General features: G+C 37.1%; 4 protein-coding genes, 1 long non-coding RNA gene and 2 pseudogenes across 7 annotated transcripts; 3 read left to right on the top strand and 4 right to left on the bottom strand.

Moving 5' to 3' along the window:
- Positions 1-10,831: 10,831 nt before the first annotated feature.
- Positions 10,832-16,097, bottom strand: LOC126616505 (uncharacterized). The gene is made up of 2 exons (XR_007621175.1): positions 15,999-16,097; positions 10,832-11,054 (listed from the first exon to the last, which is right to left on the bottom strand). It is a non-coding gene; the product is annotated as an uncharacterized LOC126616505 (long non-coding RNA).
- Positions 16,098-16,347: 250 nt separating this feature from the next.
- LOC126616499 (probable LRR receptor-like serine/threonine-protein kinase At1g53420) lies at positions 16,348-103,721 on the bottom strand. Of its 2 annotated transcripts, XM_050284576.1 has the most exons (10): positions 103,475-103,721; positions 103,152-103,362; positions 102,807-103,044; positions 102,551-102,698; positions 100,158-102,407; positions 24,700-24,790; positions 17,641-19,250; positions 17,411-17,497; positions 16,973-17,021; positions 16,348-16,804 (listed from the first exon to the last, which is right to left on the bottom strand). In XM_050284576.1, the coding sequence occupies exons 1-5, from the start codon at positions 103,613-103,615 to the stop codon at positions 102,015-102,017; spliced, it is 1,131 nt and encodes a 376-aa protein (XP_050140533.1). In that variant the 5' UTR covers positions 103,616-103,721; the 3' UTR covers positions 16,348-16,804; positions 16,973-17,021; positions 17,411-17,497; positions 17,641-19,250; positions 24,700-24,790; positions 100,158-102,014. The 2 variants fall into 2 exon arrangements, with proteins under 2 accessions (XP_050140533.1, XP_050140534.1); XM_050284577.1 differs by lacking the exons at positions 16,348-16,804; positions 16,973-17,021; positions 17,411-17,497; positions 17,641-19,250; positions 24,700-24,790 and having other exon boundaries at positions 100,707-102,407; positions 102,807-103,038.
- Positions 41,060-41,670, top strand: LOC126616502 (cell wall / vacuolar inhibitor of fructosidase 1-like). Its single transcript, XM_050284581.1, has one exon. The coding sequence runs from the start codon at positions 41,067-41,069 to the stop codon at positions 41,622-41,624; it is 558 nt and encodes a 185-aa protein (XP_050140538.1). The 5' UTR covers positions 41,060-41,066; the 3' UTR covers positions 41,625-41,670.
- On the top strand, positions 61,953-62,995 carry LOC126617183 (uncharacterized). The gene is made up of 2 exons (XM_050285220.1): positions 61,953-62,254; positions 62,629-62,995. The coding sequence occupies exons 1-2, from the start codon at positions 61,953-61,955 to the stop codon at positions 62,993-62,995; spliced, it is 669 nt and encodes a 222-aa protein (XP_050141177.1).
- On the top strand, positions 63,170-63,748 carry LOC126617182 (cell wall / vacuolar inhibitor of fructosidase 1-like; annotated as a pseudogene).
- On the bottom strand, positions 78,939-88,033 carry LOC126617181 (alpha,alpha-trehalose-phosphate synthase [UDP-forming] 1-like; annotated as a pseudogene).
- On the bottom strand, positions 95,420-98,917 carry LOC126616504 (alpha,alpha-trehalose-phosphate synthase [UDP-forming] 2-like). 2 transcript variants are annotated; one of them, XM_050284582.1, is made up of 5 exons: positions 98,828-98,917; positions 98,124-98,438; positions 97,940-98,028; positions 97,502-97,550; positions 95,420-96,252 (listed from the first exon to the last, which is right to left on the bottom strand). In XM_050284582.1, exons 2-5 carry the CDS (start codon positions 98,200-98,202, stop codon positions 96,110-96,112), a joined length of 360 nt encoding a protein of 119 aa, XP_050140539.1. In that variant the 5' UTR covers positions 98,203-98,438; positions 98,828-98,917; the 3' UTR covers positions 95,420-96,109. The 2 variants fall into 2 exon arrangements, with proteins under 2 accessions (XP_050140539.1, XP_050140540.1); XM_050284583.1 differs by lacking the exon at positions 95,420-96,252 and adding an exon at positions 96,401-96,768.
- Positions 103,722-129,544: the final 25,823 nt, after the last annotated feature.

The raw sequence follows: 129,544 nt of genomic DNA, 5'->3' as shown, positions 1-129,544 counted from the left end.
AACTGCCCAGAAAACGGCCGCCGGAAAAACCAGTCCGGCGACCCAGGGAAGAAGAAGGTGCTACAGTAAAAATAAAAAATAAAAATAAAATTATTTTAAAAATATGTCGACGTCCGTGACGTCGAGTAGATCACTGTGGTATATTCATATACCTAAATTGAACACCGTATGAGAAAGTTATTGAAGATTGTTGGTTAGGTGTTCAAATAACGTTTTATAGTTTTCACATTTAGGTGAAAATGTGAATTGATGATCCGACCGTTGGATCGTCACCAAACTTTGATACGTTGTAATACGTAATATTTGAGGATTATTGGAACTTACGGATTGGGAATCCGAGTTACGGATCTTCCGGAATTGGAATTGTAAGTCCATAATATAAAATGTTAACCGTCACTTAGTTTTGGAAATTGACGGAGATCCGACCGTTGGATGGTAATGAAATTTTAGGATGTTGTCCTAGAGGTATAATGTGGACCTCTGGAAGTTATGGATTTAAAATCTGAGGGGTGGATCTTCCGGATCAATCTACGTAGTGACGTATTTTATATAAGTTATATATTCTATCGATATGAATTCTGAGGTTGGAATTGATTATTGTTTTAGGCGCCGATCGTCATGACGCCTTGGCGTATTGTGCTAAGGAGTTGTAGGGCGAACTCCAGGTGAGTGGGCAGTTTTGTTTTCCGTATATATATATATACTTAACGTTTTCCCAGAAATTGAAAATGCATGAAATTATGTTTAAAATGAAATGCATATGAGTTATGTGGAAAAACGGGAAGTGAAATACCATGCATAGAATTGATATGAAAAGTATATAGAAATGTGAGTTGAAATGCCATGCATGAATTAATATATGATGCATATGTATGAATTGGTGCGGTGGACGCACAGGTAAGAATTGATTTATGATGCATATGTATGAAATGGTGCGGTGGACGCACAGATGAGTATTTAATTACTGTTATGATGATGATGATATATATTGAGCTCAAATCCTGCACCATGGTTTAGTGCTTATAGTATTCACCGCATCGCACGCTCGCCTTGGATCCAAGTAGATGCTAGTCGTACAGTCCACGCGGAGTGGGTACGACAGACCAGTCGCGAGAGTGTTAGTGAGATTCCGACTGGTGGGTGACCTTAGATTATGTGCACAGATGATTTATGAGAAGCACTAGAGCGTAACTTGTGTGCAGAAGGCCGGACGGGTCACAGAGGTGACTCCGGTAGAGTGATAATGATAGATTTTGAGCTCTAGGTTCAACCGTATAGGGCTATTAGAGGGCCTACGGTTGATTACTTTCTTGCACCTGATATGATTATGTTGATGCATTCATACCTTATTACTGTTGAGATGATGTGGCATGGCATAATTAATATGAGAAATGTTGAGATGACATGGCATGGCATGATTGATAAAGAGATAATGTTGAGATAGTAAAAATGAAGTTTTGAGAATATATATGTATATTTATATTTTACATTTCTGGGAAAGTATACAGGTTTTACGGAGAGGGGTTACAACGTTTTGAGAAATGTTTGGATTTGGAAAAGAATTGTTTTACTGACCCACTCAATTTTGGTTTTGCGCCCCTCCAGGTTCAGGAATCACAAAGGTGTGGTGACTACGAGGAATTCGACGGTGTTCTGACAGATTGGACAAAATTAGGACTCACCTTCGGGTGTATCAATTTAAATTGTATCTTAAAGCTTCCGTACTGTGCAAATGGTTACGTCACTCTCACGTGACGGCCAGCATGCCCTCCTTCGGGACGGGGTGTGTCAGTTGGTATCAGAGCATGGTTGCAATCTTGGACATTTTGAGAAGTTCTAGTGAATTCTGTCAGAACTACACCGCCTCATAGCAAGCCACTTAGTTAGAGGAATTTAGTCTCCCTAATATAACGGTTTAGGGGAAACTATTATGATGGTGATTCAGTCTATTATAAAAAGGGACATTTTAAGATGGGTTATGAGTTGAATTTGAATCACTTAAGAGAAATGATGAACCTGAGGGAGCGAAGTAACGGTTTAACCATTTGGAAAAGATGTTTCGGATTATGCAAGTCAAAGGAATCTTCCTTCTGACAAGGGGTCGAGATGACTACCTGGTTTGAGTTATGAACGTGTATCCTGATGGAAGCAGGAGTATTAATTGTTGTCACCGGAGGAACAGCCGATTTAAAATTGTTTAAGGACTTGTTTAAGGAAAAGTTTATCCCTCCGGCATTTATCGATGGTAGTAAACAAGAGTTTACAAATATGAGACAAGGAAGGTGATGATCGAGGGATATTATAGAAAGTTTTCAGACTTGCCTTGTTCCATCCAGATATTGTTGTTATTGGTGGAGGTGTTATGTTATTTTAAGCTGGGTGGCAAAAAGGGAAGTGGTATTTTGGGTGACCACTATCCATTATACTTCTTACCAGGAATATACGAGATGCTGTTGAGTCTTGAGGACTCTGAGAACATGATCAACGAGAATAAAGAAGAATAAGAAATGAATGGGAATTAAAAGAAGACGATAAAGTTAATGATTCGTCATATCAAGGAGATAGAAAGATTCAGAGCTTCGAAAGAAGTGAAGCTAGAGTTAATTCTTCCAGCTGAGGTTTTAATGTCGCTGGTCAGAGTAAAAGTGATGGATATACTGGTAATCCCAGATATTTGAGACAAGGTGTCTCGAGTAAAGGAAATGTACTTTGTGCAGCAGGTACAAAATTAACACTTTGGGAAGTGTGAAATTAATGAATGTGTTTATGTGAACAGAGGGGACACAGAATTATGAATCGTCCCTAGAATCAGTTGTACCCAACAGTTTTCTATGACATCATAGTGTTGATTCAGCAGAGTTATGGATTTAGTAGTTTGGTCGGATTGACCGTGAGTACAGAGAGATTTGATGAGTTATATGTTCAGCCGTACAGACCATGAGAAGTGGATTCGATTGACACATGAGAAATTGGTGAGTTATAGGCTCGGCCGTACCGACCACGCGGAGTGGATCCGGCCGACGTATTATTGAGATAAGAGTTGAATCAGCCGTATTGGTCATTCTAGTTGACTTCGGCTGATATATTTCTTATTATGTATGTTATTACCTAGAGAGTAGTAAATAAATGTAGTTGAGACGAGTGTATGTATTTTGCATTGAGTAACAAAATAGTAATGTTATATCTTTGAGAGTGGTTGCCTACTTATCGAGACAACGATGATTTATCAGTATTGCGGGCTGCAGACCGTAATATTAATAACTCATTCGTGGATTCGTTAAGCAAGCAAACCGGTAGATTATTTTATGTTAGTATTGTACTTATTCAGAATGCTTAGTAGTAATAGAGTATGTATTGTATCAATTAATTTTATTCCATTAGAGTGATTGTTTATAGTTGTGACTAGATGGAATGTTACGGGAAACCAGTTACTTTCCATCGAGTTGATTAATTAGAGGTTACTTTGGTGGGTATACAAAGTGAAGTGAGTTCAGCCATTATTTATGCTGTGAAAGCAAAGAGATTGTTTTGAAAGGCTGCCCAAAAATACTTAGCTCATGTGGTGCTAAATGATGTTGTTTGGAGAAGTGTGAAAAATGAAAAAGGGGTTAGACTTTCTTGATGTCTTCCCTGAAAGTATACCTGGATTGCCTTCAGGCAGAGATATGAGGTTCACTATTGATTTGTTGCCAGGTATAAATCTATGTTAAAGATTGGTTCAGGATGAGTTAAGGGAATTGGAAATTCAGTTGAAAGAATTGGTTGATAAAAGTTTCATTCAACCTAGTACAACGCTTTAGGGGAGCCCCAGTTCGTTGGTGAGGAAGAAAATGGATTTTAAGGCTATCCATTGATTATAGATAATGGAATCGGGTAACGAATGAGAACCGTTATCCATGGTGATGTACTAATGTTTATTTAACCAGCTCAGAAGTAATTGCGAAGATTCAAAGATTGAATTGAGATCTGGTTACTACCAATTGAATATTATAAGTGACGTTGATCATAAGATGGTTTTCTGGACTTGTTATAGTCTTTATGAAGTTTGGTGATGCTATATGGATACTCATGCTGTTTTATGAGTTGATGGAGGAAGTATTCCAATAATGCCTTGATAAATTGATATCATTTTCATTGAAGATATTCTGGCATATTCTGAGCCAGAGCAGAGCATGTAAACGTATTAAGTCGGTGGAACAAAGATTGGAAGAATGTCGATTGTATGCTAAGTTTAGCAAATGCTAAAGTTAGACGAATCAGGTGGCATTATGAGATTTGTTATATATTCTTAAGGTATTCAAGTGAATCCTTAAAAGATAGCAGAAATTGAGAAATTGGAACAACCACGAGCTGTAATTGAGATTCAGAATTTCTTAACTTACCAGGCTATCTTGGATGGTTGTGAAAGATTTTTCAGTCATTGCTTTGTCATTGACGAGACTGTTGAGAAAAGAGGTTATGTATGAGTGGGAAGGAAATTGTGAGCAAAGGATTCAACAACTGAAGTATTTCCTCACTCATGCACGTATTTTGGTATTCCCAGAGAATAGTGGTAATCATAAATTTTTAGTGATGTTTCTTGAATGGTATTGGATGCATGTTGATGCAAATGTTAGGGTGATTGCATACGTTTCACGATAAATGGAATCTCATAAGATGAATTACCCTACGGGTGACTTAGAAATCATGATTACCATTCTTGCTGTGAAGTTATGAAGGCATTATATTTGGTAAGAATGCAAGATTTTTACGAATCCAAAAAGTCTTCAATATCCATTACTTGGAAGGATTTTGATATGAGGCAGCGAAAGTGAATTGTATTGCTTAATGAACATGATTGTACGATCAGGGTGATCGTAAAGTTTGTTCTAACTGAAGCACTTGGTGAGAAGACTACAGTAAGATTAATGTCTGGCACGTTTGCCAAGAGTATCATCTTGTGGATTGAAAACCAACGGAAGAAAAATTAAGAATGGAAGATCGAGAAGAAGTTATACTTGTTAAATTTCAAGTTAGGCCTGTTTGGTAAGGTCGTACTTGAAACTTAAATGCTTGACGAAGAAATTTAAGAATTAACCAAGGTAGAGAAAGAAGGTAAGTTAAATCCTAAGTTAATCGGACTTAAGTGATTATCGAAAAGTTGGTGAAGTTGCTTACAAGCTTGTGATGCCCTCAGAATTGGTTAAGGTGCAAAACATATTTTATGATTCGATGCGTTGTCACTAGGTGGCAGATTCGTCACATGAGATTCTGGTGTAACTATTGAGAATTAAATTGGATTCAACTTGATAAGGAATCAAGGACGACTTTGGATTGGAAAAAGAAGGTCCTGAGAATTAAGACAGAGTAAGTAGTAAAAGCTTTGTGAAGGAAATCATTCAGTAGAAAAGTATGTGGGAGAAAGAGAATCGGATGAGAAAGATTTACCCGAAGCTATTGTTGGAGTATGGTTGATTTAGTTGGTTGCTGGAATTTCGGGGACGAAATTCTATAAGGAGGGAAGATTGTCACAGCCCGTCCCGGAATTTTAATTCCGAGGACATGAAAAGACGAAAATGCCCTTAAACGGGACTAAGGGGCGAAAATTTAACAATTTGGATTGAGTTGGACACGTGGGATCCCCACACCCCTCAATCCTCTCCCTATTTTCTGCATACTGTCTCTCTCTCTCCTCCCTCACGAATCTCTCTCTCTGTCACTCTTCTTCTCCGTTCGAACAAACCAACCACAAAACAACCTTAAACTTCCACCAACGACGGAGTTAAGACCACCATCGAACTCCTGGAGACTCCACGATCACGTAGACACCAATTTCAGGTAAGTTTTACTTCGGAAAACCTAGATTCTAAACTCCCCGTGAAAGTGCACTGTTCATGATCTTCGAATTGACTTTGTTTTAGGACAATCCAAGCTCACAGTGAGCTTAGTGAGGTTCCAAGGAAGCTCGGAGTGCTTCGTTGGAAGTTTTTGGACGTAAGAACACGGAGATCGATAAGTTCAAAGTTTGGCCGGAGCTTTCGAGGCATTTTCCGGCGAATCCCCGGCGAGTTAGGCGTCGAGGTAGGTATCAATCTCTTCGTCTCGTCAAGTACTACAACTTTCCTTTTTGTTTCACTCAATTTCGTTGAGTATTGAAGAAGTTATACTCATTTGAAAAATACCCAGTTTCCGGCGACCTTCGAGGCTTTCGAGGCAGTTTCCGGCCAAACTACGGCGAACTAGGTGTTGGGAAAGGTATCATTCTCTTTGTCTCTTCAAGGGCTACAACTTTCGTTTTTGAATCACTTGATTTCGTTGAGAAATGACAAAGTTATGGCAATTTGAAAAACTGCCCAGAAAACGGCCGCCGGAAAAACCAGTCCGGCGACCCAGGGAAGAAGAAGGTGCTACAGTAAAAATAAAAAATAAAAATAAAATTATTTTAAAAATATGTCGACGTCCGTGACGTCGAGTAGATCACTGTGGTATATTCATATACCTAAATTGAACACCGTATGAGAAAGTTATTGAAGATTGTTGGTTAGGTGTTCAAATAACGTTTTATAGTTTTCACATTTAGGTGAAAATGTGAATTGATGATCCGACCGTTGGATCGTCACCAAACTTTGATACGTTGTAATACGTAATATTTGAGGATTATTGGAACTTACGGATTGGGAATCCGAGTTACGGATCTTCCGGAATTGGAATTGTAAGTCCATAATATAAAATGTTAACCGTCACTTAGTTTTGGAAATTGACGGAGATCCGACCGTTGGATGGTAATGAAATTTTAGGATGTTGTCCTAGAGGTATAATGTGGACCTCTGGAAGTTATGGATTTAAAATCTGAGGGGTGGATCTTCCGGATCAATCTACGTAGTGACGTATTTTATATAAGTTATATATTCTATCGATATGAATTCTGAGGTTGGAATTGATTATTGTTTTAGGCGCCGATCGTCATGACGCCTTGGCGTATTGTGCTAGGGAGTTGTAGGGCGAACTCCAGGTGAGTGGGCAGTTTTGTTTTCCGTATATATATATATACTTAACGTTTTCCCAGAAATTGAAAATGCATGAAATTATGTTTAAAATGAAATGCATATGAGTTATGTGGAAAAACGGGAAGTGAAATACCATGCATAGAATTGATATGAAAAGTATATAGAAATGTGAGTTGAAATGCCATGCATGAATTAATATATGATGCATATGTATGAATTGGTGCGGTGGACGCACAGGTAAGAATTGATTTATGATGCATATGTATGAAATGGTGCGGTGGACGCACAGATGAGTATTTAATTACTGTTATGATGATGATGATATATATTGAGCTCAAATCCTGCACCATGGTTTAGTGCTTATAGTATTCACCGCATCGCACGCTCGCCTTGGATCCAAGTAGATGCTAGTCGTACAGTCCACGCGGAGTGGGTACGACAGACCAGTCGCGAGAGTGTTAGTGAGATTCCGACTGGTGGGTGACCTTAGATTATGTGCACAGATGATTTATGAGAAGCACTAGAGCGTAACTTGTGTGCAGAAGGCCGGACGGGTCACAGAGGTGACTCCGGTAGAGTGATAATGATAGATTTTGAGCTCTAGGTTCAACCGTATAGGGCTATTAGAGGGCCTACGGTTGATTACTTTCTTGCACCTGATATGATTATGTTGATGCATTCATACCTTATTACTGTTGAGATGATGTGGCATGGCATAATTAATATGAGAAATGTTGAGATGACATGGCATGGCATGATTGATAAAGAGATAATGTTGAGATAGTAAAAATGAAGTTTTGAGAATATATATGTATATTTATATTTTACATTTCTGGGAAAGTATACAGGTTTTACGGAGAGGGGTTACAACGTTTTGAGAAATGTTTGGATTTGGAAAAGAATTGTTTTACTGACCCACTCAATTTTGGTTTTGCGCCCCTCCAGGTTCAGGAATCACAAAGGTGTGGTGACTACGAGGAATTCGACGGTGTTCTGACAGATTGGACAAAATTAGGACTCACCTTCGGGTGTATCAATTTAAATTGTATCTTAAAGCTTCCGTACTGTGCAAATGGTTACGTCACTCTCACGTGACGGCCAGCATGCCCTCCTTCGGGACGGGGTGTGTCATACATGTTACTAATATTTATGATACAAGAAAGGTAAATTTCCATATGGGGTTAATTGCTAATCATAATTAGGGTGACTAATAATATTTATTGACATAATTAGGGTTTTGTGGTATAAGTTGTAAATATGTTGTAATAATTGGTTACATATTTGTCTACATGGTAGTCTATTTGAATTTTGGGTTTTATTTGAATATTTACTATTAGGTGGGTTTTTGTTTGGAAAATAGGAATTTCAAGGGTCTTTCTCTAAAGAACCCTAAAAATAAAAGAAAATTGGACTTAGTCAAAATGACATTTTGGGCCAAGTCATCAAAAAAAAAAAAATTAAAGAACCAAAACAACGTCATTTTTGGCCAAGTCTTAAAAAATAAAAATAAAACAAAACAAAACAAAACAAAAAAATTGCTCTTCTTCTTCGTGGTCGTCTTCCTTGTGAAGACGCCGCACACCCTGCAACCCTAAACCCAGATGACAAAGCCTTTGACTTCGAGTTACCCAGAGGACATAGCCATGCAGGAGAAGTATATCTTCTGCTGCCTAATCTATCCCCCAAGTAGATGCGGTAGCTTCTCTAGCTGGAGTTCCCCCAAGATGATGTGGCATCTTCTCTTGACACTTGTAGTATTTGTCCCCTACACAGAAGAATCCTTTTCCCAACTTGATTTTCCAGAAAGAGTTTCTGATTTGTCCTCAAATTCAATAATATCTTCAAAGACAGGCCTATCTAAACCAGAGTCAGAGTTCTGGCGACAAGCATGATTATGCTAATTCATCTACCACCATAAGATCATCAACTTCTGCCACCAGTGCTCCCGTAGTTGATTCTTTTCCATTTGTTGTGGTCACCATATGCAGAAAGTTGAAAACATCTAGTCCACCCTCTTGATTCAATCCTCCCCGAAAAAAAAATATTTAAATTAAATGGCACGGAATTCCAGCAGCAGATTAAACTACTCCATACAACTGAGAAAAGCCACAAGTATGTTAAAAATCATATTTACCTCTCTAGTGTCCCACAGGATATCAAACCTCGATCCACTACCAACAGCAACATGTTTACCTCATGAACAGGATGCAACTATGCTTGACAAAGAATCCATGTCCATGTGGCACTTTTCAGCTGCTCTCTCAAAGCACCTTTCATGGTGTAATGAAACTGCAATTAGTTGTGATTGTAGTTAATCTAACCACGAACTAAAGGTACATGCTATTCACAGAATTAGGCAAAAGAATTCAATTACTCACAAAAAGTGTTGCTTCTGTAAATGCTACTTAAATATTCAATGCTCGAGATAGTGCTTTATATCCACTACAATTGAGGCCGACAAAATTTCCACCACGTCATGCTATTTGCCAGGAGGATAAGCTGCTCCTTCAGAACACCTTTTGCCGCTGCGTAATCAATCCAAAAATGTATTCTTAGCAGGAAAGTAGGATAAGTATCTCATATCACCCAGAGTTGGTATAATATGATCCAATTTTTCTTGAAAATTAAAAAAGTTAAATTACATAAGATGCACAATACAGGCCTAAAAAAACGTGGCATGCTGGAGGAACCACAAACACAGCAATTACAGAAAAATTGAAAATTCAAAAGGAGGTTCATACTTAATGAAGATCATTCACATGAAAGGCTGATCCATAATTAGGGTTTAAATAATATAGTATAGAAAATAAATCATTGTATAATAAAGTACACATACAAATATACACTCACAGAAGCTACTGGACAGTAAAGGTGATAATTTCCTAGCAATGCAGCTGCAAAATATGATCCACCAAACACAATATTATCACGATTACTTAACGTGTGTCTGAATTCTACTTTACAAACTTGTTAACGAACGATAAAAAGGGCAAGCTAGTATCAAACAGCAGATTTTGACACAAGTAACTATTTAGTTGGTACCGTATGAGCTAAATTTCCGATTTTTTTTTTCCTGTGTACTTCTTGATTGGTATTGGTCCTATTGGATGAATCTTTCATTCTTTCTAGAATCAGGAGTTTTTTCCTATATTTTCTCTTGACAGAAGATGTATTGACTATTGAGTAATGAACGTGGCTTGGAGACAACTAAGTCAATGTCTAAAATTATGAGTTTCAAGCTGTACCAAAACATAAAATGACTAACAAAGTTTTGAGTTGGTGTCAATACATACAGCTTGGAATAAATTATTTAGGTTATCTTGCCTAATGCTAAGTGACACCGATAAAACAAAATACACAGCACGACTACAACCCATAATATAAACAATTAACCACAAAACATGGCTTCTGAATCCTGATACAGATGATTCGCACTACAAAGAAGGAAAACTGTGAACCTCCGATTTACCTGAACTGCTTGACCAAAAGCACAAGACACTCCCAATAGTTCTTGAATCTGTTTGTTGGCATACGGGGTGGAACGCCTAGTGCCAATTAGGTGAAGCACAGGGAGGAAAGAATCGAGAATAATTCTCCATGCATCACCGCTTTGCTTGACAACAGATTTCTCCAGAACAACATCCAAAACCCACTCACCCTTTTGAGCTTTATTTGGGCTTCTAATCCTAGTTGTTGTATCTGGATAAATCCAAAATTATATTTGCTAAGCAAATCCGATGGTCACCTGTCCATTTTAGAGACATTAAGACTTTACTAGTAGAAGAGTTAGAAGAGTTATAAAAAAAAGTTTCCAGCAGTTAACAACATGTCCACCATCTAGTAAGTCAAAGAAAAAAACTGCTCCAATCTGATCAATGTATCATGAAAGGACTCTCTCTCAATTCAGGCGCAGCATTACTAATGCTTACAGCTAAAACGTCCAAAGCTTCAGTGTATCCGTCAAGGCCACTGCACTAATCCAAACTGTTCCTCCAATTTTCTAGCAATAGTGTCTGTTGAGAATTAAGCTGCATTCTTGCTTTAGAAGTTACCCTGCAGAAGCTAAACCTGCAGATGAAATCAAAAAGGAGCTGAGAAATGTGAAGAAATTAAGACTTTACTAAATCAGGAGTAGCCATTGAAATTCAACGGCTAGTTTCTTTTACTAGTTTAAGAAAGTTACAGCTGGTGTTTTTCTTTCTTTTGTCTTGTTAATTGGACTGAGCCTTCCCATCTTCTTCCAAGTGGATGGATGATATCCTCTAATAACCATTTATGGTCGGAGAGGAGTTCTAGGTTCCTAGATAAAGGATCTGATTTTAGACCGGCTGTAAAAAGATATAGTCTTTTGTAATTTGTCTTTTGAGATATATGAAAAAATACATCGACTCTTGCTCTTCCCTCTCTCTCTTGAAAGAAACAAATTTCTTCAAACCCTTGCTCAAAGTTTCAATCTTTTTTATCAACCTAATCGATATGCCTGGTACCATTTCAAACATGGTATCAGAGCTATTGGTCTGATTCCGAAGAAAGGGCGTTATACTGTGAGAGAAATCCAACTCCGGAAAAAAAAAAACAGAAAACCTTAAAGGTGGTTCTTTTATTGTGACTCTTCGTATTCTAGCTCAAGAAATGGCTGGATCGAGCACATCTGGTGGTGATTTACGAACACCACAATTTAATGGATCAAACTACGATTTTTGGGCCATTAAAATGGAAACCATTCTCATAGCCTACGATCTATGGGATGTGGTTGAAGCTGGGTTACCTGAACAACAAACTCCCAGAGAAGAAGGCTCTGAGGAAGAAGGAGAAAGCGAGACGGAAAACATTCCGGTTGAAGCTCCTGTTGTTACAAAGGAGGAGAGGATCAAGAATGCCAAGGCGTTGAGTCTCATCCAAAGTGCAATCACTGATGAGCTTTTTCCCAGAATCCGAAATGAGAAGACTGCAAAGGGTGCCTGGGAAATCTTGAGAAGAGAGTTCAGAGGAGATAAAAAGGTACGAGCAGTGAAATTACAAGCCATTAGAGCAGATTTTGAATATTTAAGGATGAATGATGTTGAATCTCTGGATGACTATTTGGCTCGGTTCTTTGAGATAGTAAACAACCTGAAATCTCTAGGAGAAGATGTAACCGAAAAAAGGATTGTTCAAAAGCTGTTGATGAGTCTAAATAGGAGATATAAGTCCATAGTGTCAATCATTGAGGAAACCAGAGATCTGGACAGTATTAGAGTTGAAGAAGTCCTAGCCTCAGTGAAAGTCTATGATAAAAGAGAAGACTTGCATGATGAAAGAGATAAATACACTGGTACAGAGAGGGCCTTCAGCAGTCTCAAGGTTGGAGGAAACGGAAGCAGTAATGGAAATTTCAAAGGCTCTCAGTATAAGACAAACTCAAAATGGACTCAATATAAAAAGGGGAAGAACTGGTCTCAGAATGGGAACTGGAGCAATACCAGTGGATCAAACTGGAACAACAACTCTGGAGGAAGTTGGAACAATAAGTTCAATCCACAGAACAAGCAAGGGAGTAATAGTCAAAGTGGTGTGAAACCACAGTGTCAAGTCTGCGAGAAATACCATTTTGGTGTGTGTAGATATAAAGGAAAAGCTAAGTGTGGAAAGTGCAATAGGTTTGGTCATATGGCAAAAGACTGTGATAACAACAGACAAGTGGCTAATTGTGCCAAGGAAGAAGATGTAACCACTGGTACAATGTTCTATGCTTGTCACTCAGCATCAATAGAACAAGATAAATCTGTGTGGTTTGTGGATAGCGCTTGCAGCAATCACATGACTTCTCAAGAGTCTCTTCTATTGAATCTTGACAGATCAGTGACTTGTAGAGTTAAAATGGGGACTGGAGATTTGGTTCAAGCAACAGGCAAGGGAACACTGGTAGTAAATACAAAGCATGGGAAGAGATACATCAATGAAGTCCTGTTGGTTCCAGGATTAGATGAAAACCTGCTGAGTGTTGGTCAAATGATGGAACACGGCTACTATGTTCTGTTTGGAGGCAACATGGCTGTGATCTTCGATGACAGCAACCTTGAGAATGTGGTAGCCAAGGTAGTAATGACAGGGAACAGATGCTTTCCATTGTCTCTTGAATCTATAAATCCAGTGGCCAGAAAAGCATCAATTGAAGAACAGTCTTGGATTTGGCATAAAAGGCTAGGTCACTTGAACTTTGCAAGTCTGAAAAGGATGCAGAAAGAAGGGTTGGTGCTTGGTTTGCCTGAACTATCTGAAATGAAAGAAATCTGTGAGAGTTGTGTGTCTGGGAAGATGCATAGGGAACCATTTGATAAAGAGAAAGCTTGGAGAGCTAGTAATCCATTAGAACTGGTACACACAGATGTTTGTGGACCAATGCAGAATGAATCCATTGGTGGCAACAGATATTTCATAACATTCATAGATGATTTCTCAAGAATGTGTTGGGTGTACTTTCTTAGAAACAAATCTGATGTGTTCAATGTGTTTAAAAAATTCAAAGTCCTTGTGGAACTACGAAGTGGTTTTAAGCTCAAGAAGCTGAGAAGTGACAGAGGAGGTGAATATACATCCCATGAATTCTCAGACTTCTGTTCCAGCACTGGAATGGAGAGGCAATTGACAGTAGCATATTCTCCTCAGCAAAATGGAGTTGCTGAGAGAAGAAATAGAACCATTTGTGAAATGGCAAAATCTATGATGGCTGAGAAGAACATTCCTGTGATTTTCTGGGCTGAAGCAGTTGGAACTTCAGTATATCTGCAAAATAGATGTCCTACAATCTCAGTAAAGGGCAAGACTCCATTTGAAGCCTTCACAGGAAGAAAGCCAGGTGTAAAACACATGAGAATGTTCGGATGTATCTGTTATAGTCACATTCCATCCAAGCTTAGACAGAAGTTTGATGACAAAGCAAGCAAAGGAATTTTTATGGGGTATGGCAGTTGTGAAAAAGGTTACCGAATCTATAATCTTCAAACAGAGAAGATTATTCTCTCAAGGAGTGTAATGTTTGATGAGAATAAGACCTGGAACTGGCAAAGCAAGCAAGATGAATCTGTCTACATACCTCTCACTATTGGAAATGAAAACACTGAGATGACAGAAACTGAAGAACATTTTCATGAACCTCATAGTATTGACTCTTCAAATCCTACTCAATTAATCTCAGATGATGAACATGTTCCTGGAAGCAACATTGCCAGTACAAGTCAAAGCTCAACACCAAGCAATACACCAGTAAAGCTGAGAAGCTTGGAGGACATTTATGCAAGATGTAACATGACCATTATTGAACCTGAAACTTATCATGAAGCCATTGAAGACAATGCATGGAAGGAAGCAATGAATTCTGAGATTGAAACCATTGAGAAGAATGGAACTTGGAAGCTGGTGGAAAGACCTGCAGACAAGCCTGTCATAGGAGTCAAATGGGTGTTCAAAACCAAACTGAATCTCGATGGATCAGTTCAAAAACACAAGGCTAGACTTGTGGCAAAAGGATATGCTCAGAAACCTGGTATTGACTACAATGAAACCTTTGCCCCAGTGGCAAGGTTGGATACAATTCGAACTTTGATTGCACTTGCAGCACAAAAGGGTTGGAAATTGTTCCAACTAGATGTTAAGTCAGCCTTCTTAAATGGAGTGCTTGAGGAGGAGGTTTACACTGAGCAACCCGAGGGTTTTGAAGTAAAAAATGCAAGTCACAAGGTCTATAAGTTGAAGAAGGCTCTCTATGGTTTGAAGCAGGCTCCTAGAGCCTGGTACAGTGAGATTGACACTTATCTCACAAACTGCAATTTCAAAAGAAGCATAAGTGAGGCTACCTTATACACTAGAACTGATGATGAAGGAAATATGATCATAGTCTCTATATATGTTGATGATATAGTATACACTGGAGGTAGCAATACACTGCTCAGTGAGTTTAAAAGAGACATGATGCAGAAATATGAGATGATTGACTTAGGACTCTTACATCATTTCTTGGGAATGGGAGTTCTACAAACTGAAAGAGGGGTTTTTATTCATCAAAGCAAATATGCAAAGTCCTTACTTGTAAAGTTTGGTCTGGAGGATTGTAAGTCAGTGACAATACCTCTACCAACAGGAGAGAAACTGAAGAAAGTTGATGGAAGTGAGTTGACTGATGAAGGGTTGTTCAGGAAAATAGTTGGCAGTTTGCTATATTTAACTGCAACTAGGCCTGATATAATGTATGCAACCAGTTTGCTATCAAGGTTCATGCATGGTCCCACGAAGAAGCACATGGGTATAGCTAAAAGAGTTCTTAGATACATTCAAGGTACTCTCAGCTATGGCATTGAATTTACAAGGGACAAGGATGCTGTTTTGATTGGATTTTGTGACTCAGATTGGGCTGGCAGTGAAGATGACAGTAGGAGCACATCCGGGTATGCATTCAGTTTTGGTAGTGGTACATTTTCATGGGCCTCAGTCAAGCAAAACACAGTTGCATTGTCAACTGCAGAAGCTGAGTATGTCTCAGCAGCAGGAGCAACAGCTCAAGCCATCTGGCTAAGATTTGTTTTGGATGATTTTGGTGAATTGCAAGCTGATGCAACACCATTGTTTTGTGATAACATGTCTGCAATATCGATGGTAAAAAATCCTGTTTTTCATCAGAGAACCAGACACATAAACAGGAAATATCATTTTATTCGAGAAGCATTGCAGCAAGGATCCATTGATGTGAAGTACTGCAGAAGTGAAGAGCAGTTGGCAGATATATTTACAAAAGCTTTGCCTAAAGATCGATTCAATTACTTGAGGATGAAGTTAGGAGTAAAGCCAGTAAGCAGCTTAGGAGAGGCTGTTGAGAATTAAGCTGCATTCTTGCTTTAGAAGTTACCCTGCAGAAGCTAAACCTGCAGATGAAATAAAAAAGGAGCTGAGAAATGTGAAGAAATTAAGACTTTACTAAATCAGGAGTAGCCATTGAAATTCAACGGCTAGTTTCTTTTACTAGTTTAAGAAAGTTACAGCTGGTGTTTTTCTTTCTTTTGTCTTGTTAATTGGACTGAGCCTTCCCATCTTCTTCCAAGTGGATGGATGATATCCTCTAATAACCATTTATGGTCGGAGAGGAGTTCTAGGTTCCTAGATAAAGGATCTGATTTTAGACCGGCTGTAAAAAGATATAGTCTTTTGTAATTTGTCTTTTGAGATATATGAAAAATACATCGACTCTTGCTCTTCCCTCTCTCTCTCTTGAAAGAAACAAATTTCTTCAAACCCTTGCTCAAAGTTTCAATCTTTTTTATCAACCTAATCGATATGCCTGGTACCATTTCAAACAGTGTCCAACCAAATCACCAAAAAAAAAAAAGCATACCATACCCATGCAGTTCCACAAAGCTTTACTTGCCTCCTCAAAATACAATGTTTTCAACTAATAAATTAATTACTATAAAAGGGACGAAAGTGCACAACTCAACCTAGAATCAAATGATGAATATTTCAACTGAATTCTTGCACATTTCAGTAGCTTGAAGGAAGAACATCAAGCACGGGGAGTCAGATGTTTCTCTTATCAAGATGATCTGCCCATATTACTATGGTGGACTTTGTGCTGGTGGTGTTTCTCTTATCAAGCTATTGTGTTTTCAACTCCCTTTCCTTTCAGAACTTTTTCCTTCCTTTATCTTAGTGAAGCATAAGGATGCAAGTTTCTAGTTATTACCTCACTCAGAATAAGGACCCCTCTCCTTGCATCCTGGCATGGCATGCCACATACTCATAACTGACAAGATACATTCCGTCCCTCAGGGATATGACAAGTGCTACATCTGGACCAAAAAAAAAAAAAAAGACAGAAGGAGATATTACTAGCTGAAAATTTATTCATACATTTTCTTAGATCCTAGGTGAAAGGTTATGTTGAAAACTTATTTGCTCGAAAAAAATTATGGGTCAAAAGAAACAGGGAACCAGAACCAGAGTATGTAGAATAGTACCAGTTACAGCATATAGTGCACACAATGCATGAAGGTGGAGTGAACGATCCTGTAGACAATGAAAGGTTGTTTAGGAAGTATTACATCCAAATCAAATGTAATAGGTTTTGAAACTTGAAATAGATGAAAAACAACTACTGCTACTGATCATAATGCCTATTAAACTACTACACTCTATATAATAGTGCTAAGCAGGAGAGATATAATTCCATGACAGAGGAACTATAACCAATTATTGAACCTTGTGCCATGAGTCTAGCATTTCAAATTCAAATTATGCCTGTGAATGTGCTATCATCATACAGAAAGTTAATAAAGACGGACCAATGGCGTCATACATAAGCAGCACATCAACATCCTTCGTATTAAACTCCACCAAGTACCAAATATGGCCTTTCAATATCATGGAATAGTTACTTAGAAAAATCAAGGGCATACCAGGTGACGCATTGGGACAGCGGTCAAAGTTCCAAATCTGCCATTAATTCTCCCAACAATTTCATGAACCTGGCTTGTAAGTTTGATCTGCGGAATGCAATATATGTAATTTATACCTCATAATCAAGATAAAACAAAGAAATGAAACGAATTAATAGATCCTAGCCTATCCTACACGCAACTAAGGGTACAAAAACCACTTGACAAAGCATCTTAAGGAGGGGGCATACACTCTGGAACATCTGTTCTTGTTGGCACCATTATTTTTTCAAATGATTCCTCACCATATCAAATCACATGGTGCAGCTACCCTCGTTGTCACTGGATTGAAGCCAACACGGAGCACCATTGAAGAAAGCTTATTTATATCTTACCAGTAATACCACCTGCAGGTCTAAAGTCCGTGGGAATAACAACAGCGCTGATACTCCTCCAATAGCCGCCGGCTAATGATCAAACCTCAATACTTCTCCCCTGAGTTATAATATAGAATATCACTTTGTAAAAAAAAAAATATGCTAAGTTCAGCATACATGGTTTATAACAGCAAGACAATTGAAGTTATTAGCCATCAATAGATAAACATTGAGGAGTTCATATTGAAAGAATAATCTAAAATATATTGATTGAGAATTCAAGATGAAGGTTTTGTGCATAACTATAAATATATAGATTAGTGATTGAGCAATCCACATTTTGTTACTTTAACGAAATCTTACAAAGAAAGAGTTGCGTGCGCGAAAATCAAAGATACACCTTTCCATGACGAAAGAGGTCCCTCTAATTTATGTACAGATGTGGGAATCTAGTTGACATCCTAAACTTTACAATTAAGGTTGACAAGGAACTAAAGGCGTTAACAAGTCTCATGTGATGTATTGACATGAAGATATAGCAAAGGTTCACAGCCCAGACCAGATTTAGGTGTGTCGGCATCATTTTAACAGCACCGGATGGGCCACGAGTTGATCCATCAACCTTACATAACAAGTTGCACCATAAGTCTGTACTTTGCCACGTTGGGTTTGCGGAATAGATATGGAATAAAGCAGGAAATGTAGCAGAAACATACCTTTGAAAAATTAACTCTAATCAACAAGAATTGGTCTGGCTGAAGGGATTGGTCTAGCAGAATGGCTTGACAATGAGTTGCATCTGATAGAAAAGAGAAATAAGTAATTATTGCAATAAGATCACTGCTAAGTATATGTCATAACGAAAGACAAACATTAAATTCAAAATGTAATTCACATGCCTTTTAATTCCACCCGCAACCAATCTTGTGTGCATACCAAAGCCTCTCAAATGTCAGGATTCAGTGAGCTTCGACATTCATCAAGCACTCTACCACCAGCGTTGAATGCCGATTCTGGCGCAATATTTGACATAGGAGTTCCCAGAACGTCACGTGCCATCATGGACAAAATAGGGTATCTTGGCGTGTGGACCTTCCGCCAATTTAATTTCTTAAAATCACAACTGCACGGAAAGATTGGTTCCTCTAGATACTTGTCCGAGTCTGATATCATGTTTTGGCTCTGAGGGTCTCGTAGAGAAATTTATCAAATCCTTTCAATCAATCCCTACTATCAGTGCTAGTACTGGGTAAGCTGCTACCAGGCAAAGCTGGACCTTGATCTACCATTGTTGAGCATCGAAAAGTTCCTTGAGGCCATCGGAAACTTCCTTAATCCTATCCAGAGCAGTACTACCGTATATTTGAGAGTAGTAATACTCCACCAACTTCAATTTGAATTGGGGATCCAAGATTGCTGCTACTGCCAAAGCCAAACTGCACTTGCTGGAGTACTTAACAAACTTAGCTTTCATCTTTAGTGCCCTAGAACTAAGAAATTTGTCCGGGCTCTTGCACCATCAGTTAATTGTGTTAGGAATGTCGGTACTACAAGATAGAGAATGCACAAAGTAAAGTAGAAAATGGACACCAAAAATTTATGTGGTTCGGCAATTTATGCCTACGTCCACCAAACAAGGATCAATCTTCACTATATGAAAAGATGAGTACAACAAGAGTAGTCTTACCAAGCCAAAGACAAGGCTTGATGGATACAAGAAAGTAGGACACACACTTTCTATCACACTAAACTTCACTCACACAATGTGTAGTGGAACACTCCCACTCTCACTCTTGGAGTGGAACTCTAGCTTTGGACTTGATCCTTTGCTACTCACTACTCTCTTGATTTGTTGGTTCACTACAACATCACACCTATATTTATAGGTGAGGGTTTAGCATTCTACTAGTTTCTAGTGTATTCTTCAAACCTCTAGCATAGAAAGATCTAGACTAGCCACAAAAGTGTGGCTTCTAGATCTTTCCATTTGCAACCAAGGAAGCTAGTACTCTCTAGCTTCTTCCATCAACTTAATAACATGCTAGAATTGTCTAGCATGCACCAGCCATCTCTCTTGCTTACTAGAATAATCTAGAACATTGATCATGGGCTGGACCATATACCAACAATCTCCCCCTCCAGTCCATGAGGGAGGAATTCCGATCATGACTCCAAGTTACCTGGAGTCCATCCCAGCAGCCTTAATGCAGAATTCCAACTTTGATTTTGTGACCTCCTTTGTCAACATGTCTGAAGAATTATTATCGGTATGAATCTTCTTCAGCTGTAGCATCTTGTTCTCGATAGCATCTCTAATCCAGTGATAACGAATATCAATGTGCTTGGTGCGTGAATGGTATGCAGTGTTCTTGCTCAAATCCAGAGCACTCTGACTATCACAATAAACGCCATAATCACTTTGCTTCAAACCCAACTCTTGGAGAAACCGCTTCAGCCACAACAACTCCTTGCATGCTTCTGTAGCGGCTATGTATTCAGCCTCGGTTGTAGACAAAGCAACACACTTTTGCAACTTGGATTGCCAAGACACGGCTCCCCCTGCAAAAGTAAACAAGTACCCAGACGTAGATTTTCTACCATCCAGGTCACCTCCCATGTCAGCATCTGTAAATCCTTCCAAGATTGGTTTGGAACCGCCAAAGCACAAGCACATCTTAGAAGTCCCCTTCAAATATCTGAGAATCCACTTAACAGCTTCCCAATGGTCTTTCCCTGGATTAGAGAGAAACCTGCTCACCACACCTACTGCATGAGCAATATCTGGCCGTGTGCACACCATTGCATACATGATACTTCCTACTGCTGAAGAGTAGGGAACAACTGCCATTTTCTCCTTTTCTTCATATGTTTTTGGACACGACTCTTTGCTCAACTTGATATGATTGGCTAAAGGTGAGCTTACCGATTTGGCTGTTTTCATGTTGAACCTTTCAAGCACCCGTTCAACATACTTTTCTTGTGACAGCCACAACTTCTTGGATTTTCTGTCACGAATTATCTCCATGCCCAAAATCTGCTTGGCTGGCCTTAAGTCCTTCATGTCAAAGGACTTAGATAACTCTTCTTTGAGCTTTTTAATCATAAAAGCATCTTGACCGACAATCAACATGTCATCAACATAAAGCAACAAAATGATGAATTTACCTCCAGAAAATTGTTTGATATAGACACAAGAGTCAGCATGAGTTCTCTTGTACCCATTACTCACCATGAATGAGTTGAACTTCTTATTCCACTGTCTCGGAGCCTGCTTAAGACCATATAAACTTTTCTTGAGCTTGCACACCAAATTTTCTTTACCTTTGACTTCAAAGCCTTTGGGTTGCTCCATGTATATCTCCTCTTCTAAATTGCCGTGGAGAAATGCAGTTTTAACATCTAACTGCTCGAGCTCAAGATCCATGCTTGCTGCCATACCAAGGATAACTCGAATGGAAGTCATCTTCACCACCGGTGAGAAAATCTCATCAAAGTCAACTCCTTTCTTTTGACCAAAACCTTTGACAACCAAACGAGCCTTGTACCTTGTCATGTTGTCGTCTCTTTTCAATTTGAACACCCACTTGTTTTTCAATGCTTTCCTGCCCTTTGGAAGCTCCACCAGCTCATAGGTATCATTCTTTGATAAGGAATCCATCTCCGACTCCATTGCCTTCATCCATTTGTCACTGTCGTTATGAGCTCTGGCATCCTCATATGTTTCGGGCTCTCCATAATTAGTCAACATGATATACTCTGATGAAGAATACTTGGTAGACGGTCTTCGACTTCTGATGGATCTTCTGACCTGATCTTCATTCTCTTGCGGGGCTAGAGGCTCCCCCTGATTGGATTCTCCTTGAATCTGCTCTTCTTGACTAGGCTCCCCCTGATCAGCAATCTCATGGTCTGGCACATCTTGATCAGGCTCCTCTTGATCAGCATTATCTGATTCTGCAGGCACTTCATTGGCAGTTGCTTCAGGGATGTCATCGTGACTTTCTTCATCTGAAGCTAATGGATCAACTCCTCTGACTGCGCCATCTGGTTGTGCCTCTTTATCCGAATCCCCAATTGTTTGATCTTCATAAAAGACCACGTCTCTACTTCGGATAAACTTCTTCTGGTATGGGTCCCATAATCTGTAACCAAAATCTTCACCGCCATAACCAAGAAAGATGCACGGTGTAGCTTTGTAGTCTAACTTCGATCTCTGCTCTTTGGGCACATGCACAAAAGCTTTGCAACCAAACACCTTCAGATGAGAGTAAGACACATCATTACCAGTCCATACTCTCTCTGGAACATCAAGACCTAATGGTACTGATGGAGATCGGTTGATCAAATAGCAGGCTGTCCTTACAGCTTCACCCCAGAACTGCTTAGATAACTTTGCAGTCCTCAACATACACCTGACTTTCTCCATGATGGTTCGGTTCATTCTTTCAGCAACACCGTTATGTTGTGGAGTTCCAGGAACTGTCTTCTCATGACGTATGCCATGTTTTACACAATACTCTCTAAACTGGTGAGATGTGTACTCGCCGCCGTTGTCGCTACGAAGGCACTTGAGAGGTTTCCCAATTTCCCTCTCCAACATGGCATGGAACTCCTGGAATGTCTGAAACACCTGATCTTTGGATTTCAACAAATACACCCACACCCTTCGTGAAGCATCATCAATATAAGTAACAAAATATTTATTTCTTCCAAGTGACTCGACTTCCATGGGACCACCCACATCTGAATAAACAAGATCTAACAAGTTTCCTTTCTTTGTAGATGGAACAGAAAAACTAACTCTTCTTTGTTTTCCGAATAAACAATGCTCACAAGAGTTTAACGACGTACCTTTGGCAAAGGGAATATGAGACTTCTTTGCCAAAACTTGTAGGCCTTTCTCGCTCATGTGGCCTAGCCTCTTATGCCACAAGTCTAGAGATGAGTCTTCCACAGCATTCAACTCACCTTTCAAAACCTTGGCATTTGACCGGTACAACGTACAACAAAGTCGTGCTCTTGCTACCACCATTAAGCCTTTAGTAAGCTTCAATTTTCCTTCGCCAATATGGTGATAATATCCTTGTCGATCAAGGGTACCGATGGATATCAGATTGAGACGTATATCAGGAATATGTCTCACATCTTTCAACATCAATTGGCAGCCGAGATTAGTTCTTAAGCAGATATCACCAATTCCAAGAATTTTGGAATAGCTTTCATTCCCCATCTTCACTATGCCAAAGTCACCTTCTTTGTATGTACTGAAGAACTCCCGTTTGGACGTAGCATGGAAGGAAGCTCCATTATCAAAGATCCATTCAATGTCTCTGTCAGAGTTGCCCATATGCAGACATTCACCAACAGACAATATTTCTGGTACATCACCACATATGACAGCGGTGGTATTGCCAGTATCATCTTTCTTCTGATTGTTTCCTTCCCTTTGCTCTCTCTTCCAAACTCGACAATTTTTCTTCATATGGCCTTCTTTGCCACAATGGTGGCATGCACCCCTGAACCTTGACTTGGATCGGCTAAGACTCCTGCCATGACCTCTAGGCCCTCTACTCGTGCTTCTTCCGCGGTTCTCTGTGACAAATACTTGGCTGCTATCTGTGCCAGAAATCTTTCTCCTTGTATCTTCATTGAGCATGCTATTTTTAACATTATCAAGAGTAAGAACATCATTAGAAGCAGAGTTACTTATACTCACCACAAAGGTCTCCCAACTGTCTGGCAAGGATCCAAGTAACAAGAGCGCTTGTAGCTCGTCCTCGATCGTCATTTTCATAGTAGCCAACTGGTTGATGATATTCTGGAAATTGTTCAAGTGTTCTGCTACACTTAAACCATCCTTGTACTTCACATTGATGAGCTCTTTGATCAAGAAGGCTTTCTTGGCTGGGGTCTTCTTCTCGAACAAGGACTCAAGCTTCGTCCAAAACTCGCGAGCATTGGTTTCATTAGACACATGGTGAAAAACACTATCATCCACCCATTGTCTAATTGTGCCAATAGCCTTGCGATTCATCTTCTTCCACTCGGCATCGGACATGCTCTCGGGCTTAGCGGCATCTCCTTCAATTGGCTCATGCAAATCCTTGCAATAGAGAATGTCCTCCATCCTTGGCTTCCATGTTACCCAATTGGAGTTGGTGAGTTTGATCATAGTGCCACTTCCTTCCATCTCGTAGTACGAGCCAACCGGGCTCTGATACCACTTGTTAGGAATGTCGGTACTACAAGATAGAGAATGCACAAAGTAAAGTAGAAAATGGACACCAAAAATTTATGTGGTTCGGCAATTTATGCCTACGTCCACCAAACAAGGATCAATCTTCACTATATGAAAAGATGAGTACAACAAGAGTAGTCTTACCAAGCCAAAGACAAGGCTTGATGGATACAAGAAAGTAGGACACACACTTTCTATCACACTAAACTTCACTCACACAATGTGTAGTGGAACACTCTCACTCTCACTCTTGGAGTGGAACTCTAGCTTTGGACTTGATCCTTTGCTACTCACTACTCTCTTGATTTGTTGGTTCACTACAACATCACACCCATATTTATAGGTGAGGGTTTGGCATTCTACTAGTTTCTAGTGTATTCTTCAAACCTCTAGCATAGAAAGATCTAGACTAGCCACAAAAGTGTGGCTTCTAGATCTTTCCATTTGCAACCAAGGAAGCTAGTACTCTCTAGCTTCTTCCATCAACTTAATAACATGCTAGAATTGTCTAGCATGCACCAGCCATCTCTCTTGCTTACTAGAATAATCTAGAACATTGATCATGGGCTGGACCATATACCAACAAATTGGATGTGAACATGACAAATCTAACGAAAATATATGCTCGCAGTTGGACATTTATTGCCAGAAAAAACATTAGTGATTCCAAAAGTTTCAGATAAACTGTAGCAAACCTCGTACATTCCCATTCTGTGTCAGTTAAAGCTGATGTGTATGAAGGGTCATGCTCTTGCAGGAGAGAAAATGCACCCCTGTACTCTAAGGCTGTTTCAAGCATTAGACATGTTGAATTCCATCGAACTGGGAAATCAAGAATTAATCTCCTCTGACTCTTTCGTAAGTCAATCATTCATTCAATACAATATACAGAGCAAATGAAGAAGTCAAAATATACAGAGAAAATATTACATCACTTTCTCTCTCTAAAACTCCTTTTCCCTTTTCCTTTTTTTGGGTCGCTATGCATTGAGTTGCAAAGATGAAGGAAAAAAAAAATTGATTGGCATGGTGCACCCGAATCAAACGCGCATGACGAAATTAGAGACTAAGGCAACATGGAGCGATTGTTAGTTTTATCATGCAAAATGACGATTTTTGCGTTTTAAGGGCCAAAATGGGATCAAAATTGAGTTCTATGAATAAAGTGGAGGGAATTTTGAGATTTAGGAATAAGGAGACGATTTTTATTTTATAAAGAACAAAATGAGATTAAAATCGAATTGCAGAAGCGTAGCTATAAATAAACTTTAATAAAAAGGAAAGTTTACTACAATATTTTAAAGGAATACAAATCTTATCAGGGCCCTTCTAGTCGTATTCTATTATTCCATTGATGCATGGTACAAAAACATTATGTCAAATTTATATATCCATGTATGTCTGCCACATTTCATCATATATCTGCTTGCACTAGTGGATGGATGAGGGCATGCTTCAACACAAAATGTATCTCTTCCTCAAGCCTAAAGCCTCTCTAGCTAATCTATGAGCAACAAGGTTGCTATCTATAGGCATGTAAAACAAGGACTAAGTAAAGGAAGGAGCTAATCATTTCATTACTAGAGAAACAATAAGCACATTATTAGCTAGCTAGGATGGGAGACAGCCACTCAGGCACCCTTCCATCCTAACAAGATTCGAAAATTGGCATGATTTCATGAACGAGGTTAAGATTGGCCGACACATTCATATTTAAATGTCAAGTAGTGAAGGAAGTTGAGATTTTATTGCAATATTATTGACAATGGAGAAAACAATAATTTATGGTACTTCGGAGAGTGGGATACTCCGGATTTTTTGAACCATTAAATCTTGCAGTTTGTTTGAAAAAAGATATAATGGTTAAAAAATTCGAAATCCGAGCACCATAAAAAATTTCCAAAGTGGCTCTTGGAGGGTTTCTCAACTTTCCGATTTGATGGATTTCTTAAAAGGGTTTTTATCATAAATGGTCTCTGAAATTGATCTTCACCATCAAGATGATCCCTGAAATTAAAAAACAATAAATGTAATCCCTAAAAATAGGCGTCGCAAATCAATATGATCCTTCCACTACAATTCTGTAAAAAAAAATTGTTATCTGCTGATGTGGGTTTAATAATTAATTAAAAAAGTTGTCTAAATACCTTTTTGCACAATGATTTTTTTTTTCTTATAGTAGGGTATACTCCGAAGAGAGATCCCTTCCATAAATTCTCATAGGCACAAGGCTTAACCAAGGCCTAAGAGGCGATATGAAAATAGTTTCCAACCAACAATAAACTCACCTCGGTTATAACCTCATTATCCCAAGGCAGACCTTGCCGTTCTTTGCATTACCAGACCACCAGGGAATTGTCGAACAAGCTATCCAATATTAAGGTTGTGAGGATGTTGATCGTCTAAATGTTAATGGTGATGTCCCAGAAGTTGTTGCCAATAGGCCAAGCTGTCACCAAATGTGACATCGATCCAGGTTCAATTCGGTGAAGGGTGTTGAGTGTGTAAAGATGGGTGTATTGAGATTTTTTATTTTATTTTAGAAAATAGAAAGCGCAGGAGGTAGAGAAATGTGGACTGGGTTTGGATGTGATTGCAAGACTGGGTTTTTGGGTTGACAATTTTTTTTTATTAACTATTAAATTATTAAGCCTATTTGTAATTTTTAAAATTTAATTAGACTTGTGTGATCCATTTATGCGTCACATCAACACATAACAGAGTTTTTGATAGAATTGTGGCAGAAGGACTACATTGATTTAAGACTTTAGTTGCGGAACTACATTGATCAATCTTCAATTTCAGATACCATTTTGATGTTGCAAGTCAACTTCAGGGACCATTTTGATGTCGTGGGTCAATTTCATGAATTATTTGTGAGAAAAATGACTTATGGGGCCTATTTATGTGCCAAATAAGCACTTAACAGAATTTTTAACAGAATTGTGATAGAATGACCATATTGATTTGCGAATTGCGACACCTATTTTCAGGGACTACATTAAGTGATTTTCAATTTCAAGGACCATCTTGATGGTGATGATCAATTTCAAGGACAATTTGTGATAAAACCCCATCTTAAAATCCTCACAAATCAGTTGTGTCTGACAGCTTGCAAAATATATGAACCACAATGATATGTTGGCCATGATACCATAGGATGAATTAGATATCTTATGTCAATTATGTAAATATTTTGCAGTAATGCTTTGTTTTAAAGAAAACTAACGAAAAATCTAAAAAAACTTCTATTTTAATGAAAAGCCATTTTTAAAAGTATAGTGAATAGTATAAGGGAAATGTATAAATGTGGTTTTTCGTTAAAAGTGAACAGTACCAGAAATAGTTTGTTAAAACTCCCTTTGTTTTATCGTAGAAAAAGTTGCAACTATATAAAGATGTGTTCAAATTCCCTAATACTAATTTTAACCACAACATAAATGAATCATACAGAAGATGTTGCCAAAATCAGAAATTAGGGTGACAAATGTGTTTAGGCACGGGGAGGTGCCTAATATTTCATCTTGGACACCTAATTCCGTTCATAATTTCAACACCCTTTTCAAAATGAATTTTGTAATCGAGAATTTTTGCTTATGCGTGGGACTGTACGCAGAATTTTGTTTTGGGTTTCCAGACCGCCACTTTCCCTCGAAATTGTTCCATTGGAACTACTAGTTTTAGGGGCGTCAAAGTTCCGTTCTGGAAGCCCTTCGTGCCACGGCTATTGGATTAGACTTATGGTGTTCATCATGAAGGATTGGGTTTTGAGAGAAATCTTTGGGAGTATGTTATCTCATGTTTTTGTGTTAATGGTCTGAAGATCCTGTGGATTTGCAATTCTGGTGACGTTTCGGCGATCCTGGTGGTGGTTGGCCCGTTTTGATGGTGGCTACGGCGGCAACAGACGTTTATCAAGCATAGCTGCTTTTAATATTTTGTGTGTACGATTTTGTATGGACTTTGGGGTGTCTTTGTGAACCTCTTTTTGAGTTGGGCTGTATGTTATCTCCTTTACATCTAATCTGATGAAAATTATTTGAAAAAAGAAAAAGAAAAAAAAAGAACAAGATGACAAATCGTGTTGGATGTCTAGTGGCGATTGGGCGAAATGCACCAAGGAATCAGTTCATTGTGGTAACAACTTAATTAATACTACTTAGGCTTGGGCCGGCGGCAGCCCCTGCTCCCTTCTTTGCAAAAGCCTCCACAAACCCTAGCAAACCTTTAGCTGCCAGTCCCTGCTTAGGCTTGGGCCGGCGGCAGCCCCTCCCTCCTCCTTCTAGCATTCCCCTCCTCCTAGTCTCTCCACCCCTTGCTTCTTACTCCTTGTCCCCTTGTTGCGACCCATACATCTTTCCTTTCGTTCCGCACCCCCGACCTCCTCCCCTCGCTGCCCTCTTTTCTTTCTTTCTCTGTTCCTAGGTCTGCCCAGCACTTTCTCCCCGCATTCTTCTGTGCGCAACCTAGTTTTCATGGCTTTGTTGAGAGCCCCGACCCACTTCCCCGATTTATTGCCATACATGGCTCCTATTTGGGGCTTAGATATGCGGTTATGGGTGGATCTTTGGGTTGTTTGGTGGGTATTTGACTAGCCTTCGTTGGTTTTTGCCTTTCTTGCCTGGTTGGTGGCAGTCATGCCTACTGGGGGTTTTCGTTTATTCGGACTCGTATAACTTCTGATTCCTAGGTGGGGTTGCACATAGAGCGTTCTTGGCGGCAGTTTCTTGGGCACCTCCAGTGATGGTGTGCATATTTGCCAGTAGATTTTTTTCTCGGTTGTTTGGACTTTTCGAGGGCTTTTCCCTTGGTACTATCATTTGGTCCTCTGTGGGTTCGTGGTGGTGGTGGGGATGGCGGTACCGTGTCATGGGTGGTTTTAGCTTGGCAACCCTTCTACCATCCATGTTGTTGCCGTTATTTCTTGCCATAATTGCGACCAACACCGGTCGGAGGAATGTCTGGCGGCTCTTTGTGCTATCATGTTTTATTCAGGTGTTTGGATGTTGGTGGTGTTCCGACGACTATGATGGCTCTGGCTGGATTCCTTTCTGCCCCACCCTTCTGAGTTTGTCCTGGCTACAACTGGCCTCACTCTGCTGTCGACATTCTACACGTGCCTCTAACTCTGCTACCCATGCCTACTGCCAAGTTGCAGCGGTATCTCCATTGTGGACACGTCACCTTGTTCTTTTGTTTTTTTTTTGTACTTTAGTTTAGTTTTTTATGCCTAGTCTGTGTTACTTCGGCAAGTGTTTTGTGTTGATTTTTGCGAATTTTGTAGTCTCGCTATCTCGCGAGGGCTTTGGTGAGGATTCGGTGTTTGGTATGTCATTCTATGGGACATATTAAACTCGGGATTCCTCGTTGTAGTGGTATGATGTGTGTGATGGCCGTATAAGGATTTTTAAATTATTTGTAATTTGTGCTTATTCTCTCCAGATCAAGAAATTGATCACTGGAGCATATGTACCCATCTGACATCCTTGTAAGTGGTTCATTATGGTAATGAAATTTTGTCGTCTCCTTAAAAAAATAAAAAATAAAAAATTAATATTGTAACTCAAGAAAAGTGAGAGAAGCCAATTAGCACTATGGTCTATTGATATTTCTTTTCACTTGTAAGTGAGAGGTCATAGTTTGATTCTTGCCAAAGACGAGTTTGAACCATAATATTGTTAACTCATTGTGAGGCTACACCCAACCTCTCATTTTTAATGTATATCGTTTGTTTAAAACTAAAAAGAGTGAGAAGTCAAAATAAATTGTTTTATTTTTCCTTGAGAAAACCAAACTTAAAGATCAAAATATCATATAATAAACAAGCCCCACAAAGAGGAGAAATGTCTCAAAATAGATAAAACCAAAACCCCATAAAATTAATAAACAAAGCAACCACCCGAGAACAACATGCAAGTGTCCGTACAGTATGTTGTTTTCTCTTCCAAACATCTCTTATTATGGCTCCAATTTGGGGTCACGGCTTCGACAAAAATATTAGGATAAAATTGCCTCTTAACCAAAAAAATTCAAAAGCAGCCCAATATAATATATCAAATAATGCATTGGTAATTTGGTAATTTTGTCATCATAAAATATAATATAAATATAAATAGGAAGAGAGAAAAGAATAAAAAAATGGAAGGATGAGTAAAAGTTGATGGTGCCCACGTGAAGGGAAAAGAAAAATATATATAAAAAAAAAGGAAACTCATGAATGTTGTGTTCAAAATATCTTAAGAGGCGCGTAGCGCCGATGATAAATTAGTACATTTTTTTTTTTAAATTAGTACCTTACAATAGACTAGCAATAATGTGATTCAATCAGATGTTCATGAAATATTATTATCTCTATTTTTAAATACTTTCAAAACATCTTAAGAGACGTATAATGTCGTTTATAAAAAAAGTCTTTCCCATACGGATAATAATGTGATTCGGCGGTTATAAAAAAAAGTCTTTCACGTGCGGATAATAATGTGATTAAATTAGTTGTCAAATGATTGTTTTTTTTAACAAACGATATTATCTATATTAAAGGGGAGGGGAGTGGGCTTAGCCTTACAATGAGCTAGCATTAGTGTGATTCAATCAGTTGTTTATTAACATTAAATTAATTGTCGAATGATTGTTTTTTTTTTTTTTTAACAAACGATATTATCTACGCTAAGGGGGAGGGGGTGTGCTTAGCCTCACAAGTGAGCTAGCAATAGTGTGATTCAATTAGATGTTTTTTAAATATTATTTTCTCTATTTTTAATGTAAATTCTACAGAGACCGATTTTATTATGTGGATTCAGCTGCTTTAATTGGTTTATGAGGGGTTTCTTCTAGCGTGATGTAAGATTATTCATTTACTTCAAATATTTGACTTTCCTTTTGTCAATTAACGCATATAAATACATTTAAAATGGGTAAGTTGTGCATAGCCTATCATGATTCAAAAAATGTCTTCTGCACTCGCTCAACACTACGAGGGAGGGGGGTGGGCTTAGCCTCATAATGGTTTAGCAATAATGTGATTCAATCAGTTGTTTATTCAATATTATTTTCTCTATTTTCAAACACGTTCAAAACATCTTAAAAGGCGTGTAATGCCCGTTATAAAAAAGGTCTTTCACATGCGAATAATAATGTGATTAAATTAGTTGTCAAATGATTTTTTTTATTATTATTTTAACAAACAATATTATCTACACTAAGGGGGAAGGGGGCTAGGCTTAGCCTCACAATGGAATAGCAATAATGTGATTCAATCAATTGTTTATTGAATATTATTTTCTCTATTCTTAATGTAAATTCTATAGAAACCGATTTTATTATTTGAATTTAGCTGCTTGAATTGGTTTATGAGGGCTTTCTTCTAGCATGATCTAAGATTATTCATTTACAAATATTTGACTTTCCTTTTGTCAATTTACACATATAAATAAATTTAAAACGTGTAAATCGTGTGTAATACGCCGTGATTCAAAAAATATCTTCAAGCACGTGCATGAAGGCTAGTTAATCATAACTATATAGTTAATTTAGTGTCCGAAAACTAAATTTCGATGAAATGTGATATAGATAGCGGTACTTATACTTCTGGTTGGCTACTCAAGCAATATAAATAATTTTAATGGTAGCTCTATTTTGATTACTCGAAGTTTTCGAACTTTGAATCTAACATAATCCTTCTCGTCATTCTACACTTATTCCTATAACTAAACGAACTCTAAATCGAACCTACTCTTATTCGTAACCCTTCTTATCATGCATGCAGTATGAATAAACAATACTATAATATAATGGTAGTTCTCTTCTAAGTTTCTCTTCCAAATATATCCAAGTTTGATGTCCTCCTTGTCCATCCGAATCCGATATGCCAAAACAAAACCACAATAATGGTTGATTTTTTTGTTTCAAAATTTCCTAGACATATGTGGTTTTAAGACATCATCTTGTTTGTTTACTTTCTAGATTCTAAGGACTCGGTGTGGGGGTTATATATCCATCCGCTTATTCAAGACACACTGGACACTAATTAGTTGGACTCTGTGTGGGGTTATATATCCATACGCTTATTCAAGAAACACTGGACACTAATTAGTTGGTCTCATGAAATTTCTATGCGACCAATATCAAGTGGCCACGTAGGACAAAGATAAAAGAACAAACGTACAATGAAGAAAGAAATAGATGCAAGTGGACGAGAGATTTTTCAATGTATACAAATCTTGGTACACTAAATATTATAATATAATTAATTTTAAAAAATATCTCTGTATCAGATACAGAGTTCGGTACATCAAATATTATAATACAATTAGTTGTAAAAAATATCTTTGAGTGGAGTGGGGTGATAGACTCACTTTCCTATCGGAACACGTTTTCAATTCTCTGTTATTTTCCTGATAAAATTGCAAATTTTCCAATTTTTACCGTAACTCAGCTGATTGTAGTCAAATTTGATTTGGGTTCTTCTCGGTTTTATACAATCACAACAAGAATGAGTCTTTAATATGTAAATGCATCTACACTCTCTAGCTGATTAGACAAAGTTAACATCTTGATATGTATTTGCAATTTTAGATTATTTGAACAAAAAATTATGGGTTATGTTTCTCTTCCGAGAATTCGATCAGTAGACGAACCAAACGCAATCCGAGAGGTGCTCGCGATGAAGCAGGAAGATGCCACTGTTCAGGGAACTGTGCTGGCGAGATTCGACGGTTTAACGAAGACTGGTGGCTTGACGAAGCTGGCGGCAGAGGTTCGGTGGCTAGATCATTGATTCCTTCAGAGTCAATAATTCGCTTGCACTGAACTTCCCTATGAATGGTTTAAGTCGATGTTTGGTAACCTTAAATGCGAAGCCTTCACCCTCAGCCGTCCTCAATGTCCACGTTACCATTCTGAAAAACTTTAGTAATCAAAAATGGGCCTTTCCACCGTGACTCCTGTTTCCCTGGAAATGACGTGAACTCTGAACTCAACAGCCACACTTTTTTACCAGGCTGTATTTTCTTACAAATTGGACTGCCTTGCAACTTTTTATTCTTGCCCTTGACATTTAGATGTTTTTGGTCAATCTAGTGGCTTGGATAGTTGTCAAACAAAGTTGGTTCTGTTTTTTATTATTTATGCACCTCAATACTTTTACAATCATGACTTACATTTAAAGACTTTAGAGACAGATGGTCATTTGATGATCTAGTTTTACACTTGGCACGGGCTAAACCATCTAACGCATCAATACGCATGCATTCTTGTTTGTCACCTAGATGTGTGGCGACTTCAAACAAACTGAAAACAACTATTTGATCTTCAACCCTTAATGTTAATGTTCTTACTTCAACATCAATAAGAGTCTAGGATGTTGCCATGAATGGGCGGCCTAAAATGATGGGTGTTTTCAAATCTTCATCCATGTCCAAAACTATAAAATTAGCTAGTAAATATCAATTGTCTTTAACAATAACATCTTCAATGACCCTTATAGGATAGGTAATTGAACGGTCAGCCAATTGAATAAAGCTGGAGGTTGGTTTCAGCTTGCCTTTTCCTAAACGTTTAAAAATAGAATAAGATATTAAGTTTACACTAGCACCTAAATCAATTAAAGTACTTTTAAAATCAGAATTGCCAATAGTACAAGAAATAGTAAAACTCCCTGAATCTTTCTTCTTTGGCGGCAATTTTTGCAGCAAAACAGCGCTGCATTGTTCTGTTAGCACAATTTTCTCTGATTCTACCAGTTTTTTTATTTTTGGTGCAAACAACTTTCAAAAACTTGGCATAAGAAGGAATCTTTTTAATGGCTTCCAACAATGGTAAATTAATTTGAACTTTAGCCAAGGTCTGTATAAAGTCTTTTAATTGCTGATCCTTAGCATTCGGTATTAATCTCTCTGGGTATGGAGTTGGAGGCTCATAAACACGCTCACGAACTGGCATTGGGGCAATGTCTATTTCTGCAACTTTTTCTGCTGTTTTCGTTGCTGGTTGTGCGACCCCAATTTTTTTATTTGCTTGGTTGTCGTAGCTATTTCCGTAATGCAAAGTCTTTATTGCACAACAATCCTCTGTACCTCTTGGATTAGGCACCATTTGACTAGGAAATCTTCCATTTTCTCTATCTGAAATCTAGGTAGCCAGCTGTCTAAATTATTGCTCCAAACTGTTAATTGATGCTCCAATATTCTGAAACCTTTGACTGCTGCCTCCATGAAGGAGCAGATAAGTATGGTGGTTGACTAGAGAACAACTTTGAAGAGAGCACATGCCCAATTCATCAAAGCTTTGTTTCTAAAAAAACAGAACCCTAAACTACCAATAAAAATGGTTTAGGGTTCTGTTTTTCCCAAGTTTTGTTTCTAAAAAAAACGCCAGCTGCAATGTCGCAAATGCAAGGGGCTTGGCCACAATAAGAAGACATGTAAAGATTCTAGCATTGTTTTAGGAACATTGTTAAATTAGGATGCTTGAGCTTTCAAGCTCTGTATATTTTTGACAAATTTTATTGGTAGTTTAGGGTTCTGTTTTTCCCAAGCTTTGATTATTTTTGCTTTGTCAAAATCAAACATGCAATGCCGTTGATAGTTGATCACATATTTTCACATCTAAATCCCCACAATTCATTGTATATTTATTCTTGTAAATTTAATTTGGATTGAGGCATTACTGCCCCCTGCTTCTCAGAATTTCTATATATGTTCTATATATGTTGGATCAAACCAAAAACATAAACGTCACCCAATTCCTAAACTAATTGCAGACCAAGCTAACCCTTAATGGAGAATTGACATATAATTGACATACAAATATTTTGATATAGAACACAAAATTGACATGCAAAGTCTAGCACAAACTCAGAAATTAATTGCAAAAATCAAAGCAGATTAGAACCCTAATTCCTAAAATGACAATTTTCTAAAAGTTTCTAGAACCCTAATTCCTAAAATGACAAATTCCGAAAATTTTCTAGAACCCTAATTCCTAACTTTACTAGAGTTAAGTAAATTGTGCATATACCTTAGAGAGACGGCTGTCGGAGGGGGAAGAGAGAGTGTGAGGGGGCGAGAGGCCGAGAGGGTCAGAGGGTGACAAAGATTTAGTCTGAGAGAGGGTTGTCGAAGGGAGAAAGGAGAGAACGTTCGCGTGAGAGAGAGAGGGTTCATAAAGAGGAAGAGCTGAGGGGAAAGTGTGTGATTTCAGTTAAATCCCGAGGTTCTTGTGCGACGAATAGAAAGGTATTCTTCATGCAAAAAATTCAATTTTTCACGAAATTATTTTCTTGCCCTCCCATAAAGTCAATTTTTAGCTCCTTGCACGATTAACATGAATGTAGTCTGCAATGAGCTGAAATTTTGACTTACCTGGGTCAAATTTTTTTTAATTTATATTTATTCAAATAAAAATAATTTATTTATAACATAAGATAAATAAATTACAAAAAAAATATAATTTAATATGTTTTATAGAGCAAGTCACAAATAAATTGCATTATTCATCATCCGAACTATAATAACTTTCACTATCGTTGTTATCATCATTTTCAGTCTCCCATTCCTTCTCCTCGATAGGTACGTCACAGTTATTGTTCGGGCCCACTGCAACATCATATCGCGGAAGATTACCGAGGTCAATTGTAATTGACTAAATCGGTATTTCGATTGAAGCCACTCCTTGTATCTGAAACAGCTCTTGGATAAGATTTATCTCGAAGTGTTTTCGCATCATTTTCAATTGAAGATTCTAAACGTTGGTCAGCAACGTTGTTGACGTCGTCGTCGTCGTCAGTAGGGTCTTGTTCTGATATAGCATACACATTACTCTGATCCATCTTTTGAATAACTTTCCAACCTCTTCCAACTTTATGGTCATCTAGATACACAATTTGTTTTGCCATGTTTGCTAAAATGTAAGGGTCGTCATCGTACCAAATTCTGTTAGTGTTCACAGATAGTAAACCATGGTCGATTTTAACACTTCCCTGCCTATTTGGGTTTGTATCAAACCATCCACACTTAAACATAATCACTTGGCATCAATCTTTGTAAAGCAATTGCACGACACTTGTTAGTTTGCCATAAAAATCAATGTTTGTACCTTCGCCTCCACCTGGGACATGGACACCGCTGTTTTGCATACACAACTTGTCATTTCGTGCAGCCCCAAAAAACTTGACGCTGTTAACATGGCAACCCGAGAACAATTCAACGCTAATCGGTCTGAACGCCAAGTTATATAACTCCTCATTGTAAGTGAGGGAATTCGATGCTTTCAATTGATTCACCTAACATTATACAAAAACATACACCTGTTAATTTGAGAAAATTACATACCACAATATATATGTCAAATAAAAAACACTTATAACTTACATATTTGAGAAACCAATGTGGAAACAATTCACAGTGTTTCTTGGCATACAAATGTGATGGATGTTCTCGCTTCATCATCTGTTCATGCTCATCTAGGTATGCCATTGTCTTGTCACAATTGTTCAATACAAACCAATGTGCTACCTCCATGTCATTTTTGGAAAACGACTCGTCTCGTACAGGATCTCCAAAGGGTCGTGCGTTTTGGCCCCCATCATTATTGTGCCGAGGACAATTGAAAATCGTCTCCACATCTTTTAAATACATTCCACAAAATGTAAGCGACTCATATTGAACCCAAGCCTCTATAATTGATCCTTCGGGCTTCGCCCTATTGCGTACACATTTTTTCAACTCCCCGAGAAGCCTTCCAAAATAAAACGATACTATACAAATTAGTAAGCGTCAGTTAATGATGAATAAACAAATGATGAGGATTATATACATTTCCATTGGTACTTCCAACGATAGTTGACAATACCTGCAAGCAATGCCTATTCCGGCAAGTGAACCATCACGTGTATCATACTTGTGAAGAAAACTGGACGAAATATTATCTCAAACTTGCATGGGACTTGGACAATGTCATGGCGCAACTGATTAACGTCAATCTTTCGCAACGTTCTTGACGTTAGCTGGAAAAAAAATTGGACAACAACATGATTGGCTTCACTACATCTTCTAGCATATATTCGTCGCACAAGTCTACATTTATTTTTTTTCATTTTCTTTATAATTTATTAATGTAAACAAGTTGCGTGATGAATACTATTTTGGTCGCGCAACATGCATATTTTTTAAATTTTTTTCCGTTTTCTTTTTAACTAATGTAAATTTTTTTTATTCTAAATATAAATAAAAAACTCAAACCTAATTAAACATTACCAAAATAATTAATAAAACTAATTTATTATCCCAAATACATATTATAACAAATGTAAATTAATATTAATAGTCATCCATATAACATAAATTTATTAATGAAAGTTAATTATAACGTCCTAAAAATCTTATTTCATAAAAAAAACAAATAAACTTCAATCCTCCTCCTCCAGGGCATCAGCACCTCGCTCCGCATCCCGCAGAACATCAAACTTCCACTATCGGAAATGCAACTTGAGAAGGTCATCCAGATACTTCCGCTGCTTCTCATCGGTTTCATCAACATCCCAATGAACCTATATTGATGCCAATAACAATAAATTAGTAATTTAAAAAATACTACTTTTTAACAAAAATAATTATACATTCTTTAATACAAACTTACCGATAACTCTCCCACCATGGACTTCTTCAACTCCTTAGGCACCATTTTCCAAGACTCAAACTCGGTAGAACATTGGCTCTGCACCAAACCCCCAATATCAAACCTAAGTTCGGCGTATGCATAAGCCATAGTTTTGTCTTCTAAGTAGGGCACTTGCTTACAATGGTAATTTTTCATCGCGCAAAAAGTTGGTGGCAAAAAAAATTTTCCAGCTTCTTCTTGCGTGATGACTACACGTGTTTGTCGCGCAAAGTTTTCTTATTCGTCACATAAAGTTTTTTTTTTTTTTTCTTTTTTCTTTTTTTTTCTATCCTGCCATTTTTGCGCAACCAATCTATTTTTTCATCGAGCAAGTGACACTTAAGCGACGAAATTTGTTTCGTTGCGCAAGCTGTTTTTTCTACTAATGATTTTTACTATGAGTTCATTGCTACCTCTTAAACATCTCAACTGTTGATAACAGCCATAAAAATGCCATGTTCTCTCGTTCAGGAGAAATTTGAAACAACATAAAAACCTTCAAAAGCATTTACCCAAGCACCTTTGGAAACTTCTTCAACTTTTAAATGCCTCTGGAAATCATATATCAAAAAATCCCCCATATGGCTGCTTACGGTTAATTGGATAGACATTTAATTTTTTAATTTTTGTGGTCAACGGCATTTAATTTATTTTTAAGTTTTTTTTCTTTGTTTGGAAATTCCTTAATTTAAATTCTTATTATTCATGTGTGTGTATATAGCTAATTGTTATAAGCATTCCAAAGATTTTGTCCACTTTAAACTTACTATATTAAAAAAAAAAAAAAATTCTTATAAAGACTGCACATTTAAAACCGCAAAAGAAATTAAAAATTACTACAAATACTAGCAGATTATGCACATCCTATTTGGGTGTTGGATAATTACATGCATACTTGAAGGCTGTAATACTAAAAGAGATTTTACAACTCCAACTATATTGGGAACATACAGAAAAACAATCACACTGACAAATACACAGCTCATACAAATATATTATCTGGTAACACTGTCGATTTGTTCTAAAAATTTGAATGACAAAACGATTTTTGATTGTACTACTTCGGTAATTATTCAAGGGATAAAAACAAATCAAATTCTTGCTGTGCCTCCAAAATCAATAAATCAGTCAGTAGGTCATGATTTATTCGTTTTGAGAAACCTCCTAATTTCATTGTTCTTTGTTGGTTTCACTTAAAAGTGGAGGCTTGTAGCCTTGTAAGTAGCAATTGATTTTTGGGTACGAATCTATATCCTTCCTTTTTGTCTTTCTCTCTCTCTTATTTTAATTTAATTTAATTTTTTATTTATTTATTTTATTTTATTTTAAAATAAATTAAACTATCCTTCCTTTTAGCTTCTCTTGTGGCCAAAACAATATTTATTCACCAAAAAGGGCTAGAGCTCGATCTTCAAAGATCCGCTCGAGTCATTTAAAGCTCAAAATAAGATTTTTAATGTCGCAAATTTTTTTATTACAAGCGAAAATGTCTAATCTAAACTTTATTAAATAGAATTTACCACTTGCTTCCATATTGCAATTCTAACTTTGAAAAATACGGCAAAACCTCTAAATGTGATCCACACTTGTACAACAAGTTGTAAAAATTTGAATATCGTTTATAATCATATTATTTCTTTCTAAGAACTTGTCCAATCTCCATCCCTTCGGCACTCCATAAGAGTAAAAGAATTTGGGGCTCGTTTGGCAAGCTAGATGAGATTGGCTCTTAGAGATAGGATTGGTAACGATTGGTTAAGCTTTGAATCCCAATCCATTGTTTGGGGAAACACTAAGCTGGATGAGACTCAATTGGACTTAGCCCTGGTTTGGTACTGAGGTGCTTTTGAAAAAAAAATGGGTATAAAAAAAAGCTGGGAGCTTTTTTATGTTTGGTAAACATTCAGACCCCACCACGTCTCTCTTCCGTCCTCTCTAACTCTGATCTTCTTCGAATTTTTGGGACAGGAGCGGCAGGAGGTTCATCAGATTTCTGTGTTTTGTCGAAATTCAGGGCCTCTTCGTCGGATTTCTGGGCTTTGCCAAAATCTGGGTTGCACAAAGAATGCTAGATTTGCACCCTTCTGCTTGACACCTAAAATCTCAACTAGAAAGCCTAAACGCCTTTGCCGTTAACACAGACGGTAAGTCCTGAAATCAGAGTTTATCCATCTTCTGCAAATTGGTTGATACGACCCAGCCTTCCTTTCCCCACGACCTAACCTTCCTTAGGATTAGGCAGAGAGAGACCGAGAGAGAAAGGGGAGAGTTGGTGTGAGCGGCGGAAGATTGAATATACAAAGGTTCTGCAAAAATAAAATAAGGACAAGGTAAAGAAGAAACGACTCTTATAGAAAAGAATAGAATAAAAAAATCATAAATATTTTAATAAAAAAAAGGTAAAAGTACATTCTTCGAAGCTCACAACTGTTTATAAATAGTTTATATAAATCTTATGAATGTCATAATAAAAGAAAAGATAAAAAAAATTATTATATAATATTCGACATAATATCTTTTTTAGTCATTTTACACAGCCTCAACGGTTTTACATCAAAATTAGCCAAACACTTTAACACTACTTTTTTTTTTGCTAAAAGCACTTTTACAAAAAAGTTTACCAAACACTCTACTGCTTTATTTCACATCTGTTTATTCTCGTAACACAACAAAAAAAGTTTTTTTTTCAAAGCACAACAATACCAAACCAGCCCTTAAATCCAGTCCATTGTTGGTAGATGACTGGATTGAACATAAAAAATTCATTTATGTTTTTCTATTTTAATTTATTCAATGGCACATATAATTAATCCAAACAAATAGAAGACATATTGATAATAAAAAAAGTCTTACTACTTAATTTGGTGCGGGACGCTCTTTTTTCTCTTCGACCATGTTAAAATTCCAGCAAGATTTTTATTGGGATCCATTATTACAACCCTATCCCCTTTCTTTGTACGTGTTCTACCTGATTAATGAATGGTGTACTTATTCTCAAAAGAAAATCACATATCCTAGCTAGCTCACAAAACTGGCCCTTGTGTACAAAAATCCGATTGATTTACTCTCTATATAAAGTGATTGTGACACCATCAATTAATATTGATGAAGATCTCATACTGGGCTCTTGTAGATTAATCCGGTCTGAAAATAAAAAAGGAAAATATTTTATTTATTTAGGGATTTTGTTTTATGTCATTTTATTAAAATTTAGGTTTCTTTGTTTTAACTTTTAAGGAATTATGTTGACATAACTCTGATTGGGTTTTGATGTGATAAGATTTCTATCCTAGTTTAGCCTTCCGGTATTGCTATATATACCCCCCATATTCTATAAACCAACCACAAAATACCGAAGTCCTAAAGTTTACCCTAATTTTCTGTGCGCACCAGAAAAAAAAGAAAGATGAAGAATAATTCGAACTCTCCTTCAACAAAAACACTGATATTTCTCATTCAAATTGTTTTTCTAGTTGTATTTCTTCCAACTAGCCACTGCAACAGGCCGACGGTCTTCTTTCCAATGGATGCCAATCTGATCGCACAAACATGCAACCAAACACCATATCCCGATCTTTGCGTCTCTACACTTCAATCAGACCCTCGAAGCGCCAAAGCAGATGTCAAAGGCTTAGGCATCATAATGGTTGATGCAGTTAGGGCTAAGGCACGCGAAGCTAATCTCCAAGTCGAGGAGTTGATCGATAGAGAGCCGGGAAATACACCCGCAAGAAACTGCAGATTTAACTACGACGATATTTTCCAACTTGATATTTCTCAAGCCGTTGAAGCTTTCGGTAAAGATGATTATAAGTCAGCAGAGATAGGCATGACTAATGTCGTCGCAAACGCAGATTCATGCGAAAGAGGTTTTTCCGGCGGCAGTCCTTTCAAAGACGAAAGCCAAGCTCTCCATGATGTTGCTTATGTGGCTGCAGCAATTGCCAAAGTATTGCGCTCTTGATGTATTCTTCTCTTGTCATAAGAGAATAATAAATTTGATATAATAATCAACGATTGCATTTCTTTTTAACTACTACTAATTTGATAGCGTCAATATTTGATCTATGTGGTCATTTCAATAATTGAAATTTTTTTACTGAAAATATGAGTATACCCCTTGGAATTCAATTTTCATTAACTAAAACCCCCATTTGTAAAATTTTCTAATAAAAACCCAATGGCTAGGCTCCAACTAAGCAATATCCATAATTAAGTATGACTTGGCAAAATTGGTATTTTTGGATGTCTAAATTACCCCTAATATTATTGATTTTGGGTTTATTACTTGTTATCTACATTTATTTGATATTATTTCATTCAATTAAATGTTTTGAAATGTTTATGCAGATTTGGAAAAGAAAATTTTGAGTGTCATGATTTCAATCCATATTAATAACAAAAATTACATGACATTAGAATTTTGTTTCCTTATATGGTTGTTTTCACATTTATGTAAAAATGAGCATTTTTTTCCTTTCAAATAATTGTAACAAGTAAATTAGCATTTATTCACAAATATACAAATGTTATTTTATTCAAAATTACCAATATTTTACATATATAAAATAACAATATAAGTTCCAGGTAAAATAATACATGCAAAATAATTTACCTATGTAATAAATAAATAAATATTGTTTGATTTCAAAAGTTATTTAAGCTATTTGCATACACATATATATAATAATATCAAAACGTGCCTAACATATGTAATAATACATGCAAAATAATTTACCTACAAAATAAATGAATGTTGATTGATTGCAAACAACACATAATAATAACAAATGTGCCTAGTATATGTAATAATACATGCAAAATAATTTATCTACAAAATTAAAGGATGTTTTAGCCAATTGATTCAAAGTTAATTAATTACCTATATTCTACTTAAAAATATAGGTAATTTATTTCACACAGATATAATAATAACAAAATGTGCCTAATGTATACATGCAAAATAATTTACCTACAATGATTGTCAAACAAATATAAGAAATGGAACAGATGATGGTGAGACAAGTATAAAGTGGATACTTTTGTAATTTACCTACTGAAGAAATGAATGTTGATTGATTGCAAACAACACATAATAATAACAAATGTGCCTAGTATATGTAATAATACATGCAAAATTATTTACCTACAAAATCAAAGGATGTTTTTAGCCAATTGATTCAAAGTTAATTAATTACCTTTATTCTACTTAAAAATATAGGTAATTTATTTCACATAGATATAATAACAACAAAGTGTGAATAACGTATACATGCAAAATTATTTACCTACAATGATTGTCAAACAACAAAAAGAAATGGAACAAATGATGGTAAGACAAGTATAAAGTAGATACTTTTGTAATAATAAAGCACTTATTTGCTATAATTATGGTGGTAATTAAATTCATCAACATAATTAGGGTGTTGTGGCACAATTGTAAATATTTTAAAAATAATAGGTATTTATTTGTTTACATGGCAATTTATTTCAAATTTGGGTTTTATTTGGATGTTTAAAACGAGATGGGTTTTTGTCAAGGAAATAAGTGTTGCATGGGCTTATATCTAAAGAACCCAAAATTTTAAAATCCCTTTACAATTTGGAATATAATGCCATATAAATAAATTTAGGTTGTTCACAAAATCACGGCACCAAATCCCCGATATACCTGTTATGTATTATTTGGGTAGACATTTAATTTGTTTATTTTCTTTGGTAAACGGCATTTAATTTGTTTAAGTAATTTTTTGGAAGCCTTACATATGGAGACAAAAATATATAAATATTTCAAATCTCCTAGTTTTTAAACATTTCTAAGAGAGACAAAATGAATAACCTAAAATATGGAAAGAATTTGTTAAAATATCAGTCATACCCAAAACAATTATGTATATTATTATACCCCACGCCATACAACTTTAAAGAAATTAGTGTCATCAACTCAAATCCTCATCGACCATTTTTATAGGATCACTTTCGAAATTATATATAGAATCAATTTGTATCCTTTATTTCTAGAATCTGTCCAATCTGTTATTGACCATTTTTACAGAATTAGTGTAAAATACATGCAGAATCAGTTTTGTATACTTTCCAGTCTAATCGGTTTGTTATATTTTTAACAAAACTACATACATTTTGATGACAATTTTTTTTTATTATACCTCCTTGGCGATTATTCAAGGGATAATACAAATCAGAATCTTGCTAGTTGCCTCCAAAATCAATATCAATCAATAAATTATGATTTATTCGTTTGGAGAAACCACCTAATTTCGTTGTTCTTTATTGGTTTCATTTAAAGAGCATGCTTGTACCCTTGTACATAGCTATTGATTTTTAAGAGGGTAATGCTAGAGGGACTAAATTTGGAAACTAAATTTACAAACTAAATGATGTGTCACCAATAGAAATGATCACGTTTATCAACGTTTAAGTAATAAATAAATTATCAATTTTTATGTCGTTTAATTTTCAAAATTTAGTCTTCCTAACATTACATTTTTTAAGAGTACGAATCTTCCCTTCCTTTTAGATAGGATTTTTAGTACCTACAAAAAGAAAGTTAAAATCACACAAATTACATGCAAGAGTTCAAGGATGTTGTATAAATGCTCATGCAAAGTCGTTCTCCACAAGGACTATTTAAATAATTTATATAAAAACAATTCCTAATTAACTACCTAAAATTAAAAATTGAGAAATGAGATTTTGAATTTGGGTAATATTAAAAACGAATTTTAATTAAAAATAAATAGTAAATTGGCCCAAAATTGATACGATAAAAGAAAAGAGTCTTAAATACCAATTTATAAAAGTACTAGGGTTCCACCATCACCTAGCAATCCTATGTATTTTTACCTATTACTTATGTTCTACACATGCCACTTTGAAGGTAAGGTTTTCCTCATTTATATTTTACTTAGAATCTCCAACATAGAACGTATATCTAACATGCAATCTGTCCAGACGTTCAAATCAAATATGAACTTGAGAGATTCATTATATTTTGTGAAACCCTTTGAAAAACCATGCAACCATTAAGACATGGTGTTCATCTTAAGTGAAATTACAATTATCAACCACAAGAAGCCATCGTCAATTTCAGGAAACCTTCCGACCAAAACGGATTAGTTACGCATATTCATAATTGAAATTGTAGAAAATATTATTAGCAAGAAAAAGTATGAAAACACTTAAAGTAAAAGTCTAAAATTCTTCAAGAACCCCTAGCCAATTTCCTATCTCCAAAGTCGCATAAAAGAGAAAGTATAAAAACTAGGGTCGGCCAAAGCCTTATATCCTTTACATAAGCTATCACAAAATCCCTAAATAAAAGTCTTTTTTTCCAACTAGGAAACCAAATAATAATAAAATATGCTAGGAAAATAAAGTCCTAATTAAGCTAGGAGAATCTGCAAGAGAATTGTCCAGCCACGGTTTAGCTTCAAATATCCTCCAAATCCGGCCCATGATAGCTGGTTTTAAAGATTGGAACGTTTTGAACACATCTCCAGAAGGGGCCGAAACCAAAATAGGCCATCTAGGGCTCCAAAACTCACAATTAAGATCGAAAGTCACTTTTCCAGTACCGCGCACTGCTCATTTATTCTATCGCCAGAAAATAACCACTTGGTGGAAAAATCTGATATTTTGACACGATCAAGCTAAGTGACTCACAAACGTCCTCCAACTGGAATTAGTCTAAAACTCATCCATATGATCACGTTTTGTTCCAGAGGAATTTGAAAATTTTATATTGAAAATACAATTTAAAGTATCAAAATTGTTCTAAAATAATAACCAAAATATACTAAGAATATGATTAAATATATAATATAAAATCTACTCATGACTTTGACAATATTTTATTCACCAAAAACAACTACAGTTCAACCTTCAAAGGATCCGTTCGGGTCATTTAAGCATAAAATATGATTTTTCATATCTTTTTTTTTTTTTATTACAAGTGAAAATTTCCAATTTAAATTTCATAAAGAGTTATTTGAACTAGAGACGCAGTAAACTGCAGAGAAATATTCTAATCACCAAAAATCTACACATGCTTTCATATTGCAATTGAAAAATACGGCGATACGTCTAAACTTGATCAGCACTTAGCCAACAAGTTGTAAAATTTTGAATATCATTAAAATCATATTATTTCTTTCTAAGAAGTTGTCCAATCTCCATCCTTTCGAGATTTGATGGTTTTCAACAATGAACGTTTCAAATAATAAAATCGTAGAAAATCTCATTACAATTATCTGGTACTCCACAGGGAGACCAATGACTACAATTTATTCTTGTGCGGCCTCCTCACGAGAAATGTTTTTATGTGCCAAGAACTCAGTCTGGTATACTAAATGTTATAATACAAGTGGTTGGATATTAAAAACAAAACTATAACCACTTATATTATGGTACTTGATACACCGTGTCTTATTTTCCGCATACTGAAAAATTTCTCCCTCCACACCCATAACCTAGAGGATGTCCGTCTTTCTGCATGAGCGAAAGGTTTGTTTGTTTTTTTTTTTTTTTTTTTGGATAGAAATCGATAGTATATTAGATAGCTGACTGAGGCCCAAATAGGGAACCTCAGTCTCGGAATTACAAAGTACATCAAGAGTTCATGTAGGAAGAAAACATCACACTCACCCCCAATTACAAACTTTCCTCTACAAGGAGATCCAAGATAAAGGAGGGGGAGATGATAACCATTCAGATTCACTACCTAAATAAAAACTGTAGCCAGCCAGACAATGAGATACGTTGTTAGCCTGACGACAGATGTGGGTACAAAGATCTTCAGTGATCAAGGGGAGCTAAGCTTTGGTATCCTCGATAATCTGACTCAGATAGGAGAGATTAGTCGAGGGATTCCGCAGCGCGCTAATAATTTGAAGAGAATCACCTTCAATTAGTAAATTACGAAAACCCCTGTTCCAGGCCACACCTTCTCTAGCTGCAATACCCTCTGCCTGCAGAAAAGATAGAACATTGGGAAAGTTCTTACAAAAGGCTACCACAAGTTGCCATTTCCCTCGCGGACAATTACACCCACTCCACTAATAAGGCTGTCCCGATTCCGAGCCTCGCCAAAATTAAGTTTCAGTTGACCTGTCCATCTGGAGGGTAACAAAATTGCAACACCGTGAGATGATGGTTCACATTTAATCGAACAAATTCCTACCACCACATTGTCGTGCAAGACACCGCCACCTTTGGGGAGTCGCAACTGCCCTCCCAAAGCATCGAGTTTCTGCAATTCCAAATTGCACTGCAGATGACCTTGAAAAGTTCCAACTTATCATGAGGGAGATAGGATGCCAAGTCTGATGCCCAAGCATAGAAAGAGAGGGAATGAAGACCACAGTGGAGGGGACCAAGCACTGAGGAAAGCCACTCTCAGTGTGCGAAATGGCAATCTCAGAGATTGTGGGATGTGGATTCGCCATAGGTGTTGTAGAAAGTGCATAAAGGTCGTTAGGAATGCTTTTGAGGAAAAGTTGGATTTACTGGGAACGATATCCCTATACAATCTCCAAAATATCATGCGTACCTTGAGGGGACATTGGCCTTCCACGAAGCTATCCAGAGAGGAAAAGAAGCAGACCTAGATGAAGAACAGGTTACCGCGTGGAAGATGATAATAACCATTCACAAGCTACATGGTATGTAGATTTAATGGAGAATCTCCCATTAATATCGAAGTGTTATGAAAGACGATCCTTAGTGTTGGGTATGCTCAGAGGAATGAACCGAATGAGATCCACCTCAGTGACCGAGAAAGTGGCAAAAAATAACTCAAAATTCCAATTCCTTGTAGACGAGTCAATCAGGCCAACCGCCAATGACATAGGGCTCCCCACGGGCTTGGAAGAGAACAGTCGGAATGAGAGAGGGAGGGGAATCTAAGGATTATCCCAAATGCGCAACTTGGTTCCGGAGCCTACAAACCATTTTGCCCCTCAGTTGCTGCGCCAAACGAAAGAACAATTTGGTTTAAGCTCCACGTTCAGAATAGAATAAGTGGGGTAGTATTTTGCCCTAAGGATTTTTGCCACCAAAAAGTCTGGATCAATGAGTAGGCGCCTAACTTGATTTGCTAGGAGCGCCAAATTGAACGCATAAAAGTTGCGAAACCCAAACCGCCCTCTGACTTGGGTTGGCAGAGTTTATCCCAATAAAGCCGGTGGATTGAGTTCTCTCCTCCAGGCCCATTCCACCAAAATGATGCAATTAAGTGGTTCAAGTCATCGCAAAAATATTTGGGCAAAAGGAATGTGCTCATGAGATATAGGGGAATGAGCTGAGCTATTGATTTAACCAGTAAGTCCTTACCTGTTGCACTTAATAGTCTACCCTTCCAGCCTTAGAGGCGTTTCCATAGGTGTTCCTTGATGTAACCAAAACAAGGACCTCAGTTACGACCAACCAAACTAGGCTGCCACAAGTATCTTTCATGGAAATTCACCACTTTCACCCCATAATCGAATGCCAAACGAGATTTATCAGCTCTCCGAACATTTCGGCTAAAACACAGAGGTTGACTTTCTATCCGGTTGCCCGCTCATAAGCTGATAAGATACTAGAAATATGGTAGCACTCGGCATTAGAGGCCCTCGTGAAAATGAAGCTATCATCTGCAATTAGGAGGTGGTTCACCTTCGAAGCCTCATTACCGATTGAAATTCCACAAATAAGAAACGCCTATTCCCTGGAAGCAATAGTGGCCAAGAGGCCTTCAACACATAATAGGAATAAATAAGGTGATAGTGGGTCACCCTGTCGAAGTCCCTGAGAGGGTAAGATATAACCTTTGGGAGAACCATTGACCAAAAAAACCTAGGAGTTCATCTGGCCATTTTTGCTTCTTGTCGGTGAGGGATTTCTTGAGGCAGTCGAGGATTGTCTTGTTGGATGCTTCAGCCTGCCCATTACCTTAAGGATACCTCGGCGTGGACATGTGCTGCTTGATGCCATACTTTTGGAATAACTTCGCCAAATCTTTGCCCACGAATTGCAGGCCGTTGTCGGTGATGATTGATTGAGGGATGCCAAATCGGCAAATGATGTTCCTCTATATGAAACGCTCTATGTCCGTCTGAGTCGTGGTTGTTATGGGCTCTGCTTCTACCCATTTAGTAAAGTAATTAGTTGACACGATCATCATGCCTTTGCCCCTAGTAGCGGGTGGCATTGACCCTACCAAGTCGATTGCCCACTACATGAATGGCTAATGACTCGTTTGCGAGTGTAGTTCGCTGGCTGACAGTGCTGGTATTGGCTTGTATCATTGGCAAAGGTCGCACTTTTACACTAATTCCTTAGCGTCTTTATGCATGGTAGGCCAGTAGTAGCCTGCGTTAAGAGCCTTTTGTGCTAAGGATAGGCCTCCATAGTGATTTCCACAAACGCCTTCGTGGATTGAGCTTAGAACCTTTAGGTCATCGGGAGGCGCTAGGCAGCAGAGATGTGGTCCGGTGTAGGATCTTTGGATGAGAATGTCGTTCCACATACTTTGCCAGTTGGGAGTTATACTAACCTGTGACACTTCGGCTGCCGGCTCCGCCTCTATGCTTGGCTTGTCTAGATACTCCACTGGAATAGAGTGTTTGAGTTGGTGGTCAAGGGCGAAGCCTAGGCCGGCTAGCTCGTCTGCGTGGGCGTTGTCTGCTCGTAGAACTTGAGTGAGAGTGTAAGTTTGAAATGCCTCAAGTTACTTGCATACCTTCCCTAGGTATTGCGCCATCCTTAGATGTTTTGCCGTGTACTCCCCAGTAGTCTGCCTGGTGATTAGCTGGGAATCAGAGTGAATTGCTAGCTTTTTCACCGCCAAGTCTTTTGCCATTCGGAGGCTGGCTAGTAGGGCCTCGTACTCCTCTTCGTTGTTGGATGCCTTAAAGCCTAGAGTGATTCCCTGCTCAATCATCGAATCGTCTTAGGTGACCTAAATTTTAATAAAATGACATAAAACAAAATCCCTAAATAAATAAAATATTTTCCTTTTTTATTTTCGGACCGGATTATTCTACAAGAGCCTAGTATGAGATCTTCATCAATATTAATTGGTGGTGTCACAATCACTTTATATATAGAGTAATGGCTCATTTGGATGTACTTTTAAAATGACTGAAATAGCTTTTTAGAGAAAATATTTTTGGGTTCCAAAAGCACTTAAAGTGCTTTTTGCAAGAAGCACCAATTATGAGCTTTTTCCAGGAAGCACTTTACGTGATTTTTTAGGATTTACTTGCATTTTTACTAAGGATTGGTTTTAGAAACATTTTCACCAAAAACGCTTTTAGTAATTTTAAAAGCACATCCAAACGAGCTATAAATCAATCAGATTTTTGTACACAAGGGCCAGTTTGGTGAGGTAGCTAAGATTAAGGGTGGGCACGGGCCGGGCCGGGCCCAACTTTAGAGGAACCGGACCTAACCCATTTTAAATTGCAACGGGGCGAGCCAGGGTGGGTACAAAGATTTTGAGTTTTGGAACCGGACCTAACCTGGCCCGTTTCAAACGAGCCTATTCGGGGCAGGTCCATGGGTCCAATTACTTTTTTTTTTAAAGATTATTTGGAAACACTGAAAGAAGGCAAAACTCAAAACTTTCTCGACCTCTCTCTCTCCGCTTCGCTACACTCAAGCACTGAGGCACACCACCACGACGAACCTCGCCATTCCTGTGAGGCATATCAATATATGTAGAGAGTTATGGACCAATTTTCTTAATCGATGAACCGAATGGTTTAGTAACAAGTTTGATAAGAATTAAACGGCGAGACTACAAACAAATGCAAGTTGTGGGCCAAAATGGTAAGACAACAACTAAAGAGTGATGGTGCTGACCATGATTCTCAGGCAAGTTCTGACTTCCAAAACTCAACCTGCAGGCCAATGTTTCAATACACATAATGTTTATTGTAGGCTTCCACATACAACAAATTTCTAGAGACCAAAATTATTCATACACATAAATCATAGCATCATTGATTCAACATCATGGCATCAAAGATTCAAAATCAACAAAGGGATCTGGGTTTATACCTTTCCAATTTTAGACTCAAAATCAACGGGTACTGCCGCACAGTTCTATCTGTCACTGGTTGAGTTACCCTTTGTCTACATTTCATTTTCAAAATCAATAAAGGGATATGGGTTTATACCCTTCGATTGCAAGATCCCTACACAGATAACAACTTGCATGAGACATTGTTCATCAATTTTTCCTTAATCTAAACAATGGAAACGAAATCGAAGAAGGATGAGACTAAAATTTACATTTGGGGTGTCGGGTCCAAGAGAAATTTGAGGACAATGAGTGCGAGATTCTGTGGCATGTGAGAATGTTTGAAGGACAGAGAGAGTTTCAAAAAATTAAGAGAAATGGTGGACGCTGTGTGTTGTTCTGGTATGTTATAAACGGGTCGTCCAGGGGCCCGTGAAACTAGAGTTTTGAATTGCCTTGCCCCGAATATCCATGACCCGCACCGTTCCTTCTCTACTAAAATCAGACCCACCCCGTACCTATCCCGAACCAACAGTACCTAGGCCGCCCCACGGGTCCTAGACCTTTTTGCCCGCCCCTAGCTAAGATAGATGATTTTCTTTTGAGAATAAGTATGATATTCGTTAATCAAGTAGAACACGTACAAAGAAAGGGGATATGGTGCTAACAATGGGTCTCGATAAAAATCTTGTGGGGATTTCAACCTGGTCGAAGGGAAAAAAGAACGTCCCGCACCAAATTAAGTAGTAAAACTTTTTTATTATCAGTATGTGGTTCTTCTATTTGTTATGATTAATTATATGTGTCATTGAATAAATTAAAATAGAAAAACATAAATGAATTTTTTATGTCCAATCCAGTCATTTACCAACAATGGACTGGATTTAAGTCCAATTAAGTCTCATCCAGCTTAGTGTTTCCCCAAACAATGGATTGGGATTCAAAGCTTAACCAATAGCTACCAATCCTATCTCTAAGGGCCAATCTCATCTAACTTACAAAACGAGCCCCAAATTCTTTTACTCTTGTGGAGTGCCGAAAGTATGGAGATTGGACAAGTTCTTAGAAAGAAATAATATGATTATAAACGATATTCAAATTTTTACAAGTTCTTAGAAAGAAATAATATGATTATAAACGATATTCAAATTTTTACAACTTGTTGTACAAGTGTGGATCAAATTCAGAGGTTTTGCCGTATTTTTAGAAGTTAGAATTGCAATATGGAAGCAAGTGGAAAATTCTACTGGTAATTAGGGCATTATTTTTCAATTTATTGAGTTTGAGTTCAATTTTTTTTTTAATAAAGTTTAGACTAGACATTTTCGCTTGTAATAAAAAAAATTTGCTACATTAAAAATCATATTTTGAGCTTTAAATGACTCGAGTGGGTCTTTGAAGATCCGGATCCTTTTCCTGGGGATTCAAGAGATCTCGTGATCGTGACCTTTCATGTACATCGTGCGGTTAGAAATCATTTAAAATTTAAAATTTAAAATTAAATATAAATAGTATCAAACGAAAACTGACCGCACGATATACGATTAACGATCACAATCACGGAATCTCCGAGATCCTCAGAAAAAAGGATCCGACGAGAATCATTTTCTTGAAGATCGAGCTCTAGCCCTTTTTGGTGAATAAATATTGTTTTGGCTACAAGAGAAGCTAAAAGGAACGATAGTTTAATTAAAAAAAAAAAAAAAAAAAAAAAAAAAAGGAGAAACAAAAAGAGGAAGGATAGATTCGTACTCTTAAAAATCAATCGCTACTTACAAGGCTACAAGCCTCCACTTTTTAAGTGAAACCAACAAAGAACAATAAAATTAAGAGGTTTCTCAAAACGAATAAACCATGACCTATTGACTGATATATCGATTTTTGAGGCAATTAGCAAGAATTGTATTTGTTTTTATCCCTTGAATAATCACCGAAGTGGTACAATCAAAAATCGTTTTGTCATTCAAATTTATTAAATAAATCGACTGTGACATCCTATATCGTTAAGGGGAGTGGATCCTCTAAGCCTTTTATGTATATTCTTATCTCTACCTAGCACGAGGTATTTTGGGAGCTCACTGGCTTCGGGTTCTATCGGAACTCTGAAGTTAAGCGAGTTCCCGCGAGGGCAACCCATGATGGGTGACCCTTAGTGAAGTTCTTGTGTGAGTTCCCAGAAACAAAAATGTGAGAGCATGGTCGGGGCCCAAAATGGACAATATCGTGATACGATGGAGTCGAGCTTAGGATGTGGTGGGAGCCCAGACCGGGATGTGACAATTACAGTGTTACCAGATAATATATTTATATGAGCTGTGAATTTGTCAGTGTGATTGTTTTTCTGTATGTTCCCAATTTAGTTGGAGTTGTAAAATCTCTTCTAGTATGACAGCCTTCAAGTATGCATGTAATTATGCAACACCTAAATAGGATGTGCATAATCTGCTAGTATTTGTAGTAATTAATTGTGCAGTCTTTATAAGAGTTTTATTTTTATTTTTAATATAGTAAATTTAAGGTGGACAAAATCTTTGGAATGCTTATAACAATTAGCTATATACACACACATGAATAATAAGAAGTTAAATTTAGGAATTTCCAAACAAAGAAAAAAACTTAAACAAATTAAATGCCGTTGACCACAAAAATTTCAAAATTAAATGTCTATCCAATTAATCCGTAAGCAGCCACATAGGGGATTTTTTGATATATGATTTCCGGAGGCATTTAAAAGTTGAAGTTTACAAAGGTGCTTGGGTAAATGCTTTTGAAGGTTTTTTATGTTGTTTCAAATTTCTCCTGAACGAGAGAACATGGCATTTTTATGGCTGTTATCAATGGTTGAGATGTTTAAGAGCTAGCAATGAACTCACAGTAAAAATCACTAGTAGAAAAAACAGCTTGCGTGACGAAATAAATTTTGTCGCCTAAGTGGCACTTGCGCTACGAAAAAATAGACTGGTTGCACAAAAATGGCAGGATAGAAAAAAAAAACTTTATGCGACGAACACCTGTAGTTGTCGCGCAAGAAAAAGTAGGAAAAAATTTTTTGCCGCCAAATGTTTGCGCGACGAAAATTTCCACATATTCATCGTGCAAAGTTTCACTGGAACGGCTAGATACCCTTCAACCGCTTCCATTTAGTGCGCATGTATAACGCATTTTGCGCGACGAAGTGGTTTGTCGCGCAAAGTGTTACAGGTTCTATATACCCACAATTTCAGAACCCTAGTTTTCAAAAGGTTTTGTTTCAAAGGCAATAGCCTATTCGGTTCCTAATTCAACGAAAAGTTGCGTGGGAGAAGGCTCGCGCGAAGGGAAAGGTAAAAAAGAAATTTATTGTTAAATTAATTAGTTGTTTTAATATTTGATATGGTTGAAATTATTTATTACTTTTAAAATTTTGTGGTAGAAAAAGATATGAGGAAAAGTGTGTTGCGAATAAAGAGGTACCATCGTAAGCGAGTGCCCTACTTTGAAGAAACAAATATGGCTGATGCGTACGCCGAACTTAGGTTTGATATTTGGGGTTTGATGCGGAGCCAATGTTCTACCGAGTTGGAGTCTTGGAAAATGGTGCCTGAGGAGTTGAAGAAGTCCATGGTGGGGGAGTTATTAGTAAGTTTGTATTAAAGAATGTATAATTATTTTTGTTAAAAAATAGTATTTTTTAAATTACTAATTTATTGTTATCACTACTACAAATTTTTACTTACATGACGCATTTTATGGATCATGTTAAAAGTTTAATGATGCAAGGGTTTAGCGTCATCTTTGTAGGTGTCCTTAAAGATATTTTTAAGATGTTGAAAAAGTGTCATGTATTACTTTTAAGGACGCCTAACAAGCGACATTAAATTAAGAACTTGTGTCATCTATTACAATTTAAGACACAGAATATGTGTCATAAACATAGGAATGAGCGTCATGGTATACTAATCATGACATACGCACAGTGTCATGTATAGCTTTTGGAGATACCTAACAAGCATTATTGAATTAAAAAAGCGTGTCATCTATTTCAATTTGAGATGCAGAATATGTGTCATAAACAGAGGAATGAGCGTCATGGTATAGTAAACATGACATCTGTATAGTGTCATATACTATAGCACTGTAGCGTCATTGAATATTACCAGTGACACACAAAGTGTGTCATAAACGGTTCAAGACATGTCCTAAAATATGTATGATGGCATATATAAGAAGACTTACATAATTCATCCAAGAAGCAAGATATTTACCTCAAATTAAACATTATTGCTTCATAAATTTGTAATTCATCCACTACCAAAGTATTACAAAAGACAATATAATGTGTAGAGTTTCCTACTAAAATAAAACTATAAGTTCACTTAATTTAAAATTTCACAAACTAGCTAATATAGTGTTTCATCTATTGGGATGAAGTCATCAACATACTCAGCCCACTCTATTCTTAATGCATCAATTTCCTATTGAGTGTATATAGCTTTTTCTTTGAATTGCAACAAATCACAACCAAAGAGAACATGTCACGACAAGAACTAATTTCAATCATTTAACTAATAAGGAGGTGGTCAATTAGCATCAACTTGCCCAGAAAGAACAAGGGCTCTCTACTTGTATTTTTCGCTAATGTGTTTTTTTTCACTCGGTATAGAGGTAATAAAACGTCAAGCTGGACCTTATCTTGATGGTAAATAACACCAAGCTCAAATACAACATGGCTTAACAAAATCAGCTCTGAACCTATTTATTTATCACATTCAAACGTAAACTAAAGATAGACTAGCATTACAATTTTATTGAAGACAAAAAATAAATCAAGAATTAGAATCTGAACCTAGACAAGGAAAACAAAAACAAACCCATTGATGACTTGAATCAACTCAATACACGAATACCCAGGATGGTTTTGATGAGCTAAAATCCAATTGGGCATCTTTTGGAAGATTCAAGAGTTCCAATTTCGATTGTAATTAACTTTAATTAAACACTACAAATCACGCTAACAACAATCCATCTCATCATCAATAGTGTGAACATTCAAGTAATTTAGTTCAGTTATGCCGATTTCCTTCATGGGTTGCCAATGATTTGAGTAAAAACCATCGTTAGCTGTAAATTAATTTGCCTGAACTATAAATTACCTACAAAGAACTAATACTAATAAGATAGTAGCGAATACACCCGCTTAAGTGCTCTTTGTAATAGTATTACCAACCTTGGTAATAATTGAGCAGTTCGAATCATCAATGATTTCCTTCATGTATTTCATCACATAATATCCACATTCTACAGTTCCTTCTTGCAAAGGGCACTGCATATACAAATAAAAACATATAAAATGTAAGTTAGTCAAATTAATTTAAAGTCAAAACACAATGTTCCTTACCTTTACTACTTTCCAATTGATATTTTTTCGACCCTTTATTCCCTTTTGAGCTTTAAACATTTCAGTGCTCTGCACATAGAGGATAAGAACACATGAATATATTCAAATCTTGAAATGCATGAAATAAAGACAAACATATATCCAAATACTTACAATTCAACAATGTCCTTCATTCTAGGATCGATCTATATCCAATTAAGGGAGTCCATGTAATACACTAATTCCTCATAGGGGTCAATAATAGCCAACAACCAATGAAACCTACAAAACATAAATAATTGCATTCTTTATTACATAATGGTCAACTACTGATCTGTTAGGAACAAAAAATTCAAAACACATAGTACTAATAACCCTTTGTTATACGGAGCAAAAATTAATTGTCCTTTTTTGCAGTTCTGTAATCTAAGAGCCAGTGCATTTGATCTTTGTTCCTTTTTGCCAGCCTTTTGAGAGATTCTGCTAGGATCTACAAATCCAAACAATCCATCAAGATTGTTCTTCTATCTATAGACATCCAAGATTTATCCATTCTAAAACAGTTATATTGATTGATATTAGAATAAAACTTATAACAAGATTGCATGAGGGCACAATATATAAACTGTTGCGAGCTAAAGATAAAAAACAGAAGCAGAGCTTATGAGGAGTTTTATCAAATGTGTGGTGTGCTATAAACACCAACTCCCACAAGAACACACAATCTAAAGATTAAAAAAAAAAAAGAGGATAAAAGTAATAGTTAATCTAATTCAGAATTGGTATTAAGGGGATCACAAAGTTAAAAAAAAAAAAAAAACCAATGATCAATCTCGTTATCCAACATAGCAAATGACAAGGGTAAACTACAATTTGTACAACAACTACTTTAGCAAATGACAAGGCTAAAATACAATTTGTACAACAACTACTTTAGCAAATGACAAGGCTAAACTAAAATCTGTCCAGCCACATAGCTTGGACTAATCAATACAACTTCACAAAAGAGATTAATATAGAAATTATTTTCTAGAAAACCCATAACTATTCCAACAAACTTACCTTACACAATTAGGTTTTGAGTGAAATTTGGGGGAAACAATCAATCTGGTTGATGAAGACTGTGGGCGTCCCAGAGAGAGAGAAAGAGAGGGAGAGATAGAAAGACAGTGAGTGTTCGTGATGAAGACTGTGTGATGAAGATTGGGCGTCCCAGAGAGAGAGAAGGAGAGGGGAAGATAGAAAGATGGTGAGTCTTCCACCTTGAGGAGAAAGAGAGCGTTGATATTTCATTCTCTATTTGGGAGTTGGCTGGGAATGGGTTGGGTGGTAGAGTGAATGAGTCGTGAGGGTTTAGGAAGTTTTGAGGAATTCGCAGGACGCTCTTCTTTTTTATAAATCCTTCCTATTGGTTTTTTTAGTTGCGTCATCGATTTATTTTAATAACGTTTTTAATAAAAAAAATATCATTAAAAAACTTAATAAGTGTCATGAAAGCTCTATTTTGTAGTAGTGTATTGGCATTAATATAGGTTCATTGGGATGTTGATGAAACCGATGAGAAGCAGCGAAAGTATCTGGATGACCTTTTCAAGATGTATTTCCAGCAGTGGAAGTTCGATGTGCTGCGGGATGCGGAGCGAGGTGTTGATGCTTGGAGGAGGAGGATTAAAGTTTATTTGTTTTTTTTTTTTATGAAATAAGATTGTTAGAACGTTATATTTGACTTTAATTAATAAATTTATGTTATATGGATGACTATTAATATTAATTTACATTTGTTATAATATGTATTTGGGATTATAAATTAGTTTTATTAATTATTTCGGTAATGTATAATTAGGTTTGAGTTTTTTATTTAGACTAAAATTAAAAAGAAAACGGAAAAAAAAATTAAAAAAAATTAAAAATATGCATGTTGCGCGACCAAAATAGTATTCGTCGCGCAACTTGTTTACATTAATAAATTATAAAGCAAACGAAAAAAAATAAAAAAATGTAGACTTGCGCAACGAATAATGCTAGAAGATGTAGTGAATCTAATCATGTTGTTGTCCAGATATTTTTTCTCAGCTAACGTCAAGAAAGTTGTTAAAGATGGACGTTAATCAGTTACGCCATGACATTGTCCAAGTCCTATGCAAGTTTGAGATGATATTTCCTCCAGCTTTCTTCACAAGTATGATACACGTGATCGTTCGCTTACCGGAAGAAGCATTGCTTACGGGTCCTGTCAACTATCGCTGGATGTATCCAATAGAAGAGTATATAATCCTCATCATTTGTTTATTCATCATTAACTGATGCTTACTAATTTGTATCGTATCGTTTTATTTTGGCAGGCTTTTCGGGGAGTTGAAAAAAAAGTGTACACAACAGGATGAAGCCTGAAGGATCAATTATAGAGGCTTGGGTTCAATATGAGTCGCTTACATTTTGTGGAATGTATATAAAAGATGTGGATATGACTTTCAATTGTCCTTAGCGCAATAAGGACAACAGTGTGAGAAAGGCTAAACTTTATGTTCTTGCCCAAAGCGCACGACCCTTTGGAGATCTTGTACGAGGTGAGTCATTTTCCAAAAATGACATGGAGGTAGCGCATTTGTTCGTATTGAACAATTGTGACTAGACAATGACATACCTAGATGAGCATGAAGAGATGATGAAGCGAGAACATCCATCACATTTGTATGCCAAGAAACACCATGAATTGTTTCCACATTGGTTTCTCGAACATGATTCGAAAACCTCGACGAGCGGAAATTCTAATGTTCAAGAAATAGGATCATGACGATCCACAAGACTCAACACGACGATGAGTGGAGTGGCACCACCCCTACAGAGCACCACCATGGCAACCACATTCGGCAAAACCCACGGTGCCAAGGCCACGGTCCAAGCCATGCCATTTCAAGCTTCAAGGGCCCAAGTCCAAGCCGAGCTGGCTTAAGCCACCCAAACCCAACGCAAGCTCAATACGCTGCCAAGCCAAGCCCTAACCTAGCGCCCACGTGCGCCACATGACGAGCAGCCCACTCCCGTGGCCCAGCCTGCTCCCGCGGCCCAACCTACTTCCATGGCCTTTCAAGCAGTTCCCACCGGTCCAAGACTGGTTTAACCATCCTAGCTTTAAATTTATGAGCCTACGATTGAACTGAGGGTATTTTCACCACATTTCTTTGCAGATTTGACATTCCATAATTCGAATCTCATGCTCGGAGTCTACCACACTTCTACTACTCAAGGAGATGCATTCCTTCCAAACTCTTCTAATCCGAATGACGAACAACACTTGTCTCGACAAGTCATAGAGTTGACAAGCGCCCTTGCACAACAGACGACCTTGGTGAATCATCTTTTACAGCATGCCAAGATCCAACATGCCCTAGACAGGGTGTCTCGAAGTAAGACAAGGGCAGACAAGGAACCTCTCCAGCAGCGTCCCGGTAAGTAGTCACTCGACCAGCAAAGAATCGAATGTTCGGGCAGTGTACACTTTCGATTGGGCCCTCGAGATAACGTATACTTTCGCCTTAGCGCACGGAAGAGCGTGTACTCTCAGCTAGGCCCACAGACGAGCATACATTCACGGTTGGGGCCACACTCCGATAATCAACATGAGCAGCCTTCCAAGTAAAGCATTCATTCACGACTAGGCCCTCAATGAGCATTATCCACATCATATCGGAGTAGGCAGCACAACGGACGGAGAGAAACGGTCACTTAATCCAGCTCAAGTTCAACCGGCAGCTTGCGAATAATTCCCTCGCCTGTTAGAAACATACCACATGCACCGTTGTCGAGGCATAGACGAACCGAGCACGTAGAATAACAGCCTAGACTAGCAGGTCAAGATCAGAAGAGATAAAGATTCGGAGAGACACTTGAATCACTACCGAAACACGATGGTCCTTTATCGAAACAACAATGCTCTTATGTGCAATTCGCCACCACTTTGTAAGGCGAGGCGTAAGATTGGTTCCACACCCTACCGTCACGGTCCATCCAGAGTTTTGATGATCTTTCCTTGGTTTTCACCAAAGAATACTCATCCTATAGCTCGATCAAGAAAAAGTATAACCATTTTTTCAATATGAAGAATAATCCAAATGAGTTGCTCTGCGATTACGTAAAGAGGTTCAAGGCAGAGAAGGTAAAGATAGTTGGATGCGACGACTCGATAGCAAGTGCAGCCTTCCAAAAATGACTCCCAGTAGACCACCCACTGTTCAGATAATTGATCATGAAAGAATATCTAACTTTGACAGACTCTTTCGATCTGGCAGAGAAGCATGCACTTTGGGACGAGGCTCGATGAGCAGACAAGGCGCCTAAGCAACCTCAAAAAGAGTCAGCAGTGGCTCAAAAGAAGGAGGACGATAAACAATACAACAAAAACAGGCAGAATGCCAAACGTAGAGACCGTCCCACGACCAAGGAAGGCCCGACAACCAATAATTACTCTAAGTTCTCAATCCCGATCCACCAAATCCTTCGCAACATTAAGAACAAGCCATGGTTCAAGCTGCCAAAATAATCAAAGAGAGATACTTCTAAGTTGGATCATACCAAGTATTGTGCATTCCACCAAGGTCTCGGTCACATAACCAATGACTGCTACACATGGAAGAACTACTTGAAGAAGCTCGTGAAAGAAGGCAAGGTCGACAGGTACTTGGACAAGCCAACTGCGCAGCTTAGAAAGCCACAAACCAAGATGATTTGAATCAATGGCATTTTCTCCGAATCCGAGCATTTGGGGGCCACCAACAACTCCAAAAAAAAGGAAGATTCAGCAAGCTCTACTAATCTCATAGGTCTAAGCAGTCGACACCTAACATGGACCCATTGTTGGCTTCACTGAGCAGGATGCAGAAGACGTCAACTTTCTACATAACGACGCACTAGTAGTATCTGTCCAACTAGCCCATGCTATAGTCGATAGAATGATGGTTGATAATGGAAGTGTAGTCAACCTACTTCAACTCTCAGTAATTCAGAATATGGGCTTGGAAAGCACAATCATACACCAAGTAGAAATACTCACCGGATTCAACGGGCACACCTCGACCGTCATCAGCCACATCACACTTGACATGAAAACACCGCCAATTGTCTCAAAGTAGACGTTCACGATCGTAAGCGACCATTCTCCCTACAATGAGATTCTTGGGAGACCTTGGCTGATCAAGCTGGATGCCGTCAGTTTCGTCAAGTATCAAAAAATTCGATTTTGTATCCCTGGAGGAGGAGGAGGAGCAATCAAGTCTGGTCGGGCCGCATCTCGACGATGCACTGTGCAAGTATTGAATGAATAAAAGAATAAGACCTTTACCCCTTTAGAGGCTACCGAGGTCCGAAAAGACGACGAAGTTACGCAATAGCAATTACAGTAACTGGATCAAGAAGATGGTGCCCAAGCAGACGAGATAAGATGGAAACCTAAAGAGGACACCGAGGACATCATTCTTGATCCCCAGCAACCGGAAAAGATGGCTAAAATCAGCTCACGTCTGACCTTAGCAAAGAAGGAAGAACTCATGGCTTTCTTTAGGGAAAATCGTGATATCTTGCCACAAGCTACATGTCAACCCCGCTGCCAAACTGGTGATCCAAAAAAGAAGGCATTTTGCACCCGAACGAGTGACAATCATCGAAGCAAAAATTGACAAGCTACTGAAGGCCGAATTCATAGAAGAGGTAGCACACTTAACATGGCTTGCCAACGTCGTGCTAGTAAAGAAGAAAGAGAATGGAAAATGAAGGGTTTGTGTAGACTACACCGACCTTAACAAAGCATGCCCAAAGATCCTTATCCACTTCCCCAAATAGATCTATTAGTAGATTCAACTTCTGGGAACTAGCTGCTCAGTTTCTTGGACGCCTATTCCGACTACAACCAAATAGCCATGTATGAGCCCGACAAGGAGAAAATCACGTTCGTAATTGAGCGAGGCACCTACTGCTACAAGGTCATGCCCTTTGGTCTCAAAAATGTGAAAGCCACTTACCAAAGGTTAGTAAACATGATGTTCAAGAAGCAAATTGGAGTAACCATGGAAGTCTACGTTGATGACATCATGGTGAAGGGTAAGCAGCGGTTAGACCACATTGCCAACCTGGCGGAAACTTTCAACATCCTTAGAAAGTACAAGATGAAGCTCAGTCTTGCCAAATGCATGTTTGGAGTATCTTCAGGCAGATTCTTAAGGTACTTAGTAACCCAACGAAGAATCGAAGCACATCCCAAGAAAATCCGAGTGATCCTAGAAATGAAATATTCAACCACCTTGAAGGAAATCCAAAGCTTGACTGGATGAGATAGGGCACAACGAGACAAATGGGATGATGAGTGCGAAAAAGCTTTCCAAGACCTGAAGAAGTATCTTACATCACTTCCCTTACTATCGAATCCATAAGCAGCAGAGGACTTATACATCTACTTGGCAGTCTCAAAAGTAGCAATGAGCTCTACCTTCATACGAGAAAAGTTAGGGGCCCAACTATCGGTATTCTACACTTCTAAAGCTCTTCTCGATGAGGAAACTAGATACCTGAAGATCGAAAAGTTAATTTTGGCACTAGTTTGAAGCTCAAACCATACTTTCAAGCTCATACAGTCATCGTCATGACTCAGTATCCTTTACGATCAATCCTACATGGTCCAGACACCTCTCAACAAGTGATGAAATGGGCGTTGGAATTTGGCCAATACGGTCTTGGTTTCCGACCCCACATGGCGTTAAAGGCCCAAGCCTTGGCGGACTTCATAACAGAATTCACGCCTAGCCTAGGCGACGTAACAGAGCGGCCCAACGATGCCCTGGAGACAGCTGAGCACGCCCTCACCATGCCTACTTTACCCGATGGAGAGTTCTGGCATTTGCACGTCGACAGCGTATCCAACTACAAAGGCTCAGGAGCAGACGTGGCCCTTGTTTCTTTGTTTTAACTTTTAAGGAATTATGTTGACATAACTCTGATTGGGTTTTGATGTGATAAGATTTCTATCCTAGGTTAGCCTTCTTGTATTGCTATATATACCCCCCATATTCTATAAGCCAACCACAACATACCGAAGTCCTGAAGTTTACCCTATTTTTTTGTGCGCACCAGAAAAGAAAAGATGAAGAATAATTCGTACTCTCCTTCAGCAAAAGTACTGATAATTCTCATTCAATTTGTTTGTCTAGTTGTCTTTCTTCCAAATAGCCACTGCAACAGGCTGACGGTCTTCTTTCCAATGGATGCCAATCTGATAGCACAAACATGCAACCAAACACCATATCCTGATCTTTGCATCTCTACACTTCAATCAGACCCTTGAAGCGCCAAAGCAGATGTCAAGGGCTTAGGCATCATAATGGTTGATGTAGTTAAGGCTAAGGCACCCGAAGCTAATCTCCGACTCCAGGAGCTGTTCGATAAAGAGCTAGGAAATTTACCCGCACAAAATTGCAGAGTTAACTACTACGATATTTTCCGACTTGATATTCCTCAAGCCGTTGAAGCTTTCCCTAAAGGTGACTATAAGTTAGCAGAGCTAGGCATGACTAATGTCGTCGCAAACGTAGATTCATGCGAAAGACGTTTTTCCGGTGGCAGTCCTTTCAAAGACGAAAGCCAAGCTCTCCATGATGTTACTTATGTGGCTGCAGCAATTGCCAAAGTTTTGTGCTCTTGGGGCTCGTTTACTAATCCGTAATCAGATTGAGGAGAATTGAATTGAAGAGGAATTGGATTGAGAGGGAATCAAAATTAGATTCTTGTTAAAGTTGTTTACTAAACTATCTGGAATCGGAGTAAGAATGATATTGGTTTCGTATAACTTGTTTACTAATTTACCTAAATCGGAATAAAAACTAGCTTGATTACTAAATTGTCCTTGTTAAAATAAATTATTCTGGTCATCTTCCGCAAGGCTCAACTATCTCCCTACCTGTTCACAAAATCACGCCACCAAGTCCCCGATATACCTATTGCGTATTATTTGGGTAGACATTTAATTTGTTTATTTTCTTTGGTAATCGGCATTTAATTTGTTTAAGTAATTTTTTTTGGAGCCTTATGTATGGAGACAAAAATATATAAATATTTCAACTCTCCTAGTTTTTAAACAATTCTAGGAGAGACAAAAACAATAACCTAAAATATGGAAACATTTTTTTAAAATATCAATCGTACCCTAAACAATAATGTTTATTATTGTAGCCCAGCCCATACAACTTTAAAGAAATTAGTTTGTGTCATCAACTCAAATCCTCATCGACCATTTTTGTAGGATCATTTTTGAAATTATATATAGAATCAGTTTGTATCCTTTATTTCTAGAATTCATCCAACCTGTCATCGACTATTTTTGCAGAATTAGTTTAAAATACACGCAGCATCAATTTTGTATACTTTTCAGTCAAATCGGTTTTTTATATTTTTAACAAAACTACATACATTTTTATGACAAAAAAAAAATTCTGATTATACACCCTTGGCGATTATTCAAGGGATAACACAAATCAAAATCTTGCTAATTACCTCCAAAATCGATATCAATCAATAAATTATGATTTATTCGTTTGGAGAAACCTCCTAATTTCGTTGTTCTTTGTTGGTTTCATTTAAAGTGGAGGCTTGTACCCTTGTGCATAGCTATTGATTTTTAAGAGGGTAATACTAGAGAGACTAAATTTGAAAACTAAATTTACAAACTAAATGATGTGTCACCAATAGGAATGAGCACGTTTATCAACGTTTAAGTAATAAACCAATCATCAACTTTCATGTCCTTTAGTTTCTAAAATTTAGTCTACAAATTTAGTGTCCCTAACATTACCCTTTTAATAGTACAAATCTTCCCTTCCTTTTAGCTTCATGATAGGATTTTTAGTACCTACAAAAAGAAGGTTAAAATCACACAAAATACTAGCAAGAGTACAAGGATATTGTAGTATAAATGCTCATGCAAGGTCGTTATCCACAATGACCATTTAAATAAAAGAAAACTAATAAAAAGGGCTTGAAAACTTTGAGTTTTAACAATAAGGACAAAATAAAGGGTAAATTGAATAGTACCATGATTGACTTTTTAGTGTAAAAATGTGGTTTTTTTGTTAAAGTGAACAGTACCGAAAGTTTTTTGTTAAAGTTCTCTTTAAATAATTTATGTAAAAACAATTCCTAATTAACTACTTAAAATTAAAAATTGAGAAATGAGATTTTGAATTTGGGTAATATTAAAAACAAATAGTAAATTCGCCCAAAATTAATACGATAAAAGAAAAGAGTTTTAAATACCAATTTATAAAAGCACTAAGGTTCCGCCATCACCTAGCAATCCTATGTATTTTTATCAATTACTTATAATCTACACATACCACTTTGAAGGTAAGGTTTTCCTAATATATATTCTAGTTGGAACTTCCAAAATAGAACATATATCTAATATGCAATCCGTCCGGACGTGAAGAGACTCATTATGTTTTGTGAAACCCTTTGAAAAATCATGCAACCCTTAAGACGTGGTGTTCATCTTAAGTGAAATTACAATTATCAACCACTAGAAGCCAACGTCAATTTCAGGGAACCTTTCGACCAAAATTGCATCAAATTACTTTTCTAATTAAAGATCCTAATGGTGATCCAGCATTAAGACAATTATATAGTTTAAGCACAGTGATCAATAATTCAAAGCATGCATGTAATCAATCATAAGCAATCAAATAAAAATTACATATTCATGTTAAGGCTTAAGGCTTTGCCCTAACAAAACGGATTAGTTACGCACATTCATAATTAAAATCATAGAAAATATTATTATGAAGAAAGAGAATGATAACTCCTTAAAATAAAAGTTTGAAATTCTTCAAGAACCCTAGCCAATTTCCTATCTCCAAAGTCCGATAAAAGAGAAGGTAGAAAAGCTAGGGCCGGCCAAAGCCTTATATCCTCTACATAAGCTATTGCATAATCCCTAAATAAAAGTCTTTTGTTCCAACAAGGAAACCAAATAATAATACAATATACTAGAAAATAAAGGCCTAATTAAGCTAGGAGAATCTCCAAGGGAATTGTCCAGCCACGTTTTAGCCTCAAATATCCTCCAAATCCAGCCCATGATAGCTTGTTTTAAAGATTGGAACATTCTGAACACACCTCCAGAAGGGGCCAAAACCAAAATAGGCTATCTTGGGCTCCACAACTCGCAATTAAGCCCAAAATGTCACTTTTTCAGCACAGCGCATTGCTCATTTATTCTATTGCCAGAAAATAACCGACTGGTGGAAAATTTTGATATTTTGACATGATCAAGCTAAGTAACTCATGAACGTCTTCGAACTGAAATTACTCCAAAATTCATCCATATGATCACGTTTTGCTCCAGAGGAAATCGAAAGTTCTATATTGAAAATACAATTCAAAGTATAAAAATTCTTCCAAAATAATAGCCAAAATATACTAAGAAGATGATTAAATATATAATATAAAATCTACTCATCACTTCGCTTGTAGCCAAAACAATATTTTATTCACAAAAAACGAGTACAGCTCAACCTTCAAAGGATCCGTTCGGGTCATTTAAGCATAAAATATGATTTTTCATATCTTAATTTTTTTTTTTTACAAGTGAACCTAAAAGGGTAAGGTTTTTACCTATCATACTACTATAAATAAAGGTACAATAGGGTGATACAACACACATCTCAACAATTAAATCACTCTTTTCTCTCTCACTACCGCCGGCCCCCCTTTCTCTGTTGCCTTAGAATAGTTCGATCACCTACAACACGTTATCAACATGCTCTTGCCAGAAGTTAAGGAACTGAAGGATTGTAGGAGGAGGCTATCTTCTACAAAAATTCAATGGCTTTTATTTGTTTTCTGCTAATCAGATACGTTTAAAATAAAGGAAGATATTTGAAACGTCCACGAAGCATGAAAATATTCCCCATGATGCATAAACCTCTCTATATTTATATTTTACTTCCAATATATATATATATATGTATATATATATATATGTTTCATGCATTACGCAATTATTTTGCTATGTAAAATTTGTGAGTCAAAGCATATAAATAAATTAGAAGCAATCCTAGGGTTTTTCAAACCCTAATTATGTCGAAAAGAAAATTAAAAAAATTGGGCACGGTGCGGCATAGTCGTTGCACCACCAGCATGGCAGTAGCCTTCTAAGCCTTGTTGTAGCCACACGGACACCCCCAGGCCTTCGGCCTAATTGACCTGCATGGGCCCGAAGCCCAACTTGCTCTCTAAGGAAGCCCGCAGCTTTCCTGGACTTGTCCTTGTGAACCCAGCGCACATTCCCAGCAGCAGCCCTGCACCCCGGCCCGCTTCCGGCATCTCAATCTACTGGGCTTAGCTCTCCCCGACCCGGACCCAGCCTCGGCTAGGCTTTCCACGCCAACCCAAGGCCAGCATTCCACTGGGCATGACCCGTGCCCCCTCCCCCCATTCGGCCCAAAAGCCAGCAGTTGTTGTTGTTGGCCTCACTTGTCTCAGCATGTGGCCTATAGCCACTTATGGGCTGCTATTGCAGCCACACTCAAGCCTAAACCCTTTTTGGGCTATGCTTTTTAGACCCAATGCTATTATTTAGCATTCTAAATAATTTTAACCTAAATGTTATTATTATTATTTTTGCTTCCACGATCGACCTCATTTGGCCCCAATCTATTGAATTAATTATAAGTGACTTGCAGTCCATTAATCTGATAATGAATCCAAAATTATTGACCTGAAGATCACTTTTGGTAATTAACGATTCAATAGTTTACTTTTATTCTTTGAACCATTGACATCCTTTCGTAGTCCTGAAGCACTCACACTTGAGTTCCCAAAGAAACTCTTAATAGGTAAATAACTCCTAATAGGAATATAAGAGATATTCCTAGATCTACTAGTATTTACACAATCACACTCATATTCTAAATATGACTGCAACATGAATTTTGTTTTATGTTATTTTATTAAAATTTAGTTTTCTTCGTTTTAACTTTTAAGGAATTATGTTGACATATCTGATTGGGTTTTGATGTGATAAGATTTGTATCCTAGTTTAGCCTTCTTGTTTTGCTATATATATGTGCACCATACTATAAGCCAACCACAACATATCGAAACCCTGAATTAGTTTACCCCGTACAGTCTATGGGGATGAATAATGAATGATTCGAACTCTCCACCAACAGAAGCACTAATATTTCTCATTCAAATTGTTTGTCTAGTTGTCTTTCTTCCAACGAGCCAATGCAGCAGGCCGGCGGTCTTCAACCCAATGGATGCCAATCTGATCCAACAAACATGTAACCAAACACCATATCACAACTTTGCTCAATGGCATTTAATTTGTTTAAGTAATTTTTCTTTGTTTGAAAATTACCAAATTCAAATCCTAATTATTTATGTGTGTGTGTATAGATAATTGTTATTGGCACTCTAAAAGGAAATTTTTTTAAAATGTCATATGAACTTATACCCATTTTTCTATTTGTCATATAAACTGAAATTTTAAGCAATTTGTCATACCAACTTTCCGAAATCATCAATTTGTCATCTCACCCAAATTCCATTAAGTTTTCCATCCAAAATAAGTCATGTGCCACATGACTTGTGTTCAGGAATATTTGTGTGATTTTTAACACCCCACTTCCTTCTATTAAGTTGCATTCAATCAAAACAATTCTAGAGTGTTCAGTTTAGCATGTCATGAAATCAAATTTTATATGGGCTTTGTAATATGAGAAACGAGTTGAGGTTTGGTGCCAAAAATGGACTTGTAGATGCATATACACTGCTCGAACACAACAATTCACATGAATACCCTCGAACACAAAATTTAAGGGTTTAACTAAAGAAAAGTAAAGAACTTGTAAAAAGATCTTAAATGATAGAAATAGCCTTGAACACAAGTCATATGCCTCGCACATGATTTATTTTGGATGGAAAACTTAACGAAGTTAGGATAAGATGACAAATTGATGATTTCAAAAAATTGGTATGACAAAATTGCTTAAAATTTTAGTTTATATGACAAATTGAAAAAGGTGTACAAGTTCATATGACGTTTCAAAAATTATCCCCACTCTAAAAATTTAATTGTCTATTTTATTTTTTTTTTATTTAAAAGAAAATATACAGAAAACCAACCAGACTGATAAATTTTTGGCGCAAGTAATAATATCACTCAGTATTAAAAATAGTGTAGTCTCTTCAACCTACTACTTTCATACCCATCCCATGATCCCATCCCCTTAGTCCTGCTTAGTGTAATATTGTCGCTTGTTTTAAAACTATAGTACTAATTTTATTTTTTTTAAATCTAGGTAAATTTATAATTGGTCTGTGATGGCTTCTACATCCACCATCTGTGAGAGAAAATTTGTGTAGGGGTTGTCTTGCCACTGAACTTTGTTGAGTGATATTACAATACACTCAAAACTCACCATGTGATAAGTCTTAAATTGTTGTGGTCTATTTTTATCTGACAAACTAGAGAGGGCCGGCGGCAGTGGGAGAGAGAGAAGAGAGATGTGTGTTTGTAGAATTGTAGGGGAATGTGTGTGTTGTTATCCCTCCTACATTGTGCCTTTATTTATAGTAGTAAAGGGAGAGAAGATATTCCTTCTCCTCCAAGTAATACAAGTTGTAATAGGAAAGGATAACTAGAATCAAATCTAATCTAGGATTTACACAATCATACTTATTCTAGGAATGTTTACAACACTCCCCCTTGAGTGTACAAATACTTAAGGTAGATTCAGCATCATGCAGAAGTTGAGGAAGTCGACTCGTCGGCACTGATTCCAAGGAACAACGCTTATTCTCAATAAGGTAGGAACTTGCATAAGTAGTAAGTCTCACTAAAAAACCCTAAGGTTATGGCAAAAACCCAAGTAGGGACAAAATCCATAGTCTAAGGAAAAATGCGTGAGAAATGCAAAGTCAAAAGAAACGTCTACAGGACGTCATCAGGGATATGACCAGCCCAAGGTGGGTGCCTCGTTAAAACCTAGTTAGGTAGCAAAAACCCAGTGGGAAAAATGCTCCTAATCGTAGGGAAAAAGAGTACATTAAGATCAAGCAAGTATCCAGAAGATACTCCCCCTGAGTTTGACATAATTCCAAAGAGAAATAGAAAAGTTACAACTCAGAAAGTTTACGCATACCAATTCCATGAACAAGCTTCTGAAACGTCGCATTCGGTAGTGATTTGGTGAAGAGGTCGGCCAGATTGTCTTGTGATCGGATTTGCGTGACTTCAATCTTCTGATGCTCTTGCTGTTGATGTGTAAAGAAGAACTTTGGCGCAATATGCTTGGTGTTGTCTCCTTTGATGTAACCCTTCTTGAGCTGTTCGATGCAAGCTGCGTTGTCTTCAAAAATCGTCGTCAGGGCATTAACGGTGGGATGAAGATCACAAGAGCTTCGAATATGGCCCACTACTGCTCTCAACCAAAAGTATTCCCGAGTTGCTTCATGTAAGGCGAGAATTTCAGCATGGTTAGACGAAGTGGCAACTAAGGTCTGTTTAGTTGACCTCCAAGATATTGCGGTGCCTCCAACGGTAAAGACATAACCCGTTTGAGAACGCGCCTTGTGCGGATCAGATAAGTATCCAACGTCGGCATAACCAACAAGGCGAGAATCAACCCGATGAGCATAGGGTGCGGCATCACTCGAGGATTCGTAGGGATAGAATAAGCCCAAATCCGTAGTACCCTTAAGGTAACGGAAGATGTTTTTCACGCCAGTCCAATGTCTGCGTGTTGGTGCATTGCTGTATCTTGCCAAAAGATTAACAGCGAAGGAGATGTCGGGTCTAGTGCATTGAGCTAAGTACAATAAAGCGCCTATCGCACTTAGATAAGGAACTTTAGGCTCCAAAATCTCTTCATCATCCTCCTTCGACGGAAGGGATCTCGCTTTGCATCTAGCGTATGAACGACCATAGGAGTACTCGAAGACTTCACTTTATCCTCATTAAAACGGCGCAACACCTTCTGGGTGTAGTTCGATTGATGTACTAAGATTCCATCCGAACAATGCTCTATCTCGAGACCGAGACAGTATCGAGTCTTACCTAGATCTTTCATCTCAAATTCCGACTTCAGGTGCGAAGCAGTTCTCGCGAGCTCTTCAGGAGTTCCGATGAGATTCATGTCATCGACATATACTGCAACAATCGCAAATCCAGAATGTGACTTCGTAATGAACACACAAGGGCATAGTTCGTTGTTCACATATCCCTGACTAGTCAAATACTCACTCAGACGGTTATACCACATTCTTCCGGATTGTTTCAAACCGTATAGTGAACGCCTCAGCCGAATTGAGAGCGTGTTCCGGGGTTTGGAAATATTTGAACCAGTCAATGTAAGTCCTTCGGGAACTTTCATATAAATTTCCGTATCAAGATCCCCATAGAGATACGCGGTTACTACGTCCATCAGCTGCATATCCAGTTTTTCGGAAACTACCAAACTGATAAGGTATCGAAAAGTAATCACATCCATAACGGGTAAGTAAGTTTCGTCATAGTCAATCCCGGGGCGTTGTGAGAAACCTTGTGCTACAAGACGAGCTTTGTAACGCACAATTTCGTTCTTCTCATTACGCTTCTAAACGAAAACCCACTTGTAGCCAACGGGCTTCACATGTGGAGGAGTAGGAACTACAGGTCCAAACACCTTACGTTTCGCAAGTGAATCAAGTTCGACTTGGATTGCTTGTTTCCAGTTTGACCAATCAGCTCTATGTCGACATTCATCAACGGAACGTGGTTCAATGTCATCGCTCAACATGATCTCAGTAGCTACTGCAAATGCTAATGCATCGTCGACAATCATCTCATTTCTACGCCACACATCATCTAAGCTAGCATAATAGACTGAAATCTCACAATTCTCGGGAGGAGGATTCGTCTCTTCAAGGACGCTTCCATAATCTAGAATTTCCTCATGAGTTGGGTAAAATGAGTAAGCAATAGTCGGATTCACGGTAGGCTCTTCAGGACCTTGTGCCGTGGTTTTCCTCTTCCGGGGGTGTGAATCCTTTGAACCAAGGGGTCTGCCACGCTTTTGTGTAGGGGCAGATGATTGGCTAGCCGCTAATGTACGTGGATCATCAGAATTGGCGTCCCGGGCTTCCATGAGGGTAGTTCGTCGTACATTTGGTACATCTATCTTTGCAGGCGTATTCGCAGCTGGAATATGTGATCTTGTCACGCGCGCTAGATTGGTGAAAGCATCTGGCATGCTCTGAGCTATGCTCTGGAGATCTAATATGCGCTGCACTTCAGCTTCAGACTGAGCGGTACGGGGATCTAAATGAAACAAAGTGGGAGTCATCCATGATAATTCGCGTCGTTCATTAGGAACGTTGACGTTCTTATCTCCCCCTAACGGCGGGAAGACTGTCTCATAGAAGTGACAATCCGCGAAACGAGCGGTAAACAGATCGTCTGTCAAAGGTTCTAAGTAACGAATAATCGAAGGAGAATCATATCCGACATAGATTCTCATCCTTCGCTGAGGCCCCATTTTTGTACGCAAGGGCGGCGAAATCGGCACATAGACCGCACAACCAAAAATGCGCAGATGTGATATGTCGGGTTCACATCCGGTGACCAACTGAAGGGCACTAAATGGTTGTGTCGCAACAGGCCTCAGGCGTACTAACTTTGCTTCGTGCAATATTGCATGGCCCCAAGCAGCGATCAGGAGCTTGGTACGTATGACCAACGATCGAGCAATCATTTGTAAACGCTTAATGAAAGCCTCTGCCAGGCCGTTCTGGGTGTTAACATGGGGTACAGGATGTTCAACTTCAACCCCAACCGACATGCAATAGTCATCAAAAGTTTTCGATGTGAATTCTCCAGCATTATCCAATCAAATAGATTTGATTGGATAATCAGGGTGGTGAGCCCTGAGCTTGATAACCTGAGCCAACAGTTTGGAGAATGCAGCGTTCCTTGTGGACAACAAGCACACGTGTGACCAACGTGTAGAAGCGCCAACCAAAACCATAAAATATCTAAATGGTCCGCAGGGAGGTTGAATCGGTCCACAAATGTCCCCCTGAATCCGTTGTAGAAAAATGGGAGGATTCGAACGAATCTTGTCATAAGAAGGCTTAGTAATAAGTTTTCCCATAGAACATGTTTGACATGCGATTTCATGGATCGAACCTAAGCTTCTGGTTAGTGGATGCCCGTGTGAAGTTTTGAGGATACGGCGCATCGTTATTCGTCTAGGATGTCCCAAACGATCATGCCAAAGTATAATTTCGTGCGCGGTCCCTGTGGTAGGGCCGGTCACATAGTGGCATTCGATGGGGCGTATGGTCGTAGTATACAGACCACTCGGGTTACGCTCCATCTTCTCTAGAATACGCTTCTGGCCATATTCGTAGGAAGTTACGCACATAAATTCAACTCCGTTTTCTACATGGGTTTCAGCGTGGTAATTGTTATCTCTAATGTCCTTGAAACTTAGTAACGTTCTTCCGGAACGTGGAGAATAGAGTGCCTCAGCAATGGTCAAGATTGTACCATTGGACAACATTATACGTGCCTTACCGTATCCTTCTATCAGGTTGGATGGGCCTGAGAGGGTTGTCAGAGGTGCATTCTTAGGTACGAAGTTAGTGAAATAGATGCGTTCACGCAAAACAGTATGCGTGGTTGCACTATCTGCCAGACAACTAACTTTCCCACTAGTCATACCTAGAATGAAAAATTAATTTGAATTGGTCACATGCATAAAAGTTTATAAAAACAAGTATCAATTCAAAATAATTTCATTTATTCAAGGATTAAATCACATAGGAGTAGAACATACAGGTTCTAATAGACATGTATTGGTTAATTTTGCATGAAAAACTTCGGGTTTTCATGGGTGATATGTTTAAGAGAAAACTTCAGGTTTTCAAACAAGGCATGTTTATAAGAAACTTCAGGTTTCAAAGTAATTATGAACTTCAGGTTCATATATTCCTGCAGGCAAACACAAATATATATGCAAGCAAATATGCAACAAATATATGCAAAAATATTGTATAATGATAATTGAATTAATTTATTTTTGGTCTTCAGGGCCAAATTAAAGTGTGGGTGAAAATATAAAAACCCATATTATTAAAAAAATATTAAATAGAAAATCTCGGGGCCTAAAAATATAGGCCGAGAACCCTTGGGTGTAGGCTGCATGCCCACGGGGTGAGAAGGGGAATGGGCTGCTGTGTGCAGCCCCAAAAAAATCTTTTGTTTCACAGATACGGGCTGCAATAAGCAGGCCCAGAAAAAAAAAACTAAAAAAAATATTTTTTTTTCGGTCTGGGGCGCTGCAAGCGCGCCCAGGAAATCAAAAAAAATTTCTTTTCTTTGCGGGCTGGGCCACTGCAAGCGAGCCCAGCAAAAATTTGTTTATTTTTTTTCTTGTCACACGGGCCGAGAGGCGGGAGCCCGTTAGGGCTTCGGGGTGCAGGACAAAACAAACCCAGCGGCGCTGGGTGTGCGTGGCCGAGGAAGAAGGCCGGAAAATTTGGGACGGCGCCACTGCAGGTGGTTGTCCATGGTTCAAAAATCACGGCGAAGGCCGTGGGGGTCATGGCTAACCATAAATTTGGATGGAGAGTGAGGAATTCTCAACATAGTAAAACCTTAGAATCGTCGATTGAAATTTCAAAGAAAAAATCGACTATCAATAAAAAAAACTCGTCGGCGACGACTGTAGGTCGTCGGGGGTATCAGGGCATGGCTGCAGGCCATGTTGTTTGACGGTTTCATGGGTGGCGATGCCTTCTGGGCGTCGGGTCTAGGTGTTGAGCCTGGAGCCGAGGCTCAAGGATTGGTTCTCGGCTCGGGAAAGATGGGGGATTGGTTGGGCCATCGCAGGCTGCGGGCCTGGTGGCTTGCGGCTTGCATGGTGCAAGTGCACGGGTTCGTACAGAACCCTAATTCCCCAATTCCAAATTTTTCAATTCAATTATATTATATGCATGTATAATTTTAATGAATCACATATTTACGTTGATGCATATGCAAATAATAGTTTCAATGCATGTACATATGTAAGATTCAATTCATGGTAAATATCAAATTCACATAATTGTAGCAATTTTGGTTATGAAGCATACACAATTTATGTAGAATCTAAAATACGTAAAACGTAAAGTTGGGTCATGCATCATGATAAATGTTCATGCTATCAGGGCTTGCAAAATATCGAGTTAAAAGCCGTTGTTTGGAAAGAACCTGATTGCGTGATGATATGGATGAACTGGTTTGATGCAGAAAAAAAATCTCCAACGTCAAATTCCTAAGCGCAGCGGTAGAAGCGTGCTGATAACGTGTTGTGGTCTATTTTTATCTGACAAACTAGAGAGGGCCGGCGGCAGTGGGAGAGAGAGAAGAGAGATGTGTGTTTGTAGAATTGTAGGGGAATGTGTGTGTTGTTATCCCTCCTACATTGTGCCTTTATTTATAGTAGTAAAGGGAGAGAAGATATTTCTTCTCCTCCAAGTAATACAAGTTGTAATAGGAAAGGATAACTAGAATCAAATCTAATCTAGGATTTACACAATCATACTTATTCTAGGAATGTTTACAACATAAATATAATTTTTTATCATTATTCTATTTTAAAATATTCATAATTATCTTTTCTACTAATTAATATACACCATCAAATCTATCTAACAGTTTGTATTTTTTTTCCTTCTTCTCATTCCTCTCCTTTTTCTTCCCTCCCTGCTATTGCAGTCTTCTTCCCACTGTTTCTTCTTTTATTCGTAAGAATATTAATTGTAAACAAAAAGCATCTACATTTATAATAGTTTATAAATCTATATATATAAAGGAAGCACCCAACATACCACACATTGCCCTTAAAAACTCCAAAATTTACAATTAAATGAAATTAAAATTCTAATTCAAGAAATTTAAATTTAAATAATTTAAAAACTAAAAATTTAGAAACAAATATATATATATATATATATATATATATAATTCAAGATATATATAACATCCAAGGGTTCTTATTTATTCATTAAGTGACTTGGCTACTTATGTGGATTTTAACTAATATTAAAAATAAAAAATAAAATTGAAAAAACATAGAATCTAGAAGAAAATTAAAATATATATATAAAAAAGAAAAGGAAGAAACCCTAATCGTGAAAATAAGAAAGGAGGTCTGAAGGCTACAAAAAAAACTAGGCCTATGTTCTTATATTTTACACTAGGAAGGAAGTGCGTGATGATTTTTTTAGAGTGCTAATAGTAGCTTCCTTTTTTTTGTTTGAACTTCATTGGCTAATGTTAATATTTTCTAATCCTAGGGAACAAATAAAATTAAAGGCATCACGTTACAGATCCCTAGAGGCTCCGAACCAGATCATCTATGTCTAAATGCTAAAAGCTTCTCAAAGATGAAAAATCTTCAAGTACTTTTTGTAAATAGTAATGTGCGCCTATCTGGAGAAATTGATTATCTCCCTAACAAGTTGAGACTCCTTCATTGGCATGAATATCCATCACAAGTTTTGCCCAAATGGAAGTTGCAGACCTGGGAATCAGAGATAGAGGTTTCAGACCTCCTTTCTTATTTTCACTATTAGGGTTTCTTCCTTTATATATATATATATATATATATATATTAATTTTCTTCTAGATTTTATGTTTTTTCAATTTTCTTTTTATTTTTAATATTAGTTAAAATCCACATATAAGGATCCAAGTCACTTAATGAATAAATAAGAACCCTTGGATATTATAAAATCTAACGGCTACAAAGAAGTGTAAAAATGTTTGTAAAAATATTTGTCCCTTGATCCTATCCCATATATATCTTTTAATCTTTTAATATTAGAAAGTCATAAGGAGAGTTTAGTGTCTCAAGGCTTCACCAAAAAATTTTGGACTAAAAAGCCCCCCAAACAAAAAAAGTTACAACTAACAATATCAAAAGGGTTATAATCTGCAAGGACATTTTGGTACAAAAACATATCAGATAATCAAAGGAAAAAAATAAAATTATTAGATAAAATTAAAAATTAAAAAAAAAGAGAAAAAAATAATAACGTGGGAGGAAGAATCATCACGTTTTGCATGTTTAATTTTCAAACTGCATAGCAGTTCCCGTTCAGTTTTTAAACTCTCACAGCCTTTCATCATCAGTTCCAATTCAAAATTAAAAGATTACAGGAAAAATGAGATAATTGCCAACGGAAACCAACCCACCCACGTCTATCTTATATTCCTCCATTTTCTGATCAAAATTCTTCCTCACACAAACCTCTTTATACAATCGATCATTCCAAAGACTCTGTAACCTCCCACAATTCCATGTACAACTCTATTCTTTTTGTTTTCTGACTGCAACCTACCACTCTATATTATCTCTTCTTCTTTCCCTACTCTTTCTCTACAGGTTTCAATTCTCACCCATTTGCATGCTAAGAATGTACACAAATCGGTAAGTCTCTCTCCCACGCATTTTCTTTAAATTCGTTTTGGTTTTCTATAATTTGATAATTTTTGGGTTTTTATTTTATAGTAAAATGTAAAATCTGATTTTGAGCGTTTGAAATTCTTTCAGGTAGAAAGAACTGATGTGAAATTCTTCCAGTTTTGGCAAGGCAACTTTTTCCATATCGATGAACGTATATATGCATGTCAATTCTTTCTTTGTTTTGGTTTCACATACTTTTCGTTCTGTTAATTTGAAACATTCAAGTGTCCCTCTTTTCATGTGTTGCCAGGTAGATAAAATGGAGGAGGTTGCAAAGGAAGTGTTTGGACTAGTGAGGATGCACCTACACGTGGTTTAGTTGATGCTATTGGTTCTAATGTCGTTATTTAAGAGAGAAAGAGACGAGAGGGAGAAAGAGAACAAAAGCTCATAACGGAATCACAAAATCATAAGAAGAGTAATCGAACAAATGGAAAAGAAAACACCATGGAAAACTAGCGGAACACACTATGTTCGTGTCCATTGTTGTAAGATCATCCTCACATATTATAAATTACTAGCCTTTATGCACGTGCCTTGCGCATGCGAAAGGATTTTTTTACATCCTGACGCGCTACGTGCGGCATATAGAGTTTCATTAATCAAGGTGCTGCACGCCCCTAAAATTCTTTTAAACATACGGTGTTTATTTGTAATCTTGCTCTATGTCTCTCTATCTTTTACTTTAGATTAATCCATAATACGTAATTTCTCTACCGATTTCTTCTTTTGTTAAAGGCCTTTTATTTACCTAAAGAATATACTTTTGGTTGAGAGGGCTGTAAAAAAAAAATTCAAAAGATTGAGATCATTAGTGCATTAGGGTTGTTCATTGCTTAAACTTGAATCACACTTTGCCTATATAAAGAAGGTGTTGAGCAATAGGAGTTTTGGAGCATTTGGCTCTGTCATGCTCCAATTCCGAGTTACGTCCAGGATCGACATGTGACATCACAATGTACCTGTTCATCTATCTTGCCTCGCCTTCGAGACATGACCAAAAGCAAAACAACGATTCAACAACATTTTCGTTAGACTGCCTATATACCCTAAACAGGGATCAAGCCATTTGTAGGTCACCCATTCTGATGAGCTTAGAAATCTCTCAAGGCATTCATTGGCAAGAAACAATAAGCTTCATAATCACTCAATGGAACCCAACGAGCATGGATCACTACTTTCTGTATTATGAATGTCAACCATTCAACAACCAGGGTTTTCATTCATCTTTCATGTATATCACAATATTTTCTAACAACAATTACACAATCACAATAAGTAATCGAATCAATGAATCTAAGATGCATAATATTAGCATTTAATTTAGTTAACCAACATTAAAATCCTTGTTCACTTCGCTAAGTTTAATAAAGCTAACTTTTGTACGGTTTGTCGTATTTCCTTACCTGAAATTCAAAGCAATAGCATTGTAACTTTGAGTTACAACAACAGCATAAACCTAAGCAACTTCTATGTTTCCTCATTCTAGACCAACTCAGTGGAATATGAACATAATACGGTTTCCCGACCACTCAACAGAACTTCACTCAAGAATGTGTATGGTTCCCCAATGTGGGTTAACCAGGCAGAATCATAGGCATCCATCCAATAGCGGTGTCCCCCAATGTAGATTAACCAGGCAGGACCACCTATGGCTATCATGTGACCAAGTAGGCAATGCCGACCAATGCGGATTAACCAGGTTGAGTCATCCCTAGAATGTGGATTTGTGGTGATATGATTTGCATTTTTCTTCTTAGGGTTTAGTAAAGGCCGTTGCGCTTTGCTATGAGACGATGTTGAGCCGCTTTTGAATGCCAGAGCCTTCAAAGAAGATCTTCTCTCGTTAGGCTTTAGTCCATCATGTATCTTGGTTCTTGTAAGACCAATATGCTCATAGGGAAGATCTGGCTCGAAAAAGGTGTACACATCTTCATCCTGTAGTGAAAATGAAAAAAACGCTTGAATAAAATGTTCTCCATTTTTCAAAGTTTGAAGTTAAAGCCTATAAGCACTTTGTCCCATACCAGAAAAATATAATAAATCGACAAAAAAAATAAATAAATAAATAAATGAGGGTTCGACAGTTCGAGTCTTGAAATGACTCAAATAATTGGGGTTCGGAGACGAGAAAATTCATGACGTGTGGAACAAGAAAGTTACCTTCCCAAGAAAATGTCCAATACACAGCACATAATCAATGGGGGGATGTCATGGATTTACTGTGAATTATCTCTCCCAATATACGGTCAATTGCTGCACCCTGAACCGAAACAGATCATTTTCAGAAACGAAAAAAAAACAAACAAATCATCTGTTGTATGAAAAATATATGCAACAGGCAAAAAAGAATTCATATATTCACCTTTGTCAGACCAACTGCTTGAACCTCAACAGACCGGCTACCTTCAACAACATCAACGGAGGCATTAGAAATCGGGCCAGTCCAGAGATGCTGCAGCATATCTCTGGCTTGAAGTCTTCCAAAATCAACATCTACAATATGATAAGGTGGAAAAGAAACAGAAAAAAGTAGGCATTCGATTAACAAAAATTTCACTTGTTTTTCTGGTTAGATGGTCGGAAAAGAAACTAGTACCTACATATTTATAATTCCACACAAGGGAAGTTTCAATTTGTTCAAAATGTGATCGCGGGATTCTTTCTGTGAAATACACAAAAACTTGCTGAAACAATAACATCCGTATTGTAAGTATGAAGGAACGATGAAACAACTAAAAGGAATATAACTTGAATTCAAGACTCAAATGCACCTTCACACTGCCGACCCATTCCATATTCAAATGTTCAGGCATTGTTGTCATCGATTCTCCCTTTGTAAGGCGTAAAAACATCCTGTTTTCAGCTGCCAACCACGTATCAAGCTCCCCAAAGTTCTGTAAAAACACCCTAATTAGAAAAGGGATAAGGTAAGGGTACTAAAGAATTTAGATCTGGAAATGGGTGAATTACATCATCTAAGACATTTCTGTCACTCCCACTGAGGACGACAGTAGTTGTTGTTGGATCATTGTGGAGTGCTGACAAGGTTTCTTTCAAGTCAGGGTGCTGTGAATTTTGGAAGGTGGTAATTGCACCGATTCTCATTAAAAAGATTCTCTGTCCAATACTACTATATGTAGCCATATGTTTACAATCAATTCCTACCAACTAGCTACTAATTGACAGCTTATAATACAAGATAGGAATGTAATCAATTACAATATATTAATCCTTGATATCGTTGATTGACTCATAATATTGGCAAGTATCTTGATGATGATCCTTGACTTTCTTAACACTCCCCCTCAAGTTGGTGAGTGAATGTTGCGAACTCCCAACTTGCCTAGCAAAGAATGAAATCTTTCCTTCCCAAGCTTTAGTGAACAAATCAGCAAGTTGTGATATGGAAGGAACAAATCCCGTCACAATTTTTCCTTCCATAATTTTATCTCGAACAAAGTGACAATCAATCTCAATGTACCTTGTTTGCTCGTGAAACACCGGATTTGCCACAATATGAAGAGCGGCTTGATTGTCGCATAACAAGGTAGCCGGCCCTTGGTCTTGAATTTGAAGATCTCGAAAAGGGCTTTGGAGCCATGCAAGCTCACAACATGCGCTGCCATGGATCTATATTCAGCTTCAGTAGAAGATAAGGATACAGTTTTCTGTCGTTTGCTTTTCCATGAAATAAGGCTATTTCCAAGGAAAACGCAATAACCAGTAGTTGAACACCGAGTGGTAGGACATCTTGCCCAATCGGAATCACAATATGCCCTTAACTTCAATGAATTTTGAGAGGGAAACATCATGCCTTGCCCTGGTGTGCCTTTCAAATACTTCAAGATGCGTAAGGCAGCTTCATAATGAGACTTTTGAGGTGATTGCATGAATCTACTCAATAAATGAAGTGAATATGTAATATCCAGTCGGGTTATAGTGATTGCAGGAAATTAACATAGAGGAAAGGGGGATTGCAGGAAATTAAAGAGTAAGGGAAAGAGGCAACTATGTTCATTCATTCATTCATCCACAAGGCTGCTGCTTACATGCTTGTATTCAACTTAAAAGGAAATCCATCTTGAATTGTGTAGCATCCCTTTGCGACGCTGGAGAGATTGAAATTCGTGTGCTCTAGCTTTCTGGCAACTCTTGATGGCCCCAGTGAGAAAGGATGGAGTCGAGTTTTTATTTTTCTTCTTTTTATTTAAATTAAAAATTAAATTTTAATCCACATGTCATCAAAATATTGGAGTGGGGGGCTCACAAGGTGCCACGTCAGCACACTAATAGATTTTTTTAACAGAATTCAAACATAATGATGAAATTAATTTGTACTACTTATTTTCAGGGACGACATTTATTGATTTTCAAATTCAGAGACCATGTTGATGGATTAGGTCAATTTCAGGAACTATTTGTGATAAAAACCCAAAAAATTTTGATACTCTCAATTAGGCCTGGCAAACGGGTCGTGTCTGTCGTGTTCGTGTCGTTTTTGTGTAACATGAAAACACATTTGTCGTTTAAGTATTATATCTACACTTGAAAATAAGAGCCTAATAAAAAAATAATACATACATTACTAATCTATTACAAATATTAAATGTGCAAGGATATGCAAAATGAAAGAGTTTTTGTTTTCAAGGTTGTGAAGTCTTTCTCAAAAGTTTTCAATGGTCATCCATTTTTTAAATTTAATTTAATATATATATATATATATATAATTATTATATTTTTTAGGGGTATAAAATTGTTAAATTAATATATATAATTATTATGGGAATTGTTATTAGCACTCCAAAAATATCATTCTACATTGAAGTATAACATAAGATTTTGTGGTATCCACTAGTGTAAATATTTTAAATTGAAGATCGAATTTATTCATTGTATTCATATAGGGTCAAGGAGTGTAGCTGTAAAAAAATCATCAAAATTGGAGTTAAAATAACCGTTAAATCGTGATTTTTTATTTTATAACCGTCGAAAAGTTTTGTCCCATTACTTGATCTCTGAATGTTTGCTTTTTTCAATTTTTGGCGTATGCGATCTCGAAGTATATACAAACATGTTTGACGGTTGGATCGTTGAAACTAGTTTCGTAGAATGCGTATCTCATCAAAACAATGGATTCACTAACACTTAAAATTTTATTCATACTTTTATTAAGTATAACATAAGATTTTGTGGTATCCACTAGTGTAAATATTTTAAATTGAATATCGAATTCAATCATTGTATTCATATAGGGTCAATGAGTGTAGCTGTAAAAAAATCATCAAAATTGGAGTTAAAATAACCGTTAAATCGTGATTTTTCGTTTATAACGGTCGAAAGGTTTTGTTCCGTTACTTGATCTCTGAATGTTTGTTTTTTGCAATTTTTTGCGTATGCGATCTCGAAGCATATACAAACAAGTTTGACGGTTGGATCGTTGAAATTAGTTTCGTAAGATGCGTATCCCATCAAAACGGTATATTCACTAACACTTAGAGTTTATTTATACTTTTATTAAGTATAACATAAGATTTTGTGGTATCCACTATTGTAAATATTTTAAATTGAAGATCAAATTCATTCATTGTATTCATATAGGATTAAGGAGTGTAGCATAAAAAATAATCAAAATCGAAGTTAAAATAACCGTTAAATCGTGATATTTCGTTTTATAACCATCAAAAAATTTTGTTCGGTTACTTGATATCTGAATATTTGTTTTTTGCGATTTTTTGCTGATGCGATCTCGAAGCATATACAAACAAGTTTGATGGTTGGATCGTTGAAATTAGTTTCGTATAATTCATATCCCATCAAGTTCAATGGTATATACATATATATATATACATATATATATATATATATATATTATGTTGATTTAAATCTATTTATTTTGTATGTATAATTGACCGGTACATGGAATACTACATCACGTGTCATTATAAAAATAGTGGGATTTGTGTAATAAAAAGTTAATAACTTAAAAAATAAAATTTCTCACCACTTCTATTAAAACACATGGTGTAATTTGTGTTCCCGTTACAATGAAAAATTTCTCAAGAAAAAAAAAGAGAGAGAGAGGTAAATGACGTACACGTGTCATGAACATAGCTGTCGGATCTTATCCTATCAATAACAATTAACAAGTGCACACTTGAGAATTGAGATGAGAGAACCACAATGGAAAAACCCACCCTACTACTAATAGCAAGCAAAATACCACTAGGTCCCATCTTTCCCTCTCTTTTTTTGTTTCCTTTTCTTATAATTTTCATTTTTCCCTCCCTTTTTCTTCAAAGGGCGGATGCATCATCATGCATATTAATTAGGAAACTTTAATGAAAATGGCTTGAATTAAGTTTATTTTAACAAAAAATCATGCTATAAACTTTATTTAATGAAAAAGAATTAATTTTTAATGAAAAACCCTTAAATTTTAATAAAAGGACAAAAAAACTTAATTTTTAACGAAAATGACACAATTTAAAAAAAAAAAACAAAAAACCTGACGCGCACACAGTACATGTACACTGTTTATGACACTGAACACTGTTTATAAAACTGAACACTATTTATGAAACTGCACTATTTATGAAACTGAACGGTACTATACTATTTATTGGTTCAATTTCATATATAGTGTCTAGTTTTTTGTCCACTTTCATAAAATGATGTCTAGTTCTTGATCATGTTTCATAAATAATGCCTAGTTATTGAGTCCAGTTTCATAAATAATGTATACTAATTGGTACAATTTCATTAATAGTGTCTCTTTCTTGGTCTGGTTTCATAAATAGTGTCTAGTTATTGGTCCACTTTCATAAATAGTGCCTATTTATTGGTCATAATTCATAAATATTGTCTAGTTCTTACTCCAGTTTCATAAATAGTGTATAGTCCAGTGTTCAAATTATGCCTAATTCTTGTTTTCATTTCATAAATAGTGTCTACTTGTTGATCTAGTTTCATAAATGATGTCTACTTATTGGTCTAATATCATTGATAGTGTCTACTTATTGGTGAAGTTTTATAAATAGTGTTTAATTCTTGATTCAATTTCATAAGGTTTGAAACTTAGACCCTTATTGGTCAAGTTTTATAAATAGTGTTTAATTCTCAGTAATTATATTTAAAAAGCTGTTTTCAATTACCAAATTAAAATTTCCTCACTTTTTTCATACACCTACAATAATAAATGTAGCTTTCCATCCAATTTCTTGAGCTTAGGTGTCATCTTCGAGAAATTTTTCCTTGTGCCTGTAACACAAATGATATACCACATGTTATTATATAAGTGTGGTGGAAAATTTTATTTTTTACGTTATTAATTTTTTAACACAAGATTCTCACAACTTGTATGGAGTGTACCATCCCGTGTTCTGGGCACATTGAAAAGTTTCCCATCATCATAACTACAATTAGAAAACAACACTACAAAAATAAACAGGAGAATGTAATTCAATTCGAAGTTTTTTTTTTTAATTCTATGCAAAAAAAAAAAAAAAAAAAACTATTAATGTAGCTGAATGATGGGACAAAAAGTAGGAGAAAAAAATGGCCTGGGGAGGGTGGGTGGGGGGGGGGGGGGGGGGTAACACGCCCAGCCCTAGTGGGTTTGTTATGTTTTTTTTTTTTTAGTCTTTTGTCCTTATTATTAAAATAAAGTTAGTTGGTGGTTTTTTTATTAAAATGTAAAGATTTGAAACTATTTTCATTAGTTTTCCTTATTAATTATTATAGTTTTTACTCCCCTCTTTCCTTCTCTTTTTTGTTTCCTTTTCTTATAATTTTCATTTTTCCCTCCCTTTTTCTTCAAAGGGTGGAACGGTGGATGCATATTAATTAATAATTATTATAGTTTTTAGAGGTATAAAATTTAATATATATATATATATATGTAATTATTATGGTTAATATTTTGGGGTTATAATTATTATAGTTAATTTAATATATTTATTTATTATAGTTTTTAAGGGTATAAAATTGTTAAATTAATATATATAATTATTATAGTATTTTTTTAGGGTTATAAAATTATTAAATTAATATTCTGCTTATCGTGTATCGTGTTACCCATGTGTATACCCGAACCAACCCGTTATCTTAACGAGTGCTTATCGGGTTACCCGATTCGTTATCGTGTTGATCCGAACACCTGTTAATTTCGTGTCGTGTTATGATGGGTTATCGGGTCGTATCAGAAATTGTCAGACCTACTCTCAATGTATGCCACTGCCAATCACTAAGAACCATGTTAAACTATTTTGGTTTACCTTTGTCAGACATAGCAAAGAGAGTGTTGTTCTTCAAGAATTAAACGCATGATACTCAAGCACGCTTACCTTACAAAAGTTTCGGCCCATTCCTGTGCAGTGTGGGTTGTCACGTGTAAAAAGTCATGCTTATGTCGCTTCTCTCTTTCTTCGGAGGCCATATTCAATGCTTGAGCAATTGAATTGGAAACTTCTGTGACGTTCCACCGGTTCAATAGAATTGCTCCACACCTAAAGACCTTGGGGGGGGGCACCAGGAAGCACAGAAGGAACAGGAAGTGTTAAAGCAAGAAAAAGGCCGAGGTAAAAAGATTACGTCAAGTTTACATTCCAGCAAATTTACGATACTAACATTCCAGCAATTAATGATGATTCTGTATGCTTTTTTGAAATTAGATAAACTTTTCGTGTATCAGATCCAACATGACAGCTATAAAAACAGAAGACAAGTTCATCAAATTGTTTGAAATGAGACGTTGAATGAAGATAAAGGATAACAAAACATCAATTTATTAAAAGGCGGAGGTGTAGGCGAGGCGTTTCATGCATAACCACCCTAGGCGTGAAGCGAAGCCTTACAGGACCTTAAATAATAGGGGACTGCTTTGAGTTATTGAGAAAAATAGGGGAAACAGGGGACTCTTGTGAGTTTTAAAAAATAAAAGAAAAATGGACTTAGCCAAAACGACTTTGTTTTCGGCCATCATTAAAAAAATTAAAAACTTGACCAAAACGTCATTTTTGGCCATGTCAAAAAAAGAAAAATTGCTCTTCTTCTTCATGGTCGTCTTCCTTGTGAAGACGCTGCACACCCTGCAACCCTAAACCCAGATGACAGAGCCTTTGACTTCAATTTATCCAGACGACAGAGCCATTCGACTTTGTTTTCGAGTCGCTGATGGATCTGGGAACACATGCCAACTGCCTTTAGGCACATCTTGACCACACATGGGCGAGTTTTGGCCCACTCCCACTAGGCAAAGGAGTTATCACTCCCGCCCCACCTCCAAAACCGCCTAGGCGCGACTTAGGGCCGTCTTTTAAAACACTGAAAAAGATAAGACTTTAGACTTCATACTTCCATAGAAAACAAATAGTAACTAATATGAATGGTATGTATAATCATAGTGGACCAGCAGTCCACAAATATGCTGCCCACAACCAGCAATAACCAAGATAAGTATGACAGTACAGCATCTAACAACGCAGAAAACAGAACAAAAAGTACCCACACTACAATCAGGACAACCTACGGCATAGCAGCTTTCTAGTAGAAATTGAAAAGAATGGGCAAAGGCAACCATGATACACAAATGAGACCGAAGCCCACAGAGAGGTGCCAAAACCCAACCCCTCTCTCATAAATAACCCAAACCTCCTAACTTTGTCTCTGAACTTGGAGCCCCAAGAGTTGCAAAGCCAACTATGTTATACGATGACGTTTTGGGAGGGACTTCGGTCTTAGACTCAGGCTCAACTAGAGCTTTGACAGATGAATATGAAACAACACCATTGCACTAGATGTGATTATGATACTTCAAATGTTAGGAGCAGTATTTTCGACCGTGAGGAAGAATTTTGTCAGGAAATTCCCTGGATTTAAATGGATTCTCACTTCAGACAAGAGATCTAAGAGTCAAAAACTCATACTTCCTATAGAAAATTGAAAAGTATCATATACTTTGATAATTTGATCAGTCTAGTCCTAACTGTTAAGAAAGTATATAAATAGAAACCTAACCCAGATTGATGCATTATTCTTCGGATAGAACAGCTTCAATATTAGAATGAACATCGTGCTCCTCCCTAGTGAACTTATCCAATCTTTGTCTTGTTGCAGTATAGATTCCAACCACACTAGAGTTATTATTCGCCACACCAGGTGGTTTAGCACGACGGTTCTTATTCTTCCACTCCCCGGGACTAGAAACCCAACTTTTTTAACCTTCAAACGACTTTTCTTGTTCTGTCCCCATTGGTGATGTCTTTCACCAGCATTACCATCTCCACTAGGTGAATCCACCCAGGCAAGCTTGCAGGTTGAGTTTCTGTCTTAGGAGGATTTTTCTGACCCCAAGGACACTTGGTCGAAAGTTTCAGAAGACTTTTTCTGTTGCCCACTAGACCAAGCATTGTCATTCCCTGTTTCTGTTTCCCTAGAAGAAACAGCACCCCATCCATTGTCCCTTTCATCTATGGCTTTTGTTGTCGGTGAGAGGTCTATTGGCGCAACTTATTCTGGCCCTCTACCACTCCAATCATTTTCACTTGCTTATCTATCCCTCAGTAGAAGTGGTACGTTCTCTAGTTTTCCCCCCGGTATATGTGGCATCTTCTCTGAATTGTCCCCAATGCAGAAGTAGTATCTTCTGCTGCCTTATCTATCCCCCAAGTACAAGAGTTAGGTTTCTTAGCTGGAGTTTTCCCCAAGATGGTGTATCATTTTCACTTGCCTTATCTGTTCTCAGGCAGAAGCGGTATTTTCTCTAGTTTTTGGCATCTTCTCTGGCAGTACTTGTCCCTTGTGCATGAGTGCTATCTTCTGCTGCCTTATCTATCCCTGAAGTGGATCCGGTAGTTTCTTCAGCTGAAGTTTTCCCCAAGATGATGTATAATTTCACTTGCCTTACTTGTCCCCCCGGCAGATATGGTATCTTCTCTAGCAGTCTTAATCCCCCATGCAAGAGTGGTATCTTCTGATGCCTTGCCTATCCCCCATGTAGATGCAGCAGATTCTTTAGCTGGAGTTTTATCCCACAATGATGTGTCATTTTCACTTGCCTCATATTCCCCCCCCTCTCGGCCCACCCGCAGAAGCGGTATACTCTAGTTTTTCCCTAGGCAGATGTGACATCTTCTCTAGCAGTATTTGTTCCCCATGCAGGAGTAGGATATCTTCTGCTGCCTTATCTATCCCCCAAGTAGATGTGGTAGCTTCTCTAGCTGGAGTTTTCCCCCAAGATGATGTGGCATCTTCTCTTGTAGTATTTGTCCCCCACACAAAAGATTCCTTTTCTCAACTTGATTTTCCAGAAAGAGTTTCTGATTTGTCCTCAAATTCAATAATATCTTCAAAGACAGGCCTATCTAAACTAGAGTCAGATTTCTGGCGACAAGCATGATTATGCTAATTCATCTACCACCATAAGATCATCAACTTCTGCCACCAGTGCTCCCGTAGTTGCTTCTTCTCCATTTGTTGTGGTCACCATATGCAGAAAGTTGAAAACATCTAGTCCACCCTCTTGATTCAATCCTCCCCGAAAAAAAATATTTAAATTAAATGGCACGGAATTCCAGCAGCAGATTAAACTACTCCATACAACTGAAAAAAGCCACAAGTATGTTAAAAATCATATTTACCTCTCTCGTGTCCCACAGGATATCAAACCTGGATCCACTACCAACAGCAATATGTTTACCTCATGAACAGGATGCAACTATGCTTGACAAAGAATCCATGTCCATGTGGCACTTTTCAGCTGCTCTCTCAAAGCACCTTTCATGGTGTAATGAAACTACAATTAGTTGTGATTGTAGTTAATCTAACCACCAACTAAAGGTGCATGCCATTCACAGAATTAGGCAAAAGAATTCAATTACTCACAAAAAGTGTTGCTTCTGTAAATGCTACTTAAATATTCAATGCTCGAGATAGTGCTTTATATCCACAAGAATTGAAGCCGACAAAATTTCCACCACATCATGCTATTTGCCAGGAGGATAAGCTGCTCCTTCAGAACACCTTTTGCCACCGCGTAATCAATCCAAAAATGTATTCTTAATACGAAAGTAGGATACGTATCTCATATCACCCAGAGTTGGTATGATAAGATCCATTTTATCTTGAAAATTAAAAAAGTTAAATTACATAAGATGCACAATACAGGCCTAAAAAAGGTGGCATGCTGGAGGAACCACAAACACAGCACGCAATTACAGACAACAACAACAACAAAGCCTTTTCCCACTAAGTGGGGTCGGCTATATGAACCCTAGAACGCCATTGCGCTCGGTTTTGTGTCATGTCCTCCGTTAGATCCAAGTACTCTAAGTCTTTTCTTAGAGTCTCTTCCAAAGTTTTCCTAAGTCTTCCTCTACCCTTTCGGCCCTGAACCTCTGTCCCGTAGTCACATCTTCGAACCGGAGCGTCAGTCGGCCTTCTTTGCAAATGTCCAAATCACCGGAGCCGATTTTCTCTCATCTTTCCTACAATTTCGGCTACTCCTACTTTACCTCGGACATCCTCATTCCCAATCTTATCCTTTCTCGTGTGCCCACACATCCCACAAAGCATCCTCATCTCCGCTACACCCATTTTGTGTACGTGTTGATGCTTCACCGCCCAACATTCTGTGCCATACAACATCGCTGGCCTTATTGCCGTCCTATAAAATTTTCCCTTGAGCTTCAGTGGCCTACGACGGTCACACAACACGCCGGATGCACTCTTACACTTCATCCATCCAGCTCGTATTCTATGGTTGAGATCTCCATCTAATTCTCCGTTCTCTTGCAAGATAGATCCTAGGTAGCGAAAACGGTCGCTTTTTGTGATCTTCGCTAGATTGCTCCGGTCATTAGTGTGGATAAGTATATAAATGGATAGAGATAGGAAAGCAAACACAAGATGTACGTGGTTCACCCAGATTGGCTACGTCCACGGAATAGAAGAGTTCTCATTAATTGTGAAGGGTTTACACAAGTACATAGGTTCAAGCTCTCCTTTAGTGAGTACAAGTGAATGATTTAGTACAAATGACATTAGGAAATATTGTGGGAGAATGATCTCGTAATCACGAAACTTCTAAGTATCGGAGTGTAGTGTCGTCTTGACTTACCTTATCTGTCTCATAGGTAGATGTGGCATCTTCTCTGGAAGTACTCTTCCTCTATCCAGGGGTGGTATCTTTAACTGGTGGAGATGCACAAGGTAATGTATCAATTTCACTTGAAGCTTACTTGTAGTTTCAAGCTTGGTCAAGCGCGATACAAACCATGTAGTAGGAGTCCCCCAAGTCGCCGAGCTAGGGGGTCTGCTGAAAGAGGTGACAGACAAGGTAAGCAATCAGAGCTCCGACTGATTGTTCACCTTCTCCCCATCTTGCAGCAGCATGAAGGATAAAGAGAAGAAAAATGAGAAGAGATGATATGAGATACTTTTGCTTTTGAAGAAGTAACTTTCCACAGGCTTATTCTTGAACTGAGCTGGAGGGTTTTCTGGTTTCCTCCAGAGTATAAGGCCGACTGAAGAATTTGAGGGTCAAAACAAGTCCATCAAATCTAGAGTACGTTCCACCCTGTTGATATGGGATACTTTTGCTTTTGACAGAGTAATGGATGTATCGGCATGTGTGCTGTTACGCTTGTCTCCACATGCTTCCTTGTATCCTTCGCACTTGCCCTATCTGTTCCTCAAGCAGATGCGGAATCTTCCCTGGAAACATAAGATGTTGAAGATGAGTACTCGAGAGCAATGCCAGGTAAGTAATCAGGTAAGGGGTTCCAGGCAGTCAGTTCCTGGCTGGAAGCTTGATTCCAAGTGCTGACTGATTGCTCTCTTTCTCCTTGTCTTGCAGGTAAAAACAAGGCCAAAGGAAAAGACAGGGAAAAAGCATGATATGGGATACTCTTGCTTTTGACCCTGATGATATGAGATTTTCTTGCTCTAGTATATCTTGTTTGCAGAGGTATTATTGGGGGGAAAGAAAGCTGAATATTTCGAAAGGCTTCGTTGGGAGTGCCCTCTCAGATATGATGAAGGGTTGAGCATTTTTGCAGGTCTGCCTGTCCGTTGGGGATGGAGGTCGACATATATAGGAGTCTCCCTAACAACAAGTAGTAATGATATTCATTTACCCTGCTTGGTCATAGCACGGTAGTGGGAGCTGCCAGTTTCACATGTTTTAACTCTGTCAGAGCACTTTGAAAAAGTGGTCTGTGGTATCTGGCTCTCGAGATTCGGAGAACGATGCCTCTTCGATTTTTGAGAAAGCAATCATGCTGGGGGTCTGGTTCTCGAGATTCGGAGAGCAGTGTCTCTTCGATTTTTGAGGAAGTAATCATGTTGGGAGTCTGGCTCTCGAGATTCGGAGGGCGGTGCCTCTTCGATTTTGGAGCAAGCAATCCTGTTGGGAGTGTTGTCTCGAATGTGAGTAAAGGTTGGGCATGTTTGCTAGTCTACCTTGCCCCGAAGCACAAAGGTTGACACACAGGGACTTTCCAATTATCTAGCAATGGTACTGTTCCTTTACCCTCTCTTCGCTTTTGAGAAAGTAGTCATGTTGAGAGTCTGGCTCTCGAGATTCGGAGGACGGTGCCTCTTCGATTTTGGAGCAACAATCTTGTTGGGAGTGTTTTCTCGAATGTGAGTAAAGGTTGGGCATGTTTGCTAGTCTACCTTGCCACGAAGCACAGAGGTTGACACACAGGAACTTTCCAATTATCTAGCAATGGTACTGTTCCTTTACCCTTGTGGGTAATAATATGGTAGCTAGACCTTCAAAATTTATGTGTCTAAACTTTGTTAGTGCTGTTTCTTTGCTATTCTTTTACCTTTCTTGGTCAGAGCGATGTAGTAGGAGCTGCAAGCTTCACGTGCTCAACTTTGGCAGAGAACTTTGGCAAAGTTATCTGTGGTACCCATGAGCTATTGTTGCGTGTGGGAAGTGGGTGATTGAACAGTAAGATTCATGTGCTTTCTACTTCACCAGAAGTCTTCGACAGAATGCCCATAATTTCTGCAAAGCTGAGTGTGCGTGTGACAGGTGCTGACAAGGCTAGAATAGTAGGTGCCTCTTCGATTTCTGAGATCGGCCCTCGTGGTCTCTGAGCAGCCCAGCTTTTGAGAAAGCGAGCGCCTCTTCGATTGGTTCGGAGAACGATGCCTTATCGATTTTTGAGAAAGCAATCATGCTGGGGGTCTGGCTCTCGAAGATTCGGGGAGCAGTATCTCTTCGATTTTTGAGAAAGTAATCATGTTGGGAGTCTGGCTCTCGAGATTCGGAGGGCAGTGCCTCTTCGATTTTGGAGCAAGCAATCTTGTTGGGAGTGTTTTCTCGAATGTGAGTAAAGGTTGGGCATGTTTGCTAGTCTACCTTGCCACGAAGCACAGAGGTTGACACACAGGGACTTTCCAATTATCCAGCAATGGTACTGTTCCTTTACCCTCTCTTCGATTTTTAAGAAAGTAGTCATGTTGGGAGTCTGGCTCTCGAGATTCGGAGGACGGTGCCTCTTCGATTTTGGAGCAAGCAATCTTATTGGGAGTGTTTTCTCGAATGTGAGTAAAGGTTGGGCATGTTTGCTAGTCTACCTTGCCACGAAGCACAGAGGTTGACACACAGGGACTTTCCAATTATCCAGCAGTGGTACTGTTCCTTTACCCTTGTGGGTAATAATATGGTAGCTAGACCTTCAAAATTTATGGGTCTAAACTTTGTTAGTGCTGTTTCTTTGCTATTCTTTTACCCTTCTTGGTCAGAGCGATGTAGTGGGAGCTGCAAGCTTCACGTGCTCAACTTTGGCAGAGAACTTTGGCAAAGTTATCTGTGGTACCCATGAGCTATTGTTGCGTGTGGGAAGTGGGTGATTGAACAGTAAGATTCATGTGTTTTCTACTTCCCCAAAAGTCTTCGACAGAATGCCCATAATTTTCGCAAAGCTGAGTGTGCGTGTGACAGGTGCTGACAAGGCTGGAAAAGTAGGTGCCTCTTCGATTTCTGAGATCGGCCCTCGTGGTCTCTGGGGAGCCCAGCTTTTGAGAAAGCGAGCGCCTCTTCGATTTCTGAGATCGGCCTTCGTGGTCTTTGAGCAGCCCAACTTTTGAGAAAGCAAACGCCTCTTCGATTTCTGAGATCAACCCTCGTGATCTCTAAGCAGCCCAGCTTTTGAGAAAGCAAACGCCTCTTCGATTTCTGAGCAGGCGCCTCTTCGATTTCTGAAGCTCCGTCGAGTGCAGATTTTTATAGGGGCTGGCATTAAGTTCCAAAGCACACTTGAATCTCCACCGGTAGAAGCTTCATTCTTGCACTTCTAAGATCTTGATTTGTCCGACCTCTTCTCTCTTCAACACCTTTGAAAATGTCTGGCCCCTCCGATCGTCGTTTTGACTTGAACCTTGTTGAAGAGGCAGCCCCGCCTTCTCCAGACAACATATGGCGCCCATCCTTCGTCTCCCCTACTGGTCCTCTTACCGTTGGGGATTCCGTGATGAAGAATGATATGACCGCTGCGGTGGTGGCCAGGAACCTTCTCACTCCCAAAGATAACAGACTACTTTCCAAACGGTCTGATGAGTTAGCTGTTAAGGATTCGCTGGCTCTCAGTGTTCAGTGTGCAGGTTCTGTGTCTAATATGGCCCAACGCCTATTTGCTCGAACCCGCCAAGTTGAATCATTGGCGGCTGAAGTGATGAGTCTCAAACAGGAGATTAGAGGGCTCAAGCATGAGAATAAACAGTTGCACCGGCTCGCACATGACTATGCTACAAACATGAAGAGGAAGCTTGACCAGATGAAGGAAACTGATGGTCAGGTTTTACTTGATCATCAGAGATTTGTGGGTTTGTTCCAAAGGCATTTATTGCCTTCGTCTTCTGGGGCTGTACCGCGTAATGAAGCTCCGAATGATCAACCTCTGATGCCTCCTCCTTCTAGGGTTCTGTCCAGTACTGAGGCTCCAAATGATCCCCCTCCGGTGCCTTCTCTTTCTGGGGCTCTACCGACTGCTGAGACTTCTCCTAAGCAACCTTTGTGAAGGCTCCATCTTGTGTGTTTATTTTGACTCATGTATATGTACATATTTGTAGCTTATCGGGGATATCAATAAATAAGCTTTCCTTCATTTCAACGTATTGTGTTAAATACACCAAAGCCTTCTTCGCTAAGTTCTTTGAATTTTCTTTTGTTGAAGCTTGTATGTTGAAGCTTTCTGAGTGGAGCATGTAGGTTGGGGTAGTGTTCCCTTAATTTCCCGAGTGAGGAAAACTTCTCGGTTGGAGACTTGGAAAATCAAAGTCACTGAGTGGGATCGGCTATATGAATCTTAGAACGCCATTGTGCTCGATCCTGAGTCATGTCCTTCGTTAGATCCAAGTACTCTAAGTCTTTTCTTAGAGTCTCTTCCAAAGTTTTCCTAGGTCTTCCTCTACCCCTTCGGCCCTGAACCTCTGTCCCGTAGTCACATCTTCGAACCGGAGCGTCAGTCGGCCTTCTTTGCACATGTCCAAATCACCGGAGCCGATTTTCTCTCATCTTTCCTACAATTTCGGCTACTCCTGATTAGACACAGAACACTGAACACTGAACACTGTGTCTAATCACAGGTTCTGTATCAGTGATAAAGCATGCTTGCTAGAAAATAAATAAATACGGAAGCAAAGAATTAATTGCTATGAAGAACAACAGAAGTCTAGCAAGTCAAACACTCCAAAGGGAGAGAAGCTTATTACTCACAGAAGCTACTGGACAGTAAAATAAAGGTCGTACCCAGTGCACAAGGCTCCCGCTTTACGCAGGGTCTGGGAGAGGTGAATGTCGGCTAGCCTTACCCCCATTTATGGATAATTTCCTAGCAATGCAGCTGCAAAATATGATCCACCAAACACAATATTATCGCGATTACTTAACGTGTGTCTGAATTTTACTTTACGAACGATAATAAGGGCGAGTTAGTATCAAACAGCAGATTTTGACACAAGGAACTATTTAAGTGGTATTGTATGAGTTAAAATTCAGATTTTTTTCCTGTGTACTTCTTGATTGGTATTGGTCCTATTGGATGAATATTTCATTCTTTCTAGAATCAGGAGTTTTTTCCTATATTTTCTTACACATGGATGCAGTGCAATTTTCACTTGACAGAAGATGTATTGACTATTGAGTAATGAACTTGGCTTGGAGACAACTAGGTCAATGTCTAAAATTATGAGTTTCAAGCTGTACCAAAACATAAAATGACTAACAAAGTTTTGAGTTAGTGTCAATACATACAGCTTGGAATAAATTATTCAGGTTATCTTGCCTTATGCTAAATGACACCAATAAACAAGATACACAGCACGACTACAACCCATAATATAAACAATTAACCACAAAAGCTAGCATGGCTTCTGAATCCTGATACAGATGATTCGCACTACAAAGAAGGAAACTGTGAACCTCCGATTTACCTGAACTGCTTGACCAAAAGCACAAGACACTCCCAATAGTTCTTGAATCTGTTTGTTGGCATACGGGGTGGAACGCCTAGTGCCAATTAGGTGAAGCACAGGGAGGAAGAATGGAGAATAATTCTCCATGCATCACCGCTTTGCTTGACAACAGATTTCTCCAGAACAACATCCAAAGCCCATTCACCCTTTTGAGCTTTATTTGGGCTTCTAATCCAAGTTGTTGTATCTGGATAAATCCAAAATTATATTTGCTAAGGAAATCCGATGGTCACCTGTCCATTTTAGAGACATTAAGACTTTACTAGTAGAAGAGTTAGAAGAGTTATAAAAAAAGTTTCCAGCAGTTAACAACATGTCCGCCATCTAGTAAGTCAAAGAAAAAAACTGCTCCAATCTGATCAATGTATCATGAAAGGACTCTCTCTCAATTCAGGCGCCGCATTACTAATGCTTACAGCTAAAACGTCCAAAGCTCCAGTGTATCCGTCAAGGCCACCGCACTAATCCAAACTATTCCTCCAATTTTCTAGCAATAGTGTCCAACCAAATCACCAAAAAAAAAAGCATACCATACCCAACCCATGCAGTTCCACAAAGCTTTACTTGCCTCCTCAAAGTACAATGTTTTCAACTAATAAATTAATTACTATAAAAGGGACGAAAGTGCACAACTCAACTGCATTCTCGCACATTTCAGTAGCTTGAAGGAAGAACATCAAGCACAGGGAGTCAGATGTTTCGTCTGCACAGGAATGATGAAAAGAGCAATGCTCAGTGCAACCAATGAAGCATTTATCAATAAATAGTTTTAATGCGGAGACACAAGTAAACTTATTAGGAACACAATACGGGAAGGGGATGTCATACAAGTACAAACATTGTATTTGATTATGACACTAGCAACGGCCACATGCAAATGATTTTTTGAAATACGAATCTTCTTTTGACATGAAAATTTCAGTATCCCTCGGGCTCTTAGATACACACACACACACGCGTACGTTTTATTGTAACAAGATGATCTGCCATATTACTATGGTGGACTTTGTGCTGGTGGTGTTTCTCTTATCAAGCTATTGCGTTTTCAACTCCCTTTCCTTTCAGAACTTTTTCCTTCCTTTATCTTAGTGAAGCATAAGGATGCAAATTTCTAGTTATTACCTCACTCAGAATAAGGACCCCTCTCCTTGCATCCTGGCATGGCATGCCACATACTCACATACTCATAACTGACAAGATACATTCCGTCCCTCAGGGATATAACGAGTGCTACATCTGGACAAATTGAAAACCGAAAAAAGAAAAATAAAATAAAAAAGAAAAAAAAAAGACAGAAGGAGATATTACTAGCTGAAAATTTATTCATACATTTTCTTAGATCCTAGGTGAAAGGTTATGTCGAAAACTTATTTGCTCGAAAAAAATTATGGGTCAAAAGAAACAGGGAACCAGAACCAGAGTATGTAGAATAGTACCAGTTACAGCATATAGTGCACACAATGCATGAAGGTGGAGTGAACGATCCTGTAGACAATGAAAGGTTGTTTAGGAAGTACTACATCCAAATCAAATGTAATAGGTTTTGAAACTTGAAATAGATGAAAAACAACTACTGCTACTGATCATAATGGCTATTAAACTACTACACTCTATATAATAGTGCTAAGCAGGAGAGATATAATTCCATGACAGAGGAACTATAACCAACTATTGAACCTTGTGCCATGAGTCTAGCATTTCAAATTCAAATTATGCCTGTGAACGTGCTATCATCATACAGAAAGTTAATAAAGACGGACCAATGGCGTCATACATAAGCAGCACATCAACATCCTTCGTATTAAATTCCACCAAGTACCAAATATGGCCTTTCAATATCATGGAATAGTTACTTAGAAAAATCAAGGGCATACCAGGTGACGCATTGCGACAGCTGTCAAAGTTCCAAATCTGCCATTAATTCTCCCAACAATTTCATGAACCTGGCTTGTAAGTTTTTGATCTGCGGAATGCAAGATATGTAGTTTATGCCTCATAATCAAGATAAAACAAAGAAATGAAACGAATAAATAGATCCTAGCCTATCCTACACGCAACTAAGAGTACAAAAACCACTTGACAAAGCATCTTCAGGAGGGGGCATACACTCTGGAACATCTGTTCTTGTTGGCACCATTATCTTTTCAAATGATTCCTCACCATATCAAATCACACAGTGCAGTTACCCTCGTTGTCACTGGATTGAAGCCAACACGGAGCACCATTGAAGAAAGCTTATTTATATCTTACCAGTAATACCAGCTGCAGATCTAAAGTCCGCGGGAATAACAACAGCGCTGATACTCTTCCAATAGCCGCCGGCTGATGATCAAACCTCAATACTTCTCCCCTGAGTTATAATATAGAATATCGCTTTGTAAAAAAAAAAAAAAATGCTAAGTTCAGCATACATGGTTTATAACAGCAAGACAGTTGAAGTTATTAAACATTGAGGAGTTCATATTGAAAGAATAATCTAAAATATATTGATTGAGAATTCGAGATGAAGGTTTTGTGCATAACTATAAATATATAGATTAGTGATTGAGCAATCCACATTTTGCTACTTTAACGAAATCTTATAAAGAAAGAGTTGCCTGCGCGAAAATCAAAGATACACCTTTCCATGACGAAAGGTACAGATGTGGGAATCTAGTTGACATCCTAAACTTTACAATTAAGCTTGACAAGGAACTAAAGGCCTTAACAAGTCTCATGTGATGTATTGACATGGAGATATAGATAAGGTTCACAGCCCAGACCAGCTTTAGGTGTGTCAGCATCAGTTTAACAGCACCGGATAGGCCAAGAGTTGATCCAGCAGAATGACTTAACAATGAGTTGCATCTGATAGAAAAGAGAAATAAGTAATTATTGCAATAAGATCACTGCTAAGTATATGTCGTAATGAAAGACAAACATTAAACTCAAAATGTAATTCACATGCCTTTTAATTCCACCCGCAACCAATCTTGTGTGCATACCAAAGCCTCTCAAACGTCAGGATTCAGTGAGCTTCGACATTCATCAAGCACTCTACCACCAACGTTGAATGCCGATTCTGACGCATTCTGACGCAACATTGACATAGGAGTTCCCAGAACGTCACGTGCCATCATGGACAAAATAGGGTATCTTGGCGTGTAGACCTTCCACCAATTTAATTTCTTAAAATCACAACTGCGCGGAAAGACTGGTAACTCTAGATACTTGTCCAAGTCTGATATCATGTTTTGGATCTGAGAGGTCTCGTAGAGAAATTTATCAAATCCCTTCAATCGATCCCTACTATCAGTGCTAGTACTGGGTAAGCTGCTACCAGGCAAAGCTGGACCTTGATCTACCATTGTTGAGCATCGAAAAGTTCCTTGAGGCCATTGGAAACTTCCTTAATCCTATCCAGAGCAGTATTACCGTATATTTGAGAGTAGTAATACTCCACCAACTTCAATTTGAATTGGGGATCCAAGATTGCTGCTACTGCCAAAGCCAAACTGCACTTGCTGGAGTACTTAACAAACTTAGCTTTCATCTTTAGTGCCCTAGAGAAATTTGTCCGGGCTCTTGCACCATCAGTTAATTGGATGTGAACATGACAAATCTAACGAAAATATATGCTCGCAGTTGGACATTTATTGCCAGAAAAAACATTAGTGATTCCAACAGTTTCAGATAAACTGTAACAAACCTCGTACATTCCCATTCTGTGTCAGTTAAAGCTGATGTGTATGAAGGGTCATGCTCTTGCAGGAGAGAAAATGCACCCCCTGTACTCTAAGGCTGTTTCAAGCATTAGACATGTTGAATTCCATCGAACTGGGAAATCAAGAATTAATCTCCTCTGACTCTTTCGTAAGTCAATCATTCATTCAATACAATATACAGAGCAAATGAAGAAGTCAAAATATACAGAGAAAATATTACATCACTTTCTCTCTCTAAAATTCCTTTTCCCTTTTCCTTTTTTCTACACTTCTCAACTATTACAATGTAGTTAAGACATAAATATAAAAAAAATTCAAATTGGAGCACTCCAGTTAGATAGGTAAAAGAGGTTTAGTTGCTCAAATTCCAAAGAGGTTTAGTATTTACCAATGTAATGAATGAGCTCTCAAGATCAGGTAATGTGACTGCAAACTACTAAATTAATTGAAAAACGGGAAGCTGCAGAAAGCAAAAAAATAACCTTTACTGACGGAAAATTACCCAGAAACAGACGCTTTAGAGATCACAAATTGTTTGAAAATCGTCACAAAAAATGCTTTAATGACCAAATATCTGGAAAGTTTCTGCAGCTTTTCTATGGTTATTTTTCACTTTTTGAGCTTCTAAACCCCTCAATTCTCAATCTAGGTCAATTCCATCCCCCAAACCTATCTAAAAACATTATTTTCAACAATTTAAACATGTTCGCATCATCAAATTGTCTGGAAAAAAATCCAAAATTAGTCTAGGCAGTTAGATTGATTGACTGAAATATGAACTTAACATGCATTTTTATTCTTTCTTTGGCCAACAATAAATAAGCATCTGGAAATTTCCTGTAGGATTGCTCCAGGGAAGTAGTAGTTAGATAAATGTGTAACAATCAGGAGTTCATATTGTAAGAATCGAAACACTAAATTGATTAAGAACTTGGGATGAAGGTTTTGTACACACATAAAAATGTATAGATTATTGATTGAGCATCCAACATTTTGTCAAATTCAGCTTCTATTCAATCTCAACCATGATGAACCACATCTTACAAGGGAAGAATAGAATGCTCAAAAATCAAAGATATACCTTTCAATGACAAAAGAGGTCCCTCTAATTTACGTACAGGTATGGGAATCTAGTTGATATCCTAAATTAACAACTAAGCTTGACAAGGAACTACAAGCAATTAATGAGTCTCATGTGATGTATTGACATGGAGATATAGATAAGGTTCACTGCCCTGACCAGCTTTAGGTGTGTCGACATCATTTAGACAGCACAGGATAGGCCAAAAGCTGATCCATCAACCTTGCAGCAAATGTAGCAGATTCATACCAATAGAACTTTAACTCTACTCAACAAGAATTGGTCTGGCTGAAGGAATTGGTGTAGTAGAATGGCTTGACAATGAATTGGCATCTGAATCCTGATAGAAAAGAGAAATAAGTAAATATTGCAATAAGATCACTGCTAAGTATGCGTTATAACGAAAGACAAACGTAAAACTCAAGCTGTAATTCACGTGCCTTTTAATTCCACCTGCAACCAATCTTGTATGCACATCAAAGCCTCTCAAGTGTCAGGATTCAGTGAGCTTTGACATTCATCAAGCACTCTACCACCAACGTTGAATGCTGGTTCTGGTGCAACAGTTGACATAGGAGTTCCCATAAAGTCACTTGCCATCGTGGACAAAATAGGGTACCTTGGCGGGTGGACCTTCCACCAATTTAATATTTTAAAATCACAACAGTGCAGAAAGACTGGTTCCTCTAGATACTTGTCCATATCCGATATCATGTTTTGGCTCAGAGAGGTTTGTCAAATCCCTTCAATCGATCCCTACTATCAGTGCTGGTACTGGGTAAGCTGCTGCCACGCAAAGCTGAACCTTGATCAACCATTACTAAGCAAATTGAATAAGCATAAAAAAGGTTCTTGAGGCCATTGGAAACTTCCTTAATCCTATCCAGAGCAGTACTACCGTATATTTGAGAGTAGTAGTACTCCATCAACTTCATTTAGGATCGGCGAATCCAAGATCGCTGCTATTGCCAAAGCCAAACTGCAATTGCTCCAGTACTTGTCAAACTTAGCTTTCACCTTTAGTGCCATAGAACTAAGAAATTGTATGGGATTTTGCACCATTTAATTAATTGGATGTGAACATCACACTCGGGAAAATATATATACTTGCAGTTGGACATTTGTTGCCAGAGAAGACAGTAGTGATTTCAAATTTTCAAATCCCTAAAAACTGTGCCATTTTCTCCCTTTTCTATCATCTTGGCCACCTGAACGAGGATTGAATGGATGGATATCATCAAGAGCTGCGAATGAATCATTTGATGGCCCTTCAACTGACCTAGCGCCCCCTCTCAAACAAAACTGGAAAAGTTTCTTCACCGTTGGGTCCATGTCATCACTTGTCGAGGGATTGGGGTCCAAGACAAACTCTTCAACAGCAGCCTTACCTTCAAGCATATTCACAACTACAGACATAGTGGGTCTAAGCTTCGAAGTGGAATTACAACAGTGGAGAGCTACATTGATTGTAGCCAACATCTCTTCATTGTTGAATTCGGAGCTCAACTTTGGATCCACTAAGTTCATCAAATTCCCTTCCGATTTGAGAACATGCGCCTAGAAACATGAAAAGAACAAAAGCAAAATAACTTATGTATCTTAAAAAATAACGTAAACTTTCAACAAAGAAGATATAAACAAAAAAGAGCCTTCTAAACAACTTCAACAAAATCAAAATTAAAGTTCAATTAGAAAGTTACCCAATCAAGAATATAAAATCCTTCTGCATTTGTCTGCTGAGTTGAGTTCTTCCCACTGATAATCTCTAGTACAACAATTCCAAAGCTGTAGACATCTGCTTTGTCTGTGAGATGACCCCGAAGTGCATATTCTGGTGCCATGTATCCACTGCAAAATCATGAAATCATGACATCAATTCAATGGTTATAAACATATGCCGTAATATAACTATATTGGAAGGAGAAATATAAGAAGAGAAGTTAAAAAATGACTCACAAAGTTCCAGCAGCACGAGTGCTTATATGTGTTTTATCTTCGTCAGCAAGTTTGGCCAACCCAAAGTCCGAGATCTTCGGGTTAAGATGTCTATCAAGCAACACGTTCGTGGCCTTGATATCTCTATGGATAACCTTCAAGCTTGATTCCTCGTGAAGATAAGCCAAACCTTTTGCTATGCCAACACATATCCTATGCCTCGTTGGCCAATCCAACTTCAACTGACTTTCTTCTGCCCCTTCAGTTTATCAAGTTAATCAAAATTAGTCAGAATTTTGTGCATACAATCTTTTATACCATGTGCATGGACTAAAGGAAATGTAGGCGTACAAAAGTGATACTTACCAAACAAAGCATGAGAAACGCTATTGTTTTCCATGTACTCGTAGACAAGGTAGAGTTGATTTCCTTCAATACAACATCCATATAGGTTTACAAGATGAGGATGTTGCAAAGCAGAAATCATGCCTATCTCATTCACAAATTCCCGATTTCCTTGCTTTGACTTGGAAGAAAGCTGTTTAACAGCAATCAGGGTTCCATCTACAATAATGCCCTGTCTTTGACTAAGATAGTTAATACAAATCTCTTCACGCGAGAAATTAATCATAATTAGGATGGCAATTATTAATCAAATTAGAAAATAAATTATTTGTTTCAAAGATTACCTTATAAACAGTACCAAAACCACCTTCACCAATCTTATTGGCTTGGTCAAAGTTGGTTGTGGCATCTTTGAGTTGTGTAAAGGTAAACTTGCGAGTTTGTAGTTCCACACCTTTCAAATCTGCGTGACAAGTAAATCTCATTAGAAATTGTTGTGTCTAAGACAAATTTAAGAACAATATCATTGTTTTATCTTAAATCCCACTACTGTTTGAAGGCCTCTAGACCTTAACAACTACCTGGAGGTGTAATCATTAGCAGTAGCAGCATTGTGTGTGTAGGTACGTAAACAATTACTACTATCAACGTACATGGCTTGTATTATTTCCCTTTCCAGTTTTGGCATCTCATTTTCATGTATACTTAAACATAAACCTAGCTAGTTGTAAAACTGTGTTAGTAACATCATTTGACTAATCACCTAGAGACGAAAGCGAGCTGATGAATTGGTTACTCACCAACTACGATTCATTTAAAAAGACTAAGAGCTTGTTTTGATGAGCTTTTAAAAAGACTAAGAGCTTGTTTTTGGATTCCAAAAGCATTTAAAGTGCTTTATACAAGAATCATCAGTTATGTGCTTCTTCCAGGAAGAACTTTAAGTGTTTTTTCAAGATTTACTAGCATTTTTAGTTAGGATTGTTTCTAAAATATTTTCACCAAAAGTGTTTTTAGTCATTTTAAAAACACAAAGCGTTTCACGACTACGTGCCATCAAGGGTGAAGCCAAAAATTTTATGGCCGACTTTGTGAGTAGCTGCATCATTGAGTGTCATAGTATAAATTAGGGGTTTTTAGATTTTAAGGCTTCAATAAGATTGATTTTAGATTTTAACCTGAATGGTTTTCAAAATCTATTATAAGTCCTTATTTTAAAACTTACCATATTTAAGTAATTATAGCACATTTATTATTTATAAACTTACCATTCGAAATTCTTTATCCATCCATAATTAATGTATTTTTTTTGTTCCAATTATATTAATAGATAAAAATGTATTCAAAATTCAAATTCTTTTTTTTTTTTAAATTTCAACAACAAAACAAAAACAATTTACACATAACTTTCGGTACCTTATTTTATTCATAGGTACGGAAGTATCGGTACATAAGTTTTGATACGAATGTATCGGTAAATAACTTTAGGTACCTTATTTTACTCATTGGTACAAAAGTATTGGTACGTAAGTTTTGGTACAAATGCATCGGTACATAACTTTCGGTATGAATATATCGGTACAAATGTATTGGTACATAACTACAGTTTCTAAACATACATATGTACATAATACACACATACATATATATGGAGAAATTCATGCACCATGAAAAATATATACTAATATATGACTTTTCTTATTATGGGAACTTAATAATAACTATCAATAATAAATAACATTTTTATTATTTATGAGAATCAATATATAACATTTTTATTATTTTAGTATAAGAAAGCAACTTCTTCTGCCTTTGGGAAGAGGATCAGAAAGTTCACAGGTTTATTATTTTTTTATGAACTTAAAATGGGTTTGCCTTTGATGTGTCTTTTCTCTCAGTCCGAGGAAGGAATGAGTGTAGTCAACTCCTCTCGTCTCCGGTCTCCACTCTCTCATTCAAACGTGCCTTAAAATTTAATTTTTAAGTCAAAAACAATATTTTTCTGCTTTAATAGTTGGAATTAAAATTTTAGTTTGAGATTATTAAAAAATAAATTTTTGTTAAGTTATTTTTTCTATAAAATAAAATTTATGTAAAATATCACAATTTATTGTTATAAACATTTTAACAAAAAAAATATTTAGATTTCGATAAAAATTGAAAATTCACTAAACCGACCCATTAAATATGTATATATAGTACGTAAATATATGTGTGTATTATTCGGCTCGTTCTTAAAAAAAAAGTTAATACTTGTTTATTATATTTTTTTTTCTTTAAAAAATGTAACATTTTACGTGTGTTATTAAAAACTTTGTGAAATAATGTGTATAAAACGTGACCTACATTCATAATACAGAATCAGTAAGTTGGAGTTTTTTTTTTTAAAAGGTGTAATTTAACACATTATTCACACGGAAAATTGAAGTTTATATATTAAAAAAAATATTAAAGTGTATAATACACATAGAATTAGTTGTAGAAAGTCATTCATGTATTATGTGGAAAATTACAAAAGGGGTACAGTGGCCTTCACGTTAATTATTATCAGATTAAAATTCAGTCCAACCCCATTTTTAAGTTCTAATTATCCCCACAGTGTATTTATGTGTTTACATTAGGGATGCAAATTGGAATATTATTTCTGATTCCAACAATAAAATTTCTGAATCGTAATCCAAAAATTTTGAATTCACATATTTTTCTGAAAATTAAAATGGAAATAGGAATGCATTCAGAAATTCCAAAAGAATTTCCAGGGCGAAGTTTTTGGACTGTTATGAACTTATCCCGATTCCACCAAAAAAAATTTTCGAATCCGAACCTAAAAATTCTGAATTCAAATATTTTATGAAAATTTGAAATGGGAACATGAATGCATTTAGAGATTCTAAAAAATTGGAACCAAGGCGAAGTTTTTGGAGTGTTCCGAACTTATTTCGTTTCTGCCAATAAAATTTCTGAATTTGAACATAAAAATTCCGAATCCGAATATTTTCTTAAAATTGAAACAAAAATAGGAGTGCACTTAGAGAGGCACAGCTGGTTAATTAAATTAAGTTTCCCTTTTTGGTATTGGGGGAGAAATCTGAAGCTAGCTACTCTTACTCCAATTGTAGTATCAGAAAGTAACTTCTTCTTCCTTTAAGTCAAAAATAGTATTTTTCTGTTTAATAGTTTGGGTTAAAATTTTAGTTTGAATTATTTAAAAGTAAATGTTGGCTAGATTATTTTTTCTGTAAAATAAAAGTTGAAAATTTACTAAACTGACCCATTAAATATGTAGATATAGTATGTAAATATATGTGTGTATTATTCAGCTCATTCTTAAAAAAAAGAAAAAAACTAAATAAAAGCCCCAAAAAAACTTTAGTATTAATGAAAAATGACAAATAAAGGTGCAGTGAATAGTATCAGGAAAAGGTAAAAATATGTTTTTTCATTAAAAGTGAACAGTACTATAAGTGTTTTGTTAAAACTCCCTTAAAAAAAATTTAATACTTGTTTATTATATTCTTTTTTCTTTTAAAAAATGTAACATTTTACGTGTATTATTAAAAACTTTGTGAAATAATGTGTACAAAACGTGACCTACATTCATAATGCAGAACAAGTACGTAGGTTTTGGTACAAATGTATCGGTACATAACTTTCGGTACAAATGTATCGGTACATAACTTTCGGTACAAATGTATTGGTACATAACTACAATTTCTAAACATACATATGTACGTAATACACACATACATATATATGGAGAAATTCATGCACCATGAAAAATATATACTAATATATGACTTTTCTTATTATGGGAACTTAATAATAACTATCAATAATAAATAACATTTTTATTATTTATGAGAATCAATATATAACCTGCAACCAAAAAGCTCAATAATAATTACAACCTATTTAATATTCAAAAATTACAATTAAATGCCAAGGATTAGAATTAGTTTTTAATCTTAAACAAGGTTTTATTCAAAAAGTAATCTTAGAAAAGGATTAGAATAGAATTTTACGTATAAATAAATGAATATTACCCTATTTGTTTTGGTCAAATAGATGTATATTACCTTAAAACATATTATATCAACATTATTGTCCTTATATTTAATATCATAACTGTGGCATCCCGTCCCAAATTTTACATTTTTGTTAATTTTTATAATGTTTATAATTTTTATCATTTAGTTATATATTTTTTTAGAGGAAGAAGAGGAGAGGAAGTGTGGGGAATGGGAGAAGGAAGAAAAAGAAATGGCTACTGCCCAATCAGAAAATTGAGAGAGAGAAAGGGTAGACGAATGGTGAGAAGAGAGAGGAAGAGGTGACCAACCAGAGAAGGGGGAAAGGAGGGAAAGAAGGGAGAAGAAAATGAAAGGGGAAACCGAGTTTCCACCTTGACTCGCTCGACCCGACAAGCACACGGCCAAATTTGGACATTTTTCTGGCGATTCAAACCTTCCCACTACCTGCAACCTACTCCATAACCTTCCCTCTTCCTTTTCCATCCAAAATTAGAAGGAATTTAGAGGTAATTTTAGGAAAAATCGCACCGGTGGGTGCGACGGTTCTTGGCCGAGATTCACCAAATTCTTAAATGATTTCATCAAATTACCACCACCAAAATACTCCCCTAAAGCTCAGGAACAAAGCCCAAACAAGTTTGGGGGCGTCAGAGTTGCTATGGAGCCAAATTGAGGACACCCAAAACTAGGGTTTCCAACGAGTTTTAGCAAAATTGGGGCTCTTCCAGGCCAAATTGGACTTGGCCACATGTATAAAGTTTACTCTACTCATTGAGATCTTCATTTCTGCAAAATCTAGTAATTTTTAGAAATAGTTGAATTTTCTGGCAAGCCGGGACAGCGCGTGGCCAGGGGACCGCCAATGTCATTCTTACGCTAAATTAGATATCTTGAGTTCAGTTTTGATGATTGCATATCGTAGGTTGATCGTTTGGACCTAAATTCATTAAGATACGTTACTTGGTAAAGATGTGAATCGACGATCTGACCGTTGGATCGTCACCAAACTTTAATACATTATAGTATATAATATTTAAGGACCACAGAAACTTATGGATTGGGAATCCGACATACAGATCTTCTCGAATTGGATTTGTAAGTTCATAAAATAAAATGTTGACCGCCACTTGGTTTTTGGCAATTGGCGGAGATCCGACCGTTGGATCGTAATAAAATCTTAGGATGTTTTTCTAAAGCATAATGTCAATCTTTGGAAGTAACGGATCGGAAATTCTTGATGCGGATCTTCCAGATCAAATCTTAGGGGAGTGTTTTATGTAAATTATGTATATTATCGGTCAAAACTCTAAGATGTGATTTGATAATTGGTCATAGGCGACGATGGTTCGTGATGTCTCGATATACGTGCTAGGGAGTCGTAGTGTGGACCTCATGTAAGTGGGTCTTTTCCTTTTTATCGTACATTATACATATATATATATATATGTGAGTGATTGACAATTCCACAATGTTTATGAATTGCTTATTGTGTTTAATTATTGTGAACTACGAATGGCTTGATCCCTGTTTAGGGTACGTAGGCAGTCTTACGAGACGTTAGATCAACCATATAATAAATGAGACTAAATAATTGAAACAATAGCCTTGTTTTGGGAAATTGATCAATGAGAAAGATATTAATGGAAAATGTGAGATCTAACCTTACGAGTTGGTGGTTAAATGTTGGTCATAAATCAATATGTGAGGAATTAAGGAATTGAAGTAAGGATAAGTAAGTAGTGTTGGTTAATTAAATTAGGGTTTAGTGGGGCTTATTCTCGATAATTATTTCCGAAAATAAATAGTTCGAGAGTAGGGCATTATAGATGTATGATGAGCTAGCGTTTGTAATGAGAAATGTGATAAGCTAGCATATGTGATGAGATATATGATGAGCTAGCATATGTAATGAGAAATGTGATAAGCTAGCATATGTGATGAGCTAGCATATGTAGTGAGATATGTGATGAGCTAGCATATGTAATGAGATATGTGATGAGCTAGCATATGTGATGAGATATATGATGAGCTAGCATATGTGATGAAAAATGTGATGAGCTAGCATATGTGATGAGATATGTGTTAAGCTAGCATATGTGATGAGATATGTGTTAAGCTAGCATATGTGATGAAATATGTGATGAACTAATATATGTGATGATATATGGGTAAGTCGTACAGGTCACCATAGGTGACTTCAACTTGCGTGCTAGTATGAGTTATTATTCACATGATTATTTGATATTACTGATGAGATGCTGTGCTGTGGTATGTTTATAACTTTTAGAAGGTTTTCCTGTTTGTAACTGTTTAATCAAAATCCAACGATCCGTATTATTGGGTCAAGAGGATTCAGACCCCATGCTCAAGAGAGGATCCAAATCCTTAATCTCTAATTATTTTCATGAGAACTAAATTAATTAATTCTTTAAGGTTTTGATGTGTCTTTGTTCTCAAATTGAGGAATGAGTGGGAAAATGGATCTTCTCCGGATCCCTTCCACCTAATCCTCCTCATTAAACAATTCGGACTCTTGAAATTTGATCCAACGGCTAAAACCAGGGGCCCACTTTAAAAGTTATATTAACTTTAGCCGTTGTATCAAATTTCAAGAACCCGAATTGTTTGATAAGAATGATTATATGGAAGGGATCCGGAGAGTATCCCTTTCGAATGAGTGTCTTCAATTCCTATCATCTCCAGCCTCTAGTCTTCCAAAATATAAAATATTGGCAAGAAGGTAAAAATGCAAAATATCAAAATGGGTCTTTCATATTCAAAGAGTGGTACTATGACTACCTATTTGACTCTCTTTATTTTCCCAACTACCTTATAGTGGTATACTTGTATTTATCATGAATATTTACACTAATTAGTAGCTGAGTAGGCATAACCTTACTCTATAAATTGGATAAAGTTGAAAGGTATATAATTAGATCAAGACGAAAAAAGCATATAGTATGTGAAAAATATGTATGTGTATTATTTAGCAAATTCTTTAAAATAGTGAATACTTGTTTATTTTATTTTATTTCTTTAACAATTTGTTTAGAATGTAAGCTTTATGTGTATAATTAAAAAATGGTGGGAACATAATGTGTATTAAACGTCACTACATCCATAACAAGTACATTGGAGTTAAAAAAAGGTACAATTTAATGCATTATTCATACAGAAAGTATATCTATTTAAAAAAAAAAATACACTAATGTAGTTTACTTTTGACTTGTATAATTCCCCTTTTCCAGTTTTAGCATCCATTCCAATAAATAACCCTTCCTAGTCATTAAATTGTTGTATCATTGAGTGGAAAGTAGGTTTTTTTTTCGTGAATCAAAAATTGAAAAACAAAGAGTTCTATCATATTATTTTTAATTTGGGAGTTCTCAGAATTTAAAAATTGTATATTTTTTTATGGATTTATATATAACTATATCAAATATATAAAAATTTGGGGCTTTTAGATCCAGGTCCAAAAAACATAAAATGTTTTTAGAAGTGAGTCCAGTTATCTAATTATATGTTTTTATTTCTTTTACATATACTCATTTTATAATTAATATCTTATAACAAAAAAACTAATATACTAACATAAATTTATCTGCAAAACATTCTATCCTAACCCAAGTAACAAATATATGAATGTATATTATACCTATACGTGAGATATGAAACCTAATTAAAAGGTAGAAAAAAATTAACATACCTACAAGTAAGACACATTAATCTGTGACAGGTTGATTATTAAAAAAAAATTCAGTCATATAGGTAGATAAATATAATTAACCTGTGATATAGGTCGATTATAAAAATTAAAAATAAAATCTATAAATAGGGTTTAAAGCAGAAGGAAAAATGAGAAATAAAAAGATAAATAAAAAGAAATAAATAAAGAGATAATTGGGAAGAAATTTGATTTTAACAATAAATCTTATCATTGAACAGATAACTATTGATAATTAAATAATTAAATATAACAGATTGGACTTATTTTAACAAATTGGACTATTCCTACTATTAGCTCAAAAAATTGGACTTATATCACTAATTTGTCATCCTTCTGTTTATTTTAGACACATGAGTTACATGTGAAATCCCACATTACAAATTAATTAATTTTAAGAAAAGAATAATATTTATTTAAACATTAACAAATTCTATGACCAGAAAAAATCGCATGAACAACCCAATTTTATATAATAATTCGTGGGGTAGGCGAGTACGTAGATCAATGTTATGTTTAAAAAAACACATGAACAAATTGTGACAGGGGAGAGGGGTCCCTCTGAATATATAAAGCGACTCTGGGCTTCCTCCCAACGGTTTTCCTAAGGAATATAGTGTTTGGCTGCATGGAAACAATCGGTCGTGGCAGCCTTTCATGGATGCGACGGTCCATGTCCAGTCGCACCTCAAACAAATTTGACCTTTTAATTTCCTGCTCGGACAATATTCGACCTAAACTTTTGTTCCGGTTCTACCAAACAAGAAGCATGAAGTCAAAGTGACGCTAAACTGTGATATGTATTTCGGAGATTAAGGGCTGGTTTGGTATTGCTGTACTTTGAAAAAAAATTGTTTCTGATGTGCTGTGAGAATAAGCGGCTGTGAAATAAAGCTATAGAGTGTTTGGTAAATTTTTTTTGTAAAAATGCTTTTGAAAAAAAAAGCAGTATTATAGTATTTGGTAAACTTTTATGTAAAATAGATGTGAAAAAGCCGATTTTTCAAATCTGGGTTTTGCAGCTTCTTGTTTTTGGCTTTTTTTCATCTAAAACTGTGAAAAAAAGCTGAAGCTGAATGTTTACCAAATACAAGCTTTTTTCAGAATCACTTTAGTACCAAACCAGGCCTAAGCCTTTTAAGAGAAGAGATTCATATTTTATTAAAAACGAATATTTGTTGTTGGATCGGTTTTATATTGAACTTCAACGATCTGAATTGTTTATTTTGTAAATCTCGATTCATAAATCATCTTTGCAAAAATTCAATTCAATCTAAAACTATTTGCATATTTAACTATCACAATGAAATTTCAATGTTTTCGTATTAAAATATGGTCGTTAATTTTTTTGAACTCAATTAGATGTCTCAAATATTTCTAATTTTGCTAGTATTTTGTAAAGATGATCTATGATGTGCAATTTAAAAAATAAACAATTCAAATCGTTAAATTTCGATATAGTGTAAATCCCATGACTAATCCTTATTTTTATGAAAATTGAGAACGCCTTCTCTTAAATCCTTTTGTGGAAGAGTAAAAAGATTGGGACTCGGGAGGATCTTGAAGCTTGATTTGATTGGGGGAGGCAAGTTACAGAAGGACGTTGATATGCTTATCTTCAATACGTGACTTTGGTAGAATTGTAAGGAAAATGTTCCTCGTTGGATTCTTTTCACGGGGATCCTAGGGATCATACGATCGTGATCGTTTATCGTATATCATGCGGTCAGTTTTTGTTAGGTACTATTTATATTTAATTTTAAATTTTAAAATTTGAAATGATTTCTGACCACACGATGTAGGATAAATGGTCATAATAACATGATATCTAGAATTCCCAGAAAAAAGATCCGGCCGAATCGTAGAGGACCTTCTCAACCGTAAGCCTATAACTACTAGAAATGTGAGGAGGATTCCTTTAAAGTAAGATTTTTTATAATTTTTTTGTCGCGTCACAATTTAGCTTAAATTTTTGTATTAATACTATAAAATATTATATAAAAATATGAGCTAATGAGTTTGTGTTGAAGTAGGAGGCCAGATAAGCAAAGACATTGACCGCGTGTTTGCTTTGTAGATGGCACTCATTACTTAGGGCTGGTTATGGGTAACATTGATCCACCAAAATCTAGGGTTCTTCCATGGAAGAATTTCTCCTTCTCATTACAAGTAACTTTCTTATCTAATATAACCAATGTATGATAATAATCAAAACAAAATTGTTATTAGCACTGTAAGAAATTTATTTTACATTCGCAAGACTCTTCGTAATGCAATTTATCTTACATTCGCAAGACTCTTCGTAATGCAATTTATCTATTATATTCCTATTAAAGAGGAGTTGCCCAATGATTGGAGCGAATTCCAAACCCTTATTCCACATGACTCGTCCTGAATTTGATTTCCAACTGAAATGCCTATGTGAGTCTTTCGACTTTCAGGAGAGTGAATTGTCGTGACTTCATCACCAGCTTGTCCTGTAAAAAAAAAAAGTGTACTTAGAAACTTTTTAAAGTGTCAATGGAAACTATATTAATTAAAATTCAACTTTTAGGCCACTCAGTACTACGGTCTGGGGAGCATTTTTGCTCACCACCATAAACTATGGTGTATGCTCACCATACACCTAATCAATTGACACGTGTCATTTCACTTAACTCTAATTAACTTTCACATTAAATGTTAGTTTTTCAATTTTTTTTTTAAAAAACCAAGATTAAGTGAATTGACATGTGTCAATTGATTAGGTGTATGGTAAGCATACACCATAGTTTATGGTGGTGAGCAAAAGTGCACCCCTACGGTCTGGTAATATTCTTCTTCGTTTAGAAGTACGAGATTTTAAGTTCGAGTTTCGTATATGGTGAATTCGATACCAAATTAGATTGCTCATTGTGTGACTTAGCTGAACTCCCCCTCCTCCTAATGTAAAAATATCGATGTACTAAAAATAAAAAAAGTCAACTATTTAGTATTAAACTTTTTTTTATTAGATGTCGTGGTCATTTGTTGTCAATCGTGAATATATAAAAATAAATAAAATTTAACATAGAGTACATAAACTACTAATAGTCGTCCAAATACATGTGAAAACCGTTGTCATTAAAAATTTTGAATCATTTGTTGTGGAGAACTGTTATGAGGTTTATTCCAGTGACATCAATCAAATTAGTAGTCTCTTAATTTTGATTGTAGTTGACTATGGTCCGTTTTTTAAATTCTGTGTATATCACACGTTAATTGATGACAAAACATTATAAGAGTACAACTTATTTACCGCATCAATTTTACAACGAACATTAATTGTCCATTATAAAAAATGACCATTAACCACAGATTTAGTCAGCATGCCATGAATATTTTGCAATGGACAAGTATGGCCAGTTATAATAAAGCAATTTACTAACATGGTCTTAATAGTTCAAGTGATATGACTAAAAGCAGCATTCTTCTTCTTCATAGAATATCTTCACCATGCCATGAATGATCTTATCAACACCGTAGATGCCTAATTACTTCGATTGATGATAAATTAATGTACTAATCTAGTTGACTGGCTAGCACGTGATAGCTTGTGATGAGGTGTAATCAGGAACAGGATCCTAGGTGGATCCTTTTTGTGAGGATCCGAATGATCTTGTAATCATGTTCGTTCATTGTACATTGTGCGGTCAGAAATCATTTAAAATTTAAAATTTAAAATTGAATATAAATAGTACCTAACAAAAAATGACCGCACGATATACGATGAACGAAATGATTACAAAATCCCTCGGATCTCCACAAAGAGGATCCGGCGAGAATCCTTTTCTGTGTAGTCAGTCAGGCCATCTCTAACCGATGGCTGGCCAGAGGGCTCGTTTGAGCCCTCTAGCCCTCCAAGATTCCCCAAGATATTAATATTTTAATGAACAGTACATGGCTATATTTGCCTCCGTCTCCAACCGAGGGACAGAGGGCCAAATGGCTCGTTTTAGCCCTTTCACAAAAAACCGTCTCCAACCGAGAGCCAAACATAATTTATTATTTAAAAACTACAATTTAATGTTGTATAAATGGCCTAGGAAGTTATACGAAAAAAATAGAATTGAAAAAAAATAAGAAACAAATTTTGTGAAATAGAAGTTATAGGAAAAAAAATATGAAACAAAATTTGATTCATATGAAAAGGAAAAAAAAAGGGAAAAAAAGAAGTTTAAATTCATTAAAAAGACAACGGCTACTAGCCGTTATATTAAAAAACATTTCAAACTATTAGTGTCGGTTATAACCGACACTAATAGTAGAACTATTAAAAAAAAAGAATATCTTTAATGATGTCGGTTATAACCGATAGCAATAGGAAATCATTAAAAAAAAATAGCCAGCCAGCAGCCAGCCCTCCAGCCCTCCAGCCTTCTCCGATCCCGTGGGGCTCTCCCAGATTCCAGAGCCCTCTGGCCTAGCCCTCGGTTAGAGACGGTTTTAGGGCTATTTTCGGCCCTCTGGCCCTCTGGACCATTCGGTTGGAGATGGCCTCAATTGCAGCAGCAGCATTGTGTGTGTAGGTACGTGAACCATTACTACTATCAACGTACTTGGCTTGTATAATTTCCATTTCCAGTTTTGGCATCTCATTTTCATGTATAACTCTTAAACCTAAACCTAGCTAGTTGTAAAACTATGTTAGTAACATCATTTGACTAATCACTTGGAGACGAAAGCGAGCTGATGAACTGGTTACTCACCAACTGGCTATCGACAAAGAAGAATTTTTCAATATATCCAAAATACAAAGCATTTAACGACTACGTGCCATCAAGGGTGGAGCCAAAAATTTTATGGTAGCCTTTATGAGTAGCTTCTCATTGAGTGTCATAATATAAATAAATAAATATTACCCTTTTTGTTTTGGTCAAATAGATGGATATTACCTTAAAACATATTATATCAACATTATCGTCCCCATATTTAATATCATAACGTTTAGTGTACCATTATGTTGTTGTATAAACATAGAAGTTTATCATCGACAAAAGAGTTGTAATTTATGGGACAACAGTGGATGACTTTTTCCATTGCACAGTTTTAGCTCATATCTGAGCCCCTCGTTTTGCGTAGATTTCCCACTTGACATGCCACTCCTTGCACAAGAATGCAATCTCTAATTATTTTCATGAGAATTAAATTAATTCTTTAAGGTTTTGATGCGTCTTTTTTCTCAAATTGAGGAATGAGTGTTGTCAATTCCAATCATCTCCAGACTCCAGTCTTCCAAAATATAAAATTGTGGCAAGAAGGTAAAAATGTAAAATATCAAAATGGGTCTTTCATATTCAAAGAGTGGTACTATGACTACCTATTTGACTCTATTTATTTTCCCAACCCCCTTATAGTTGTATACTTGTATTTATCATGAATATTTACACTAATTAGTAGCTGAGTAGGCATAACCTTATTCTATAATTTGGATAAAGTTGAAAAGTATATAATTAGATCAAGACGGAAAAAGCATATAGTATGTGAAAAATACGTATGTGTATTATTCAGCAAATTCTTTAAAATAGTGAACACTTGTTTATTTTATTTTATTTCTTTAACAATTTGTTTAGAAATGTAAGCTTTATGTGTATAATTAAAAAAATGGTGGGAACATAATGTGTATTCAACGCCACTACATCCATAACAAGTACGTTGGAGTTAAAAAAAGGTACAATTTAACAAATTATTCATACAGAAAGTATATATCTATTTAAAAAAAAATACACTAATCTAGTTTACTTTTGACTTGTATCATTTCCCTTTTCCAGTTTTAGCATCCATTCCCATATATAACCCTTCCCAGTCATTAAATTGTTGTATCATTAAGTGGAAAGTAGGTTTTTTTTTCATGAATCAAAAATTGAAAAACAAAGAGTTCTGTCATATTATTCTTAATTTGGACGTTCTCAGAATTTAAAATTTTTTATTTTTATGGCTTTATATATAACTCTATCAAATATATAAAAATTAATTAATTTGTCATTCTTCTGTTTATTTTAGACACATCACACATGAGTTAACATTTGAAATCCAACATTCCAAATTAATTAATTTTAAGAAAAGGATAATATTTTTTTAAACATGAACAAATCCTCTTACTAGAAAAGAATCGCATGAACAAATTGTGGCAGGGGAGAGGGGCCCCTCTGAATATATAAAGCGACTCCAGGCTTCCTCCCAATGGTTTTCCCAAGGAATATTGTGTTTGGCTGCATGGAAAAAGTCGGTCGTGGCAGCCTTTCATGGATGCGACGGTCCATGTCCAATCGCACCTCAAACAAATTGGACCTTTTAATTTCCTGCTCGGACAATATTTGACATTTTTTGTTCCGGTTCTACCAAACAAGACGCATGAAGTCAAAGTGACGCCAGACTGCAATGTATATCTAGGAGATTAAGCATTTTAAGGGAAGATATTTGTATTTTATTAAAAAAGAATATTTGTTGTGGGATCTGTTTTATATCAAAATTCAACGATCTGAATTGTCTAATTTATAAGTATCGATTTATAAATTATTTTTGTAAAAATTTAATTCAATCTGAAATCATTTGCATATTTAACTATCACAATAAAATTTCAATGTATTCATATAAAAAAATGTTCGTTAATTTTTGTGAACTCAATTGGATGTCTCAAATATTTCCAATTTGGTTAGTATTTTGTAAGAATGATCTATAAGGTGTAACTTAAAAAATAAACAGTTTAAATCGTTAAAATTCGATATGGTGTAAATCCCACAATTAATCCCTATTTTTATGAAAATTGAGAATGCCTTCTCTTAAATCCTCCTCTAGTAGATATTGTGGAAGAGTGAAAAGATTGGGACTCGGGAGGGTCTTGAAGCTTGATTTGATTTGGGGGAGGCAAGTTACAGAAGGACGTTGACATGCTCATCTTCAAAACGTGGCATTGGTGGAATCGTAGAGGACCTTCTCAACCGTAAGCCTATAACTATTATAAATGTGATGAGGATTTTTTTTAAAGTGAGATTTTTTATAAATTTTTTATCACGTCGTAATTTAACGTTAATTTTTGTATTAATATTATAAAATATTATGTAAAAAATATGAAATAATGAGTTTGTGTTGAAGTAGGTGGCCAGATAAGCAAAGACATTGACCGCATGTTTGCTTTTTAAGGCATTGATTACTTGGGGCTGGTTATGGGTAACACTGATCCACCAAAATCTAGGGTTCTTCCAGGGAAGAATTTCCCAAGTAACTTTCTTATCTAATATAACCAATTTATGATAACAACTAAAACAAAATTGTTATTAGCACTCTAAAAACTTTATTTTACACTCGCAAGACTCTTCGTAATGCAATTTATCTATTATATTCCTATTAAAGAGGAGTTGCCCAGTGATTGGAGCGAATTCCAAACCCTTGTTCCACATGACTCATCTTGAGTTTGATTTCCGACTGAAATGTCTATGTGAGTCTTTCGACTTTTGGGAGAGCGAACTGTCGTGGCTTCATCACCAGCTTGTCCCGTCAAAAAAAAAAGTGTACTTAGAAACTTTTTATAGTGTCAATAATAACTGTATTAATTAAAATTCAACTTTTTAGGCCACTCAGTATTACGGTCTGATAGTATTCCTCTTCGCTTAGAAGTGACAGGTCTTAAGTTCGAATCTTGTGGATGATGAATTCGATACCAAATTAGGTTGCCCATTGTGTGACTTAGCCGAACTCCCCCTCCTATAATGTAAAAATATCAAAATACTCAAAAAAACTTCAACTTTTTAGTATTAGCTTTAACTTTTTTTATTAGATGTCGTCGTCATTGGTTGTCAACTGTGAATATATAAAAAAAATAAAATTTAACATAGAGTACATAAACTAATAATCGTCCAAATACACGTGAAAATCATTGTAATTTTTGAATCATTTGTTGTGGATAACTGTTATGAGGTTTATTTCAGTGACATCAATCAAATTAGTAGTCTCTTAATTTTGATTGTAGTGGCAGTGAAAGGCAAGAACCAAGGGCAAGAAGTTGTGTAGGGCAAAAGGTGCCTTTGCTTGGGTCGACCTATCCAGGAGGTTTGCCACCAGCTCATAGTGTGCTGAAGAATGTGTTAAGCACAATAAAAAAGCCAGTGACATTGCTGGATATAACAAACCTCTCACTCCTGCGTAAAGATGGACATCCTTCAATTTATGGGTTGGGAGACCGCACCGGAATGGACTGTAGTCATTGCCTCATTGGTGTCTTTGTGGAGACCCAGATACTCGGAATGAGATTCTCTACAATTTTATTCTTTGAGACATTAATTATTGAATACCATAAAAAGGATGGTGTCATATGATATTGAAATAAGGGCATGTAGATAATGTTGGAAATATAGGCAATGTGGATACTACTTCTCCTATAACAAAATAATAAATATTAGTAAATGATAATTTATGTTGACATGGTAAATCACAAACAATACAATACTTGTCTTTTGTAGGCAAAATGCTCTTCGTTGATGCTTGATCAGAACAAGATTTTAGGTTAAGGTGTGGAAACTCACCTTCCTTAAGAGTAGATTTCGCTAATCTGAGACAATGTCTTGGTATAGTAGGTTATGACGCCCTACTCTCTAGGATACACTGTGATCCTTGTAAGCATACACTTGCAATACTTGGATAAGTTGAACAACTCAATTTTTACGTTGGTATGAAGGAGGTGAAGAATATAATAAAGCTTTCACGAATGATGAATCAAAAAGATAGAAGAAGAAAGAAGAGGAGATGATTGTAATCTTCAACCTTTTTCATAGAGATTAGCAAGTATGTATATATCTAGGACGTGAGAGTATATGTATATATCTAGGACATGAGAGTAAGTATATATCTAGGACGTGAGTACTTTTACTAACCATGATAAACTATAGTGTATATTCACCATATACCTAATTATTTCAACGTGTCCTACTTAATCTTGGTTTTTTTTTCAAAATTGAAAAAGTAAAAGTAAATGTGAAAGTTATTTAGAGTTATGTGAAATGACATGTGACAGATGATTAGGTATATTAAGCTTACACCATAATTACAGTGGTGAGCAAAAATGCACCTTGTATAAGACTGTCTCAAGAAGACATCGGAAAAGAAAGACATAAGATAATAGCATTTGGCAATTAAAACTTTGGAGCAATAATAATAATAATAATAAATTGCAAGAGTAATCACCACAATAAGAATGGTTGATTGAGGCCACCAACTATAACGGCTAGAATTGGATCTTGATTGGAATCATCTTTAATATTTAAGAGAATTAAGCCATAATAAATATATAGATGTCAAACGGCTAGTAGTATTCTGAAGTACCCAAATAAAATTTCCAACAGATAAAACTTTACACGTCTTTATTTGTTTAGTATGGGACGCCCTGTAACGAAGTATCTGTGCCTTGTTTTGACATAAAAGAAATGAAACGTTAGTTGACATTAAAGTATGAACTATTGAACAAGAAAGCATCAAAGCTGCTACACACGTCAATTTGGAACTTGGTGAGTTATGGACCCATGACAGTACGCCATTTGTTATTATACAAGTAGAGGGAAATAATTTCAAGTGTCATTTCATTTGTATAATGACATAGAAAATATGTATCCGTGTTCTAGCACACTGAAAAAGTTCTTATTCTTCAACGTAATATCACTTCACTGTAAAATTATGAATGAGAACAATTCATTCTCTTATCATCATTTAAATATCACCTCTAAAGAAATTTGTTCAATTTGGGCACAATTTAATAATCTATATGCGTCTGACAAATCAACACTTGCAGTAACAAGTAGCACATCCTTATGATGAACCGTCAATTTCTTTGATTGATATAAATGACAAAATGGTATCCAACTCGAACAAAAAGTTTCTATAAATAATTTTTAGATGATAAAGAAAAAATAATTCTGATCATAACATTTGTACAGTTTTGTTGCTTATCCCAATTCCAAATAATACAAAATTTAAATATAAAAACAAAATAACTATGCAAAAAGTTTGTAATTCAAGTGGTTGAGAACATTTACTTTTACAACTCGACATTCTAAATTTGAATCTGCCTCCATTAATATCGCTTGTATTAAAAATAAAAAATAAAAGCCCTGCTTAGCTGTGTGAAACCTTCTAAAAGCAACACCATGGCCTTTGCACAACCTATCATGACCACCCTAACGAAACACTCCACTGCAGGATTGGCACTTCCCTTCGCATGTAATCTTGGCTCCTTTTTCTTGTCATGAATTTGGAACAATTACTTAACCATACTTCCACCAAGAAAATCAGAAAATGCATTCTTAATATGTTTTTAACCAAACTAACGACTCTCGAACATGTTGTCGATAATTTTTGGCCGCCAGTAATATGTTGTCTATACTTTTTTGACAATATCGATACTCATCTGTCATGCAGAGAGTTTTTCTGCTGAAAGGTGTGTGACATTGATTGCAAATTTTTGTTCAATTACATACGAGCAAATGACACCTACGAAAACTTCCGGCCAGATTCCAATACCAGACTGGAAGCAAACAACCATCCAAGACTGATGTAGAAAATGGACATCTACATTCAAATATATAAACACGGAAAAAGCCAGGTTCTAACAACCAAAGTACTGTAGAGTTCAGCTTCAAAACTACTTTTGTATCTGTATTCTTTTGTCCCTTATCGGCAGCTCCACTGGCATCTGGGCTTCATGGGGATGATCTGGCCCCTTGTACACCTTTAGGTGGTTGAAAAGCGCTCTCCCAAGCTGCACGACAGAGTTTGTTTTAGAAGAAACTATTCAAGTCAGATGATGCAGAGCAGTTGGGTAGTGAAAAACAATGTTAAAGCCGAGCACAACAGTCATGCAGAGAGAATCACTTGCATATACTTTTTCACTGTGAATGAGTTTCGTAGTTTCAAGTTCCATCTATTTAAACTCTATGTTTAGCATTTCAATCATACAATACCAAAATGAAATATCTAGCTTTATTTGTGTATGCGTATGCATATAGGAGAATAACTTTGAGTAAAAGAACTCACCCTCCCTTTTGGAAGCATACCACGAACAGCATGTTCAATAATCCTCTCTGGGATTCTCTTCTGTAACTGGTCAAACGTTTCCACTGTCATACCACCTGGTCGTCCAGAATGCCTCCTGTAGAGTTTTTGGTTCCTTTTCTTGCCAGATACGGCAACCTTTTCAGCATTTACCTATAAATTTTGACACAATCATCCACCATAGCATAGAAGTATTTGCAAGCCAAAATAAGAGAAAAATGAAAAGAAGTAAAAGTTAAAGCAAATTCCAGAACCTTGAAAACCAGAGAGAACAGCAATATAACACTCGGGAAAAAAACACTGATCTGCTAGAAACCCAAAGCTTGAGTAAAGCATTTTCGGGCCTGCCCACAGTAAAGCATACACAACTGAGAATACAAAAAAGATTTAAAGCTAATTTTTCAAAACCAAAAGGTTTTAAGACTCTTTCAGACTACATTCAGGGTAGATGCTTAATATTAACAAACACCAAGGGGATAGTAGACAAAGTATAAGAAAGTAGAAACGTAAAGATAAAACCACTAATCGTGGAAAAGGATTGAAGGTATATTTGGAGAACAGTCAAAGGCCCATGCAGTAACCGGCACTTCAAAAAGACTTCCTTTCCTCTAGCAAACAGAAAGGACATATTGAAAGAAATGGGAAGTGGAGTCCACTCGAAATACAACCTAAATAACCAGAATCTCAATAACATGACAAATAAACACATCAGCCATTTTCACCCAAAGAATAACGACAAGCAGAGAAGAAAACAATGAACAATAAAGGAAAAGGCGGTTCTCACTAGAAAGCTATTTCTTAGCCTAGTTACATTCTATACAAACCTACACCAAAGCAGTTTTAAAAAACTAATATACTAAATGGCATATGTGGTTGAGTCTTTATCAGTTTTATCATCACATTGTATAGTTGAAACTATAAAAGTAGATTCAATCGGCAATTCTATAAGTAGACCAGGAAACACTGATAGTACCTCATTTTGTGGATTTTGAACCCATTTCGCTCCTTAACAGTATCAGTATCAGTAACCAAAGCCATTTCTCAGAAGTCGCATATAATAATCTCACTTGGCAGTTGGCATCTAACTAGAGGCTTAAATAAATCCCAGCTACTGGGATTTTAAATATTCTAATCTTCCAGACAGGCATGGAGCACCTTCAAAACAAATTACGAAGCCCAAGTCTTGACAAAATGGTGATGGAACTAAGCAAATCGAAATATACAGAAATAAACTAGCAGATTAAATTGAGACAGAGAATAATAAACTCAATGTACATGGGCACATGGAAGAAAGCATACATATGCATGCAAATACGATTTTAAACAAGATCTGAAAAGAAATCTCAGCATAAGCAATATTCCCCATTGGGTCAAACATGTTACGTATATCCAAATGGATTGCACAATAAACTAAACACTATTATAATTATGACATAATAACCTAACATTGAAGATGCTTATTTGATTCCGACAATTATACAACTAACCACCCAATGAACATAAACTAAGTAAATTGTGTGAGGACGTACCACATGGTATATCCATGCTCTCAATATTTACCAAGCCAACATGTTAAAAAAAAGAAAAGAGACATCATAATGTATGAGAATTATATCCATCATACATTTTCCATGATCTCAAGTAAGAACTAGACAGTGATCTAGAATATCTAATTCCACCCCAACCAAGAACCTTAAGAGCCACTCCTCACTCCTCAGCCACTACCATATAAGTAAAAGGAAGATTGTAATATAGTCTGCATCTAGAGCAATTATAATGAAGAAAATGCTAGTGCATGACTAGAAACTCCACATACCACAATGACAAATGCTCCCATGTCCACACTGGGGGTGTAGGTCACCAAATTTTTCCCGCGGATGTAAATGGCAATTGTGGATGCCATTCGTCCAAGAATCTTGTCTGTGGCATCAACGATAAACCACGGTTTGTCAGTATTCACATGGTCTGCAGCTTTTTAACAATATGATTTTCTTTTGGTCTTTGCAGCATGTTCCTGAAGAAACTTCTCCTCCTCATTTGGTTCGTAAACCAAAGCTCCCCCAACCTCATTTGGCTATTGGGAGTGCTGAGATGATTCATCCTGGCATGGAGAAGGCCGGAGAGCTAAGAACTGCCCCATCAGTAGGCGCCGCTTCATTAGAGAAAACTGGAGTGCAAAGTCCCCCTCCTGTTTCGCTGGCTTAAAAAACTGCTAAGTTGCCCGAACTGTTTGAAAAATTCGGGCAGCTTGAGACAAAGCTGAAATCCTCGAAGCATTCTTCACCTTCAGGTTTCCCAAAGCAGAAGCGAGTTTTCCAAGAATGGGCAAGGAAGGATTTCTCCGCTTCATTTAGCCTTAAAGCCCTTCATGATCTGGAAAAGGTTACAAGTGAGTTTTTCAAAGCCGGCCAACTGTCAAAAACCCAACATGATTCATTCTTCTTTTTTTTTTGAAAATCTGAGGGCTCTTCGGGATCAACATAAGAGGGAAGAAAGACAAGCCAATCGAGTGAGATGCTTTCAGGAGAAGGAATCAAGCACTTCTGCTTAGGTAGACAAGTTGATGAAGGACGGTTCATTAACAAAAGCAAGAATTGGAGTGGTGACTGCTGAAATCCAAAAACTAGAAGAACAGCTGTTTGTTCTCAAGATTGAGCAAGCAACTCTTCTGGACACCCTCGAAAATCAAATCGAAAAAGTGAAGAAGACAAACTCGGAGTTGGAGCAGTCTAGATCTCAGCTTGTAAATAGCCATACCGTCCTGGCCGAACCTAGCAGGATTTTTACAATTATGCAAACATATCACTCCCGAATAATCACCCTGAGTGAAGATGTGAAATTATTAGATTAGGATGATCACTTGTAACTCTTTTCATATTGGAATGAACATGTTCTTGTCATTTGGCCCATATCCAAACTTTTTTTCAGGCAACTCATTGCCCCCTTGTTTACTTTCTTCTTTATTTAAGCGAGAATGTTGCGACGACCCGAGATCCACCTTTCCTCTTTGTTGTATCTGCCGATGACACTGGATTCTTCATCTAAATCAGATGGATCGCGTTGATAGGAGCTTCTGGGAAAGGATTTGTATCAACCACATACTGGCTTGAGACTTGTCAAGTAACAACTTTCCCTTCACTATAAGGTCTTGTACCCAGTCTCTGAACTGGACACAATTAGTTATAGAATGGTTGAAGGTATAGTGTAACTTGCAATACTTTTTTCCCCTTAACTCTTCTGGTTTAGGCATCTTCTTTGTACTGTCGGGCACAATCACTCTTGCTTGCACCAGCTCCTCATAGATCTCAGGCGCTTTGGCCAGATCGAATGAATAGCTCTGATATTTGAGAGGTTTCATCGGGACAAAGCCTCCATCATTCATTACGATCTTCTGATCCTTGATGGGCTGAACTAATCCTTTTACCGTCAGGGGTTTGAAAGGCGTAGTCATCTCAGTAGCACACACCTCGATCTCCTCTCTATCATGATCGTCCTCCTGCTCTGGCCCAATTTCTCCCACCTCCACATGATGAATTGTAGCTTTGTTTTTGTAGAAGGAAGGAGTTTTGGACGTATGCTTCACTTGTTGTTCTTCTAGCAACAACTTTTCATATCTTGTGGTAGCAATGACTAACTCCTATAGCTCATTAAATTATGTATCATAAAACTTCTTTCTCAAAGGTAATTTCAAAGCCCTTTGAGCAATCGATATGAGCTGAGCTTGGTTAACAGGGAATTGACACCTCATCTTTGTTGTCCTGAACCTTATCATGAAGTCCTCTGTGGACTCATGCTCATACTGTTTGACTTCAACCAGATCATTAATAGTCATTTCTGGTTCTATTCTGTAAAATTGTTCATGGAAAACCATCTCCATTTGCCCTCAGTTGGCAATAGAGTTAGGGGGTAATAAAGAATACCACTGGGATGCAAGCCCCGCCAATGAATTCCCAAACAACCTTAACTTGTAGTTTGGGTTGTCTTCATACGTCACCCAGTGATTAGAGAACTTGAAAATGTGATCTCTGGAGGACACACTGTTGTCTTCACCCGTGAATGTTGGGAATGCGGGCATCTTAAAGTTGGGAGCAAAAGGATTCTGTTCATCGATGTATTCAGGATAAGGCTTTTGATACGTAATCCTGAACGCTGGGCAAGCTCGGGGTTGAGCATTTTGGACTACTGCCCTCCTTAATTCGGCCAACTCATCTCTCAGTTGTTGAGTAGCTATATTATTCTGGAAAAGAAGGGCAGACTCATCCTTCGGGCTTCGGTCATTGCTAATGAATGCTTCTTTCTTCGATTCAGGCTTTCTCCAGTTGGTTCCCCCTCCTTTATGAGCCAACGGTGGTGTCCTATAAGGAAGATGTTTGTCCGGAGCTGCAGAGCTTTCTTTTTGGCTTGACTCTCCTGTTATTATGGGCATCCTATACTTTGTCCTCTCTTGCTCGCTTTGCTTCCTGTTGTTAAATGTTAACAACGGGAAGCTAGGAAACTCCTTTTCCAAGACCGGTTCTATTACGGGTTGACTTCCTTCAGGAACTGCTTTTTTCTTTCCCCTATCAGTTTCTTCCTCCAATAGTGGAAATAGGGGAATAACTGGCTCACTTTTGATGGTACCCTGGCTCACCCCACTTTCTTGAGCGCTTTTTGGAGTGGAGAACTCCAGATCTAGCCTTCTCTGTAAATTACCTGTCAAGGTACATAGTCTACTGACCTCCCCCTTTGTTTCCAAAGAGATCTTTTCCATGCTTATCAACACTTGTATCATAGTGGCCTGTAATTCCTCATGGGTTCCTTTTCCTTCCGACTTTCCGGATGAGGATAGGCTTTCTAGGACCACCCGTCTTGATGGGGAAGAAGGATTGCCTGATTGATCTGTCATTGGTAGCAAAGTTGAGAAGAATCGCTTTTCTACAAAGTGTATGGCTTTTCTTTTTGGACATGCAAGATCTACACAAATTGGTCCCACTGGGCATGCCAAAACTATGTTCGTTGGGGAAATTTCCCGTGGGGGATGCTTCTTGTCCAACGAGCACACAGCTCCTCGAGAGGTTTGGCGCCAGTTGATGCTTTTCTGTCAGGCTCCTGCTTTGCTGGCGGTCTTGTCGGGCAAGGCTGAAAGAGAATGACAGAGTTAACTTTGAAAGGTGCCTTTGTGGGGCCTTAGGTGCAGGCCTTGAGGCTCACAATCAAGATTAACTTATAAGTGTTCAGGCGTGCCGCTGCCATCTTTAGTATGGTAGATGTAGAACGAATGTTTGAGTTTAATTATATATTCGAAAGACTATGTTAGTTATTGACAGTTGCCTTTGTGGGGCCTTAGGTATAGGCCTTGAGGCTTCCCATAAATAACTAACTTAGTATTTGAACATATAAGGTTCCTTTTCTTGGTTATGTAGATTTTATAGCCATCATACTTCTGATTACCTGAACTTAAAGAGCAGAATGGATCCAAATAGGTGCCTTTGTGGGGCCTTAGGTGTAGACCTTGAGGTTTCCCATTAGAACCCATTCCATTCTCAATGTTCTTGCCCGAGAAACAGGATGAATCCAAATAGGTGCCTTTGTGGGGCCTTAGGTGTAGGCCTTGAGGCTTCCCATCAGAATTCATCCCATCCCTGAACGTTATATGGTAATCATAATATAATAGCAATAAAACTAAGTGACAGGTCGATTACTTGCGCCCCAAGTAACTTCGGACTTCTTGTTATCAAAGCTTGTAGTGGATGGGTTAAGTCCACATCAGGTTCTTTTTTTTGCCTTGAGGCTAAGGACTTTTAGAGTGATCAAAACTTATATGCCCGAGGGCTTAGAACTTAGATCTGACTTGAACTGTGGAGACATATTCAAATCGGATCTAAGCACTGAGAGAATCTTTTGATAGCCATATTACTATAAATAACTTGGATATAACTTGTAGTATACAACATATTGCTAGGCTAATGAATACATAGACAAAAACAAAGAGGGTCGGGCAAGGCTGATCGTCTTGCAAGAGGTTTGAAAGCTTAGAAAAAGGACTGGGAGGTGAGTTTACAGAAAAGAGATCGATACTACAGCAAGAGTTGAGCAGGGTAGCAGAGCTATTACAAAAAAGTTTATCCCGAAAGGGATGAAGGCTTGGGCTGACTACAGCTTCATTTTGAAGGCAAATCTGGCTTTGAGCAGAGTTTGTGCTTGTATTTGTTTGTTTGAGTGTCCTTGATTCTGACATCTCCTGCTCATTTTATAGACATTTTGGCTTGGCATCCTGTAGCAACAATCTTGCCCGAATGCAATTTGAAGGGTAGTGACTCATCAGCTATTTTACTTGCACTGCCATCTCAAAAGTACTTTTTGGGCTGCATAGCTGGCTGGTCTATACCACTTAGCCTGCACATAGTCGGGAAAAAGCCTTCAAGAGTTATCTGGGTTTGGGCTAACTTCGGGCTTTTCTTTCTTTTTTTGGGCCAACTTCCCCCAAGCCCAAAATTCAAGTTTTAAGCCAAACAGCAGCTAAAGGTGAATTTTTTCAACCACTTTCTCTCTCTTTCTCTCTCTCTCTCTCTTTCTATATATATATATATATATATATATATATATTTCCATTGGGACTGCAGGTGGCCCTCTACCGCGATGGTAAAGACTATAGATGAGTGTTACTCTTGTTCTACGGCGTGGGTTCGAACCCATTGATTCACTAATCTAGCATCTAATCTAACAAATTTATCGTTTGACAAAAAAAAAAAATCAATTGGGACTAGGAGTCAACATTTGGAGTCATTTGTTAAGTACCATTGACCCATATCACAATTTGTTTTCATTTGGAACCCATTTCAAAATTTAATGATAAAACCAGTATCAATCCTGACACTCCCCGACCCAGAATGTCCACTAGGACTCCGAATCGAGCTATGCTGGCCGACACCTAAAAGGTGAAGAAGCCATAAAGTGTGATGATAATGAATAAAAAATATGGATACATTTGAACCTAAGAGTGCCTAAATACCAGAGTGCGCTTGTGAGCGAGCATGAACTCATTCACATGCGATACAGAGCATAAGTAAAGTACAGTAAGGTAAGATAATAATTATACCATCATAAGAAGCCACATGTACTAGGGGTGCCACGAATCCTCGTCGATATGAAAACTTTGCTACTAGAACCTAGAGGGGTGCAAAATAGAAAATGTGAGTGGGCAAAAACAAAGCTTTTGAAAACACATTTCTCTTTCTAAACATAATAACCCCTCACCGTAAAAACCTGTATAATTTCCTAGAAAATAACAATACATACGCATATAGAAATCATGCTTGGAATAGTAACATCCATATGTATGCCATGCTCAATATTTCAACATAATGAAATAAGTAAACCAGGTGAAATAAATCCATGAAAAGTAACATGTCAGCCATATCCACCTCTTGTGGCTTGTACGGCTGAACCTATAGCTCATCCAATATCATTGCACACGAGTCGAAACCACCTATAGTGGTCTGTACGACAAGATTGGGTGTAAATAAGTACGCTCAAGTGCTACGATCACGTGAAGACTGTGCGAATAATTGCGGGTCACCTATGAATCGGAACCACCTGTAGTGGTCTGTACGACATGATTG

This window comes from Malus sylvestris, chromosome 3 (assembly GCF_916048215.2).
Source record: "Malus sylvestris chromosome 3, drMalSylv7.2, whole genome shotgun sequence".
In the NCBI taxonomy this organism is placed as follows: Eukaryota; Viridiplantae; Streptophyta; class Magnoliopsida; order Rosales; family Rosaceae; genus Malus; species Malus sylvestris.
Note: the sequence above shows the minus strand (reverse complement) of the source record. Positions and strands in the feature narration are given on the sequence as shown.

What these genes read in the sequence shown, in the direction of transcription:
- LOC126616502 (XM_050284581.1), top strand. Translation starts at nt 41,067, where the DNA reads ATGAAGAATAATTCGAACTCTCCTTCAACAAAAACACTGATATTTCTC.
- LOC126617183 (XM_050285220.1), top strand. Translation starts at nt 61,953, where the DNA reads ATGTATGAGCCCGACAAGGAGAAAATCACGTTCGTAATTGAGCGAGGC. An exon ending in TCTTCAGGCAGATTCTTAAG is followed by an intron (nt 62,255 to 62,628) that starts GTACTTAGTAAC and finishes TTTTGGCACTAG; the next exon opens with TTTGAAGCTCAAACCATACT.
- LOC126616504 (XM_050284582.1), bottom strand. Translation starts at nt 98,202, where the DNA reads ATGGTGCCAACAAGAACAGATGTTCCAGAGTGTATGCCCCCTCCTGAA. An exon ending in AAGTGGTTTTTGTACTCTTA is followed by an intron (nt 98,029 to 98,123) that starts GTTGCGTGTAGG and finishes TGCATTCCGCAG; the next exon opens with ATCAAAAACTTACAAGCCAG. An exon ending in CTGTCGCAATGCGTCACCTG is followed by an intron (nt 97,551 to 97,939) that starts GTATGCCCTTGA and finishes CATTGTCTACAG; the next exon opens with GATCGTTCACTCCACCTTCA.
- LOC126616499 (XM_050284576.1), bottom strand. Translation starts at nt 103,615, where the DNA reads ATGAGATTTACTTGTCACGCAGATTTGAAAGGTGTGGAACTACAAACT. An exon ending in GTTTTGGTACTGTTTATAAG is followed by an intron (nt 103,363 to 103,474) that starts GTAATCTTTGAA and finishes AGTCAAAGACAG; the next exon opens with GGCATTATTGTAGATGGAAC. An exon ending in CGTTTCTCATGCTTTGTTTG is followed by an intron (nt 103,045 to 103,151) that starts GTAAGTATCACT and finishes GATAAACTGAAG; the next exon opens with GGGCAGAAGAAAGTCAGTTG.